This window comes from Acartia tonsa, chromosome 4 (genome assembly GCF_053477335.1).
Source record: "Acartia tonsa isolate MP-2025a chromosome 4, ASM5347733v1, whole genome shotgun sequence".
Lineage (NCBI taxonomy): Eukaryota > Metazoa > Arthropoda > Copepoda > Calanoida > Acartiidae > Acartia > Acartia tonsa.
In genome coordinates this window covers 8,490,019-8,612,488 of record NC_137263.1, presented here as the reverse complement: position 1 = coordinate 8,612,488, position 122,470 = coordinate 8,490,019, and the positions used below count along the sequence as shown (strand labels likewise).

General features: G+C 33.5%; 11 protein-coding genes and 1 non-coding gene across 33 annotated transcripts; 5 read left to right on the top strand and 7 right to left on the bottom strand.

Moving 5' to 3' along the window:
• Window positions 1-14,573: 14,573 nt before the first annotated feature.
• LOC145315935 (uncharacterized) lies at window positions 14,574-27,053 on the bottom strand. The gene is made up of 15 exons (XM_080156102.1): window positions 27,032-27,053; window positions 26,874-26,946; window positions 26,649-26,702; window positions 26,125-26,243; window positions 20,078-20,140; window positions 19,607-19,674; window positions 18,694-18,795; window positions 18,265-18,319; window positions 18,122-18,180; window positions 17,409-17,523; window positions 17,008-17,132; window positions 16,299-16,366; window positions 15,643-15,719; window positions 15,291-15,372; window positions 14,574-14,758 (listed from the first exon to the last, which is right to left on the bottom strand). Exons 4-15 carry the CDS (start codon window positions 26,143-26,145, stop codon window positions 14,619-14,621), a joined length of 975 nt encoding a protein of 324 aa, XP_080012228.1. The 5' UTR covers window positions 26,146-26,243; window positions 26,649-26,702; window positions 26,874-26,946; window positions 27,032-27,053; the 3' UTR covers window positions 14,574-14,618.
• On the top strand, window positions 21,897-21,968 carry TRNAT-UGU (transfer RNA threonine (anticodon UGU)). Its single transcript has one exon. It is a non-coding gene; the product is annotated as a tRNA-Thr (tRNA).
• A 41-nt stretch (window positions 27,054-27,094) lies between the features above and the next one.
• LOC145315934 (uncharacterized) lies at window positions 27,095-40,922 on the bottom strand. The gene is made up of 28 exons (XM_080156101.1): window positions 40,891-40,922; window positions 40,213-40,287; window positions 39,550-39,605; window positions 38,705-38,761; window positions 38,236-38,276; window positions 37,623-37,770; window positions 36,914-36,986; window positions 36,213-36,283; window positions 35,889-35,941; window positions 35,552-35,707; window positions 35,160-35,250; window positions 34,580-34,646; window positions 34,389-34,438; window positions 34,095-34,165; window positions 33,731-33,789; window positions 33,261-33,370; window positions 32,822-32,884; window positions 32,366-32,429; window positions 32,211-32,275; window positions 32,017-32,074; window positions 31,878-31,923; window positions 31,730-31,785; window positions 31,138-31,287; window positions 30,681-30,744; window positions 30,190-30,223; window positions 28,605-28,716; window positions 28,054-28,099; window positions 27,095-27,433 (listed from the first exon to the last, which is right to left on the bottom strand). The coding sequence occupies exons 2-28, from the start codon at window positions 40,270-40,272 to the stop codon at window positions 27,339-27,341; spliced, it is 2,016 nt and encodes a 671-aa protein (XP_080012227.1). The 5' UTR covers window positions 40,273-40,287; window positions 40,891-40,922; the 3' UTR covers window positions 27,095-27,338.
• Window positions 40,923-43,367: 2,445 nt separating this feature from the next.
• On the bottom strand, window positions 43,368-47,871 carry LOC145315931 (uncharacterized). The gene is made up of 4 exons (XM_080156098.1): window positions 47,450-47,871; window positions 46,477-46,764; window positions 45,850-45,983; window positions 43,368-44,844 (listed from the first exon to the last, which is right to left on the bottom strand). The coding sequence occupies exons 2-4, from the start codon at window positions 46,735-46,737 to the stop codon at window positions 44,379-44,381; spliced, it is 861 nt and encodes a 286-aa protein (XP_080012224.1). The 5' UTR covers window positions 46,738-46,764; window positions 47,450-47,871; the 3' UTR covers window positions 43,368-44,378.
• A 1,928-nt stretch (window positions 47,872-49,799) lies between these two features.
• On the top strand, window positions 49,800-56,409 carry eff (ubiquitin-conjugating enzyme E2 eff). The gene is made up of 4 exons (XM_080156100.1): window positions 49,800-49,996; window positions 50,458-50,553; window positions 51,544-51,737; window positions 55,992-56,409. The coding sequence occupies exons 1-4, from the start codon at window positions 49,895-49,897 to the stop codon at window positions 56,041-56,043; spliced, it is 444 nt and encodes a 147-aa protein (XP_080012226.1). The 5' UTR covers window positions 49,800-49,894; the 3' UTR covers window positions 56,044-56,409.
• Window positions 56,410-56,543: 134 nt separating this feature from the next.
• On the top strand, window positions 56,544-62,473 carry Ykt6 (YKT6 v-SNARE homolog). Its single transcript, XM_080156099.1, has 5 exons — window positions 56,544-56,700; window positions 56,943-57,027; window positions 57,437-57,598; window positions 58,635-58,789; window positions 61,539-62,473. The coding sequence occupies exons 1-5, from the start codon at window positions 56,641-56,643 to the stop codon at window positions 61,680-61,682; spliced, it is 606 nt and encodes a 201-aa protein (XP_080012225.1). The 5' UTR covers window positions 56,544-56,640; the 3' UTR covers window positions 61,683-62,473.
• A 3,777-nt stretch (window positions 62,474-66,250) lies between these two features.
• LOC145315930 (translocation protein SEC62-like) lies at window positions 66,251-70,466 on the top strand. The gene is made up of 4 exons (XM_080156097.1): window positions 66,251-66,696; window positions 67,954-68,245; window positions 69,635-69,813; window positions 70,221-70,466. The coding sequence occupies exons 1-4, from the start codon at window positions 66,373-66,375 to the stop codon at window positions 70,320-70,322; spliced, it is 897 nt and encodes a 298-aa protein (XP_080012223.1). The 5' UTR covers window positions 66,251-66,372; the 3' UTR covers window positions 70,323-70,466.
• An 827-nt stretch (window positions 70,467-71,293) lies between these two features.
• On the bottom strand, window positions 71,294-75,812 carry mRpL24 (mitochondrial ribosomal protein L24). Its single transcript, XM_080156095.1, has 5 exons — window positions 75,686-75,812; window positions 74,795-74,885; window positions 74,199-74,397; window positions 72,652-72,881; window positions 71,294-71,576 (listed from the first exon to the last, which is right to left on the bottom strand). Exons 1-5 carry the CDS (start codon window positions 75,753-75,755, stop codon window positions 71,363-71,365), a joined length of 804 nt encoding a protein of 267 aa, XP_080012221.1. The 5' UTR covers window positions 75,756-75,812; the 3' UTR covers window positions 71,294-71,362.
• On the bottom strand, window positions 75,755-82,541 carry LOC145315926 (uncharacterized). The gene is made up of 9 exons (XM_080156094.1): window positions 82,386-82,541; window positions 81,677-81,826; window positions 80,497-80,927; window positions 79,870-79,985; window positions 79,394-79,519; window positions 78,379-78,451; window positions 77,728-77,833; window positions 77,172-77,419; window positions 75,755-76,468 (listed from the first exon to the last, which is right to left on the bottom strand). Exons 1-9 carry the CDS (start codon window positions 82,539-82,541, stop codon window positions 76,015-76,017), a joined length of 1,860 nt encoding a protein of 619 aa, XP_080012220.1. The 3' UTR covers window positions 75,755-76,014.
• Thor (eukaryotic translation initiation factor 4E binding protein thor) lies at window positions 82,527-84,733 on the bottom strand. The gene is made up of 2 exons (XM_080156096.1): window positions 83,446-84,733; window positions 82,527-83,107 (listed from the first exon to the last, which is right to left on the bottom strand). The coding sequence occupies exons 1-2, from the start codon at window positions 83,780-83,782 to the stop codon at window positions 82,998-83,000; spliced, it is 447 nt and encodes a 148-aa protein (XP_080012222.1). The 5' UTR covers window positions 83,783-84,733; the 3' UTR covers window positions 82,527-82,997.
• Window positions 84,734-85,347: 614 nt separating this feature from the next.
• On the top strand, window positions 85,348-97,053 carry LOC145315924 (transcription initiation factor TFIID subunit 4-like). 22 transcript variants are annotated; one of them, XM_080156088.1, is made up of 16 exons: window positions 85,348-86,392; window positions 87,042-87,272; window positions 87,371-87,957; window positions 88,727-88,862; window positions 89,028-89,520; window positions 89,760-89,812; window positions 90,123-90,272; window positions 91,164-91,277; window positions 91,760-91,906; window positions 92,403-92,506; window positions 92,909-92,989; window positions 93,520-94,084; window positions 94,594-96,253; window positions 96,366-96,428; window positions 96,655-96,693; window positions 96,886-97,053. In XM_080156088.1, exons 2-12 carry the CDS (start codon window positions 87,054-87,056, stop codon window positions 93,725-93,727), a joined length of 2,292 nt encoding a protein of 763 aa, XP_080012214.1. In that variant the 5' UTR covers window positions 85,348-86,392; window positions 87,042-87,053; the 3' UTR covers window positions 93,728-94,084; window positions 94,594-96,253; window positions 96,366-96,428; window positions 96,655-96,693; window positions 96,886-97,053. The 22 variants fall into 22 exon arrangements, with proteins under 22 accessions (XP_080012214.1, XP_080012218.1, XP_080012206.1 ...); XM_080156092.1 differs by having other exon boundaries at window positions 96,060-96,253; window positions 96,655-97,053; XM_080156080.1 differs by having other exon boundaries at window positions 96,655-97,053.
• Window positions 97,054-98,590: 1,537 nt separating this feature from the next.
• On the bottom strand, window positions 98,591-120,742 carry LOC145315918 (carboxypeptidase B-like). Its single transcript, XM_080156061.1, has 15 exons — window positions 120,667-120,742; window positions 116,129-116,222; window positions 115,123-115,239; window positions 114,767-114,827; window positions 114,303-114,399; window positions 113,853-113,908; window positions 113,350-113,559; window positions 112,316-112,441; window positions 111,778-111,881; window positions 109,816-109,875; window positions 109,502-109,590; window positions 100,294-100,380; window positions 100,075-100,131; window positions 99,674-99,766; window positions 98,591-99,110 (listed from the first exon to the last, which is right to left on the bottom strand). The coding sequence occupies exons 2-15, from the start codon at window positions 116,220-116,222 to the stop codon at window positions 99,051-99,053; spliced, it is 1,311 nt and encodes a 436-aa protein (XP_080012187.1). The 5' UTR covers window positions 120,667-120,742; the 3' UTR covers window positions 98,591-99,050.
• Between the last annotated feature and the right edge of the window lie 1,728 nt (window positions 120,743-122,470).

Genomic DNA, 122,470 nt, shown 5'->3' with positions numbered 1-122,470 from the left:
ACTTCCCCTAGCCCACCCTCTATGTGAGTTGCCGCTAGTAAAATAATAAAACAAGGACCATTTGAATAAAATGCAGTAGATCATGATAAGAAATCAAAAAAAAGATATATCTCTTCAATGTGAGTATATGTGACTGTTCTAATATCTGTGACTGAACACAATAATAGTGTCTGACTGATTATGACGTAACAAAAAAAAATTAGCCAATGAGAGGCCACTATAAATTTTACCATTGGTCAATAACGGCCTCTCATTGGCTAATTTTTTTGTTACGTCATAATCAGTCAGACACTATTACTGTGTTCTCTGTGACTGTTTTGTGTAATCATCTTTATATAAAAGTAACAGAGTGTCTATGAGCCTGTCTGTCTGTGTGTATCAAAGGATCTCGCTAACCACTGGACCAATATGGTCCACTCCCTTATCTCAAGTGCACCTAGAGGCCGCTAGTTTATTAACAAAGTAAAACAATGTTATTTCAATTGTACTTTTGATTGTTCTTGTTTGGTCAATCTTACATGAATATTCTTTTGTGTTTTTTTTACAATCAAAGTTTTGATCCTTCATCATTTTTAAAAGCGAAGCTTTTCTATAATTAGGCTCGGTCCGTACGTTCGTCCGTACGTCTGAGACAGATAGCTTTTTTCGTTAATTTAGGCATGTTAGAATTGTCCTATCGATTTCAAACTTTGCATGGTGATTCCTGTAGAAGTTAGGTATGATTTAGAAAGCGTAGCAACTCTATAATCATTACCAGAATGTCCGTACGTCCATTTTAAACAAGTTGATTTTTTTACTTTTTTACCAAAATTTTTTATGTGATCTAATTATTCGAATGTTCTGATTTTAAGTATACTGATTCATGGGACAACAAAGTACAATATTATAAGCAAAGCAACTCTATAATCAAGTCCTAAAAATGTAAGTATGTCCATAAACATTATCCTGTATCAAGAAGTTTTTCAACAAATTCACTCACAATTTTGCTTTGACTCTTATTCATTTATATTCTGATTATTCAGTTCTGACACTATACAAGTGTTAATGTCCGTGTGTCCTATCGTTTCAGAGCTTCGCTTTTATGGATGTTGTCATTTTACATATCTTCTCTAAAACTGACTAGGCAGGTTAGATAGAAATGTATATTTATAAAATATATATTTGGATTTGAGAATAAAAAATATAAATACATATTTTGAGATAGATAAACCTAATAGGAGATATATAAACCTAGATATTTTAAACTTAAATCAGCAAATATTTATAGTATTTCAGTCAAAAGGTTGAAAAAAAAAGTTGACTGTTAACAGAAATGTAAAAATATTGCAGGATCGAGAAAAAAATCTTACTTATTTGACTTTACTAGACAAGGTCGCCCTCCCCCTTCCCTCCCCCCTTCTTACTCTCCTAAATTTCTCTTTCTCTTATCTATCTATTATATAAGTCTAATTATCTCAAATTTTCTTTATCATTCCCTCCATTTTTCTCTATTTTCCTAGGAAACATTTATATGTTTGTCATTTTTAAATTATCTGTATACAAGAATTAAAAGCCAAGATGCATAGGATGAATTTCAAAATTACAATTAAAGATACGTGTACATACATTATAAAAATTATAAAATATTTAATATTGGAATTTGGTAAAACAGAAAAATGATTTTTCTAATTTAAAAAAAAACACGAATATGATGCTTTTATAATTTGATATTTTTCCCTTTCCAAATTTGTTTAAGGTGTATGTAATAGAATAGAATGGAGTATGAAAAGAATTTTGAAGGCCACGGCAAGCCAACACTCACACATATCGGTGTCCGGTCAGCTTACCCCTTCCCCAGACCTTCCCCTGCTCTTTTGTATTATTATCGGGAGAAGGGTAATGAGGGGAAAGATGGGAGTATAAAAAACAGCTGATTTGAAGCTGTTTAGGTGATTATTACGACGAACACTAACTCTGATATAGAAACACTTATGGACTGTATGGATTGTTAACTCCTTCACTCAGATACTCTAGTGTGTATGGGAATAATAATATATGTTGTATATGTACAATAGATCTGTTCATTATTTACAATCTTTAGTATTTTCATAATTTGAGTATTTGGCATTCTATCATAAAATTAGCACTCTTTGCTTAATCTAGTCGTTTCGTCCTTAGCCCTCGTGGGCTTTGCACCAAAAAAGAAGGACCGGGGGGTTACGTGATTCCCCAACAGTTTATATTATGAAAATAGCTTAAACCACGGTATTACCAGTTGGGATATTTCATGAAAAGTAAAGTCTGATCAGTCCTGCGCTTACTGAGAGCTTAAGCTTCATACAGTCAAATAGAAATTATATTCTACTATGTAGTATTTATATTGTGTATTAAGATCTGATCAAATAATAATAATTGACTTTAGCAAAGTATTTGTTTTCCTTAAAAACACATCTAGTACATGATGCATGTGACTACTACGAAATAAAAGCCGTAAGGAAGTTTGTATGCTTCTATTTCAAAAAAGGCCATTAAGGCATATTTCTATTTCTATAGAATTAAAATGGAAAGATGCCTAAATGGCCTGCAAAGATACACTGCTAAAGTTTTGATTACCTTATATCTTTGCAACACAGAAAATCCTAAAAGTACCAATACTGAACAGGTCTAATGTACAATATGGATAGTATATAGTGTAAACTGTTTCAAATGCTGTCAAATCTTTAGAGTAGGCCTTAACACACAACAATACTATACTTACTGTAGAAATTCTTGTGTTTTATCATGCAGCTTATTTTCAAGGGAAAGTAGAGTACTACAAAATTTTAAATGTTCATGATTTTAACCTAAAATTTGAAAGAATCATGACTATTAAAAGTTTATTTGCAAAAGCAAAGAGTTTTTACATTTAGAGCGTATCCTTGCGGCGTGATGGAAAAGGAAATCATTTTTAAAAGCATTGCCTCTGTATAAGTACTTTTAATTGTGTAAGCATGTCCCTATTAAGCATTTTATATAGGTTTAATAGTCGATTTATGTCAAAGAATATTTGCTCCTTGGATATATTAATCTACAAAAATAGGTATATCAATAACCCAAAGAAAATTGGTTTTTAGGGGTAAATATTTAACAATCAATTATTAAATCTCAAAAGTGCCTGTCAAACATCTTAAGTCCATATAATAAGCTTCAATGAAAAGTGCAATTAAATATTGCAGGGCAAAATTGAGATATAAATTGTATATTATTTACTTCTCCATAAAAAGTGTGAGTTTGCTTTTTACTTAATGCCAACACACCTCTAAAAAGCCTAAAAACCAATATCAGGCTTTTCTGAAAATCATGAATTAATTAACTCATAATTTGACGAAATAGAAGAAGAATGAAAAAAATTAATACAAAAACAAAAATAAAACAAGGATGACATAATCAATAAGTAGCGAAGCAATTAAATGTAAAATTAAGAGGGGCAAAGCAATTGTACGTAAAAACTGTGCATAACAGTAGTTGAATATGATGAATTGTATAGTATAGATGCTTACAAATCTTCAAACAAAATTTCTTCATTCTATCTTTGAAATACATTTTTCTTTTTTAAAATAATGTATTTCAGAGTAGTACCGATAGACTTTCGGACAAAGTAATTAGAAGAATAATTGTGCATTGGTCAGAAAATAAACTTTTTTTTTAAAGAAAATACGCCTCTTAAGATAAAAAGGAGAAGAAAAAAACAAATTTCCCACATACAAGTTTTATGTGATGTTCTAAAACATTACAGACAGACTGACAGACCAAATGAGTAATAGAATAAATGTACATTAGAAAGAATTAGCCTCCTACCTGTAATAGCAACTAAGTAAATACATTTTTTAGAAATCAAACTACCGCCAAAACTATACCGACAGACTGACGGACCAAGGATATTGTATTCTTTGTGCTCATTGGTATAGGGAATCTTCACAAGACATTTCTCATAAACTTGACGGACATTTCGAATTATAGAAAAGTTTTCTGCTTTAAACATTTCAGATTTCAAAAATGAACAAAGAGGAAAAATAATCTTTCAATACATCCAACGAGTATTTTGGCGAACCATTTGGTAGAAATGTTTATTTGCAATTAATATATGAATATAACAAAACAAGGATGACAACATCCATTAAAGCGAAGCTCTGAAATGGAAGGACAAACGAACATTAACACTTGTAGATTGTCAGAACTGAATTAGCAGAATATTGATGCATCAGGTTATAGAGATGCTTCGCTTATAACATTGGACCTTGTTGTAATAGGAATCAGTTTTCAAAAAATCAGAAGAATCGGATAATTTTAACATACAAAAATGTGTTGTCAAAAAAGTTAAAAATCGACATGTTTAAAATGGACATACGGACATTCTGGTATTGATTATAGAATTGCTACGCTTTTTAAATTGTACCAAGATAATACAGGAATCATCATGCAAAGTTTGGAATCGATAGACCAATTCTAACCTGTTTAAATTAACGAAAAGAGCTAACTGTGACGTACGGACGGGCCAACCCTAATTATAGAAAAGCTTCGCTTTTAAAAACATCTATGTGCCTTATGAAGAAACTTTTTTCTGTTGTATTAGAACTCAGGTTTTAAATCAAACTTTTGTAGGCTTTGTTTTCATTTTATATTTAAATATTTGGAAAAAATAAGTTTTAATTGTTGTGTGGGTATTTTTATGAAACTAGTGGCTGCGCCCCTAACACCTATGGACTCTGTATTGGAAGAGATAGGACAGAGAAGAAATTTGTCTAGAATCAACCTAAAACTTAAATATGATAATAATAATAGCCTAAAACCATACCGAAACCAATGTGGTTCATCCCTAAAATAGAGAACTCAATATGTTCAGTTGTAGTCAAAATTTTAAGCTAGAGACAAAAAATATTTACTACGGTATTTAATATGATTAAATTAATAAAACTGGTCTATTGAATTTATAGAGCAAGTTTAGTATTGGTCCTTCCTTTACATGTTTAAGGTTTTGAAACTTGAAGATAACTTTATAAGAGACAAAAATAATGTTATTTATGGTTGTTGATAAAATTTATCTTGCAGCCCGCATTAAAGAATTCACAAAATATAAATTATTCCCTGTAAAAAAAAACTAGATTTTTTCCTGCATTCTCGCGTGCATTTTTCTTTGTTTTATGGTAGAAGTAATATTATGCCCATATTTCTAAAGTGCATTGCATTGCATTGCACTTTATGTTTATAAAGATGCACATTTTTCACATGCAATTAGAATGTACCCTATTTAACCCCACCCATACCTTTTAATGAAATAATCTGTTTATAGACTTTACCCTTACCGTAATTACCCTGTCAGTACACTCAATTTTATTCTATGGCAATTGGAATTGGTAATTAGTTTCTTCTGCTTATGAGCAAAGGCATTTCCACTATTATTACTAATTTTATCAAACTCATTTCCAGTTATTAAGTCTAGCTTGGTTGCATTTTAGCGGACACTCGAACCTATCACCTTTTTAACAACGAGCGAGGGAATACCTATAAACTTTGAATGAACTAATTTTAAACCTTTAGTCAATATAGTATTAACTTTTCTTAACTTTTTAAAAAGATTAATTTATAATACTTATTTATGTTGTAACTTGTCAGTGTATCAGTTCTGATCTAAAATACATACCATCTGGGAAGAAAATATGTTTTTCTCGCCAAAGATAGACGGCAGAAAATTTGTGTGCAAATTGACATGACCACTTAGCATCTACTCTACAACTAACTATATCTGTCTGTCTAGCTGTAATATAAACTTTTTCCTTCCATCTGCCTGGACTTAATGATGCCGTCATCCATGTTTGGATTCTACTAACTGTTCGTTTTATTAAAATGATTCAATTGAATATTTTGTATAATATTTTAATAACAAACAAATCATGGGGCATTATAAATAATACGAGATATTGCTTTTAATATACATTTATCTTGTAATTTAGTTGCATGTTATCCTAAGTATTTTCATAACAATTTATCTGCACTCTAAATTCAATAAACTGTAACTGCATGTGTTAAATAACAAGGACAATTATTTCTGTAATAGCAAAGTTAAAAAAAAGTATACAAACACCAACAATTATGAGAATAGAAGCAAATTTTATATAAGAGAGACAATGGGCAAAATCATGTTAAATTTCTGAGGCTAGCCTGGAAGTCTTATTCATATTCTTCTAAATCAATACATTTAATAACCTAACTCCAATGCTAGGCTATAGGCCTAATATATGTATTTAAAAAATTATCTTTTATTGAAGTTTAAAGTTAATATAAATGTAAGCTGTTTTATAATTTATAATCCTACATTTATAAAAGTTTCGCTCTTAAAAAGAATAAAATGTCAATTTTTATGCAATTCAATGCCAATTTTCTAATTTCCACGGCAAAAAGTTTTTAAGTTTATTCATTATCCAAAACAAATATATTGGGATTTATTTTTTCTAAATTCTCAGCAAAAATAAGATGCATTTTATTTGACAAACATTAAGCCATTACTTGTGTGGTGATGTGTAAAATAGCTGGCATTTTTTTAACGATAAATTTAAATGTTTAATCGATAATCTATTCAAATTTTTATTTTCATTTAAAAAATAGTGCAAATTCCTTATAATTCTGTTTTAATGCTTTTAACTGTTATTATATCAACATATAACAATATAAATAGGAACGTGAACTGAATCGCATGGGTTTTATTAAAGTTTTATGTTGAATGAGTATAGATGACTATAGATGTAAATATCAGGCAATTTAGCTTTGTCATAGGATCGATAATAAATCTATAAATAAAGATGCATAACCAGACAACTGCCAGGATTAACCTGTTTGGGACATTTTTCGTCTGCTAGCAAATTGCTTTCTGCTCTTTTGTAGCTACCTATCTGTATTTTTCATTCTGAGGATTTTATATGTTGGGTCCGTAACCATTCGTCCTACTTATCTGTATTAATATTCCCGACGCTATTGGTTAATTTTCAAATACCCAATATAAGTCGGCACAGGGTCCTCGGGTTGGAAACATATAGTTATTTAACCACTTCCCCCCTTTATTGTTTTACTCTATTGGTTCTATATAGATCATTTAAATTGTATAATATATTTTCTCGTATTCATTCGAATCCGGTGGATAGGAACCGGTTCTCATCCATACGAAAAAACTATGTCTAGCATCGTATTATATCCAGTTTTCTACGCATATAGAAATTAGGGTTGGGCCGGATACTTTTTTGGCCGGATACCGGATACCGGATATCCGGCTGATTTTAAATGCCGGATATCCGGTAACCGGCCGGATATCCGGCCAACGCCGGATATCCGGCAAATATCCGGTTACCCGGCCAAATTACCGGATATCCGGCCGGATAACCGGCCAAATTACCAGATATTAAAGAAGCAAAAAAAAATTTCATCAAAAATCTTATATAAATTTACATAAAGTTAAACTTGTTCAGAAAAAATGTACTTCTAGCTTCAATAATAAGAAAATTATAGCCATTTTAAATTTAAAAAGCAGAGATTTTTGGTGTAAAGTATAAAAAATTATAGAGCCGGATATCCGGCCGGATAGTTTCAATATCCGGTATCCGGCCGGACATTGAAAATGGCCGGATATCCGGCCCAACCCTAATAGAAATGTACAATGATAAGATTAAAACTAGTTTTAATCTTATAATTGTACATTCTATATCCGCGGAAAGCCATTTATAATACGATACGAGAAATAACTATTATAGGGCAACAAAGGTGATATTCTATTTTACTGATTGTCATTGGTACATTTCTTTTTGGCAGGAACTATCAGCTGATATTAAGTATCTTGTAACTTCCAATTTAGTTAATAATAGATTGATTTAAGTATTAAAATTATGGTTTTCAGGGAAAACGGGACAGAAAATATATTTCTCGTATTCATTCGAATCCGGTGGATAGGAACCGGTTCTCATCAATACGAAAAAACTATGTCTATCATCGTATTATATCCAGCTTTCTACGAATATAAAAATGTACTATCATAAGAATAAAACCAGTTTTTTTAGCCGGTGACTTCGGCACCTCGGGGCTAAAAAACCTAATCTTATAATTGTACATTCTATATCCGCGGAAAGCCGTTTATAATACGATGAAAGAAATGACTACTCTGCTTTAGAAACATAGAAGTTATCTTTTTCAACAGCTAGAGACATCACCTCTCGCGCGATATTATATTTAGCTGTTAATGTAAAAACAGAAGCAACACTAATATGAAAGTATGTAATTATGAATATACTTATGATTATTGTATCGTATATCATTTTAGTGTCTTCTTTTATATTATAAAATCTACTACTACTACTTTTTTTGCTACAGATATTAGAAATTAGTGAGTGGTTTGACGACATCCTTTTTTTCCACCAAAACAAAAAAAATATTTAGTAATGAGAAGAAAAACTGGCGCTTTCACACAAAGTCCCTTGTTGAGCACTGATAGCCACGTTACCCACCCTACCTTAACTTTAGATTAAAAGTGAGGACGCTTAGTTTTTAGTGTGTTTGTTTATTACTTTTAGTCAAATTAGGTACTAGGTAGTCCCAGAGAGTTACACCCCCACTGGGTTAGTTTCCCAGAGGTTAAGTATTGTAGAAAAATACTAAATTTCTCCCATTTATATTTCTATTCATTTCAAAAATAAGGGAGAGGATATTAATGTTCAAAAGACACTTTGCTTGAAAGTACCGAATAACTCTTTTCCTTGTTTACTTCGTTTGTGGAGATTAAAATGGACCGTCTTCAAGTAGCCTAAAACCTGACTAATACCTATGTTACCAATTATCAGCGCTATCCTCACTGACTGACTAATTCCCTCTTTCCAACAAAAATATTTCCAGGAGGGGTAGTTCAATAAAATTAAATCAGTATATATATATATATATATAACCCCTTTTTTTTGGGGGGGGGAGAGGGGGTGCATTTATTTCGAAGTGCGTTTCTCTTGGAAGGGACTTGTTAGAACACAGTAATAGTGTCTGACTGATTATGACGTAACAAAAAAATTAGCCAATGAGAGGCCACTATAAATTTTACCATTGGTCAATAACGGCCTCTCATTGGCTATTTTTTTTTGTTACGTCATAATCAGTCAGACACTATTACTGTGTTCGACTTGTTACCCTCTCCTTTGAGAAGCTATATAATTGTCAAGAAAGACCATTTCGGTTGATCGGTTAGCGAGATCCTTTGGTACAGACATCCTTTTAATTTTACATAAGGATTATGATATTCATTCTATTGTACATCTACGCATCTATGAACGTAATCTGTCCTGTTTGTAGACATTAATGGAAATATATTTTTTTATTAATAAAAAAAAAGTTTATTTTTATCTAAAAAGTATTTAAATTTTTGTTTAAATAATAGCAAATTGTTATGATAAATTAGATAATTTTATTAAATTTGTGTCTTTTTGTTTAATTACGTGTATCTCAGTATTGTAGTGTGACTACACGCATCAAGGGTTGACTGACAGTTAGTTGACAGGTCAACAGCGAGCGGACCCTTAAAAAAATTATAAAAATTTAAGAACTTTTTTATATGCATAAGCTATACCATGAAATTGCTTTTTAACAACTACTGGATTAGGGGCCTAGCTGCCTGATAAGTCTTTATTACTATGATCTTTAAAAAAAATAATATCCTTTTATAAGTGGAACAGGATTTCTATGTGTCTGCCTGTCTGTATCGAAGGAACTCGCTAACCAGAGAACCTATATGCACTGCTTTACAGTGAAGCTTCTTTTAGGTCTAGGGAAGGTATATAAGTATTTCAGGGAACTTTATAAATGTCAATGGAAGGTTTTAAGCTATTTTTTCTATATTATATGCCCTAAGAGGCTAGGGGTGAAGCAGCTTTTATTGTCTATTGTAAGGCAAACAAAAATATGAATCAAAATTTTTGAATTCATTATTGAATTGTTAATTTTGATTTTTGTTAATTAAAGTTTTTTTAAGGAAAAAGCTTAGACTTAAAATAATTGCTCTTGTACACTAGGGGTTGAAAGGACAGGAAAAGGATTATCTGTGTGAAAAAGGGGCGGGGTTACAACACGGGGAAAAAAACAATAAGAAAGTGGATAGAAGAGAAATAACTTCGGGCCTACACAGCTCAGGGTTTAGGGATGTAAAAATTTTTGACATGCAAAAATTGTCTAATATAGGCGTAAAATAACAAACCAACAGCATTTGTGATATAAAGTGGAGCAATTAAAAATTATTTCTCGGAGAGTATAGTCAAAAATTCACCAAACAAAATTAATATTGAATTTATAAAATATGTCATCTAATCAAAAAGTTACCATAAAAGCTTGGACATACGGAACATAGTTTAGAGTAGATGTAAGTCATTAAAAAAAAACAGTAACAAGCCCTTTACTCCACATGGGGAGCATAGGCCTCTGACAATTTGTCAGTGTTTCTGTAACAATGTGGCTTTTTTATGGATATGGGATAGGGTTGTCAGCCGTAAGCCCTATGATTGCGGTGTAAAGCATCCTTTTGCCCATCAGACAACCAACCCTTTGATTGAACGACCTTTGTCTGCGAAGTCCTAACTGTGCATGGTAGTGAGTTGCGCCTGTTTTGGGCCAAGGCATTCCCCCTACTCTAACTATTTATGTCGCGCACCTGACATAGCAGCAGTAGGAACCATTTTTAACGTCTTTAGTTATGACGCGGTGAAATTCGAACCTATCACCTTCCCGACGACGAGCCGATACGCTACGTGTTGAGCCACGGTCGCGGGTAGATGTACTTCATTAGTTACCATTAACTAACAGGTTTTAGAGTCCATTCTAGAAAGAATTTTTTTTATTTAATCTAAGGTATTATCAGGACATTAAATTTATTTTACTTCTCCCTCATCCCTGATAAAACTCCTCTCCTTTCTCTCCACTCCCCTAAGCAACTCCTCTCTCTTTCTTTCTTTCTTTCAATTCTTGTAACTGTTCCCGCAGGTTGCCAAGAGTAAAGATTAGGCATTCAGATAAAGTAAATAATTCTCAATTCACGGCCATTTTTTGTCCGTGTCGAACTTGAGATAGTTTCTTTGTATCAAAAGCTTTTTCTCGCATATTTTGTCATTAGCAAGGGCGTGGGAAATTATTCTGAAACAGACAAAAAAAAGACTTTTTTTCTAATCTTGTGATTTGTAAAAGGTATTTTTCATCAGTCCAGTCTGCATTTTAAGAAGAAAACCTAAACCTGGCAAACTATTTATGCAGTTATTATAAAAAATATTACCATTAATTGTATTGCGATTTTATTTGGATATTAATGGTATTGCTCATTTATGATTATGTAGGAAAACAAACTTTTAATGAAAAAGATCCAGTCACATGGTGACTTTTATGAAATGTCAAATAGTCAAATTTTAAGGTTGGCATATTGCTTCAGCGTTTAAGAGTTTAGGACACATATTCCATTATTTTTTATTTATAGGATATCCGGCCTACAAAGTTAAAAACCTCTAAAACCTCAAGTTTTTTTTTACTCGAGCTATTCTAAAACACAGGTCAATCGCTTTTCTTTATCTTGTCTCTTTTGTCTCATTTTTGTTCTTTTGATAATTATTTTCTACAATTAGTAAACTATTCTTTTACATTCGATAATGTAACTTACCAATTTAAAAATTCATTATTGTTGCTTTTCCACTATTGGCCCGTTGGGGACTGATACCCCCTACCCCCATCACCTTGTTTTGGAAATTATTCGAAAATAAAGGGGGAGGGTCGTTTTTACCTATGCCTAACCTCTATGGGTGAGCTCTAACCATGCGGGGCTTATACATAAGATGCCCTAACCCTGCGAAGCTACCTAGTACCATATAACCTAACCTAACCAGAACTGAAGTATTGAATCAATTTACAATTTATTTTCAGACAGCAGCTAATCCATAATGAGGACATGTCCGTCACATATACACAATCTTTTAATCCGTTCTATAAATAAGAAATATTCCATGTCATAATTTAATTGTTACATAATTCCCAGATAATTAAGACAAGATATTAATTACATCTAACATCTGGAAAATTACATCCAACAGTTGTGAAGCGCTGAGACAAATCTATTAAAAATATTCATCATTGGTGCGTTTTGAGTTACAATTTTCTCCATTGGGGATTAGGCAAAACGATCCTTCCACTCCTCTAGCTGTTCAGGATCCCTTAGAAATATTATAAATAAAATTTTCAAATGATTAAGTTTTTATTTAGAATTCTCCACAAAACATTTCAATATAAAATACCAAAACATTTTTTTTTACTTTTCATACAGTACATTTTATATTTACAGCCTGTATATAACCTGTTAATTAATGTTTATTTCCTACAGATGTCAAAATAAACTTTAATCTTCATTAAAGAAAACATAAATATGGGTTTACAAGGATAATACATCATTTAGGGCCATAAAAATGTCTGTAAACACCTTTGAACCCTTAAATCATCAACCTAAGATGATAAGAATGTGTATAGAATGAAAATGTTAATTTGGGCATTTATCTGTTTTTACTGCATAATAATATGTTGTGTAGTTGATGAGTGATATGAAATGATATTTGAGTGTGTGAGTGTGTGTGTCTAGATGATTGTCCGGTCAACTGCTCCTGCGCTCAGATCATGTATGCGCTCTCACTCCTTGTTATTTTTTCAGCCTCATTGGCCAACGCACACACACACACACACGCATTCACACACATACATACACTATTTATTTATGCTTGCTCACACAGACACGCACACACAATCAAGAGTGTTCTCTGAAACTAATTTTTAAGACTTTGGGGGGGTGCTTGTAAAATTTTTATTTTTTATTTTTACAATTTAAAGTTTAAAAACTGAAGCAAATATTTTATACAATGTATTTTAATGGAAGTAAAAGAAAGGGTATATTTGTAAACATTTTGAGGGCCAGACTTAGCAAAATTAAATTTGCCACAGAAGTGAAGGTGGTCTCACAAAGAAGTATTTGTATGAGAAGCATGCTGCTACACACCTGTCTTGAATTGAATCAAAACAGACCTGGATGACATTTGTTAGGATCAGCGCAAACGGCAACTAAAACCATATTCTAGCTTAAGAAGGGTGTTAAGGTTGCCAACAGTCAAAACCTACAAAAAAAAAAAAAATTTCCTCCCCTACAAATTTACGCCCCCTGGCAAAACCCTGTGCACGCCACTGGCTGTAAAGAAGTCATATATTTGCGGCCGTTTAGATACTTGTTATTAGTATCGTCTGTAGGGAGGTGTCAACACTCAACACCCCCCTGAAATCAAATTAGGGAAGGCATGCCTCTCTTTTTTTCATCCCCTATTGTTTTAAGACATTGATTGTTTTCATTTTTAAGAAGAGGAAGCTACTATATAATTTCAAATCTCTATCGTCAGAAATGTTCGGGGAGATTTCCATGATTACTCTTTAACTCACTTTAACCATTCATATGTTAGTTTTATAATTTTTGCTTTTTATGAATTTTGTCTTTCTTGTTTTGAATTATTTATAATCAGGCCTTATGTTGGATGTATGAGTTGTCTTAATTTGATTGAAGACAGACGTTTAGAATATCACGGTCAACCTGATATTTACATTTAATAATGGGATCAGCTGTTACCCAGCTCACCCTCCCGAGATCTTGCCCCTGCAAATTATTAATGTATAATAACAAGATTTCTTTATGAGTAGCGCAGCTTTTCTGTAATTTGGGAATGGATGTAGAACATACGTGGATATTATGACAGGGGGAAAATTGTCGTCAATTTAGCATCGTAACATTAATCAGTTCGTTCATCCAGTAGGAAAGTAAAGCACGTTATGATTTTCAAAAACGAGGCTTTTCTATGATTAGAATTTGTCCTTATTTATAATTTTACTAAGAAACATCATATGTGGATCTTAGAGTTTAATTTTTGTAGATATAAATTAAAATCTATTATTTAAAAAATAATTAACTCTTATTAAATTTGACGATTTGTATTCAAGTTTTGGTAGCCATTTGGACTGCATTAGCTAAACCTATTAAAGATTTCGTGATTTTTAAATGAATTATATAATTAAATAATCTATCAGGACATAGAGTGGGCCGAAGGATAACCTCATAATTATTTTTCAATAACACGAGATCTTAATTGAAATATTAGAAAAAAATCATATTTTAGCCTTAGAGTAAGCTGTTATAAGAGCCTTATACAAGTTAAGTTTATTTATAAATTTTGTAAGGTGTAAGTCTTATGAAACCCTAATTCATAGTCTAGCCCAGGAAATTTTATAGAATTTGGTTTATCCTATTATATAAAGTAGAAAGGTATTTTTTGTCGGTGGCTAAAGATCTCGATAACTACCGGACCGATTGAGTTCTCCATTTCATGAAAGCTTCTTATAGGTCCCTTGTTAGTTTTAAGCTATTTAATTCTTATATCTAAGTTTGGTTTTAGGCTATTTTACTACTTTTCATACTCCTTAGAAAGAAGAGCTCTTAGATGATAGGAGCGCAGCAGCTAGTAAATAACAAAACAAAAGTAAAAAAATGTTACTTTATTGAAATTTTACACAAGCTACATAATATTTCAATAATTGTTGCTAGCAAGCTTTTTAATCTTTTTAGATTTAATCTCCTGGCCTATATTAACATGTTCATGAGTTTCTTTCAATGTTGAATTGATATGATGGACTGTGTTCAACAGACTGCGAGAAACTCCCTCAATACCTGAAATATTGAATATCAGGGCTCGGCAGCCCCACCTCACACGTGCATATGCCTCAAATTCAAACCCACTTGTGCACCAGACAAAATTCTGTAAAGATTGATTTGTTTGTTTAGGAACAGATGTAATAATTTTTAAGTTCTAAGGCTTGCACGCGGCAGACGCACGGCTGCCGAGCACCTAATGATTGTTTAAACAAAAACTACTAATTAAAATTACTAATACAACCAAAAGTGTTCGAGGTAAAAATACTGAAATATCATTCTAACCGCTGAACCAATATTGCTTTCTTTTACAATCTGTAACAACTCAAATTTAAGATAGCCTTAAACCTTTCCTGACCTAAAGGACGTACAAGCTTTTCCGGGTGGGGGGGGGGGGGGGGGGGTCTGGACACAGACACACACACACATACATCCTACTTCTAAACAAGATAGTTTCAAAAAGAAACAAGAGATATTTAATAATTTGAGACGAACAGAGTAAGTGAAACTAAACTTGATGAAACACGCTGTACGTGCTAAAAATAAATACCTTGATGAGAAAAGAATTCTTGTGCCAACAATATAATTGTCAGAGAAATCTTTTTCTGGTGATCATTTGTATTTGTAAAACTATCAAGGAAGGATATCCATACCAAAGTTGTTTTTTCAAATCTTTTTTTTTGTCCCCATTCAATTTTGTTCTTAGAAAAAAATCCTTATTTTTACCTTAAGTGGTACGTAGGATATATTTAACTATGCGTCGCATATCACTACGGAGATTCAAAATGAGAAGAAAAATATTTTGTCAAGAAGAACTTATTTGAATATATCTTTAGGCTAAAACTCTCATTTATCACGTCATACTAAAGCTTATATATTCTTCAGGTGAGATATCCTTCCCTGGATGTAAGACTACATTCGCGGAGTCTCGCAACTTCTGCATAATCAAGGCTTGACACAAAGGTTGAGATGAAAAATACTGAAATTTAAATTGTTATTTTTAGAACACTTCTTAAGGAATTTATATCCCTTTTTTATTATTGAATAAAGTTCTGTTTGTATGTTAGAACCCTTCTTCAAACCTTGTATATGGAATTCTATAAGTTAAAGTATGATATAAAAATTATTACCAGAAATTTTAAAAAATTGCGTTAACACGAAAATAAAATTTTTCCATTTTTCCATGACAGCGCTGTAATTCTATTTTTGTAAAAGTTCGTTTGACTGACTTTCTAGTTTGTTTGATTTCTCTATAATAGATGATGTAGTTATTTTTAAATCAAAGATAATAAAGAAAACATAGGAATGCAGGCAAAAGATTTAGAATGGCTAGCCTGTATTAAATTAGTAGGAACCCTTGAAAACCCTAAAAGTAAATCCAACTGACCATGTAGGTGAGTCGGCCATATTTCTTTGCTAAGATTTTAAAGGATGGTGAAAAGATGCTTATTCCAACAAATAAAAGTTTTGGGTTCATAATAATTACAGCCTGTTCAATTCTTTTTCTCCTCTATTCTGTGTGTTCAATAGAAACAACTTGAAATAAAAGTAGATATACCTAATGCATCTATGTTGTTACTGTAAGTCTGAAGAATAGGCTGATCAGATAAAAGCACATTCACTACCCTGGAAAAATAAATTAGTTGTCTTCATGATTCATAAAATGAATAACAATTCCTAGAGGACTTTAGGTGCACTTTTGGTAAGGGGGTAAGTCGCCCCCCCCCCCCCCTACCTCATTTTCAACTTTAATTTTAAGAAGAAAAAGTAAAAAAATATTATTTAAGGAGGGACATTTCTCTAGGGGCGATTTTTCTTGGGAGGTTGGTGGTACCCTCCCCCAAAATAGTTATAAACCTTTTCAGGACCTATGAAAAGCTAGATTGAATAGGAGAACCATATCGGTCCAGAGGTTAGGGAGATCCTTCGGTACAAACAGACTCAAAGACAACTTGTTACTTTTATATAAGGATACAATAAAATTTTTCCCTTTGGGCACAAATTATTCAATAGATAATTTAGTGATGTAATATTAATAAGCAAACACGTTATTTTAGTCAAAACTACATAAAATAAAATATTGCTTATGTACTTTAGACTTAAACAAAACACTTGACAAATGTATTTAGAAAACTGTATATATTTTTTTAGAATCATAATAAACTTAGAATGCTCTGATCTAATATCTGTCTGACAGAGATATAATTTTTACTTATTTACAATATAAATTAATCTAATCAATAAATCATATTCTAAACAGATCTAACCTAGTGGATTGCAGTTCTCCCAGTATTGGAAGAAGCTTTGTGAAATTGTCTAACAAAGCCGTCCGATGCTGCTCAAAACCTGGATTTTCTTCAAACCATAACCTCAAAACAAATTCTAAGTTCACCTTAATAAAATAGGAATGTATAAACAATAAATTAATGTTATATAGTTCGAATTTAAATGAGTGTAAATGGACAGAATTGATAAAAGCATTTTTGGCATAAAATAGATGTATTTTTGACAATATTCAATGTAATTTTGCTACTGGTCATAAAATTAATGAATGCTTATTTGAACGGTAGTTTTAAATATGATTTTATTTTCAGAGGTCATAATTTTTTTTCTTCAAGTCAATATGTATTTATTCTGATTTTAAAAAAGTGAAACTTTCTTTGTATACCTGACGTATACCCAAAGAACCAGCTATGTATATAAATTCATCAGGTATTTGCATATCTCCTTGCTTGTTTTCTAATGCCAATTTCATCACATTCAAGTACCAAGGATTTCTTTCACTGAAAATTTCCAAAAAAAAACTTTAAAAAGCTGGGTTTATCTTTTGATAATCCTTATACTAAAGTAACAGGATGTTTGGCTGTGTGTCTGTCTGTACCGAAGGATCTCGCTAACCGCTGAACCGATCGGGTTCTCCTTAAAAGGGTAGCTTCTCATAAGTCCCGGGAAGGTTTATAACTATTTTCTTGGGGGGTGGGACACCCCCAACCCCCCCAAAAATGAAAAATACCCCCCCCCCCAAAAAAAAAAAAAAAAAAATTCCAACCTCTCAAAATATTTTTTAAAATTTTTCTTTTAAAATCTAAAATAAGAAATTGGGTTATCAAATTCGACTCCCCCCTCCTCAAGTGCCCCTAGAGGCCTCTAGGGGGCGTAGCCGCTAGTATAGAATATATAGAATTAAAGAAAACTATGTCTTGTAGGTGGGTAAGTTGGTTATTTTCATATGTTTTGATAAGAATTATTTCTCCGTCTGTGTGTTAAAGAGTATGAGTTCAGTTCAGTTAAACGAACAAAAATACTAAAAAACTAATTTCTTTAAACATTTACAAATACAATACAAAGTCAATATATATAGTGAGGTTTTAATTTGCCAACCTGTTGTTTGCAAAAATAAATTCTTCAATAACAGTCATTAGTTGAATGAATTTTCCAACCTATAAGTACATAGAATAAAAATATAGAGGTAAATTTTTAAAAATGATCAAAATTAAAATTTCTTTAATTTTTAATTTTCTTACCTGGATTGCAGGCTGTATGATCTCCAGATTTGCCTGGTTTGACATTGACAGTTTTCTGTAAAAACATAAACAGATTTTACCAAATTATGGCTTGATGATAAGAAGTAGAATATAATTTTTCTATTTGTACATCTTTATTTAATTTTTGTTACACGGAAAAGACCAAAATTGAAGAATATTGCGGGTTTTAGAAGCTTATTTTTAAGATTTTTTTGCAATTTGCTTTCCACCTGTAAAATTATTCGTTATATGTTATATGCAAAAAAAAATTATTATACTACAAGCTTACATACTTTGTGATTAGTTAGAGTATTTTTGGAGTAGGGGTACTTTTAAAATCCCATAATTACGTTAACTTACACATGGATTTATTTGGGGCTTATCCTGGAAAGAAATTTAATAAACCATTGAATAAAATGGCATACTTACTCAAATATATTATTAAGACCAAGTGTGATTTGTTGTTTAATGATATTTAAACCGTTAATGATTCCAGCAGGACCAATTAGTTCCAGCAGACAATTCATTTCCCTAAATAGTAAAAGTGAGAACATTGGGGAATAGTCCCTTTCGTAACATTCGTCGTATTTTTATATTGGCTTTTTATAGATTATTTTAGGTTAGGTTAGGTTATATTGGGTTAGGTGATTGCCCCACAGGGTTAGGTATTTGGCCCTGCAGGGTTAGAGCCCCCCGCAGGGGCTAGAAATAGGAGAAAAGCTACTGTGGAAAAATTCGAAGAATCGCCACATAAGGTGCGATGTTACGAAAGGGACTAGTCTCCAGTATGGCTCCGAAACCGATTAATATCCGTTGAATTAGAACCGGTTCACAACCATACTAAAAAATCATGTATAGCATCGTATTACGGATAATTTTCCACAAATATCAAAATAAAAATCATAAAATTAATACCAGTTTTGTTTGCCCAGCCCATAGGCTCCTCGGGGTTAATAAACTGGTTTTAATCTTTTAATTTTTCATTGTAATATCCGCGGTAAACTGTCTATAGTACGATGCCATAAATAAATAAAACTTGTTATTTCCAGCCACCTAATTTCATTATTTTCTAGATTTATTACACTCATAAAAAGTATACCATTCAATGGCAATTTTAATTATTTACACTTTCCTGGAGGATCTTTAGGTATAAAACAAATGGCCTAAAATTTATGGACAATCCTAATCATAGAAACATAGATTAAAATTATTGGTTAAACAGTTTGGACGCTGTTTTTTTAACCAACATAACATATTTTATAAAAGTACCCAAAGTTTTTACGGATAAAGATATTTTTGTTACCAGTATTCACAGTCCAATTTCCCCTCCCTCCCTCCTTACCTGGGATCTAAGAAAATGTCAAAATCTGATTCAATTATTTCCATTTTCTGGTTGAAAACTACAAAGCCCTGTAAAAAAACTTAACAATACAAATTTTTTTAAAGACTTTGTTTTTGGTCCATTTGAGCCAAATTATTAGATACTCATTAAATTTTAAAAACTTTTTAGATATTTTTGTTACACAATCATTTTACAATGACTTATTTTGATTGGTGCCTAATCAGTTTTATAATAGCGATTTGCAATTGAATGAATAATACAACCTTTTTACTGATTTATAAATTGGATGTTTAAATGAATGGTTTAAAGTTGAAGATAATATTTGGATACTTTTGAATTTTGATCTAATAATTATTTTAATTATCCACAAGAATATAAAAGCTAAAAAATCACATTTTTATTAAGTGACTCTCTCAAACGGTTATAGAGATGCCCCATGCAACTTTAATAGATTCTCAAAAATGTGTAAACCTGTAATGTTTCAATGAAATGGCAGCTTGGTTGAGAAATAATACTTATAATTCTCTCAAAATACTAAACATAAATTAAGTTTACATCAAAGTACCCAGAACAACTACAGTTTAAAGATAATTATTATTAAAATGTATTATAACATTTTTCTGGGAAGCAAAAAATAACTATGTCGGGTTTTAGGAGCTTTTTCAAAATGTATCCTTTTTACAAAAATAATTGCTATTACCAGACCAATAAATATAGAAAGTAAGATGAAATAATGTGGATATACATGGATACAGGGTTCGGAAGCCGCAGCCGCAGCCTCAGCCTCAGCCACCATCAGCCGCGCGGCTTACGAGAAGCCTCAAAATCAGCCGCGCGGCTTCCTCAGCCACCCAATAAGCCTCAGCCTTAGTCGCAGCCGCGCGGCTTAAAGAAAACATAAGCCACTGTAAGCCTCAGCCGCATTCAGCCACTGTAAGCCTCAGCCACTGTAAGCCTCAGCCACAAAACTCCAATTCAGCCACATTAAGCCTCAGCCGCACTAAGCCTCATTCAGCCAACGCCCCTCTAAGCCTCAGCCGCAATCAGCCGCGCGGCTTATAGTTGGGGAAGCCTCAGCCACACTCAGCCGCGCGGCTGTTAATAATTTGAAGCCGCAGCCGCACTCAGCCGCGCGGCTTCAAGAAAGCCTCAGCCGCAGCTGCAAAGTTATGATTATGCCGCAGCCGCAGCCGCGCGGCTTGATATTTGTAAGCCGCAGCCTCAGCCGCAGCTTAATTTTTTAAATTCAGCCGCAGCTTTGACACAGCCGCGCGGCTGAGATATTGTAAGCCCCAGCCGCAGCCGCAGGTGCTAAATTGGTACAAGCCTCAGCCGTCAATTCAGCCGCGGGGCTTAATTTTCATTTAATTTTGTCTGTCTGAAGCTTAAGATCTCAGCAACCACTGAACTGACAATGTTGTCCTTCTCAGGAATCCTTTTACTACAGTAACAGGATGTCTATGTGTCTGTGTATCTGTGTGTCTGTACCGAAGGATCTCTCTAACCGCTGAATCGATCGGGTTCTCCTTAACAGGGTAGCTTCTCATAGGTCCTGGGAAGGTTTATAACTATTTTTTTGGGGGTGGGACACCCCCAACCCCCCCAAAAAATTAAAAATCCCCCCCCCTCAAATAAAGAAAAAAAATTTTAAATTTTTTAAACTTAAATTAAAAATGAGGGGGGAGGCCCCCCCCCCCCCTAAAAAAAAAATTCCCCCCCCCAAAAAAAAATTTTTTGTTTACTTTTCTTTAAAAATTTAAAATAAGAAATTGGGTTATTAAATTTGACTCTCTCTCTTCCTCAAGTGCCCCCTAGAGGCCTCTAGGGGCGTAGCCGCTAGTTATATATATATTGACATTGGATGGTTTTGAGCTAATTTTGGGGTGGGGGTCAGACATTTCCATCGCCCAAAAATAATTTTTTTAAATGTTATACTTTTAAATTTTTTTATATTCTTTTATAAAAATTTTATCTTAAGTTTTTTTTAAAATTACAACATAGAAACTACCATCTCGAACAACTACAAAAAGTTTGAACCTGTAATGTAAGAGCTCCAGTAGCGCACGGTTCTTCTACACTGTTATGCCGGGGTTATAAGTTCGAATTTCACCAGGAGCAATACGTTTTTGAACGTTGATACTTATGAATATTATTGAATACTATTTATAGGGTAACTGCCCTACTGACGTTTGCCTAATTTTATTGTTTTTAAAAGATACAAATTTTTCAGAATTTACTTAATATTTACTATGAATTTGTATTATCTTAAATTTTTTTTCTTGTACAAGTGGCCTATTTAGCTCAATGGTAGAGCACTCGTCTTGTAAACTAGGGACCGTGAGTTCAAACCTCACAGGGGGCAATCAATTTTTGTGATACTCAAGTTATATAGTAGCTTCTCTATTATTTTTCCGTTTAGGTACGCAATACTTGTTATATATAATTAAGCTTCTCCTACTTAGATATTTCTTCAATTTTAAATGTATTTAATACGTTGTGGTTGATGAGAGACACTGAAAAAGTTATGCAAAAAAAAAGATTTGTATGGAGAGTTATTTTGTCTGTAGATTAAGAATTCGATAACTACTGAACTAATGAAAACTTTTTAAATTGCCTTTTCCAAGTTTTTGAATTTTTTAAAAAACTAAAATTAAAACTGGTGGGTGCTCAACCAAACTCCCCCCTATTTTCCCATAAAAAAATAATAAAAGTCACCCTTCATCCCCCCAAATTTTTTTTTCTTCTGGGATTCGAACCCGGATGATAGATGGTTCAAAGCTGTTACCGTACCAAAAAGCTATCAGAGCTCCAATATTTCAAAATGAAAATTTGTCTTATTTTTAGATCATTAAGTATTATGATGTCTGTTTGTTTGTCTGTCTTTATGTTTGTACTACAGGATCTCGCTAACTACTAAACCGATATGGTGCTCCTATTCAGGGTAGTTTCTTATAGGTACTGGGAAGGTTTACAACTATTTTGGGGGAGGGTACCATCACACTACCAGAAAAAAATTGCCTTAGAAAAAAAATTAAACATCACCCCAAAATTAAAAATGGGATTTACTCGCCCTGGCCCTCCCCACCCAATAAAAATCACCCTACCCCCCAAAAAATTATTTTAATTCAGTTCTTCTTTTTCCAGTACCTATTGTTTAGTATTTTTTGTAATAACTTCATAATTACATTGTCATTAAGATTATGTGACATAAAAAGTTAGTCATAAAAATTATACCCATGAATAATTGTAATAAAAAGCACTTTTGTAAAAAAAACATTTTTCATAAGAGGTAAGTTTTTATGACTAATACATTTATTGCAAGTGTACATATGATAAGCATTTTAAAGACGATTATTTTTAAGACAAATTTAACCTGCGTACCATGGCTCAACATGTAGCGCATCTGCTTGTCATCATGGAGGTAATAGGTTCGAATCTTGGCCAGACACTGCGTGAAAACTGAAGACGTTAAATGGTTCCTACTGCAGCTATGCCAGGTATGCAACATGTAAAGTTAGAGTATGAGGATTTCCTTGGCTCGTAAACAGGCGTAACTCATTACCATAGGACTTTCTGGCAGGTAGTTGGTTGCTGGATAGATGTCACTTAAATTGGAAAGAATTGGTTCCCCTTAATTATCCAAGGTTCAACAAGAAGCGCATCTGCTTGTCATCAGGGAGGTAATAGGTTCGAATCTCGGCCAGACACTGCGTTATAACTGAAGACATTAAATGGTTCCTACTGCTGCTATGGCAGGTGTGCAACATGTAAAGTTAGAGTAGGAGGATTTCCTTGGCTCATAAACAGGCGTAACTCATTACCATAAAACTTTCAGGCAGGTAGTTCAATAAAAAAAGTTGGTTGCTGGATAGATGTCACTTAAACTAATACAGAAAAGGAAAGAATTGGTTCCCCAAGGTTCAACAAGTAGCGCATCTGCTTGTCATCAGGGATGAAATAGGTTCGAATCTCGCGCAGACACTGCGTTATAACTGAAGACATTAAATGGTTCCTAGGTGCTTGGTGTGCAACATGAACAGGCGCAAAGGAAAGATATAATTCCCCTTAGTTATCCAGGGTTGTTGGACCTTGAGTTAATGTCATAGAAACCCTCGACCGTGGCTCAACATGTAGCGCATCGGCTCGTCGTCTGGGAGTTGATAGGCTTTGTACTGCATCATAACTAAAGATGTTGAAATAAATTCCTACTGCTAAAAAACTTGTATAAAACTTTGGGTACCAGTATAAAACTTTAGGTATCAGAATAAATTTTTGTCTATTAGTATAAAACTTTGGGTACCAGTATAAAACTTTGGGTACCAGAATAAATTTTTGGCTATTAGTATAAAATTTTGGGTACCAGTATAAAACTTTGGGTACCAGTATAAAACTTTGGGTACCAATATAAAATTTGGGTACCAGTATAAAACTTTGGGTACTCGTATAAAACTTAAGGTACCAGTATAAAACTTTGGGTACCAATATTAAAACAAAATTTTAGGTATTAGTATAAAATTTTGGGTACCAGTATAAAACTTTGGGTACCAGTATAAAACTTTGGGTACCAGTATAAAACTTTGGGTACCAGTATAAAATTTGGGTACCAGTATAAAATTTGGGTAACTGTATAAAACTTTGGGTACCAGTATAAAACTTTGGGTACCAGTATAAAATTTGGGTACCTGTATAAAACTTTGGGTACCAGTAAAAAACTTTGGGTACCAGTATAAATTTTTAGTACCAGTATAAAACTTTTGGTACCAGTATAAAACTTTGGGTACCAGTATAAAACTTTGGGTTCTAGTATAAAACTTTGGGTACCAGTAAAAAACTTTGGGTACCAGTATACATTTTTAGTACCAGTATAAAACTTTGGGTACCAGTTTAAAACTTTGGGTACCAGTATAAAACTTTGGGTACCAGTATAAAATTTGAGTACTAGTCTAAAACTTTGGGTACCTGTATAAAAACTTTGGGTACCAGTATAAAACTTTGAGTACTAGTATAAAACTTTGGGTACTAGAATAAAACTTTGGATACCAGAATAAAATTTGAGTACTAGTATATAATTTTGGGTACTAGTATAAAACTTTGGGTACCAGTATAAAACTTTGGGTACCAGTATAAAATTTTGGGTACCAGTATAAAACTTTGGGTACCAGTATAAAACTTTGGGTACCAGAATAAAACTTTGGGTACCAGTATAAAATTTTGGGTACCAGTAAAATTTGGGTACCAGTATAAAACTTTGTGTACCAGTCTAAAACTTTGGTTACCAGTAAAATTTGGGTACCAGTATAAAACTTTGGGTTCTAGTCTAAAACTTTGGGTACCATTATAAAACTTTGGGTACCAGACTAAAACTTTGGGTACCAGTATAAAACTTTGAGTACCAGTATAAAACTTTGGGTACTAGAATAAAACTTTGGGTACCAGAATAAAATTTGAGTACTAGTATATAATTTTGGGTACCAGTATAAAACTTTGGGTACTAGAATAAAACTTTGGGTACCAGAATAAACTCTGGGTACCAGTATAAAACTTTGGGTACCAGTATAAAATTTGGGTACTAATTCTGAATCAAACATTTGAAAAAATCCTGCTGTCCTCCCCCCTCTTCCCTCCACTCTTATTCTCACAACCCCTAACCACCCTCAACTCTCCAAAAAATGTCCTAGAATGCATTTAAAAAATCCAATTTAGCCGAAGCCTCAGCTGCAAAGCTTATTTTATAATCAGCCATAAGATCAGCCGCAAGGCTTAATATTGTATTCAGCCGCAGCCGCATTCAGCTGCGCGGCTGAATTTAATTCAGCCACAGCCTCAGCCGCACGGCTTTCAGTAAGCCGCAGCCTCAGAATCAGCCGCGAGGCTTAATTATGTTATCAGCCACTCTCAGCCTCAGCCTCACTCAGCCGCGCGGCTTAATTTTCCAATCAGCCACTGTAAGCCGCAGCCGCTATGAGCCGCGCGGCTTTCAGTAAGCCGCAGCCTCAGCCACAAATCCTTCAGCCACTGTAAGCCTCAGCCACCCTCAGCCACTGTAAGCCTCAGCCGCTCGAAGCCTCAGCCACAAAATTCCAATTCAGCCACTGTAAGCCTCAGCCACCCCAATTCTTATTAAGCCTCAGCCGCATTCAGCCGCAGCCACTCTCAGCCGCACTAAGCCTCAGCCACTCTCAGCCTCAGCCACTTCCATAACTTTAAGCAGCCGCAGCCGCAGCCACAGCCGCAAATTAGGATTCAGCCGCAGCCGCAGCCGCGCGGCTGATAGCGCGGCTTCCGAACCCTGCATGGATATTAGGACAGGGTAGAAATGGTCGTAAATTTAGGTTACTAACATTGACATCTCTTGTTGGTCACTTCATCTAGTAGAAGAGGAGGGGATTGTTTAAAGGGGGTGGACAGGGAAGGTCGTTTATTAAGCCTGTTACAAGTTCCACTATATTAAAGTACGTGATAATTAATAATATTTTATAGTAAGAATGAATATTAGATTTTATAATTTAAAAACTTACCATATGAATATAATGGTGCATAATAGTATCTTCTTCCTCTCTTATCCAATCAAACAGCTCGTAATATATTTCAGAAACATCGAATCCCAACAAACAATTTTGTAAAACAAGATGAACGCCTAAAGATAGTGAATATACAAGACAGTTTTCCATAAATAGTAAAATAAAATATTTTAGATTTTACCCAATTACTCATTAACAATTTTACTACCAAAATTTATAAAATATACCCCCAAGACCTCTAACCACTCCCCCCCCCCCCCCACCCCGTCATTACTTCTTCTTCTGCCCTTATCGCATCGATTTAATGTCCTCAGTTTAAAAATCAGGTGTTTTTTTACATTTTGCCCCTAAAAAAATATAAAGAATTTAGAGGGAGTAATTGCCAGTCCCCCTTTCCATTCCAGATTTTGTTGGTTTCTGGGTGCTTCGCGCGCCCTCCCCTGCCTCTTAAAAATGAATAGTTTTTCCTATCATAGAGGAAAATTTAGTATCATCATTATATTTGTTAAGAGAGTACTTACTGTTGAAATAATTCCAAATTGCTGATGGAGTTCTGGGAAATTTTATCTGAGTAGCTGAAACATTTTAGAGATATATTTTTAAAGCCACATTTAGTCGTTGCCACCTATTAGCAACACTATGTCTAAACCTTACTCAGCCACAGTAACCAATTTTTAATTCCGCTGAAACTAATTGTAAATTAAAGAAAATTATTCTTTTTTTCTAATTTACAAAAAAATAATTACCTATAAATTCTCTGAGATAAAGTTGAATTTTTTCTTGCAGGACTTCAAAGAAATTTACAAAGGTGTAGCCAACCTTAGGAAAATAAAATTTAAAGTTAAAAATAACATTATAAAGATGATCATTTGGAAAAGGACAAAACTGAATTTTATTATACAACCTGACACGATTCAAATTCATAAAATCCTGTTAAAGAAGATATGTCATGTTATATTTTTTTATTTGATCCTGATGAAATGGGCATTTCAAATAATCTGTCAATGTTTGATTACATAGCAAAACTTGAATCAACATGAATATGAAATGGACGTACGGACTTTAAGGTAGCGATTTTAGAGTTGCTATGCTTTCCTGTCTAGATTATGCCTAATTGTTTAATCAACCATTGTACCCTTCAATATTAGTCTATAATTGTTTGTATGGTATGATAATTTTTTTCGTGAGATACTAACAAATTTATGACATTTCTATCCTTCGATAATTCTGATCAAGTTATCTCTTGCTGTTTCAAATGTATATTTATCATCTTTGTCACTTTCAGGTGATTCTTTTTCATTCTTCTGTTACCATATCAATCATTGCATTATATGATACTTGCGGCTACGCCCTTAGAGGCCTCTAGGTGGACTTGAGGTTAGGGGAAGTTGATCCCCCCACCCCATTTTTCAAATATAGTTTTTTTTTAAAAGAAACAAAAAAATTTTAGCAAGATTTCCCTGTACAGACAAACAGTTTAACAACAAGGTTACATCATCCAAAAATGCAAGCTCATTAATTAACATTATGGCCGTACAAAATTCTGTTCTCAAACCATCCAATCCAATTTAACAAAAATATTTTAATTCCTAAAATATTAAAACTCTGATTATTCTGCGATTCAAAAAAGATTTGATAGTGAATTTTTTCTTTATATTTAATCTATAGATTAGCTGCGCTACTAATATCATTTTTAAAAAATCTGTTTGATGTTATTACAAAAAGAATGCATGACTTATAACAGAGGCTATTTTGTACTATTGTTGTAGACGTGAAGTGTCAAACCTGAATTTAGAAAAGCATTGCAACAATCTCCTATGTGGTGGTCTAACAAAGCTGCATTTTCCAGAGGCATGGTTAAGTGTTGTGACTTATGATCAATTCTATAATATAATCAGATTTGCAATAATTGATGAAGAATTTCCTTGTCTAAATGTTCTTCCAGTATTTCATCATCTTCATTAATTGTTTCCTATTTTTAAACAAGAAAAAATATTGTTGTAGTTGTCTTTTATGCAACTGAAATCATTGATGGAAAAGTTTGGACACTGTTTCTTTGTACACCCCAATAAGAACTATTTTTTTCGAATCAGTTAAAAAGGATAACAAAACTAGTTTATAAACTTTAGAGATATAGTATAATTTACATCTCAATGTCCCCTCCCTCCTTTGGCCTAACAAAAATAATTAATATCAATTGAACAAAATCATAACTAAGCAGTATTTAAAAGCGAAGCGTTTCTACGAAGGGTTCTAAAAAAACAAGTATCGCTAAATAGGTTATGTTTAACTAGATCACGAGATTTTATTTTGTACAAATATAAATTTGTATGAGAATTTCAAGTGGTATAAAAGGACCATTAAGTGATAAGGTAATGAGTGAAGCAATGGTCGTTTGTCCATCTGATTTTATGAGCTTTGCTTTTGTGAATGTTGACAACATTAGCGTCCGTAATAAATGGAGATTAAATATTAACCTTTATTTTTTTGTTTTTTGATTTCTTCTTCTTTTTCTTAATATTTCTTGTTGACACGAAATCTTTTGCCATCTGTTTTGGGTCTTTTGGACCTGATCTTTTTACCTCAATACTTGAAACATTGTTGTTAGTTCAATTAAATAATAACTTACGTTGACTGTAGGGGATATAATGGGTTTTGAATCAGGGAGTAAGGGAGGGGACAATGGGCAATTAATTCAATATAAGGGTTATCAAAGAAAGGGCATGAAATCCAGTTTAATCCAATAAATTTGTAGGAAATTATAAAGGGACTAGCGGCTTCGCCCCTAGCCTCTAGGGGCTTTGCCCCAAGAGATGACAACAAAAAAAATAAAAAAATAAAATAAGAAGAACTAAAGAAATTTTCTACAAAAGAAATTTTCTACAAAAGAAATCTTCTACAAAAGAATTCTTCTACAAAAGAATTCTTCTACAAAAGAATATTTCTACAAAAGAATTCTACAAAAAAAAAAAAAAAAAAAAAAAAAAAAAAAAAAAATGGGGGGGGATTTTTTTGTTTTTGGGGGGGTTGGGGGTGTCCCACCCCCCAAGAAAATAGCTTAAAACCACCACAGGACCAATAGGTATATACCCTGAAGAGTAGAATCCGATCGGTTCAGTGGTTACCGAGATCTTAAGGGACGGACGGACAGACAGACGGACAGACGGTCAGACGGACAGACGGACAGACGGACAGACGGACAGACATCGTTCTACTTTGTATTATAGATTGTTAATTGAATAATAGATTTCCATAGCGTCATGTAAGGTGAAATCACAACTTGTTTTTGATGAAATATATTGAGGTTTTTTGGTGTGATTTAATATTAAAAGATTATTGGACCCGGCCAGATGGTAGCAAGAATATGACTGCCCCTTTTTATTCTGTTTATTTCCCTTGCCCCTTACCCCCACCTCCCTTCTCCCTTCTCCCCGTCTGCTACATTCCAAACTAACACAACGAGTGTTTATTTCCCTTCCCCCCACTTCCCTTATCCCTTCTCCCCGTCTGCAATATTCAAAACATACATAACGAGTAGCGGCATTTCATGCGCAAGTCCCCAAACTCAGTCAGAAACTGCTAAATTCTTGCACATTCCCTTTAAGCCAGTCCCCAAAGTCTGAGACTCCTAAAAATTGAATATTCGATCCATTGTCCCCTCCCTTACTCCCTGGTTTTGAATCTTGGTCCAAACCACGTCATGACCAACGACACTAAAATGTATACCTAGTGCTGCTCCTAGTATAGCTGTGCGACAAAAATAGTAAGAATGTCTTGGTAACTAATAACAATGCACGGTTAGAACTTTCGAACAAATGTGATGCAATAAAACGATCGTTAGTTTGTAAAAGTTGGGCCGGATGTTGCTGCCGTGGGACCAATCATGGTCAGGCTTTTAACATCCTGAAACCGACCAGTGGACCAAAAAATCCATCCCCCTACAGACAAATTCTACTTTTGCCTTTTATTTCAAAATAATAAACCATTAAAATTACCAAGATGTTACGGACCTCCATATAAATGAAGTTATAGAGAAGCCATGGTATGAAGACAAAAACTTACAGTAAACATATCTCTAAATTTCTAATGAACACATCTAATCAATAAAAAAAAGTTTTAAATATTCTTTTTAAAGTGTCTTCATATTAACATTCTAAAAAAGATTAATGCAATTTTTTTTCATTATTTTTTGTTGAGCTCTTAAATAATATATAATTAAAGCTAATAAATACATATTACATATATTAAAGATTAAATCATGCTCGGGAAATATGACATCAATCAGGATAGATCGGCCAAGTGTAGTAAAATTTTTGGTAGACACTGAAAGCTGCTTCGTCTGGCGGTTTTTGAGATCTTTCATTTCATTAGGATAAAAATAGTCCTAATTTGTAACCATGGTTTCCGAGGGTCTAAGTGACCAATCCCAATTTTGTAAAAGCAAATGAAGATTATGCTTAAGTATGTTAGCTTCAGGTCAGGTAGTTAACGAGATCTTACTTAACACATTTTAGTTAAAAAGTTCAAATTAAATTGGTATGTGTTTATATTACCGGTGATTATTCCAAGGTATTTCTCTAGTAAATCTAAATTGTTTCCAGCATTATTTGCCATAGACTAGAAACAAAATGTTTAATTTTAGAATTAAGTATATTTTTTGCATAGAGAACTTTAAAATAAATTTAGGTTATTTATAGCCATAACTTTTCTGCTATGTCTCGTAAAAGCAGTCAAAAGTAAGTAACGTTCAGAATACTAAAATTAAATACAAATTAAACTAAATTAAATTAAACACTAGGTTTCTTTAATATCCTAATCTGAGGTTTATTATCAAGGACGGCAGACGCGCGTCAGCCGCGTGTAAGATTCAGTTATATCGTCATATAATAACTTTAACATTCAACTTGCTCCTGAACAGACAATCCATCTAGGTTTAAATTTGAGGCTTATTCGTGGCTGTGGCGTTGCTGCCGAGCAGTGATTATTATATACATAAATACTACAGCCAACCTGTTGATCTCTAAAAACATTAAACTCCTGAAGAAGAGCTGGTATGGAGATGATATGTGTAGGGTTAATGTCCAGGTGTCCAGCCGACCATCCTTCCACCAGTGTCAACAAATAATCTGTATGGTCCTCAAGGAAATTAAATTCCACTTCCTAAATCATGGACCAGTAACATCGCCTCTTGGTGTATTCCTAATACTTTAACGACAGGCAAAAATAACATTATAATAAAAATAACAAAATATAATAATTACATCATAATATTGCAGAGAAAGAGGGGACAATGGAATGTTTAGTACACTAGTCCCCAAAGTTTTATAATAACGTTTTCTTACTCATTGGCTTAACAACGTTGGGGACTTTTAATTAATTTTGATTGGTTGCTTTATAAAGTTGAGTGTCCAAACGTCTCAACAACTAATTGTAATCTACAGAATAGGTAATTTTGTGTATTATTATTGGGGATGTACATCAATTTATCGGCCCGGCAATTGTCTAATCCCTTTAAATTCCTGATAATATTGCGCACTAAAATACAGGAAAATAAAATACACAAAAATATAATCTTTGATAAGAAAATATAAGAGGAAATTACCTTAAAAAGGAATTGAAAATCACCCAAAATAATGAGGCAGTTTAAGTAGATATGTTCTAAAATAAATTTTTTGTTGCAAATTTGTGTTTCAACTGTTATTATGTACATTGTACATTGATAGATTTATATGTTAAAAATTTAATCTTACCTTTAGTTTGAAATAATTCCTTGGATTTTTTGTTTATGCTAGAGCTCTAATTTACAATTAAAAGTATTAATATTTAGTAAAGTATTCTATAGTGTTTATAACTTTATTTAACAATGTTTCATATTCTAATTTAAATAACCTGGTCGTTTTTCATGCTAAATTGAACCATTAATGACTCAATTATCTCTATATCATTCCTTAATAAAAAAAATACGATCCTTAACTTTTTTCTTCCAAAATCACACTAAGATCTTAGCATAAGTAAAAGTATCCATTTTTTTCATTTATATTCCACTTTCAGGTTAAATAAAATTGCAAAAAAAATGTTTAAACCTTTCAACAGTGTGGTCTCCAAGTTGAATACGAGAAATCATAACAAAAAGCACATCCAATTCTTTCTAAAAAATACAAGAACGATAACAATTTTATGTTATCAAAGCCCTTTAAACAATCTATAAGGAAAAAATGAGAAAAGAACATTATTAAACCTGTTGTTGGGAGTTGATATCTAAATTAGCTAACATCTCTTTTAATTTGACAACATCGAAATTTCTAAATAATTAAAGAATACTAAATCATATATTGATTAAAATAGAATGGTAATAGATATTACTATGTAACTTATTCAAAATAAAACAAGGACAATGTCATTGTCCATAAGTGATAAATAAACAAAATGATTCTGTAGTTATAAAAGATAGATCTACTGGCTTATATTATTTCATGATACAACAATTAGTTTAAGGTGAGGGGGAATACTTTTGTAAATTGATACAAGCTAAGAAAGAGTAGGTAAAAAAGCGACCAAAAACCATTTAAGAAGCGCTTTTAAGGCCAGTGTTACAACATTTCTAAACATGTTTATATTAGGGGATTTTAGAAAACAGACTTTAACTTGAATGTCTAATTGTAATGTTTTCAAACCAATAATATTTATGTTATACCTGATAATGCAAATAGAATATTCTGTGACTGCATCTAAATTATCCTGCAGAATTTTGGACAACCTAAATAATTTATCACATTTCATGAAAGAATATTTATTTCTAAATAACAAGAACAGTTTACCCAAAAGCAGTGCTGCTGTCCAAAAAGTTTAACACAGTTAATAAAATAAAGAAGCACCTTATAGTGCCTATAAAAAAATGACGTCATACGATACAAATGACCAATGATAGGCCAGTATACATTTTACGATTGGTCAATTTTTATGTATACTGGCTTATCATTGGTCATTTGTATTGTATGACGTTACTTTTTATAGGCACTATAAGCTGCTTCAAAATAATAGAAAATGAACTGTAGAAACATTCAATAAGATTTAATCATGAAAGACTGACTTAAATAAATTCATAAAGATTAATTCTGAAGAACAAATCTGACCTAAGAGTTGCATAGATTAATGACACAGTATTCTCATCCAGTGAAACCTTTTTATTTTGACTGGACAAATAGGTTAGGTGGTGCAGCCACCATTTTAGCTCACTGATTCCCTACAATTAAAAACATTTAATTGCATTGATCTCCTTATAATAAAGTAAAAGGATCTGTGTGTGTGTGTGTGTGTGTCGGCCTGTCTGTACCAAAGAATCTAGCTAATCGCTGAACAGATATGGTTCTCCTTTACAATGTAGCTTCTGGGAAGGCTTATAGCTATTTTTCACCCTTCCCAGCGCTTTTTTGGTAAACAGCCGATCTTAACAATGATTGAAAAGAACACATTTAACGTGCCCCTAGAGGCCTCTAGGGGCGTATTGTATAATACAAACTAGAACGATGTCTGTCCGTAAGAAACTGAGTTGGAGTGAAGCTTCTCGGAAACTTTGCATCATCAGAATGATTGTATTTCCAACCTGAGCAATTACAGCAAGAGCTTGGAAAAATTTCTGGCCAACAAATATTCCATTGTCCACTAAATATTAATATTTTAATGCTATTAATTCAAATTTGATATTTTCACCCTTCCACCCCCTCCCCCCCCCCCCCCCCTCCAATCCCCTTTTTGAGTTTTCCTAACCATACCAAAAATATTTTACAACATCTCGCTTCTATATGAATACATTTTATATGGCAGTCTTGTATACTTTTTTTTGTACAAATTATACTTTATACATGTTTTTTTCTGAAATAGGAACACATATGTGGATATGGGTAAACCGAAAGTTGTATGTAATTATGTAAATGTATAATATTTATAGAACAATAATATAGACTTACTAGAGAGATGGATAAAATCTGTAATTGTGAGTACAAGCTTTATTCTAGCTTTCTTGTGTTCATCTAACATTCTACATACAAAAATCTTAAATGATTATCAATTTTCATTGTACAAAAAAATTATACTCTGAATTTTACTAAAAGGATAAAAATTAAGCCACAGCTACTAAAAATTAAAATCAGCCAACAACAGCCAAAGGGTAAATCAGCCTTCCACAGGCTGAGCCTCAATCAGCCTCAGCCATCACCAGCTCACTCAAAAAACAAGGAAAAACCTTTGATAAATAATCTAACCTGACTTGAATTTCTTCCTCTATTTGTTTTATTTTATTCAATTTCTTATTCTAAAAAAATAACAATCCAAGTTTAAATAAGAGAAAAAGTTATTTCATATTTTACATGAGTAAATCGTTCTATAGATTTTAATACTTGTTGATTTGGTTGCCAAATATTTGGGTCATAGGATTTTATAAATAAAGTAATACCTTCTCTTTGTCTTGTTTTTTCTTTATTACATCAATCATTGTATTTGAAATTTTTGCAATATTTCCTCTAAAATTAAAATTTACATTTTTAAGTTTTTCGATGATTTCGGTTGGTCCGTCCGTCCGTACGTCAAATTTTGTATGTTGATTCTTGGAATAGTTAGGTACAATTTAGATAGCGTAGAAACCCTATAATTGTTACCAAATAATCCCTACTTCCAAAAACATACTGATTATTAATTTTATGACAACAATCTTTCGTATAATAAAACACTATCCTGTCCTTGATCATTTTTGCAACAAATTTTTATACAATTTTATTTATACTTATGTATATATTAATATTCTGCTTATTACGTACTCTGACACTCCTACCGTCTGAATTTAGAGCTTCGCTTTTGTGCATATTGTCATACTTGTTAAAGTATAACATTTATGGTGTTGTGTTTCACGTAAGCTTGAAACCAAAGTATGGGAAGGCCTACAATATTCTTGTTCCTTGACAGTTTATGGCTAATTTACGTGGAAAAGCCGTCACAAAAAAAACTTGAATGTATAATAGAACCTCTATGTACTATACCTGAAAAGACCGATGGCAACCCCGCTTGATAAAATGTGTTGAGCTAGTTGGTTACCCTGATCATCCGCTACGTTCACTCTCCATGGTACATCTTCATGTTATCAAAGATTTTTTTATTTGTTATGAAGTCAAAAATAATATATGTATCTTAGAACTTCAAAAGCACCTCAAACTAGATGTAAAATATATGCATGTTAAAGATTTTTCACGCCAGAACCTCTTCCGCCTGTAGTCTAACCTCTGCGGTTCCTTACCTTCGGCGCCCTAACCCTACCAGGTACCCAGTAACCAATATAACCTAAACTAACTTGACCAAACAAATGAAACAAAATCTAAACCGCGTTCCCCATTTTTTTTCAAAAATAAGGGGGACTGGGGATGTTGTCTCTGACCTGTAAGAATAAATGCTAGAAAAGCTGTATGCACCAAAGTTGTATGTGGTATAGTTTCACAGAAATTTGAAAACTCTGAAACTATAGATGGGGTATCTTCTGACATCATGGATGAATTGGGTAGCAGTGATTCTAGAAACCAGTCTGTTCGCACACCTGATCATTTAATGAAGCAGTAAGAAGCAAGTTTTAATCAGATTTTTTTTATATCTGAAGATATATTAAATCCCAATGTCTTAAAGGTTATTATTCTAGTCATATTTGTTCAATTTTACTATACATAGAAATATGTAAAAAAAATAAAGAAGAAATTTTTTAATATTGAAATATATTTAACCCGTTTTCTTGAGAAGTTTTCCAAAAGATAAAACCAGAGGCAACAATAAACTTCTGAAAATTATCAAATGATTACATATATATTTCCCTCAATTATTATGATTAATATTCCCTAGGCTTATAAAAGCTACACTGCAAAGGAGAAACGAATAGGTTCAGTGGTTCGTGACATCTTATGTGAGGACGATTGACTCGAAAGTAATCACACAAAAATAACTTTATAACACTAATCATATATCTTAGTGGAGTTGATCCTAATTCCAAAATATCTCCCTTAATGCTAGGGACACACCGTTAAAAAGATTAAAAAATAAATTGCACTTGCCTGAAATCAAAAAACTTGGCAGTCAAAGCTTTCATTGGAGATGAGTAGTCAGATAAAAAGTGTTCAACTTCCTAGAATGAAATTTTCTTAAAAAAATTTCTCGTATTTATTCGAATCCGGTGGATAGGAACCGGTTCTCATCCATACGAAAAAACTATGTCTAGCATCGTATTATATCCAGCTTTCTACGAATATAGAAATGTACAATCATAAGATTAAAACCAGTTTTTTTAGCCGGTGCCTTCGGCACCACGGGGCTAAAAAAACTAGTTTTAATCTCATATTTGTACTTTCTATATCCGCGGAAAGCCGTTTATAATACGATGCGAGAAATAACTATTCCATGTCTACATCTATAAAAGTGAAGCTCGTGGATTTAAGACTAACCATAAAGATGTTACGCTTGATACATATTAATTTCAAATTTAACACAAGTTTTTAAAACTCTGAAACTCAAGTATAATATCAGACAATTTCGAGCTTTTAATTGCTTTTCTGTCCAAAATTTTCCGAAATAGCCAAAAACTAATGATCGGTCAATAAAAAAAAATAAAATGAAACAACTATCATTATATTACCATCAAAAAGAAGTCAGTTTTACCGTTAACACAATTTATTCAATAACTGAAAACATCTCGACGGCTATAAAATTTCAGTTGCCTTTAGCAGCTAGATTGCCGCTGTCGAGCATTAGTTTTTACCTCGAGTAATTCTTTATCGGTTGAAAACACTGCCCCAAATATTTTCGGGAACAGAGACATGTTTTCTATATTCCTAAATATAAGTACCTAATAGTCAATGCATAATAGGCAAGGGTCATTTATAAAACATCTTGGATTCATCAAACTAATCAAATAGTAATTATGCCAACCCCAGTTGCATCTCTGTAAGTATCTGCTTACATCACTAACTGACTGACTGAGATATGTTGTATACCACTAGTAGAGTGCACTTAAAGTCAAAGCTAATAGAATATTATAAGTTAGATAATAACTGTTCTTATTTTGTTGTCCAACTTTTAACATATCCTTTTATGATAGTGACAGAATAAATTTTTAACCTTTAGTTTAAGAACCATTTTGTATTCTACAAATTTCCCGGGAGGGAGTCGACAAAAAAAAAGAAATTTAATATATTTTATTTATTCTATTAAATCAATCTATACATAAAATATTTATACACCTAGGCATTCATGACCGTTTTCGGTCTTGCTAAGTTAATAAACTCCTTAGAGTTTGAGCAAATAACTAAAATACATCTACTTTAACAAAGGATACAGGGATTTTACAATGGATAGTAAATTAATCTTCTTTCCAATTCTTATGCTCAAAAGACATCATTGGCAGTTGTAATATAATATGAATATAAGTGGGGGAGGGGGTGTTACCGTTGGCCCTTCCTATGCATTACCTGATTATATTAAGCAAAGAAATTAGATTTGCAATGATGGACATTGTTGAGAATGAGAGAATAGAGTTGCTGTTCATATCAAGTTCCAGTCTCATACCAGACATCAAGGAGAGCAGACCTATTCCTTCACTCACTGTGTCTTTGCATTCTGAACAAACACATTGCAGGGGTTAAAGCCGGGCTCGGCACCCAAAAAGCTCTTTAAGGATGATCCCATGTTAAAAGGGATTAGACAATGGATAATAAATTGATGAACTTCAACAATGATGATAAAAAATTATCCCTTAAGTAGATAATAATTATTTGTTGAAAGTTTTGATTCCCATTAGTTTGATACTAATCAATCAAAATGCATGTCAATTTGCGAGCAGAAACCGGGTTCAGGTGTGTATGTTTTTTTGACGGGGTGTCTAATTGCGACAAACTTTTAAAGCCTGAAGTTTTAAAAAAATACAAAAGCATGAAATAAATTTCCTATAATTATTAAAATCATTTAATTCAAAGATACATGATTTTATATACACAACAATTTTTAAGCCATCATTAACATATTTCGCTTTTAGGAATGACAAAGATTTAGATTTTTCTGCTGTTAAATAACATAAAAATTTACCTGCTAAAAGTTTTAAAGTTTCTTGTAGGCTCATCTTTAATCTAACCACCAAGAAAATATTTACTATTTGAAAAACTTTTTTTAAAATTCAATAAATGAAGTTGAATTAAAGTTCCTTTAAACTCCACAAATAATTCATCATGAGAAAAACTAGCGACTACGTCCCTAAAAATCTATAGGGTCACTACATGTGAAAGAGAAGTCAATTCGCCTCCCTATTTTCAATTTTAGTAAAGAAAAAGTAAAAAAATGGGGAGGATTAATTTTTTGGGCCATTTTTCTCTTTTAGTGCCGCTAGAGACCGCTGCTATACTTACAGGGCTTCCCTTCGAACAAGGGTACTATTTTATACAAAAAAAAATATTTTAAGTGCCACTAGAGACAGTCACTAGTACAGAAAATATTTTAAAGAGCCGCTAGAGGTCTCTAGGGGCGTATACGCTTGATTTCCATGTAGTAAATATTTTGCCTAGATTGGTCCATTAGGTTGATAATTGCTTTAATATCTCGTAATTCATGCTTACCACTTAACAAGAAAGTTAAATATAAAACAAGGAGTAAAACATCCACAAAAGCGAAGCTCTGAAATCAAACGGTAAGGCAGACGAACATAAATACTTGTAGAATGCCAAAACTACCTAGGGCATATTATTAATTTAAAAGTATAAACAAAATTGTATGTAAACTTGTTGCAAAATTACATAAGTACAGGATTCTGATTAGGACATACTTACATTTTGCTTTTATGGATGTTTTCAACCTTGTTAAGATATCTTAACACCAATATCCAACTAAACTCAAGACTGAAGAGGGTGCAATGTCCAACGAAATATATTTCAATAAATAGCTGGGAAGTATCAAAGACTTTTTCACTCAGTGAATTTACCAATTACTTCACCTTTCCCTTTATAGCAAAAATCTTTATGCCCATGTGTGTTTGTATGTTATGATTTGGAAAAGATATTTAGATCACTTTGGCGATAATATAATATGTGTATTACGCGGTTGCGGGTGATAAAGGCTAAATATAAATAGGGCTCAAATAAATTTTTATTGCAGCGGGTGAGGTTGCTTATTCTTCCTCCAAGCCGCCTGGCTTTATCGAATCAGTGCGGTTTGTTGCAGCTGATGCTTCAGCTTTGTCCAATCTGTTTAAATGAGCATTACAGCAGCTACTACTTCTAAAAACCACTTGGTGAAAAGGCTGTGACTAATAAGACAGTAGGATTTTTGTAAGCTGCGCAGACCTGGTATTGTGAATGCCTGAGTGTACTCATCTACGACCAATTGCAATTAAATTTTGTGTATATTTGCCTGATATTAGAGAAGTTCTGTTGGCTTAATATATAATCCAAATCATAGACCAGATCCTGGAAAAATAAACCTTACAATTTTGATTATTTTATGTGTCTGAAAATTTAAGAATTTTTATGATATCACCAAAGCATTTGATAAACATTTCCTTCCTTCTTTTCACAGTTAAACCTTCTTACAAAAATTATGTAAAGTGTCTATGGTTTCTATGTGCTACGGACTAGAAAGCTTTATTCGGGCCAATGATTAGCAATATAAAAGTGCCCAAGTACAAACAATGGTGTTTACAAGATATAGGCTGAATATTTGTCGGGTAGATAAGATTTTTTTGGGTCGTTTACTACCCCTCCCTCACTAGGGTTATGGTCAACCTCTTTGAAATAGGAGTGTGCTCACTGCTCAAACCACTATGGAAATATGAATGGATATATTATTACTTGGATAAAGCACAAGATTTTGAATAAAGTGAATCTCGCAGCGTGCTAAAATAACGATTCCCCCCTTAAACTCCCTTCACGTTAGGGGCTTCACCTACTGGATGAAAGAACCGACCCAGACCAATAAACGAGTTCCATGTTGGCAAGCTAAATTGACAACAATTTTTCCCCTGTCATAATCCACTTACATTCTACATGCATTGAAATATGCCATACCAAATAGTACCTGCAAATCTACCAGATGTTCATTTAGGCTAAAAATTCCTTGGAGGATTTTTTCTGTCATTTTGTAATCTTAACTGTAAACAAATTGCAATGAAAATCAAATTATTTATTACACAATAGCAAATGGACATTTTCTATATTCATTCTAATTTTAAAAAGTGTGGATATAACCGAGCCATAACTCCCAAAGCTGTTAAGTGGACTATGCAAAAACTTGAATTTAAACTTTTTTCTTTAATTTTCACTAACTAAAGGTTCCTTTTATATTAAAGAATTAACAATGTTGAATTATTGATATCAAAGTTTAGGAACTCAAAATTTGATAAGAATAATTTACTAATAAACAAGGATAACAATATCCATTGAATAGAGCCTCTGAAATAAATATGTATATTTTCCAGTATGGCTTCTGAACCGATTTATATCCGCTGAATTACAACAGGTTCTGAGCCATACTGAAAAATCATGTATTCTATCGCAGCAGACATTTTTCTACGAATAATATAAAGATAATAACAGTACCTGTTTTGAAGGCTCGAGCTATCAGCCCCCTAGAGCTAAATGAATCGTTTATTTTAAAGTTAGTATGTTTTTCAACCTATTTTTAAAAAAATTTACACTATTCTAAGACATGAAGATATATTTCGATTTTAGCAATCATTTTCAATTCATTTTGTCTCTTGTAGAAGTGAATCAAGCAATATTAGCTTGGTCGTTGGTAAATTGACGCGCGTGAATTTTCAACACCCCCTTAGGTTTTGAGGTGGGTGTGACTTTGTATACCCTGACACCCTCCTTGATAGCTATATCAGGGGGCACATACTCTTAGAAATGGTAGTACCCACAACCCCCCCTCTTAATTTTGCAGCTTATACCAATAACGAAATTAATTCGGAAGAAAATCACGAAACCTATACGTGTTTTTCAGCTGTCGTTGGGGGTCAACACATCGTAAAATTGACGACCTCTCCATTTGCCCCCAAATATTATTTTAGATTTATTTTGCTTGTTGGTTATACCTTATTCCTGTTAATTTTGCCTTAGGGGCAAGTACAACGCTCTTCTCTCATTTGTTTGCTTTGGGGTTCTTTTATTAAAACTTGATTGTTTTGTTTAACCAGCAGTGTTCAAACTTACAAACCAAGGGGGGGGGGGGGGGGGGGTTCTGACACATTTGCGTAAACCCAGGAATAAGGTATAACCAACAAGCAAAATAAATCTAAAATAAAATTTGGGGGGCAAATGGAGAGGTCGTCAATTTTACGATGTGTTGCCCCCCAACGACAGCTGAAAAACACATGTAGGTTTCGTGATTTTCTTCCGAATTAATTTCGTTATTGGTATGAGCTTGCGTAAACCTAGTGTATAGGCTTTATCTTTGGACTGAGAGGATAGGTTATTAGGGATAAAATCATTCTTATATGCTGAATTTCCTCCAGATTTAAGATTTTTTGGATAGGCCTCCAGGTTCCTGAGCTCCAGGTGGTCTCTGTACATGTAAAAATTAAAAAAAGGATTTTTTTTTGAAGAGTTAGAGGTTAACTTAAAAAATAAAATATCCATCTTTTTGATTGTTTTTCACATATTAGAAGAAAAAACATACATATTTTATCTCATAAGCTGACATCTAACTCTTAAAAATTTTTTTTTTTCATTTTTACCTGTAGAGAGACCACCTGGAGGCCTATCCAAAAAATCTTAACTGGGGGAAATTCATCATTTAAGAATGATTTTATCCCTAATAATCTATCCTCTCAGTCCAAAGATAAAGCCTATACACCAGGTTTACGCAATGTGTCAGAACTTCCCCCTCCCCCCTTATTTGGTCTTAAGAATTTTTATCGTCATTTTAGGATCTAATTATCCGATTGTTCTGATTTTTGGTATACTGATTCCTGGGACAATAAATAACAATATTATAAGCTAAGCAACTCTATAATAAAGTCCTAAACATGTAAATAAACGTTATCCTGTATCTAGCAGTTTTACAACAAAATTACTTACAATTTTACTTCGACTCTTATACATGTATATTTTGATTATTTATTTCTGACAATATACAAGTCGTGTTAATGTGGATTCAGAGCTTCGCTTTTATGGATGTTGTCATCCTTGTTTTTAAACAAGTTTTCTATCAGAGTTTGTCCTACCGTCGGCTTTTAAAGCTTCACTTTTATGGAAGTTTTCATCCTTGTTCATGTTATAATCCAGATAATACACATAAAATCCTTTTTTTTAACTTTTATTTTCAACTGTTATAATTTCAATAACAAATTTTATTTCAATTATCCTTTAGGTATTGCTAGGCACGGCTAAGATGGTAATTATAATGTAGACAGATGTTAAATAGTTCCAAACCATTAACAATTAGGATAACTAAATGTAGGTGTCGATTTTACGCATGCACAGTTATAGTAGTGACAAAATAATATCTCTACACAAGGTATAAAAATGAGTGTAAAATTTGATCAAAAACTGTTACAAATAATCAAACGTTAAACAAGTTTATGTGCACTTAGTTGAAAGTGGCATAGTGCATCATAAAAGAATCAAATGTGCACGGGTGTTGGGTGTTGAGTGGGTTGTGTACAAAAAAATTGTACACATTACTACAAATCATTTTTTTTTTATCGACAACTACATTTGAATAAAATTCTGCCCAGGAATGAACAGAACTTTTACATAAAATCTACTCGTTTGTTCCACTGTCCAACTAATATATTTTATCACCACAGTTCTACATCGGACAGTTTCATTCACATTTTATAATATTTTAAACTTTCGCTGGTTTACATGAAAGTAAAGGAACAATAAGTGTTGGTTAAAAGTGGTGATAGTTAGATGTTTTACTTTACTAGCTCAATTATTTTCTCTTGTCCGTAGGGGTTAGCAAACATTTTTATCTTGTCCAAGCAAAGCAGATTTCAGCTGCAAAATTACGGGTTTGAGATTTTCTGGGTTGTTGAGATACGAGGAAAATTGTGGAGGAATGTTTGATCCACATATAAGTTTGAAAGACCCGCGTAATTTTACAAGATTTGAAATCTACTTTTTTGGATGTTTCATATAATACATATAGTTGACTATAATAAAATTTGGTGTTAACAAATCATTAAACATAGTTTTTTTTTCACAGCAGAAATTTTCATATTTAACTTTTTATTTTTGACCCGGAGAATTTACTGCTCAACAAAAAATATCTGCTGATTATGATTAAGCTTCAAAGGCTAAGGTGGCTGCGCATATACAAAGATAGCTTTTACAAGATATATATGGTTTACATTCAATTAGATTTTATTTACATATTACAAAATGACCGGGCAATAGAGGAAAAATAGAATATTAGAAACTACTTCAGCAAGAAGCGTTGATTATAATGTTAATCCTCCAATGGCCGTCTAACCCTTGTGGAAAGCTAGCCCTCGACAACTAGTGTAGCAATATACACACTGAACAATAGGACATCAGCTTTTCAGAGGTTGGTATTCATTATGTTATACCTTCCAAAATAATGGGATGTTGCGTTTGGTTAGGAGATTTCTGGAGACAACGTGGGATTTTTATCTTTACAGGTATTTTTAGCTGATGCCATGAAAAGGTGTGCACATAAACTTTTTTCTTGGATGTTTTGGGCTATACAAAGAGAATTTAGATATTCAAATAAATGATGAAATACATTAGAGATGTTTCACATTACACACATACGTACATAGTTTAATCTTTATGCTCTTAAAATCAACTATTGCATAGCTTTATGTCAGCTAAGCTATGGGCATCAGAGGGCATTTCATAAGGTTGGTTCAAATATATCCAGAATAAGATCAAATAAAGACGAGATACATTAAAGAGTGGGAGAAGAGGTACTTTATAAAGACAAAACAATTTTCTTTTGATATGCAGAACTAAAGACGACTGATCACTGGGCGGAGGTAAAATCCCATGTCAGTCAGACAAAATAATTCAGCTCCACTTAAAATAAAAACAGTAGATAATCAGTATGAGATTAAATTTTCAACAACAAAAATAACAAATGAACATTAGAATCTCTTAGATTGATTTGAAAGAGAATTCTGAAAAAATAACTAAAATGATAAGTGGGCTGTAGTAAATTCACTGTTCTGCTATGATGCGCTTATTGATTATTTCATCATTTTATTTATTTTTGGTTTAAGCACTGCTCTCTCCGGCCTCGTCGCCCATTCCTTGACCTCCACGGCCACGACCGCGTCCACGTCCTCCGCCTCCACCCATGCCGCGGCTGCCACGGTATCCACCGCGACCTCTGAATCCACCGCCGACAGGGCCACCGCGTCCACGGCCTCTAAAACCTCCGCGTCCACGGAATCCACTGCCGCCACGACCACGGCCGCGATAACCACCGCGTCCACGTCCCCTGCCTCTACCTCCCTCATCTGATTCGTTGCCGCCCATGTCCTCGCCTGAGTCGCCCTTCTCACCCTCTTCACCGTCGCTGCGTGGCTTGCTGTTGGAATAGCGAGGTCTACGGCGGAAACCACGTCCTCCGCGGCCGCGTCCTCTACCGCGACCACCTCCTTGCTGATCGTCGTCTTTCTCACCATCGCCTTCGTGGTCAGCGTCACCGCCACCCATCTTGCCTCCACGGCCTCTTGTTCTGTAATAAAAATTGAGCTGATAAAAAGCACTCCTTACTTACTCCTGATTACCTACAAGCCAAAAATTTGTTTTGCCTAACCTAAGCAAACTTTAAAAAAAAAAACGTTAAGACCAACATGATTAAAAATAAAGATGCGTTTCAAGAACAGTAACAATTCAACCTTACCTTGAACTCAATATAAATACATTTAGGCAGGGTGCCGGAGCCGTATAATTTTGATGCGGCTCCGGCTCCGCGGAGCCGTATTTGGAAATACGGCTCCCGGCTCCGGCTCCTACCTTAAAATTAATATATAAATTTTTTTTCATTATTGAATTTGATAATATAAAATAAATAATATAAAATATTTTGCTTTTATTTGATTAAAGCTATATAAAAGTAGAAGGATGTGTGTCTATTTGTTAAGTAACAATAGTTTTTCAGTTTATTATATGGAAATAGACCGTTGCCAAATTATAATATTACTTAAAAAAATCATTTTTAGCTAGTCCGGAGCCGGAGCCGTTTTTAACGAAAAATACGGCTCCGGCTCCACCAAAAATGTTGCTGCTCCCGGCTCCCGGCTCCGGCTCCGGCTACAGAACACTGCATTTAGGTATAAAAATCAATCGCAAATACTTAAAAATCGTTTCAGTAAGAGAATATTACACACAATGACCTCTTTTTTTACCAGGGGTGTATATTCTACAGGGGAGAGAAAAAAATAAGTTGTTGGAGGGAAAAAAATGTAAAAATTAAGAAAACTGAAAACATTTTTTCTATAACCCCCCCCCCCCCCCCCCCTCCTCCTTGGTGAAAAAAACTAAAAAAAATGTGTGGTAGGAGGGATAAAATAAATAAAATATAGAGTTTTTAAAATATTTTTCCTTTTTCCCCATACTTAGTGAGAAAAAACTAGGGGGGGGGGGGGGAGGGGAATAAAAAATTTTGTAGCCGGGAAAACAAAATGAATCTTGTGCAGAATATACACCCCTGTTTTTTACTTAACGATTTAATACATACCTTCTGAATCTACCTCCTGCTCCACGGCGTCTGTCAGCAGCATAAGGTGAACCCTTTACAGGGGCACCCTCGGGACCAGATACGTTAGAAGCCTCGTTACCCTTCTCTCCGATAACTACGTCAAATTCAACAACCTAAATCAAATCAATCTTTAGGTTGTGTTAAATTATTTTTAACAGGGTGTCGGAGCCGTATAATTTTGATGCGGCTCCGGCTCCGCGTAGCCGTATTTGGAAATACGGCTCCGGCTCCTACCTTAAAATTAATATATCAATTTTTTTTCATTATTGAATTTGATAAAATAAAATAAATAATATAAAATATTTTGCTTTTATTTGATTAAAGCTATATAAAAGTAGAAGGATGTGTGTCTATTTGTTAAGTAACAATAGTTTTTCAGTTTATTATATGGAAATAGACCGTTGCCAAATTATAATTTTACTTTAAAAAATCATTTTAGCTAATCCGGAGCCGGAGCCGTTTTTAACGAAAAATACGGCTCCGGCTGCACCAATAATGTTGCTGCTCCCGGCTCCGAAACACTGATTTTGAAGATTGATAATATTGGAAATAATTTGATTAACTAAATGTTTTAAATTATTATTAATTTTGAAGTTTAAACTATACCTCGCCATCCCCAACGGATCTTACAGCCTTCTTGGGGTTGTTCTTAACAATGGCGGTCTGGTGGACGAAAACGTCCTCCTTGGTGTCGTTCCGGTTGATAAAACCATATCCGGACTTGACATTGAACCACTTAACGGTGCCGGTGACCTTGGTGGCGATGACCTCCTTTTTGACGGCGTCGTCCTTGTTGCCGTCGGCGTTGGTGTTATTGCCCCCAGCCTCCTGATGATGTGAAGCGGGCTGGGTCTCCGGGTCTGTCATGATGGTAGGATGGTCTTGATGGTGGACCTGAAATTGAATTGAAAATTAAACCCAATGTTTACAGAAATTTAAACAAAAATATGATTCCTATACTTTCGTAAAATGACAAACAATACCATTAGTACGTACATCCAAAAATTATTTTTCAATACTGTACTCACATCAAAAAAAAATATGCAACTCTGGTGATAAAAAGATAGGTACCTACACAATAATTATTAGTCATAAACATCATACATTATATTTTTATAGTCCTCTAATGAAGACAAGAATTTATTTCTAATTCTTAAAACTTCAAAGATAAAACAATCGCATCCCTAAAATAAGAATAAAAAAATTGGTTGTGTGTTAATTGGCGAGATCTTGGAAGTTGGCGGACAACCAAATAACATGCTATATATTTTATCCATCAAAGGAAACCAACATTAATTAACATAAGAAAATAGCCGAAGTAAATAAAATCCGTCCTATTGCTTATTTAAGGATAAAATATTGAAAATTTCTTTGTTTAGTTTCTAAATGTGAAAATTGAAAGGGTCAATAAACGAGCACACGTGTCCTACTTAAAAATGAATATTTAGAGCATAAAACATTTATAAATTACTATAAAATTGAAATCTAAACAAAGATCACTAGCATAACTACAAAATAATGGCGAAAATATTAAAATTTGTTATTATTTTACAATAAAAAACTTAAATTTTTAACTTACCAACTTTATCCCACGTCTGTTTGTTAAGATGGCGTTTAACCTCGTGAAATTGAGTTGAGGGAGACCAAGTCACATTTTATTTTACATCGCCATAATTTAGGGAAAGGGATGGGTACAAAGTAAAGGGAAATATTAGATATTTTTTTTAAAATAAAAATATATTTAGATAAATTGCTGTTTTATTGTTTGATTTAACACTATATATGTGTTAATGTAAATAGCTATAAATTATTATTTTAATATTGAATAAAAAATTTGTATTGGGAAGAAAATTATATCTATTTGTTTCGTGTTTAAATCTCTTATGAAAAATGTTAATTTGGGAGCCTTTTTACCTGATAAAAGTGTATTTATTGAAACTATTCCCCATGAAATTATCAGATCGTTTAGCATAAAGTAATATTTATTTGAAATTGGCGATCGCAATAAAAAAGAGCTTGGCAAACCTTTACGTTGGGATCTCCGACCAAAATTTTGTTCCGGGCCCTGGATTTAAATTTGATTATAAATAAATTATTATTATTTTAATGAATTAAAAGAAAAATTGTGAAAAAATTAATAGTTTTACTTGCCCTTAAAAAAAGTTATTTTATTATAAAATCTCGGGCCCAATGTGTACACTGCAAGAAGACCCCTTTCCATACTCCCCTATTTGAGTAGCCACGCCATATGAAGCTGGGACGGGGTAAGGGGGGAGGGGTAAAGTGGTGTATGGAAGCTGGGTAGGGGGTAAAGGGAGTGGGGTAAAGGGGTGTATCAATTTGGGAAGGGAGGGAAGAGTAAAGTGGCGTATGTGTAATTCGCTATTTCATTTTTCAAAGGAGAAGAGAGGAAAAAAAGACGAACGAATAATAAATTTGAGAGTGAAACAAAAGTTGTTATTACATTTTGTTTAAATTTCATGTTTTTGTTTGTAGATTCAACTATTTGTATTACGATAATACTAAGTTTTCAAAATTTTATTAATAGATATTGAACATGTGATGGCCGTTTTCGTAAAAAATACGTAATTATATGTCATGTGAAGTAATTATTCGATACATTTTTTGTTTTTATTTATTTATTTTATAGTTCGTATGTAATGAATTTGACATATTTATCATGTTTTTAAAGTAGTTTTGTCTAATAACATCAATTTTATTTAAACGTAGTGTTAAATTTTTTTCTAAACTTTTTTTACGATTTAGATAATGACTTTGGATAGTAAGCGTGTACGTTACTAAAGATAGGTTCAATGGATAGAAAATTAAGTAGCGTGTTTCGTCGTATTTTTACGGTAGCTTTTGATAGGTTATTTGAGGTTAGGTTAGGTAAATGTTCATGATTTTGCCCCGTTGAAATATTACCCAGTCAAACATGCGTCATCTCTCCAAAAAAATTAAATGACAATTTCAAATTCATAGAAATGATAGGAATCTTTTTTTCATTAAAAATGAAAAATAAATGACCAGCATTTTTTTTTCATTTTTGTAATTTTCCCCCAAATGCCAGAAAGATGAAAAGAATGTTTTTTTCATTGAAAATGAAAAGTGAATGACCAGCATTTATTTTTCATTTTTGTAATTTTCCGAAAAATGACCTGGCATTAAATTTTCATGTTTGACTTTTTCCAAATTATGCCAAGAATCTTCATATCATTAAGAGATGAAAAATAAATGCTGGTCATTTACTTTTCATTTTTTTCATGAAAAAAACATTCCTGTCATCTTTTTTTCATCTAAATGACTTTCATTTAATTTTCATGATATTCTTTTTTTCTATATTACATTGTTAGAAAAAATCCCGCTAGAGGTCTCAAATTTAAATTTTAAAAGTGGGAAAAGTTAAGTAAAAATAAATTTAATTAAAATTGAGTAATTATTATGTTATTAGAAAATATAAAGGAAATATTTTTTAACATGAAAGGAATTTTTAACATTCATTTAAGATAAAGAAATCTTATTTGAATTACAATTTCAATTAGTCATATAAACGACTAAATTCAGTGGCAACTACAACCAACACATTATTTATTTTAGTAATATCTCTGGCCATCATACTTAGGTACATGTGGCAAGTCCTTGGATGCTTCTTTACATTATATATTATTTCAGTTAAAAGATGACCTGGCATGTAAATTTCATTTCTCTACAAACATGACTGTCATTTAAAAGTCAGGTCTCCACAAAAATGATTGTCATTTAAAATTCATTTCTATAATCATCAAAATCGGTGCCATTTTAGAAGGGAGTTGATTCTGAAATATCCCTGATTTTCATTTTTCTGGCATGATGATTTTAAATGAATAGATGTAAGCGAAAAAGATGAAAATTAAATGAATTTTAATGAAAATGTTAGCTGGGTAGAAAAGCTTCTGTGAAAATACGACGAAATCCACTACTTCATTTTCTTTCCATCATCCAAAGATAATAAGTTAAGATTGGTTGTATTCTTATTGCAGGCAAAATGGCATTGAAACGCATTAACAAAGAACTGCAAGACTTGGGTCGTGACCCGCCTGCCCAGTGTTCAGCGGGTCCTGTTGGAGAAGATCTCTTTCACTGGCAGGTTTGTAACAGATTATTCAGAGAAGCTTCAATCAATGCAATTGTAACAATAAATCGTCATATTATTTTTATCATACTTTTACACTAGTATGTCCCAATGAGAGAGATCATAAATATTACATAATAACATATTATAAAGCAGTAATATTTGTAGACATGAGTCATCTGAAATACGTAAATTATCTCTTAATAAAGGCAAACCCCTGGGAACATATGTACTTTTGGATTAAAATGTATATATTAATATCTTAAGAATTTTCGAGTTTTTTTTTAAATGAAGTTAATATTTCATTTGAAAATTGTACAGAGGTGTATATTATCCATAATTTCCCCAATCTTCAGTGGGCCGGGTGGGGGGGGGGGGGGGTTCAAAACATTTCGCAACACTACTATGTAAAATGGTACAAAATAAAGAGGGTTAGGGGAAAATGTTAGATATTAATTAACAATTTAACTTTTCAGGCCACCATCATGGGCCCTCCTGATTCTCCATACCAAGGCGGAGTATTTTTTCTCACTATTCACTTTCCTACTGACTACCCATTCAAACCTCCAAAGGTAATTTATATGTTTATTTTAACAACATAAAGAATTTCTTACAGAACTTTTTGTAAAGAGGAATTCTGAAGCACAATGTAAATTGATATCGAAAACATCAAACTTAAGAGAGTAGATAGTCATTTATGTCCAGAAAGGGCTATGAACGAAAGAAGGTGATTTAAGCACCTCCATGTACATTTTTATTTTTAGTAAATATGATAGATTATTGTTAAACATTTAATTTAAGACCCCAAGAAATTAAGTTCTACTGCGGTTATAAAAAAAACTTGAAATGTTTAGATTTTTGTCAAAATAGCATCAAATGTTTTGTTGAGAGAAATGTGTATCGTTAATTACGTCTTAATATACTTTAAAATATAATTTTGGGGGGGTAAATAACCCCCCCCCAAAAAAAAATTAAATATCTAACAAAAAAAATTTTGCGCCCGATTTTTAATACTAAATATTTAATAAAATTTAGATTACCCCCCCCCCCCCCCCAAAAAAAAAAAATAAAAAATAAAAAATAAAAAATTTACCCCGGGGGTAAATTTTTTTTGGAGGGGTAAACAAAATTTACCCCTGCCAACAGATTTCAGGGGGGGGGGGTAATTTAATTATCCCCCCCCCCCAAAAAAAAAGCTTGGACGTCTATGAGTGCAACCCCCTATTTTTTTCAAATTCTATAAAAATCTATTATCTATATCGAAAAAATTAGCTATATATTTTCAGAATTTATGATTTAAACTCGCAATTCATTTTACATTTAAGTTTTTATCATTTAACCATGACAAAGTAATATTTTTCCTTGTCTTAACTATATTTATCAAAAACGTAGTATCTTCACAAACAATGCGTCGGCGCATTGCTGGGTGGTGCTTTTACATTTAGCTCTTGTTTTTGCAATCTACCCTTTTTTATAATTTTTACCTATTACAGTACTTGATACTGATAGAGGTATAAATCTAAAAAATATACAGTACTTTCAATAATGATAACTAATAATAGGTGTCATTCACTACTCGCATTTACCATCCAAATATCAACTCGAACGGCTCCATCTGCCTGGACATCCTAAGATCCCAATGGTCCCCAGCCCTGACCATCAGCAAAGTTCTGTTGTCTGTCTGCTCCCTCCTCTGTGATCCAAATCCCGATGATCCTCTGGTTCCTGAGATTGCCAGAATCTTCAAAACTGACAGGTATTCAGAAAATAAATAGTTTTGTTGATATTGTTCGCCAAGGTCTCGTAAACGGCAAACGGCTGTATGGATTGTGACTCCATACTGAAAAATTTAAAAATGGCCAATTGCAGGTTTTGGACTGTTTAACGGAGGGAGAAGCAAAATACTCCTCCAAAGATATTATTTTTTATAATTTTTTTAAGGCCCCTGGAGGCGTGTGCCACAGTAAAAAATGACAATAAAAATAAAAATCTAGAATTAGAAGTAATCAAGGGGGGGGGGGGAGTTCTGACACATTTGCGTAAACAGTGATTATAGGCTTTGTCTTTGGACTGAGAGGATAGGTTATTAGGGATAAAATCATTCTTATATGATGAATTTCCCCCAGATTTAAGATTTTTTGGATAGGCCTCCAGGTTCTGGAGCTCCAGGCCTCCAGGTGGTCTCTCTACAGGTAAAAATGAAATTTTTTTTTTTTTAAAGAGTTAGATGTCAGCTTATGAGACAAAATATGTATGTTTTTTCTTCAAATATGTGAATAACAATCAAAAAGAAGCATATTTTGTTTTATAAGTTAACCTCTAACTCTTCAAAAAAAAAATCTTATTTTTATTTTTTACCTGTACAGAGACCACCTGGAGGCCTGGAGCTCCGGAACCTGGAGGCCTATCCAAAAAATCTTAAATCTGGGGGAAATTCATCATATAAGAATGATTTTATCCCTAATAACCTATCCTCTCAGTCCAAAGACAAAGCCTATAATCACTGTTTACGCAAATGTGTCAGAACTTCCCCCCCCCCCCCTTATACCAACATGACATATATAGTCGCATTGTTAACTAGTTTTCATAAACATTTCTTAACCTTTTTACCATTTGAATGGAATAATCATCATCATCATCAGGCGCATCTCTCTTTTTGACTGTTGAGTCCAGAGAATACGGACACCTTGTTCCTCCATGAATTTCTTTTTTTGGCAAGTGCTTCAGCTTCTCCCCATGTTAATTCCAAATCAAAGAGGTCCTTTTCAGTGCTCCGCCTCCAGGTCATTTTTGGTTGTCCCCGTTTACGTTTACCAGTGGTGGGGTTCCATTTTAAGCACTTTTTTGGAAACTTATTTTGTTCCATTCTGAGCACATGTCCTAGCCACCTTAGTCTTTTATATTTCACTTCTGCTTCAATACTATTGCACTTCGTCTTAGCATGCAGCTCAATGTTTGATATTTTGTTTGGCCAGAATATTTTGCAAATTCTTCTTAGGCAGCTATTGTGAAATGCATTAAGTTGATTTGTTTCAGTTTTCACAGTTCTCCAGCATTCAGCTCCATAAAGAAGAACTGATTTCACATTACTGTTGTAAAGTCTGATTTTTGTTTTCAGAGCAAGTTTCTTTGAATTCCAAACGTTGTGTAGACTGTTGAAAGCAACCCTAGCCTTATCAATCCTGGTCTTAATATCAGCTTTTGAGCCATTTTCGTTGCTGATAACACTCCCCAGATAGGTGAATTTGTTGCTTTGTTTCAATTGTTCACCATTTATTGTTATATTTTGATCAGGGTTTGTAGGTATATTCATAATTTCGGTCTTCTTGACATTGACAAAGAGCCCGACTTGTCCTGCATATTTGACTAGTCTATCTGTTTTAGCTTGTAGATGTTTGATTGTTTCTGAAATCAGTGCCAGGTCATCAGCAAAGTCCAGATCCTCTAGGTGTCCTAGTATGCCCAGCTGGAGACCACGTTTTTTGTCCTCTGTGGTTTTCTTCATCACCCAGTCAATGACCAATATAAATAGAATAGGTGATAAAATGCATCCCTGTCTAACTCCAGTGCTTATTCTAAAGAAATCAGATGTCTTATTGTTTCCAACTGAAACACAGGCTTGGAAGTTGTCATAGAATTTAGTTATCATAATTATCATCTTTTCAGGTATACCATAACTTCTTAGTATTTTCCAAAGTGTTTGTCTGTGTATGGAGTCAAAGGCCTTAGAGAAATCAACAAAATTTACATGGAGTGGCTTGTTAAATTCAACACATTGTTCAATAACCGTCCTAAGGGTGAAAATTTGGTCAACACAGCCCTTTCCAGCACGGAATCCAGCTTGTTCTTCTCTTAGTTTATTGTCAATTTTCTCATCAATTCTGTTTAAAATAACTTTACATAGGACCTTGCTTGGGATAGAAAGCAGCATAATTCCTCTCCAATTATCACAATTGTTCAAATCTCCCTTCTTAGGTAGTTTTATGATTATACCTTTAGACCAGTCCGTTGGTATCTTTTCTTGCCTCCAAATTTTACCAAAGAGATCAGTTAGAGTCCTAGCAGAAAGATCTATGTCTGCCTTAAGCATTTCGGCAGTTATCAAGTCAGGTCCTGGTGCTTTGTCATTCTTTAGACTATGTATAGCAGCTTTAACTTCTTGAATAGTTGGTGGTCGTGTGTCTATGTCTATTTCATGTCCTGGTTCTGGTTCAGCAGTAATTTCTGGTTCAGGTCTGTTCAACACTTCTTCAAAATGTGATTTCCACCTTTCAGCAACTTCTTTTTCTGTAGTGAGTAATTTACCATCTTTAGCCCTGATAGTTTCACCACTCTTTTTGCTATATTTGCCACTTAATTGCTTGGTTATGTTGTATACTGTTTTCATGTTACCAAAGTCAGCTGCTCTTTGGGCCTTTTCAGCCAGATTGTCAATGTAATCTCTCTTGTCTTTCCTTGTGCACTTTTTGACTTCTTTGTCTTTAGCAGTATATTCAGCTTTTAAATTTCTCATGTCAGCCAAATGTTGAGCATTATGGATTTTGTTTTTGAGCTTCTTTCTCTCTTCTATTTTGATCCATGTTTCTTCAGAGATCCAGTCCTTTTTCTCTGGTTTCTTGTGTCCTAGGATTTCCTTAGCAGTAGATTGAAAGTTTTCTTTAATTGAAGTCCATGTGATCTCAGTCTCGTCATTTAGGTCCTCTAAGACTTGAAATCTATTTCTGAGTTTTAAGACAAATTCATTCTTTATCACAGGGTCCTTTAATCTTGAAGAATCATATTGTCTACCAATCTCACTCTTTTTATCATGGCCAGTACGCTTCAGCTTTAATTTAATCTTACTGACAACTAGTTCATGGTCACTAAATATGTCGGCTCCTCTGTAACTCCTACAGTCTTGCATTGACTTGACCCATTTTCTATTGATCATAATGTGGTCAATCATGTTTCTTGTTTGTCCATCAGGCGTTGTCCAGGTATATTTGTGAATGTTTTTGTGTTGGAATAGTGTACCTCCTACAACCATATCATTATTTAAACAGAATTCAATTAAAAGTTCTCCATTTTCATTTCTTTTACCTATACCAAAGTGTCCCATTGCGTTCTCCACTCCAGTCCTGTCAGTTCCTACTTTAGCATTCATATCTCCAAGAACTAGGCACATGTCATGTTTGGGTACTGAGTTTCTGATTGATTGCAGTTGATCATAAAACTCTTGTTTTACTTCTCCATCTTTGTCATTTGTTGGGGCGTAGCATTGGATAATAGTCAACTTGCAATGCCTTGATTGGAATCTAGCCTTAATTATTCTGTCTGATATAGGTTTCCAGTCTATTAGTGAATTGACATGTCGTTTTTGAATAATTATAGCAACACCATACATATGTTGGCTTTCATGACCAGAATAAAGTATTAGGTGTCCATCTTTGGTTGTAGTTTGTCCTTGTCCTGTCCATCTACATTCCGCAATTCCAAGTATTCCAATATTGTAACTTGTCATTTCTTTAACTACTTGGGCTGTTTTAGTTGACTCATACATTGTTCTAACATTCCAGGTTCCTATCTTACAGCTTTGCTTAGAACTTATTGGTCCTGTCATCAAGTTGATAGCTTCCTTTCGGATTTGACCATCATCTTTCATATTCTCAGTAAACTGAGCATCAGTTCCAACAGTTCTTGTTTCATGTACACCTCTGGCTGTGTGAAAGCCATAAGTGTTTGAGGTTCTGTGGGTGTTTTCGCTAACTGTTGGGATTTTTACAGGTAGGATAGTTAGTCCTACGCAAACCTTCCATATCCCTGGAAGGAAGGGTGACTGGTAAGGGGAGGGACGTCAATATCCCCCAGTACTTCAAGAAGTACCTCCTGCTCCTTGAATGGAATAAACAGTTTGTTTAACTTTATGCTCATTTGTTATATTTACGGATTTGGATTTTGAGTTTTGGTGGATCATTTTGAAATGATTCGGATTGCCAAGGCATCTTGTGTTAATTTTCTTGATTTTATTTAGAGATAAGTACAACCAGCTAGCTAAGGAGTGGACCAAGAAATATGCTATGTAATCCTACTTCATCAACTTCATGGTGACCTGTGGCTTAGCCTCATACTCACAGAATCTGTCCTACAATGCCTTCTCTGTAGAAAGTGAACCAATCCTTAGCTCTCCTCTCATTTTACTAAGTTCTGTGGAGTAGCTTTGCCACATCCATACCAAATTATCTATCTGTTGTAAATTCCTCGTCTTACTATGTTGGCGTAACAGAATATGAATACAATTTTTAGTTCTATAAAGAAATGTGATGTAAGAATAACTGTTTCTGCAACATTTTTAAAGATACCATTTGCTTTCTACCCACGACAGTGATTTATTAAAGTTCTGCTGGTCTCCTGACATATTTTTAAACAAAAATTATTCAAATTTTATAAAAGATATAATATATAGAAAGTATTAAGAAATCCAGTGCATTTTTCCATATTCTCTGATATAAACTAAAGTAAATTACTATGTAATTCTCAATTTATTTTTTTTATTGCTATTGATGTTTTTACGATTATTTACCAGGCATACAAACACACGCTAACCTTAGTTGTTATAAAAACTGGTTTGTTTCAGAATACAAAGAGAAATAATAAAATAGGTTTGACAAGAACTCCACAAAATGAGATTATTTTCCTTGGTAGTGCTCTATAAAGGAGAATCTTCGGCAAACATCTTAAAGGTGATTTTTTTTTGTTAAACATATTTATGTTTTATTAGAATTAAAACAATAGTTGCTACATTATATAAGGTATGGTACTTTGTGGGAAATCGCACGCTTTCTTTATAAGTGGAAAGCGGTCGGTTAAGGAGATCTAAAAGGACAGATAAGGCTTATCCCCTCTTCATATATTATATATTTAGGAGAATATATGGTGAAACTATTTTGGTTCATTTCAATTTTGATGTATTTATTTTATTTAGGCTGGATATGATTTATCTCCAATCAGTTTTTTCCAAAGAGGAACTGCCCAGGAATTCATCACATTTACCGCGAAGATACTTACAGGAAAGAAACGTATTTGTTTTTTTTTTAATGATATACTTAAACTCGTCGTAAAGTTTTAATTAGTGAATTTATTACTTATTTTAATCAGAAAAGAGTTAGGATCATGGAAAGAAAACAAAGAAGCGGGTTTCGTGTTATTTTCACAGTAACCTGTTTTTATTTCTAGCCCCTGCGGTAGGTTCTAAACCTGCGGGGTAATCATTAACATTTTTTACCCAACCTAATAAAAATACTATGAAAATACGATTAAGCCCGCTACTTTGTTTTCTTTCCATGATTCAAAGTTTACATGACTTAGGAAACCGTTAGCTTTTAAATAAACACACTAAAACGATTATGTGTAACCATAACCTATAAACCACCTAAACAAGATAAATAAATATTTTTTCAATACGTTTTCTTCCAACAGAACGAACATCTATTGGTGCTCGCCAATCTGTGAAAGAGGCGGAGTATTATTGTCATGTGTTCGTGCGTGGAGATAGTTTGACCGGAGTATGCTTTTCTGATCATGAATACCCACCCAGGGTGGCGCACACACTTCTTGCCAGAGTTTTAGAAGATTTTGCAGGTACAAAATACTGAAATACATATAAGTGAAAGTTGAGAACTTATATAGATACATAGTATACTCTTGCATCAGCCAATAGAAAAACAGTGCCTAGTATTATTTTCTAACTTATTTTAGACAAGGTATTACAGCTACCTTTACAATTACTAGTTACTATGACTCATTTGTGCCGAAATTAGAATCTTCGGACAATACGCAGATATATACATTTAAGATTCAACCTAGAGCCAATCAGGTATTTATAGTACATTCTAAATGGTTGCAGAAATAAAATAAAAACAAGGATAACATCCATAAGTAGCGACGAACAAAATTTTTATATCATTAACTTAAAAAATTTGGACAAATCTGACCTTATACACCAGAGATATGGAAAAATACGTGAAAAATTTAAAAATAGCCCAAAACCTGCAAAAAGGCAGTCTGACCGTCATGGTTGTTTTCTTTAAACGACGGGTAATTTAATTTTGATATCTATAACTGAAAAAAATTTGAAAATCGGACAATAAACACCAAAGATATGGATAGCCTAAAACTGCATGCTAAAAAGCGGTCCGACCGAAATTGATGTTTAATAGCTAATTGTGCTTCTTAATGATGGGAATGTTGTCAAAAAGTTTCAGCATTCTATCTTTTAAAGGAGCTTAGTAAATCCTATTTCCCCCACAGCGTTACGGACGGAAGGACAAAACTGAATTATAGAGTAGCTTTGCTACTAAAATAGTAGTAATAAATGAAGTGAATAGGACATTGAACTTATTCTGGTATCCAAAGTTTATAAAGTGTTTCAGAATGTGTGTTCATTAAACACACTGGGTTACTTCAGTCAAAATCTTGATAAGTTGGTCCAAACTAGTAGTGTTCAAAGTTTTCAATAGTGTCTTATTTCTTGTATTCCTCTTTGTATTTTTAAGTAGGCTTTTTGATTTTGTTTTGACAAGTATTGAGATGTTTCGTCATTTGCAACACGGGACGTATCTTTTTATATTTATTGTGTATAGTCCTAATCAGAATTTGATTTCATGTTTAATTCTAGGCCAAGTTACACAGCAGGAATGGACAGCTGGTAATGAAGTTACTGCCAAGTTTAACGGCCAATTAGAACCATACCTGGCAAAATTCCAGGATCCAGCTAAATCTGATGCTACGTCAAGACTACAATCTGATTTAGATGAAACTAAAATTATATTGGTAAGATATTTTATTCGCGCAAGTATTTCAACATTTAGAATTTATCGATTAAACTTTTTAAAAATGCCAAAATTACAAAATTGTCGAACAGATCGAGTCATTATTGTTACTAAATAAATGCCTAGGGTAAGGGGGGGGGGGAATTTCGGTTTTTTTCGGGGTTTTTTGAAAAAAAATGGGGTAAATATTAATATTTTCAAATGAAACCAAAACCGGTAGAAAGCTTATGGAAAGGACTATCAGGTCCTAAAAGGACGTTATCCTAGGACTTTTAGAAGTTTGCCGAAATTGACCACAAAAAAGTTACCGAAAATTCCCCACCAGCGGGTGAATTTTCGGTAATTTTTTTCAACCTAAAAAAAATCGATGAAAAACGGCCAAACGGCCAGTCGAACATAAATAATCATAATTAGTATAGGTTATAGGGATTATCCACAAAAAATTTCATAATGATCGGACTATTCCTTCTATGTTTTTTTTGAAAGACGCGAATTTTCGACTTTTTTTTCGAAAATTTTTTTTTTTAAACTTAAAATTAATATAAGAAAAAAACGTATTTTATTACTTTTTAGGCCTGATCCTAAAAAAGCTCACATTGAACTATACAGGGTGCGCCACATAAATCCGGACTTTTTTTAAACGGCCATAGCGCCAAAACTACTTGACCAATCAGGACGTTTAACCCCACTATAAAAACCTTAGGTAATGACCTTTTTGCTCATGAAAATCTTTGGACGATGGAGGACGTGTACGCCGAGCTGGCCGCGCATATGTTCAACAAGGCAGATTCGAATCGCGCAGATAAATTACCGTGGATTTATGACTTGGGCTTCTAAATTTGACCTCAGCCCATCTGTAGATGAGATGGACTAATGAAACTTGCTGGAGATACTATCAGATACCTAGTGAAAACACTAGAAAAGACTAGAGCTCTCTATCCCAGCTGACTTGGCTGTAGTACTCCGACAAAGTGGATCGTGGTAGATTTTAAGATGTCAAAAACGTCAAAAATCTTTAAAATTTCTCGGTTCTTGACTTCAGGGGCTCATATGGAACCTTGAAACTCGTTTTAGACTATGTATTGCGCTGATAACCCTATCTTAATCTTCGTGCCATTTTTAAAAAGGTATAAAACGTTGTTCTAGCTTAACTGAGGCCCAATTGAGAGCCGCCGTGTCAAAGGGTAGCTTTAAAGATGGGTTAATTTGGATCCTGCTGTTACTCACTCCTTAAGGAGATGTGGCTTCCCAGCAGCCCCAATCTTAATTCAATGGACTTTTAGGCCTGGAGCGCAGTTAAAGCTTGAACCAATAGACGCGCCCATATAAAAAAGACCTCTCTCATTGCTCCTATCATGGAGAACTTCGCCTGCTTGGACAGGGACATGGTGACCAGGGTCGGCGGGCGGTTCAGGGGGCGGGTAGAGGCGGTGATTGAGGCTGGTGGCGATTTTATTAAATAATCTAATAGACATATACCTAGGTTCCTTCCCAGTTTTTAAAATTCAATAAAATCTTTAAAATTGACGATTTTATGTTTATTTGTTTAAAAACAAGAAAAAGTCCGGATTTATGTGGTGCACCCTGTAGATTTAGACCAAAAAACAAGAAAATTGATTAAAAATTGACCTCAATAATCGAATTTGAAGCAAAAGTGTCATCTTTGCAAAAAATCTTGACTACATTTTAACCTTAAAAAAATCGATGAAAAAAGGCCAAACGACCAAACAAGCGTAATAAATCATAATTAGTATAGGTTATTGGGATTAACCACAAAAAAAATTCACCAAGATCGGACTATTCCTCCTATGTCAAAAAGATTTTTTTTTTCAAAGGACCAGAAATTTTGATTTTTTCCTCGCAAAAATTTGCTTCAAAAAATAAAATTGATTTTTTTTTTGTTTTTTGTCTGTTCTATTCATTTTTAGGCCTAATTCTTAAAAAGTCCATATGGAATAATAGATTTGACAAAAGAAAACATGAAAACATGACCTTAAAAGTTGAATTTTAATTTCTTTTGAAATTACCGAAATTTCCCCCGGCGCCAACTTTGGTCATTTTTGAAAGAAATATTACCCCGATTTTAAAGCTCTCAACAGATTTGGAAAGAGCGGGCAATTCTTAGTTCAAAAGGTTTTTACGGATCAGCTCTAGGTCTTACCAATTTTTGTGTACGTCGATCTTTACACACCTACTAAAAAATTTTTGAAAATTTTTTTTTTTCGTCCGACTTTTAGGCCCAATAAGTACACTTAATATTCATCTCACAAAAAATTCATTTTATACTTTTTTGTAGGCAATTTAATAAGGAACAAATTTGCTTTTATGTTTTTTTTCTGTCATTTGAAAGGAACATGGAGAAAAAGGTCATTTAATGAAGGTAGGTCGAAATTACCGGAAATAGCCCCTTACCGAAACTTCCCCCGCCTTACTAGTTACTTCGAAATTCAGGCACTGTCTACTTCTAGGTAAGAAAGGCTCTAAAATATTAGGTATTTGTTTTCTTTGGGCATTTTTTTTTAATTTAAGCATTGTATTTTTATGGTTTGGTCAATATTTTTATGTTATCACAAATAGTGATGGTAAACCGAGGCACTTTCTCAAGAGAGGGTTATGCATGAAAAAGAGCAAATGATTTTTAACACCTTCCTTTAGTTAACCTAAACATTTTTTAATCAATGGACATTTTATAACAATAAAATCCAGAAAACAAAATAAATTCATACCTAACTCCACTTATACAATTTCAGCACAATACAATAGAAGCTGTGCTACAGCGAGGAGAGAAACTTGATGACCTGGTGGATAAAAGCGAGGCCTTGTCTCTACAGTCTAAAGCCTTTTATAAAACAGCCAAGAAAACCAACTCTTGTTGTGGAACAAGCTGGGGCTAAACGTGTTGTCCTAGAAATGGATCCAATTTATATCTAATAATTGTAGGGTTTCATTTCTGATATTTTTAATAGGTTTAGCATTTTTGACCTGGAGATTTTAACCATTTAAATTTAAAAATAGGAATAAAAAAAATTATTTGTAACATATATTATAATAACGATGAAGGAAAGGATTTTTATTTCTTTTAGCATATTTAGAATATATATTAGATTAGGCAACCAAATTTTGCTTTTATGCCATTTTTGAGACTAAGTATTTAGTACACACTTCTAAATTACAAAATTCAATTTAAACTCACGGCCAGTCTTATAAAACTGTGTTGATATATATTTAGTAAATAAACATGTTTTTGTTGTGAGAATTATAAGTTGCCAAACATTTTTTTTATAGAATTTCTCTACACTTATTCAATATTCATATTGATATTATTATAGGTCTTAATTATTTCAGCTATAATTGCAATAAACCAATCTTCGAAATGTGTTTTGTACTAAATCTGGTGATTTCGTAAAATTGTTATTTTTCTAGATGTTAAATTTTATTTTATTAAATAGTAATAACTTTATACAGAATATAATATAACTGTAGGTTATTGATACAAATAAAACCTAGTCAAACAAAGTTTTATTTATGTAACAGAAAATCATCGTATTTATCTATATAATCTGTATTTAAAATATAAATCTTACCTATTTATAAATGTACCAAATGTTTGTTGGCTTTTAAGAAATTGATTTATTTCAATATTTTGTATTTTACTACTTTCACAAAAAACGACATATTTGTCCTAGCAATAGATTTTTGTCAATTGAATATTTAATTCTTATATATGTAATGCTGTTTTATGTTTTTTTAAATTCTCAGTTTGGTTTGTGGACTGTTTTTTGTTGAGTATTTATTTGGTGTATTTGCTAAGGGGAATGATTGTTTAAGAGGTGGAGTAGTAAAAGCTTGCAGTTTTGGGCAATGAATATAAACTAGTTATTATAAGAAATTTCAATTCAATGCACCTAAATTAATAAGAAACAAAATCTACCTCCCCCTTATTTTGAATTTATTTTAAAAAAAATAGGGGGAGGGGCTCTGTGCTCTACTTGCACAGTAAAAAATGGTTAGCTTTGTTAATTCCTTCTTAAACAGTCTCCTTTAGTCAAACTTGAAATGTGCCTCGTACTATGAACGTTTTATTAGAAAATGCTTTCTGTATTAAACGTTATATTATTACCAGGGTTTCGGATCCGGATCCGCAAGGATCCGCATATTTTTGAGTCCAAGGATCCGGATCCTTGGACTCAAAAAAATGCGGAAAAAATGGAAAAATCTACCTAAATTTATATAAAATCTTAGACATTCTCTTGATGAGAGCCAATCTTTAAGGTTTAGGTTCAGACTTGAAAATTAAAAGTATTTTTGACTTCGAATTAAAGAATAAAATTTTTTTGAAAAATTTGGTGATTTTATTTTTATTGTCAAGGATCCGGATCCCTAATTTTTACGTAGATTGGTTTACGAAATCCAGTTAGCATTTAATATCTAGGTAAACTGTATTAGTTTCGGTTGCCTTAGCTGGGTAAACTCTTGAAACAAATAATAAGAATTAGTTTCTACCCTGTTTTACTAAGGGAGGGGGCGGAAGTGACACTTTTTGAAACCAAAACTAAAAGTCAAAGGAACTCAACTAAAAAAAGAATTACAGCTCTGAGATTTGAAATGGCATTTGCTTTATTGAGGTATAATATGAAACTGTAAAGAAACTGCGTTGGAACCGCCGCTACCGCCGAAAACCTCCTTTTCCCGCCGAAATTTATTTTTGCTTTTTCTCGTCAAATTAGACAATTTAAATCATCTGAGATAAACTTTTTTTTCATAAAAATTTCCCTTATATTTTCACTTGACACTTTAATATATTTCAAACATGTCTATATTAAAATTGTCAAGTGCAAATATATTGATCGGCATCATACTTCTTGTAAAACTACACTTTTCTTCTACTGCATTAGCAGCCTTCCACTTTCCTGTCGTTCCTTATATTTGCACTAGATTTAGCGAGAAAAGGCAAAAAAAATTGGCGGGAAAACCACTGTTTTCGGCGGGAGCGGCAGTTCCTCTTCTCAGTTCCATATTATACATCTTTAAAGCAACTGCCATGTCAAATCTCAGAGCTGTAACTCTTTATTTAGTTGAGTTCCTTTGACTTCTAGTCATGGTTTTAAAAAGTGTCGCTTCCACCCACCCCTTTCTAAAGTTTTCAACATTCTGCACACTTCAATGCATTTTAAAATTAAGTTTCTACATCAATTAAACAAATCTAAATATTTTTATACTCAGTTATAAGAAACCAGTTCAGTTCAGTAAACCGTAATATGCATAGATACATAGAAAATAAATAAAAAAATTTGAATGCTTTCAGTGTAGTGTCTATATGAAATGTAAGCGGTAGTTTTAGAGTCGCTCCGTCACAATTTGATTTCCATAAAGGTTAGCTTGGGAGGCAAATAAAAAACGGCATCAAATTGTAACGAAGCAAGTCTAGAACCAACCTCAAATGTAATAATGATGTATTGTAACCATGTTATTTGTACTGCTGTTGAAAGATTTAAAGATATATTTGTGTACATGTTTTTACGTTGTCATTGTGACTTCTGAAAGAAAACAATATAAGCTTTTAGTAAACTGTGATTTTTTACTTTAGAATAGTTATTTGGACAGGCTGAAGTTTCATTATTAATTTCAGACCAGCGGCGCTAGCAAACAGTTTAGTCTTTTCCTAAGACAATAGTATCTAAAGTTAGTCTAGTAGCTTACCTTTGTTGGGACAAAAATGTTTTTACCTACTAAAAATTTGAAATTATTTGTGAAACCGGTGGTGCGTTGTTGCATGATGAAAATTTTCGTGTTTTTCATACGGTAAACCCTTCAAACCGTTTGGTTATTCGCAGACCAATTTATTTGTCGTCATTTTAGTTTAGATTGGTGTAACATTTGAAAACTAACCGTAAAATGTCTCTTATCAGGAATAAGGTATAGCCAACAAGCAAAATGAATCTAAAATAATATTTGGGGGACAAATGGAGAGGTCGTCAATTTTACGATGTGATGCCCCCGAACGACAGCTGAAAAACACGTATAGGTTTCGTGATTTTTTCCGAATTAATTTCGTTATTGGTATAAGCTGGTCTCCTATAAAAGTTCTAAAGGCAATAATAAATTTTATATGCCGTGACAACCAACTCTTAGATTTAATGACTGCCCCAATTTTGTTGAGCCAAGCCATTACCCCTTTGACCCGCGATTGTGGCTCAACAATTAGAGTAAAACACTAGAGGGAGAAAGGGTTAGATAATTGTATCTCCCCATCGCAACCACCTTGTGCAACCCTATACTATAGATCCGTTGCTTAACAATAACATGTAGTGCATCTGCTCGTCGACGGGGAGGTGATAGGTTAGAATCTCACCCCGACACTTCGTCATAACTAAAGACGTTAAAAATGGTTCCTACTTCTGCTATGTCCGGTGCGCGACATAAATAATAAGAGTGGGGGAAATGGCTTTGTCCAAAACAGGCGCAACTCATTAACACGCACAGTTAGGACTTCTCAGACAAAGGTCGTGCAATTAAAGAGTTGGTTGTCTGATAGGTGTTACTTAACCTAATACCCTGGGAAATATTTGGCTCCCCTTCGTTAGCCTGAGTTGTTGGACCTGACGTTTAAGTGTCATAGACTGCAGCCTCGCCCTAGTAAGGTATCCATTAATGGCACACCTCTGAAATGCACCTTTAGTCTACCGGAGACATGCTTCTGATTTCTTACGGTAGGATACTTTCAATTTATGTGCAATTTTATTTGGACTAAAGGCGAGCAGAAGGTGAGTGTATAAAGCGCCCTAAGGTTCTACCCCCTTTGACAGTAGTATACACCCTCACCAGCCAAGATGGATGTCGAGGAAAAAGTCACACCACCCTTGAAATTAGGAGGGGTGTATTTACGCGCCGCCAATTGACTAACAATACATTTGAGAAAGTTTTGACATTTATCAAGTTTTTCCCCCAACACCTTGGGAAAATCCTCTGCACGACATTCATTTGTATTTTATCTTATGAATGTTCATGTCAATATGTTATATATTTGTAAACAAAAGGGTTGGACAGAGATTCTCATCACAGAGTAGCTACGCTACGTAACTCGTTTATTTGCAAATATCAGATGTTCATATTTTTCAAGGTTTTCTCATTTAAATATCCTTTAACTTGCGTCAGAATAATTTAGATCAAGCAAATATGCAATGGTGGTTTTTTCAGTTGTTTAACCCAAATCAATCACAGTAGAATGTCTGTCTGGCGTATGTATTGTATTGTAAATTTGCACATTTAGAAACCAATTTGGAGAAATTACGCCATCTACCTGCACGCAAGCACAGATACTTATTTTTAGTATTTTAAGGATAATAAGAGAAATTTGAAGGGGGGGAGGACTATGAAATGGTATGACTAAAGAAGGGGGAATATTTGATGTACCGTAAAGAGTAGTCGCGCGCAAACACACATACACAACTACCTGTCCTAATTAAACGTCAGTTGGTTTTGTACGTGCTCTGACGTGCGTTTTTATATACAATATTTTAAAATAGTTTAAAATAATAATTATTACCCTTTAATAGTTATATTTAAATATAAAAAGTAAAAAAAATGGAACGGCGAAAACCGTCGAATTCTAAACCTGAAAAAGTGAACATGAATCCGAAGGAGCCCATGACAAAACTACAGAAGCAAGTAACAGCATGGATGAAGCAACACGTACCCACAAAACGAACAAAGTTTCTGTACAGCCATGTTGTGGATTATTTCAGCGGGAAAAAGGCAATTGACATGCTGATGGAAGAAAGTCCCTGGGCCGAGGACAACAATAAAGCACAGAAACAGGATTTTGTTTTTGAATCTCGTGAACAGTGTGTCGAGTTTCTAGACCTGCTGTTACGGTACAAGATGTTCCATCGTGCCAGGAAGGTTCCTGTGACGGAGGAGAGTGGCAGGAAAGGGAAAAAGAAGGATAAAAGCGACTCAGAGGATAACGGAGCTGCCAATCAGGAACAGGTAATAATCAATCTTGCTTTCCTTAATATAAATCAGTTATACATAAAGGAATATTTTCTGAATTATGGACGACAGTGTCTTCTATACATCTTAGTCAATACTTTATATGTAACTTACTAATAATTTTAAGGTTCCATCTGTTGCTTCTAAGACATTATGAGTAGCTTCTATGTTACTTTTTTATTCTTGATAAGTAATTCTTTATTTGTGTCTTCACTAAATAATTGTTAATGGTCGTTTATCCAATAAACTGATTTTTTATATTTCCATCCTTTTTTTCAAATTTAACCCTAAATTAGATGTGCCATAGACACACAAAAAATGTGAAGAGGCCTTCTCCCCCAATCTCCTACTCTCTAAAACTCTTACATGTTTACATGTTTACATTTATTAGATTTTAAAGATATTTTGATCCCCCCTCCCCCTCAAAATCTGGGGACGGATTTATTTACCTTTAATATGTAAATAGTACATCCAGAGATAAAATATAAACCCAGAATCCTTGCAAAAAATGAGTATAAAATTTTTGGCTGGCTTAATAAATGTTCAGGTTGATGATGCTGCGGCAAATGATGAAAACAAACAAAATACAAACGAGCTTGAATCAGGAACGATTTGTTGTTTATTTTACGAGCATTCCTAGCACACAACCTACATAATATACTAATAATAAAGCTACTACAAATCTAACAGTTATTTAAAATCAGACAATAAAAGTTAATTAACTTAATCCATGGCTTTATCAAAAATAGGGAAGGAAATTATATTATAAGATTATTAGGGCACTCGCTTTTACGTATACTTGTATAGAATTCATTAAACATTTTACATATTTTGACATAGTTTTCTAAAACATAGGTAATACGGTTTCTTACTGTAGCTTAAGATATTGATAACTTCAATTGAGCTTCATTTTAGGAAAGCTTCACTAAGGCTCTTGGATAATTTTAGGCTTTTCATTTTATATTTTAGCTATGGGATGATTTTAGGCAATTTTTATGCCCTCGTATACAAAGCCCCTAGATGCTAATATCTCTTAAGTATCGTTATTTGAATAAATAAATCTACGCTTATTTTCCATTTTTGCTAATGGCAGTAATTTTTATCATGTTCCCTAACCTGATTTAGTAGCATATGTACGTTTGCTGAGGTAAAAACAACAAAATGTATTTAGAGGAGAAAAAACAGAAAAAGCGAAAAATACGCCTTGACATGCACTTAGATCAAGTATTTGTAGACAGCACAGATGCCTTTGTATGGCTGTATGACCCTATCCCGTGGTACTACTGGATTGCCGGCGGCCTCATTGTTATAGCTGTCATCATCTTGTGCCTGTTTCCGCTGTGGCCGCGTAAAATTCGCCGCGGTGCCCACTGGATGATGTGGTTGGCGGCCTGCTTCATGGTTGGTGTCTTGTGTCTGGCCTTAATAAAATATATTCTATATTGGACCCTTTATCTTCTTTCAGGTACAGTTTTTTTTGTAGCCCTGCATTAGGGTGGGTTCATATCGGAATTAGACAAAGCTATGCAACAGATAAAATTAACCTTAAAAACATTTCTGACCGAAAAAGAATTTTAAAAAATTGAGTTTTAGAACACGACCACATATAAATATAATTCATTACTTATTAGTATGCAAAGACGACATTCAAAAAAATTTTTTGCATCAGAACTATGGCTTCATGGTGCTCCCTGGAAAGGCCTTGAGGAGCTGAATCAGGAACTTTTGTCCGTTTCAAAATATCTCGTTCCTAGCCTTAGAAATCACTAAAAAAACAAAAAAATTTAAGGTTTATTGAGAATTGTCCAATTTGTAGAGGTTTTTTAGATTTTCTCAGGCTAGGAACGAGATTTTTTTAAACGGACAAAAGTTCCTGACTCAGCTCCTCAAGGCATTTCCAGGGAGCACCATGAAGCCATAGTTCTGATTCAATAAATTTTTGACTCTCATTTACAAATAGCTATACAATTGAATGTCTGGTCGTCAGCGGTTTTAAGACTTAAGATAAATTTTAAATCATCCAGATGTGTATTATATCTATATTATATAAATTGAGTGCAGATCCCCGCTTTGGCCTCAGAAAAAAAATGTCCAAAATCGACCCACCCTACCCTGCATCCTTCTTATTAAATTCATGTATCTCGTCACTGCCACATACAATGCAATCCACTACACACGAACCTGATTCTAAATTAACGATATGAATAAGTTTTTAAGTAAGTCAAATGTCTCCCTTTCTGTCCAAATGCCCAACAGAAACAAACTCTTTGATTGCAAGACCGTTGTCTAAAAGTCCTAGTTGTGTATGGTTATGATTTACGCCTGTTGTGAACCAATGTATTCCCTCTACTATTAATGTCGCTCACCTGACAGAGTAGCAGTATGCACCATTTTAACGGAATTTAAGACGTATTATTGTGTCTCATTTACAGTATAATTATACTAGCGGCTACGCCCACTAGAAGCCTCTAGGGGCACTGGTAGGAGGGGGAATGTCGACCTCCTCCCATTTTAAATTCGAGTTTCAAGAGTTAAAAAATATTTTTAGGGGGGAGGGGGGTGAAGACGCCCTCTCCAAAAATAGTTTAAAACCTTCCCAGGACCTATAAGAAGCTCCACTGTAAAAGATAACTATATCGGTTCAACGGTTAGCGAGATCCTTTGGGACCGACAAAAAAACGCTTACTACTTTATACAATGAATTAATCATTAATCACATGTGACAATAAATCTCAATCTGGTTGAAATTCATAAAAAGTTCGACGGGTTGTTGCGTCTAGGGTAAATTTCTATTTCCAATTTCTTTAAATATACCTAGTCGTTTAAAATAATCAGAATATTATTTGTTGTTCAGGATTCAAGCTGAAATTCTACATGCTCCCTAACCTGACAGAAGACACTACCTTCCTGCAATCATTCTGGCCCCTGTACAAGTACAAGTACACCGGGGAGGTGAGGAAGGATGATGATGATATGGGCTCTCACAACAACACAGTGTCGCCATCTGAAGAACAAGAGGTTGCTCTTAATCAGGCATGAAGATCATTTTGTATTATTCTAATGCTATTCGCTGCACCCCTAGAGGCCTTGAGGTTGGGAGAGGGAAGAGGGGTAGTCGATCCACGCACTTTAATTGTAATTTTAAAAAGGAAAGTTCTGACACCCTTGTACGAAGTTAAGTCAAATAGTGTTTTTTTCTTTTCTAGAGGCAATTCATTTTGGCACCCTCCCCAAAAAAAGTTATAAACCTTTCCAGAACCTATAAGACACTACGTTGTTAAGGAGAACAATATCGGTTCAATGACTAGGATCCTTCGGTACAGACAGACTCAAAAATCCTGTAACTTTTGTATAAGGATAAGTGTATTTACTCAATGTTAGTATTAAGATAAACTTAAACTTAACCATTTTTTAAAATCTATAAATGATCTTATTAAAAGGAGGAGGATGCTAAGAAGGCCCCTGAAGAGAAGCATAGTGACAGTGACAGCAACGAGAGTGCCAAATCATTTGAATTTGTTGAAAAGTGCAAAAATATCTAAATATCCTCACAAAAATGTTGTTTATTTAAATTTAAACTCTTCTTTAGGAATATTTAATTTTTTTTTAATGCATCAAAGATTACCCTTCTATTTATTATGTAGGTGAAAAGTATTGAAACAAAGAAATAAATATTTGAATAATTATATGTTACCTACCGAATCTCTTATTTGAATCTCTGACTTATCTTTCCACGCCTATCCAGAAATGGATTAAGACAAAGTTGATAGTATCCAACGCACCATTTTCTTTCAATTATTAAAATTTTATTAATTTTTAATCTAGAATATTTTGCTTAATGAGAAACTTGGATCATTTTTCAACAAAAACAGCAACTATAATGGCTGCTAGTGACCAAACAGCTGAAACTATATTATATTATTTCAGTACAAAATTTTAACAAATATAAGAATGCATACAAAAAATAAATTTTTAAAATAAGCATTTTATTTGTAAGAAACTACATCCTTTTTTATTACTACGATGGTGTAGGTTGATTTCAATCAATTTTACCTTTATCCACTTCGAGGCACCAATTGTCAAATTTTTTATTGCTTGTCAGGATTATGAAATATTATTATGAAGTTTAAAAACAATTTATACCTACCCAAAATTTTGTAAACAGATTATATACCTAGTTTTTATTTTGTTTATTTAAGAATAAATTTGTTACCTATTTCATAAGAATTATTTTACTTTTAACGAGAGCAAGGCTATTCTATAAATAATAAAATTAAGATTGATTTTAGGTACTAGTAACTAGGAAGGTGGTGTTATCCTCCCACAATTGGATATAAACTTCCCTAGGACTACCCTGTAAAGGAGAACTAGATCGGTTACCATAATCCTTTGGTACACAGACACACATAAATACTGTAACATTATTTTAAGAACATACCTTAAAAAATGTAGATTACAATTTGCAAGTTGATTTAGTATTTGAAATGCTATATTAAAACAACGTGAATATGAATAAAATTTTCTATATTTATTTTCTCTTAATAACAAACAAGTAATATGTAAATAAATAAATATTGTGTCTTTAATACCACCAAGTTTTCTTGGGAACCCTGGTCTCCTCAATTCCCATCTGCCTCATGATATCCATCTCGAAAGTAGCCAGGGATGGTTCATATGTCACCTCTTCAACCACATTTGGTCGGGTGTCCTTTAACTTGTTGAGTTGGTAACCTGATTTACTCTTGTAGTCCAGTGTTTCTTCGGATTTTGTTGGAATTGGGATTTCTGTTCCAGTCCTAAAACACAAATAATCTGTTAAAAATCAAACTATCTAGGCTTTTATAATAAAAAATGTTACCTTATATTTCTTTTTTTTTTGGGGGGGGGGGGTGTCCCACACCCAAAGAAAATAGTTATAAACCTTCCCGGGACCTATGAGAAACTACCCTGTAAAGGAGAACCCGATCGGTTCAGCGGTTAGCGAGATCCTTCGCTACAAACAAACAGACAGACATCGTTCTACTTTGTATTATAGATGTTTTAGATCAAAAGCCTAAGAAAAAGAGATACTAACATGCTAAATAAGGGGGGGGGGGGGTTTTAATGCAACCATCTCGTAATCAGTGAGCAAATGGCACTTAGAATTCGAATTTCCATCTGAAATTTTGCATGAGTAATCCTTGGTAGGTCTATTTTCCCTAAATCGAACAAAAAGTTGGAAAAGTAGCGGCTAACGGGTGGCGGCTCAGTCATTTTTTTGATATCTATATTGCAAATTAGTCACGAAACCTCTCTAAACATAATACTCTTTTCTACTCCAAAACGCTATAAAACGGTTCTACACGGTAGCTGTTGGTGCTAGAAGTTTTAAAAATGGTTATTGCTATCATTTAACATGAATTAAACCAAAAATATGTTTTAAAAAGTTGATTCCTACGTAATTGATGATGGATTTACCCTGAAAATAGGCTAAAAACGGCTTAACGGCTGAGCCGCTAGCCGTTACTTTTCCAACTTTTTGTTCGATTTAGGGAAAATAGACCTACCCAGGATTACTCATGCAAAAGTTCAGATCGAAATTCGAATTCTAAGTGTCATTTGCTCACTGATTACGAGATGGTTGCATTAAAAACCCCCCCCTTATATTTATAATTTCAAGGTTCAGAACCAGTTAGATAGTTTCCACAAAAAAAAAAACATTTCAGTTCAGAAAAGAAAATAATTGCAAAAATTGAATAAAGAATGTAACGCTGTAAAAAAAAGAACGATCAAAATGACCAGCAGATAAGCTTCACCAATAATAAGTTTTTCAACTCCTCCCTCTATTCCCCCAGCCACTTTCCAATTGTGAATAAAAACTTAAATATTTACCTCATAGAAACTCTAACTCTTTCTCCCGACTCTGTAATTCTCCATTGGACCTCAGAAGGTTTCTCGTCGGATGGATCGACCAGCTTAATGTCACGTGTCACCAGCAAAGGTTTCTCTTCCATCATAATAATACCCGGAAAGTCCTCGTTACCACCAACAGACTCGAACTTGCAGTTCATAGCCTCCACTGTCACCCAGTTACGCTCTTGAACTATCATGTTTATGTAACCCTAGAATTAATAAAGTATATTTATAAATAGAAAGGGAGGAGTAGGTTGTGCTAAAATTCCGTAAAGGTGTGAGTTTCAGGCCTAAAAACAGGATTAGAACGATAATATTCACTAAATATGTGTATTTCTTATTGAAAAGAACTATAGACAAAAAAAAACATTTTTTTAATTTAAAAAAAATTGTTAAAAAACCCGGAAAATTCATCGAATGCTTCGCTCATGTCTAACTGACAATAATAACAAAATTGACAATTATAAAAAAAAATTATTGGAAAGAGTTTAAAAAATTACAAATAATGCCAATTATTTCAAAGATACCTACTGATTTTTAAAACATTATTTTATTGTCCATGGTAATTCTATGTATTATGTTAATAATTAATTTTTGTCAGCTTGACATTAACAAAGCTTTGGGTGAAATTTTCATGCTTTTTTTTAACAATTTTCAGATAACGTTAACTTAAAAAAAATCATGTCTGTAGTTTTTTTCAATAAGCAATATACATATTTAGTTAATATTATCGTTATACTACTGTTTTTAAGCCTTAAAACTCACACCTTCACGGAATTTTAGCACAACCTACTCCTCCCTTTATTAATTTGAAAAAAATAATCACGACAAACTAGAGAGGGAAGGGGGATACCGTTTCTTAAAACTACAAAAATTATAAAATGTTCTATTTTGTAAGTCCCGAAAAATGCCCAGTAAGCTTAAACTGGGAAACCTCCAACTCCACAGTCTACTCCTGCCCAAAATGCTTGCTATAAATCAAACCAATCAACTGAAACACAAACACCAAACAAATTTAAACATTATCATTTTAATTGTGTAGTTAGTCATAAATATTTTACATGTATAACTGCTAACCCTTAACTTACTAACACGTTTCTAATTTATCATTTTTTTTCGTATTTTACTTATTATATGATGTATGATTATTTCTGTAAACTGAATAAATCATTTCAACACACACCATTCATTGGCTCTAAACGTTAGAAATATTTATTAACATATACGGACTATATTAAATTCATGCCAACAAACCCAACCTTATGTTAATCTTTAAGATAAACGTTAATTTTAGTTATGTTCCACCTCTTTATTATCCTTGAACTCTGTATTGTTTGCATAGTTGTTAATATCATGCTATTGTTATTTCAGTATGGCTTTGCAAGCGATTGATATCCGCTGGATTAGAATCGGTTCTAAGTCATACTTTAATTGATCTTTCATAACCTTTCATGTTAAGCTGTCTATAATACGATACGAACTAATTTCATATAATATTAATCCATTGTGCTTCAACATTATAATACCTGTTTTCCCTTATCTGTCCCAGTTAAAATTTCCACCCTGTCCCCTCGGAACCACATCCAATTCTCAGCTTTTATTGGTTCAACAATAGGTAATTCTCCACTGGTTTTGAAAGCAGGATTCCTCATCCAAAATTGAGAGGTCCAAGGCCGGTCCATTGTGTGTCTTTTAATTTCGTTGTTGATAAACATAGGCTTATACCTAGACAAGAAGAGTAATGTTTATAAGTAGCGCAGCATTAAAACAATACATCATACACAACTTAGTATCAGTGAGAATAATTGATAGAAAAGAAATCGAGAAAATATTCTTATAAAATGGCAAATTACATGTAAACCGTACTAAATCATATGGAGAAAAACAAGGAGTGGGGAATGCATTGACAGTAACAAGGTCGAGGAACAACTAATAAAATTGATTGGTTTGTACATGTTTCATTGAGGCTCATTCTAAATAGTGCTGTACTCATTTCAAGCGTGCATTCTATAAAGATAAGATTGTGCGGCTTATTATTAACTATGATTAGATTGCGAGATCTGACATATCGCCCCCTTTCCCCTCAATATGATAATCTATTTAAGATATATTTAAAACTTACTCTACGCCAAAAGGAGATTTATATTTCAATTTTGATGATTTTCTTTTTATATATCTCTGGGGTAGGTTACTGAAATCGGTTGTATACTCGCCTGGTAAATTTATATTAATTTAGAATTTTAATACATCGACCTTAAGGATGGGGGGTCGGGAGAGATATTTTTCAACATGTCTCTCAATTTTCAAATTGTGAATATATTTACTAGGAATTGATAGAATTTAATTTTGTTTGCCCGCAACCCCCTTCTTTGGGTAGTTTTTTTTCGAAAATAAAAAAGGGTTGCACCGTGTGGACTATTCTTTAATGGGGAGCTTTTAAATTGTCTTTCCAATTTTCATCTCCATTTTATGTAGAAAAATAATAAAAATACAAATTATTTTAATGCCAAAATCTAAAATAGATACCTATTGAAAGAATTTCAACAAAACAATTCAACCAGTCTAATTCGGCGAAAAATTTGGATAACATTTATACAAGGCTGTTTATAAGAAACTATATTTTAATTTCTCGTATTCATTCGAATCCGGTGGATAGGAACCGGTTCTCATCCATACGAAAAAACTATGTCTAGCATCGTATTATATCCAGCTTTCTACGAATATAGAAATGTACAATCATAAGATTAAAACCAGTTTTTTTAGCCGGCGCCTTCGGCACCTCGGGGCTAAAAAAAACTAGTTTTAATCTCATAATTGTACTTTCTATAACCGCGGAAAGCCGTTTATAATACAATGCGAGAAATAACTATTCTAGCATTCCATTTGTACAAAAACTTAGTTTTACAGCTTGCTAGCACATAGAGATTACAACCACCCCACCTCCCTCCGATTTTATATATAGGTACTTTTTCGGTAATTAAAAAAATGTTCTCGTAATTGACTAAAAGCTGACCTAATCCAGAATGTAATGGATCATTAACTCCAGGTATTCGTCTGGCAAAACTGCACAATGTTAGTCTCATTTTCTCTGAAAAAAAAAAAAATTATCACAATGTATAAAATAAAATGGTAGAACAATAATTTAGCATTTATTAAATAGTTACGAGCAATTTCACCAATAAATAATGTATAGGTATCACATTTAGGCACTAGTTGAAAAGGATATATTTTAGGAAGACAACTTTCTTCCAAATAATCTCAATATAAACACATGCTAATATTTCTTTCAAGGCTTTTTACAATTCAAATATTACGGAAATTTCGCCAATTTTGGAATAAAATTCAGAATCTCCAGTGTTTATTTTGGAAATAAACTACAGAATCTCTAGCGCAGTGTTTATTCTTTTTTGGTTTCAGTTTACCATATTTGGTATATCTCAATTTTGAATGTGATTTATTGCCCTTTGTGTTTTGGTCTTTGGGTACTTTGTACCTTGAGCTTCTTACAGTTTCTTTAAAGTAATTTCTCTTTCTTTCTTTTTTATTTGACGAGTTACCTTTTCTTACAGGATATCTTTCATGTGTATTATGTAGAAATTCAAAGTGTGATACTGTACCGTCCATTTTTGGCATATTTTTTCGCCGTTTCTTATTTGGTGGAGTAGAAAAATCTCGTGTAAATGAGGATTGAAATTCTGATTTTCTCTTCTTTTTGATCTTAGGGGTATCATTTCTATTTGATTTTCTATCTTCATTTTGCTCTTGACTTAATTCAGTTGTGTTAACGGCATCATAACTAAACACATAACTTATTATTCACTCATTTAATAAATCTTTTTCAAGTTTCAATTGAACTATTGAGCAACCGATATGCTCAATAACACAAAAATGTTTTAAAAGTAACTAACAAGATTATTTGAAAATTAACACAAAACAAAGAAGACAAAGTATAGAATTGAAAGCCTCAAATATTTATTGGAAAACAGAAGACTTTTCTGCGCAATAAAAAAAATTACAACCAACTTATATTGTACGATTGTCCAGTTTGGACAAAACTTAAATAATACTTTTTAAAAAAGAAAATATTATTATTTTTGTCCAAATATTTGTTAGTTATTTTTAATAAATTCACGTTTATATTCAATTTTGTACATGGTTTTGCACATTATATAAAGTTTCAATCAAATGTGAATGGGTAAATGCCAGTCAGTATGGCTTTCAGTAAATTATTAAAAAAGGCATTGATTTTAATATCTGGATAATTTCTAAAATCATGCGATTTTACTAAAAGCCATACCTACTGACTTTTTGGACTTTCATAAGTTACAATTTTATTTCAGGCTAGCCAGGCAGATTTGTCTATCTGGATTCTATTCTATACTTTATCTTCTTTGGAAATAAACACATGACTTAAATTTTGTTTTTTGTTAAATTTTTAATTATTGCAAAGTCAATGATAGTAGACTATATGAAAAAAACAGGAAAAAAATCTAAATTACCTTTGTACAGAGACTGGTCTAGCCGGGTGTTTAGAATATTGTCTGTGTCTACATATCTCCACCAGGTGACCACGGCGGCCACAATTACAACACCACTGCTCTTTTGGTCGCTTGTGGCTGGCGGTGTCACGTGGAATTGCCACAGGTGAACTGTCTTCAATGAAATCAGCTGTTTCTGTAGTTGTGTTGTGATACCGTCTCCACAGGTCAGGACAATAGCTCTTTTTATGTCCGGAAAATCCACATTCCTAAATTTTTATTCTTAAATCATTTATCAGTGTCTGTAATTTATGTACTTAATACCTTTTAAAGCATTCAATGAAATGCATTTTGACACATTGAACACAACCAGACATTTGATGCCATTAAAAACCCTAAACACTTTAAAATCGTGGTCGCACAATTTTTGTTTGTTTAATTAACAATATCTAACAGTAACCAAACATATTCACCCGAAAAATGCTTGACATTGCTGCCGGAAGTTGCTGAACATGCTTAATCACCTTTTAAAAAATTAGTAAACTAATAGGTATTCTTTAAATATTATAGACAATACCTTGCAAGTAATACTATCTAAGTATTTACAATTATGGCAAATATCTCGAAACATATGATCAGAATTTCCACAACCAAGACAACGAGAGTTAGGACATCGTTGATCCCTAAATAAGACAAGTTAAATAATTTTAATCACTAAATTGGGGCGGCGGAGGCGGGTATCCAAATTTTAAAAACTGAACCAAAACAAGAGCTACAGCACTGAGATTAGTTAAAGCAGTTCCTTTAATAAAGTAGTTTAAAATTGTGAAAGTGAATTGAGGTGCTCTTCCTTAGTTAAGAGATAATGGACTCAAACCTTTTTTTTGATGAATCTGTTATTTCTACAGCTACCTAAATGTTCTTTTTTAAGGGAAAATTTTTTTTGGAAAAAATAACGTGGACTCTTATGATTCCAAACCGTCTAATTCAGCGCTTTTAAGGAAATAATCGTTAAAAAAAATTAGGCTTGATTATCTCTAAAAACCAAGAGTAAAGCACCTAAAATAAAATTACTGGCTCTTCATGTGAAAAATGTCTATAATTCGCCCTCTACCCCTCTTTTACGTGCTACATTACAACGTATTACTATTTATTAGACATTTATAGAATAAAAATGTTAAGAAAATAAAGCCTTTTTGATTTTTGCTTCACTTAGTTTATAACATACCTATGACCAGTTCCTCCACACATTGAACATCTAATCTTCTTCCTCGGCTCTGGACAATTTCGAACATAGTGATCTACAAAAATATCTTAATTATAAAACATGATACCTATGTGACATTGTCACCTTCAGTGAGCAGGTTTTTAATTTATTGGGGGTAGACTATGCAATGTGGCAGTTAATTAGAACTTTGCTCAAATATCGGGGAATTAAGTAGGTATTTAGTGACATGTCATTGATTGATTATATTGATCTAGTGCAGTTCTGGTAAAATATTCCTAGAAACTTTCACAAAATCTATGATATTTAAAAGCTGCTAGTTGCTAAACGGCTGAACGTACATGTTATACCCGCACCGCACATCGCAATATGCACGAGAAGCCCTTGATAAGATAATATGGAATAGCCTAGATCCAATGATAAATAGGGTAGGCTTGACTGAAGAAAACATACACAACATATGTAATTTTGCGCATTTATGTGCGCTACAGGATACCTGTGAGTGTGCATTTTTAAGTAATGGCTATTCCCGATTAATTGTAGACCTTCTTTTACTGGTTGAAATATTGTACAAAAATAACATATACGTTGAGCTGTTTGGCCCCTTGTAGACTTTAAAGTTCATAGATTATTGGAGGAAATCAAAACCAGAAAATTTTAATTATAGATCCGATTATACATATTATGCATTATCTTGATTTAGAAAATTTAGATCTGGTGAAAACTTCGTTCGCACTGGTTATTTTCAATTATAACTTGAATTACCTATGCTGTAGACATTTTAAATTAACCTCCTTATTAATAAATATTAAGTTGTAAAATTATTGTCCAAAAACAAGCACATCAAATAAAAATGTACATTAAGGATCGCTAAAATAGTTTAGATTATGCGATAAGAAGGTTGTTTGTCTGATATATGTCTAAGATTATACAAGGGCATACTTTTTAACAAACTAGGTAATTTTTAAGACCTATAAGTTTATCCAACCCATCCCCGTAGTTATTAAGTTTAACATACCAAATTGGTTACAGTTGCTACATCTATTTCTGCTAAAGTATCTGTTATTCCTTTTTGTTTTGTATATATCTGACATGTCAAGATTCCAAGCTTCATCACAATTCCGTGTTTCTTTAAAAATATCATCTAAAAACAAAATATTTATAAAAACATTTACCACAAATGCATTTTAACATGTCGAAAATTGAACATTATTGTACTTCATCAAAAGCAATATTATTAAATATAAATCTTTGCATCACAAGGTTAGGAAATAGGCCCCGCAGGGTTACAGCCTCCTAGAAATAGGAGAAAAGCTACTGTGAAAATATGACGCAACCAGTTACTTCGTTTTCTTTCCATGTTCCAAATTTTTTAGTGTTGGCCAAACCACGCTACAATATAAAACGTGTCTACTTCTACTATACCAGGCATTATTATATATCATTAAGTTAGTTGTTCTAGACCATTCGAGCTTTAAAAAAGGATTAACATACCTACAGTAATAGTCAGGTTTTTGGCGTTGATTTGACAGTAGAACTGATTCATTTCAGAATTCCATTTCTCTGGAACTATTGATGATTTCCTGTTTAAGTCACGTAAATCATCTTTCCTAAAAAAATACCTATTGATATCTTATTATATAAAGTAATAAGGTTTCTTTTTGTCTGATATATTAACTACTGAACTAATTGAAATCTCCTTTGTAGGGAAATTTTGAGGCTGTTTTATTGATAGATTTAAACCTAAGGTTGGTTTTGTGCTATTTTACTGCCCCAATATCCCTTTGAATACAGAGCCCCTAGATGCAAGGTGCGCAGATATAGAGCTAGTTTCATAGAAATAGGAATCACCAAGTCTTATTACCTATAGATTAATTGTAAGAAAAAAACAGGTTCAATTTTTTTAGCGTCAAAAATTGACGCTTACGGGTGGTAGTTTCAAGTTTAAAAAAAAAGTTTCACTGATTATTGAATTTTACTAGATATCTAGATTAATTTTGAAATGTTTTCATGAGTTTTATAGTCCATGAGAAGCCAGTACAAGGTTTTAAATGATTATATAATATTTAACATTTAGGACAGATCCACGGAAATAATGCGGATTTTTTTTTTAGTAAATACCTGATAGAAAGGACTTTATCATTGTTATGAATATTATAGTTTAATCCATCACTTTCAATTTCTTCCTCATCCGACAAGAGCTCACAATCAGAATCAAAATTTTCACTAAAGTCCGACCCGTATTCTGCTACGTAAAAATCTCTTTTACTTCGGTTTCTATCTTTGTTCAATGTTAATGGAGGTTTAGAAATTTTGTTTGATTCACTTCTACTACGGTCTAATGGTACTTTGGGGGGTTTGGCTTTTGCCAGGGAAGATTTTTTATCACAGAAAGATTTAACTGATTCAACCTCACTATCGCTGTCAACAGCAATAATACCCTCATCTATTGAACTATCACTGTCCGAGCCACTCGAGTTAGAATTGTAAAATGGGTTTTGCGTCAACTTTCTTTTCTGCAACGTTTTCGGTTTTACAACTCCGATGGTACTCTAAAAAAGAAAATAATAGGTATAAATAGTTTAAAGGGAAAGGTGACAATACTCTCTTGGACGCTCATGAATGACAAATAAGTAAAAGAAAAATAAAACCAGTTTGATATATTCTCTATAATATCACCCCATCGCGACAAAAACCTAAAATAAGGAAATTAAACATAAATTGAGGAAAGAAGAAGAGAAGGGTGGGGGGGGGGGGGGGGGAGACATTCAATTTGGTTGGAAATTATACCACCTTAAATAAATCTTAATAAAACAATACTGGATCATGGAAAGAAAACTAAGTAGTCGATTTCTTCTTATTTTAACAGTAGCTTTTGATTATTATTTTAGGTCAGATTAGTTAAATGATAATGATTATGAAGGGTTAGGGCCCACCACAGTGGCTATAAATGGGAGAAAAGTTCATGTGAAAATACGATGAAACCCGCTACTTCGTTTTCTTTCCATGATCTACAATACTAATATACTAGCGTCTGCGCCCCTAGCATCTAGAGGCTCTATATTCGATGAGATATGGAAGGGCAGAAAAATAGCATAAAACCATACTCAGGCTTATTTATAAAAATAAAATAGACTAAAACTATCTCAAGGCCTATAAGAAGCTTCCCTCTAAAAAAAAGAACCATATCGGTTCAGTGGTGAGCGAAATCCTTCGCTACAAACAATAAAAGCTTAGTACTTTATATTATAGGATAGAATGCAAACGAAGAATAAAGACTCAAAAGAAAAACGAAAACTACCTTTTTAGGTTTTGTTAAATCTGATAAATTTCCAGTCCCAGATTTTTGCAAATTGTTTTCAATTTCATTTTTATTAAAGTTGCTTGTTTCCAGGTTACTTAGATGTTGTTCTTCCTTATTCGTCGCAGAATTTTCTCCAAGAAAATCTTCCTATAATGAATGATATATATTAATAAATTACTGATCCTCAGTATGTTGTTCTTGAATATGACAAATATAGCTTAGTTATCAAGAATATCAAAAGAAAACAATAAACGTTTACCACACCGTTCATAAGGACACAAATATAAAAGTTTGTGATAAAAAAGTTTGCGTTTCATTATTAGGATTGTTAGCATAAATTACAAGAAAACCTTTCAACAATAATATTATATACAGCAATAAAAAGTAATCTATGATGATTAAGCGATGATTAGGTGACTAATTTAACAATGAAATGAGTAATGACTGGTTTTAAAGTCTTTGAAAGGAGCTTTTTAATCATATGGCAAAATATTAAAAGTATTCCAATTATAAGGTGTAAAATGCAAATAGTTTTCAGAGAAAAGATGGGATCATTTCTTTACGTTCAAATGCCATTTCGTAGTACTTCCAATTAAGAGCATATTTTAATTAATTTTGTTCATTATGCTAAAAATTTTTTTTATCAATATCGCAAAGCTTTACTTTTGAATTTCTCTTGGTGAGACTTTGCAGAATTTGAATTTACCTCATAATGATATTGACTGTACAATCTGGCCTCAAGCTCAGCCAAATCTTCCATATCTGAATCTTCCCCCTGTGACCAACTAGAAGCTTCATCATGGTGGTCACCAAAACACCAATCTTCCTCTTCGTCCAACATCTTCCCTTCTGAAACCTTCATAAAATCAACAATAGTTTAATTATGGCACTTTGGAAATGGATGAAACTTTGTGTATAAGAATATATGAATGCCCATACAATAAAAAACAAAACCAATACAATATAAAATTACCAAATAAAGCATTTTGTTAAAAAAATTATGCTTTGCCCATATATTACATATTATATATTGTACAAAAAATAGAAGTATGTACATTGTACATCGATGTACTAATTTCACAATTACATTTTAACATTATCATCACAAGTTATAAAAAGATTATGTATTTTACTACGGAAGAAAACTTTAATAAAGTCTGCAACTGTTGTAGGTTGAAATTTAACAAAATTTATTATTAATCACTAACAAATATTTAGTGTCGGCACTGGCAGCTCTGGTTGAAATTCTGAGCATCAGAACTCGACAAAGCAGTATCGTCAAAGAGGCAACATGTACATTTGCATTGTATTGCACAGCTTAGATATCCATAGAAAATTGATCGTCATCCTCGTTCTTGTGGTTGCTATCACCCTTGTTGTTCTCGGACACTTTTTTGCCCTCGTTGCCACCGCGACCCATAGTTACTCCTAAACAAAATAATGTTATTTTTTTTCTAGAAAATATCCCAAAAATATGTAATGTAATTCATAATATTTATATTGAAGTTATTAAACCTTTATACTTTATTATTTTGATTTTTTATTATAAAAATCTGGCATAATAAGGGAGTAATATTAAATCAAAGATTTCTAGTAATTTAAAAAACATGTATTTGCATTTTTTTTCAGGCTCTGGAAATAACACTATTTTTATTCATAGACGAAATAGCTAATTTTAGAGTGATAAAATTTACGATCAACAATAAGGCCTGCACGCTAATAAGGTTCTCTTCTGTGTTCTATTGAATACTATTGCTAGTTTTTACCTGGAATATCAGGAAGATTTTTAGGAGGAGTCTTGGCCAATGGAGAATTCCTCATGTTCATGAGAAATGCTCTCTCGTACACAATCCTGGTGCCGCCTGGGGTGGTTCCAAACATTGTTCCTCCAGGTGTTGTGCTGTAATCTGCGGGCATATCCTCCTCGCTGGTGATGACAACCCTCCTAGGAATATCCTGAGCTGCTGCAGCACGTGCCATGGGGGACGCAGACATTATGATTCTGAAAAAAAAATAATTTAATGGGATATACCAACATTTCTTTCTTTTTTTCTTTATTATTACTAACCTAATAACTTTGTGTCCTATATCTAAAATAGTCATGCTGAACCAAAAATACAGATGTCACTCGTATTTTGAGGAAGGAGGAGAGTTACTCTTGTAATGTAGTAGCTGCACTACTATATAACATACATAAAATGATGATGTTTTCACATAGGTAATATATTAGGGTGCCTACAATTTCTAAGAATAGGAAACTATAGTTCATGAAGTAAAATTGAACAATTATGATTTAAAACGGCTAAACAAACACTGGATAATGATATAGGAACCGGCTTGGATTTCCAACATAGTCCTAAATATTTACGTCTGTATTTAATTCTTTACCCATCCACTTTACCGATATGGTTCTCCTTTGCAGTGAAGCTTTGAATAGGTCCAAGGAGTGTTTATTATTATATGGGGGGTACGTGTGTATCCACAGGGGATTGTACCTAGAAAACTATCCCCACATAGAAAAAAGCTACATTAATGCTTTTGCTACAAATTTTGTAAATATCATTTTTTTAATTTTTCCTTTTGCCATGTTACTCAAGCAAAACCAGATTATTATAGCCTATGTAATTGTATATACATATATGTTTTACTTGTAGTACTACATTATTGCACAATATTACTACATCATCCCTATAAATATGGTTTTAAAATGTTGTTTCAAAGCACAAGAGCAAGAAAACAAGAAAAATTCAATTAGAATTGTTTGACCACTTAGTTAATGTACTATTTACTATTGACTTCATATCTAAAATTAAATGGTGGACAAAAATAAAATTAATTTGACATAAACAAAACCTGGCTAGCTAAAGTCAGTAGTTTATTTTTGTTAAATTTTCTGAACATAAACGCTATTATTATACAACAAAAAAGAGGAAAGATTTACAATATTAAGATTTTACATTTTACACGAATAAAATTGCGTTTTTGACAAACAAAATTAGCACGTGCGGCTTTGTGACTTGAATTTGAACTGCGCAATACTTTATTTACCTTTTTTTCCGTCTGCCAATTGAATTTGTACTTCTTGAAAACTGGTTTTCGCGCAATTTGGGAATAAGATCTACAGACATTTTAGGATAAAAGCGGGATTTTCTCATTTTAAGATTTTTAAAGAAAATCTTTGTTTCCATAAAAAAGGGGCATAAAAAAATTAGAAATGCTGTATACGAAATTTGTAATAACATACTATTTTTTATGAATATTTATAACCCAAAAAACGAAATGTCTGCTTTAAATGTCTTGAGTACGAATAGAGTCGCCATCTTTTAAAATATTTAACAATAAATTCTAAAACTATCATAAAAAATTTCGTAAGCTCCTTGCATTTCATATTTGGGAAGTTTACAAATTTTATTGGCATACGAAAAAAAATTATTATTATTTTTATATCTGGCAACCCCAAATACCCCTCAACTAGTAGATTTTAAAGGTTGTCAACTTTTTATTTTAATTTTAAAAAGAATAAATCTTAATTATCTTTGTAATTATAATGATCTATTCGTTTACTTTTGAAAATAATAAATAAAAAGAATCATAAAACAGTACGAAGTTTTAATAATGATTATAAATAATTTTAAAATAAAGTATTTGTGTTCCCTGTTTAGGCAGTTTATATCTGTGCTCGGCACCGAGTGCCAGCCGTAGCATTTTCCAAGATGGCGACTACTCCATTACACTCTCACATTCACTAGAAAACAATAAGTTAAATAAATAATGCTTACTTGTTTAAGCTTTGAATATTTCTAACAGTTAAAAGTTAGTATTGTATAATTTTTAGTGATTTATTATAATATGTGTGAAAATGACCTGAGGCGCCGGTTATATTTATATTTTGAAGTTGTTATTTATATTATAAAATTTAGTAAAAATGGTTTTGACAGTTATTCTTTGGCCTAAATGATCAAAATATTGCTTACATTCATCATAGAAGGCGTTCTATTAATTGTTATTCTATATTTGACTATATAGGTTTGATTTTTAACTAGGTATGAAATATTTACACCAAGTGCATGTAAAGAGTTTAAATACTAGAGAGTTGTGATACTTTATATGTTTTTGTTGCAATTGTCAAGTTTTAAAGTTTGGTTAAAGCATAATATTCCTTTTCAAGTTTTTTGCTATGATTGTAATTTGTGGCCTTGCTGAATTGGTAAAGCAAGATATTTGTACATAGAACTAATATCTAAAAATCCCATAAGTTCATGATTTCCAAATATTGGTATATGTTGTGAAAAACTACTTGATGAAATGATATTCTTATCAATTATATGCTGTATAAATAAATGATGGACGTAACATTCTACAGACAACCAACCATTTGATTGTACGATCTTTTCTGGAGTTGTACCTGTTTTCAAGCAAGAAAATATCCCCCTATTCTTACTTTTTTGTGTTATTGGCTTGAGAATTTATTGTTTATCCTTATAATTAACCAGTCTTTGAGAATAGTATTCTTTTTTTTCAGAATAAAGTGTAAACGCAGCCATAACATAAAAAGTGATGTTCTCTTAGTGAAAAAAAGATGATTTGGAACTGCATGTCAAAATTATATTTATTGTTCTGGAGAACGCCAGCAGCCTGGAATCAGGCGTGCTAAAGTTGTAGCACGCCCCCATAGTTTTTCTTCAATTTTATTCATTACTACAATCATAACAGGTTTGTTTACATAAATTACTATTCATTAAAATATTTTTCTATTATGTTGTCAGTATATAATCACACAACCGTCCCTGAGATACCCTAAGGTTGTAAGGAGGGAGATTTGTAGGAAGTTAACCTTTTAGGATTTTACCCAGCAATAAACTTTTAATTTTTCCTCGTCCATGCGTTTGAAAGAACATATTGAGACATACATTTATAACTTATTACAATATAAAGTATGAATATCGTTTTTCATGTAAAGTTCCCAAGCTAAATATTATATTTTAGCAAAATCCCCATAAGGCAGGGGTGTATATTCTGCACAAGATTATTTTTTTTTCCCTGCTGCAATTTTTTTATATTTTTTCCCCTCTAGTTTTTTCCAGCAAGGAGAGGATGAAATGCAAAAATATTTCCAAAACTCTTTATTTTATTCATATTATCCTCCTTCCCACATATTCTTTTAATTTTTTTCGCCAAAGAGGGGAAAAAATGCTTGCAGATCTCTTAATTTTTACATTTTTCCCCCAACCACATATTTTTTATTTTATTTTTTACCCCTCTCAGCAGGGTCAAATTTGCAGAATATACACCTCTGTAAGGTTAAAAAAAATTAGCTATCAATACTGCATCTTTTTAATACCGCCCCCTTTATTTTTTTCAGGACGCCGTGGTTATGTCATCAGGTCCGGGGGGGCAGAGGATAGTTCCTACCCCACCCAACGGATCCGTGATGGTGGCGAGGCCGCAACAGATTCAGCCTCCGCAAATGCTGGCTAATGGTCAGATAGTTCGTACATCAGCTGGTGGCATGATAATGGGCGGTCATCGGGGCGGGCCTATGCCTACACAAGGAAATATACCGCAACCCATCATACGTCCCGGAATGTCAATGGTAAGTTTTGTAATTAAGTCCTGAAAATTTCTTAAATCATTATTAGTCTTATGAATATTCATTGTAAAATATTATGATTTCATTTAAAAATGATTCAGGTGCCTAGCTCCGGTGGTGTTGCTGGTCAAAATGTTGTCATACGTCAAAATGGATTACGGCCTGGTCAGCCAGGAACCTCTATCACTGTGCCTTTAGCCACTCTTCAGTCATTACAGGCTGGTCAGGGCATTCCTACCGGCCAACCAGGCCACCTGCTCGTCAGAACAGAAACAGGACAGTATCAAATATTGCGAGTTGGACCCCAGCCTTCCAGTACACCTCAACAACAGCCAGGTGGCCCGACCGTGGTCACATCTAGTTTTGCCCTTCATTCACAACCTCAACCACAGCAGCCAACTGTTGTGCGAACTGTAACTAGTACAATAGGTCCTCCCGGGCCCGGTTCTGTGATAAGCTCTAACATGATGGTCAGACAGAACGGACCTATAAACCCAGGCCCTGGGCCAGGACCACAAATAGTGAGACCAATGACTTCTAGTTATCCTATAGGTGGAGCTGGTATCAACAACAGTAGTGCACCCGGTGTAGTTGCTAACAATGCAATTGTTAGAAATACCCTAACCAGTGTTCCATCTTCCACACCTCCTCTTTCTCAAGCACCTGTTATGGGCCCAGCCTCGGCAAGGTAAACTAATTTTTTTTTATCACACTGATCTAGTTGAAAAGGGAAAATTGTAAGTATCAGTAATTTAAGTTCAAATGTAATTTGTACCCCTGTATGCACAAGAATCATTATCTCCAGTAAGGAAGGGGAAAAATGTAAAATACTTTGAGAACTATTTTATTCATATTATCCCCCCTTTTACACATTTTTTTAGTTTTTTTCACTAAGGAGAGGGGAAAATGCAAGAAAATGTTTTCTATTCTCTTAATTTTTACATTTATTTCCCCCACTTATTTTTTATCCCCCCCCCCCCCATAACAGGGTCAACCATACAGAACAGAATATGTTATCTATAATACAAAGTAGAACGATGTTTGTTTGTCTGTCTATCTGTCTGTTTGTTTGTAAAGAAGGATCTCGCTAACCGCTGAACCGATCGGGTTCTCCTTTACAGGGTAGCTTCTCATAGGTCCCGGGAAGGTTTATAACTATTTTCTTGGGGGGTGGGACACCCCTAACCCCCCCTAAAAATGAAAAATACCCCCCCACACAAAAAAAATTATTTGTTTTAAATCTAAAACACAAAAAAAAGTTTGATAAAACCTCTTGGGCCAAAGCCGCTAGTATATTATATATAATATACCCCTGTAAAGGGAAATAATAAAATAAAACGAATTAATACTTTTCCCGTTTTATCTATATTTTTTATTCCTATATTGTAGATATTTTAATCTTCCCAACATTTATGAGTTATAATAGAAAAATATTGATATATAAGTTATTTTTCTAGTGCTAACAACAGCATGGGCCAGCAAATGACTCCTGATACTGCCAAAATCAAATGTAAAAACTTCCTGGCAACCTTGTTGAGACTGGCCAGTGATCAGCCAGAAAGTGTCGCCAAGAATGTTAGAGCTTTGATTCAGGTATCATGCATTATTCATTTACTAAAAAAAACAAATAATGAATTGGAATTGGAAAATAGACTGTACATTCATTGTCCTTTCCATCTTTGTATTTTTGTCACGACCCATCAAATATCATGAAAATTGCTCCAGCTTGAATACCATAAATAAGTTTGAATATTTTAGGGTCTAATAGATGGGCGAGTGGAACCTGAAGATTTTACAACAAGACTGCAAAAAGAACTTAACTCTTCTCCCCAACCCTGCCTTGTTCCTTTTCTCAAGAGAAGTCTCCCTTATCTTCAGCAGTCTCTTGCCTCTCAGGAGCTTACAATTGAGGGTGTGCGACCTCCGGCCATGTCACAGGCAGGTAAGTTGCCGCCTGCTGTTTCAACTGCTATACATCAGCAAACACAGCAGCAACCAATTTTACAGCCGCCACCAATAACCTCTGCACCTGCGCCACCGCCTGTCCGGATGCTGCAAACTGTTAAACCTCAGGTTCAACAGCCGCCGCCGGTATCGATGGGGCGGCCTAGGATTGTACCAACTGTTGTTTCTACGGCGGCGCCGACACTGACGTTACCGAAGGTGCCGATTACAACTTCTTCTGTTCCTGTGATGCCCGCCGTGACAGTATCGTCAATCCAACCGCCAACATCAACAATAAACCGTCCAGGTATAATACTTTTATAACTCATATCACAAAAGCAGGATTTCAAGCACAGGACGTAGATGTAGATAAAGTAGTAGCCGGCCCGGTATGAAGCACATGTTTAAAATAAGATTATGAATGGTACTATTAATGAAATTTGGAATTATAAAAAAAAGATATCGTATTTACGTATTTTGTCACACTAGCTTGTAGCTATGCTAAATTATTTAAGACTATTTTACTAATATACATATATATTTTAGTGAGTTTTAGTAGCTTGACTCGTCCAGACTTCAGCATGCCTACTCTACCACCGGTAATTCATTTTCATAATAAAGAAGTTATTTACCTTATCGAAGAGAAAAGTATTCTCTATTTTTTTTATTGATTTTTAGGGTGACTTCATTGGGACACCTGCCATACTCGGCGAGGTTTGGGTAAAAATAACGGGCTCTTAAGATGTAATGATTCAAGTCATAATGTTCTTGAACGTGGAGCAGCCCTTTAAGTGGCCCTTGTGGCTATTCAGAAGTGTCTCAGCCTTCTCTTGACGACTTAGGTCCAAACACTAAGAATTTATGGCTAATCAATCAATGAATTATTTTGACAACGGTCTTTATTTTTAGAACTTAAATATAAAGCATCCTGTGCCGCCTTTACCTGGTGTAGTAGCTATGAGAGAGAAGAAATCTAACAACAGTTACTCTGCTGCTGGGGACGATGATATTAACGATGTAGCCGCCATGGGTGGTGTTAACCTTCAGGAGGAAGCTAATGTAAGTTTGTTTGTTTGTGTAGTTTAGAACATGTATAGTTTTGTCGACCGTAAAAAAATATATGTTGAACAAGGATTACCTTCAACATTCAGAAAAGCGAAACTCCACAAATGAAAAGTCTTGTAAACGAACATCGGCTAATTGTTTGTGAAATCATCATGCAAAGTAAAGTATAATATCATTTAATGATTCTTAGGGGGGAGGCGGATGTGCCACTTTTTTTAAACCAAAAGTAAAAAGTGCTTGATCTTAGCCCATAAAAGAGTTAAAACTCTAAAATTCGGCACAGCAGTTGCTTTTGTGGAGAACGATATGGAACTGTGAAGAAACTGCGGCAGAACCGCCGCTCCCGCCGAATTTTTTTTTTTGCCTTTTTTTCGCCAAATTAGACAGTTCTCAATCATCTGAAATAAACTTTTTTTCTTATAAAAATTTCCGTTATATTTTCACGTGACACTTGTAATATTTCAATCATGTCAATATTAACAAAAAGTTGCAAGTGTAAAATCTTAAAGTGTCAAGTGAAAATATAACTAAGCGAAATTTTTATGAAAAATAAGTTTATCTCAGATGATTGAAAATTGTTCCGCCACCGTTTCTTCACAGTTCCATATTATTCATCACAAAAGCAACTCCTGTGCAGAATTTTATAGCTGTAACTCTTTTATGGGCTGAGATCATGCACGTTTTACTTTTGGTTTCAAAAAGTGGCACTTCCGCCTCCCCCCTTTCTATAAAATCTAAATTAAGAGCTAGAAAACAAAATCCCTAATAAAATCGATTAAGAAAACAGTAAAGCCCAGTTATTATCTATTACCAAGAGGCTAAAGACTTTGTTGCAATCAATAAGTTTATTTTGATATTTTTGATACCAAATATTGTATGTTTTAGTCCATCCTGGGAACAAGTGACAATGTCGGAACTGTGATACGGTCCTGTAAGGACGAAACCTTTCTACAAACTGGCCTTCTTCATCAGAAAATATCAAGAATCTGCAAAGAAAAGGTTTACATTGAATCATATGATATGTTTAATGTTGCTGACTTATCATGTATGTATTGTATAGGGATGTGATACAGCCCACGAACGAAAAATTAATGTTTTTTTTTTGTAAAACGTGAAGCTCAACTAAAAAATACACTACATTGACACAAGTACCTTTGGGGCGTTTTCCCTCAATGTTCCCTTTGAACAAAAGTAATTTTCCCCCTCCTTTATTTTTTAAAAAATTGAAAATAAGGTCGATGTGGTTAGTTTTTCATTTGATTCTTTTACGTTATGTTGGTTTATATTAGGCAATTGGTAGCCCCACGGGGTGACGACACCGCAGGTTTAGGCCCAACTGGGGTCAGACAAATGGAAAAAGCTGACACCGCTTATTTGGAACTCAATTAAGGATGGGTGGTTTCAATGCTCTACAGGAGTTTTGATGGAAATCACCACCTTCTAAGAGCACAATATTAAATAATGCTTTTTATATCAATTAGGGTTTGGATGCTCCACCTGTTGACGTGATAACACTGGTGTCCCACGCCACGCAGGACAGACTCAAGACCCTGGTATCCAAGCTTTCTGTCATTGCGGAGCACAGACTAGATATTATTAAAGCCGAGGGACCTTATGAAGTCACTAGTGTAAGTATCTTTCAATTCTAGGGGGGTTTAATAAAGTGGGGAGGGGGGGGGGCACTTTTTATAACCAAACCTATAAGTCCAAATAACTCTACCAAACAAAGAGTTACTGCACTGAAATTTTGCATGACATTCGCATTAATGGCATACAATGTGGAACTGTGACGTAAACTATGGCTTAATTTTTAATCAAACATAGATAATTGGGACACTCACCTTTGCTGTAAAACAGATTTGATCACTCTGGAGCAATCGTCTAATTAGATTAAGTTGTGTACTATCATTAATCATTTATCATAGTAACGATATATTAATCGTGTCAGTATTTGATTCTCTACAAATATACATTGGCAACTGGCTCTATTATTCTTAAATCGAAGCCCTTGCAGCTTATTGCCTTCAACCTTTTTAGTCTCAACAAATAATCTATTAAGATCTACTTCTTAGTCAAGAGTAGTAAGAAAATCTGCGAAATATACTAACTAATCTTTTTTTACAGGATGTTAAAGGTCAGATCAGATTTCTTGAGGATCTGGACAAAATGGAGAAAAAGAGACAGGAAGACATGGAAAGAGAAGCTTTGCTCCGAGCTGCTAAGTCCAGGTATGGATTACAACAAGAATCTTTATGTCCATTAGCAGCAAACTTGGAAAGAAGAATTTGAACAGAGATATATGGGACAATGGGCTGTTTATTACACTAGTCCCTTAAATTTTCAAATAATTTTTTAATATTCGTTGGCTTAACAACTTTTATAACTTAAGTGAATTTTGATTGGTTGATTCATTAAGTTGAGTGTTCAAACGATTCAACCAATTATTTCAATTTACATAGGGGGTAATTTTGTGTATCCTCATTTGGGATGTACATTAATTTACGGCCATTGTCTTATCCCTTTAGATCCCTGGAATTTAAAAGTAACAGACAATAAAAGAGAAGATTGTGACGAATATGAGAATTTATAGAGATCGGAGAAAATTAGAAGACTTATGTATTTTCTTTTAGAACGAAAACAGACGATCCAGAAAAGGAGAAAATGAAAGCCAAGGCGAAAGAATTACAAAAAATGGAGCAAGAACAACAAAGGTAACACATATTATATGTTGATATGTCCTTTTAAGATCTGAAAAACAGACCTTTACACATTAAGTAGCCAAGGTTTGTGTAAGATGCAATCTAATCCAACTTCTTACCACAGGAGGAAATTGCTGGGAAACCCTCTTGCACGTTTTTTATCCTATATTTTTTCTTGTACACATACAATATATATTATCCTTAAGTTGTTAAATTATAAAATTACTAGTGTAAGCTCTTCTAGCATCTAGTGGCAAAAATTAAATAGCCCAAGACCATCCAGGAAAAGAAGCTTCCATAAAATGCCAAATGGATAACTCAATTGGTTCAGTAGTAATCGAAATCTTAAGCTACATATATACTACTTTTATGTAATAGCAAAATACGGTCTACTAATCCTTGAAAGTAATCCTAATACCTTGCAATAGTGATGTCAAGTTTATATCAACATATGCCCAAAACCTTATCGCTTGCTCTCGTTCGTGCATAGTCCACTTTGATTCGGCATAAAAAATATGTGTATTTATTATTTAATGTTTTAGGCATTCTGAGGCGAACGCAACTGCTTTGGCTGCCATTGGCGGAAGCAAAGCCAAAAAATTCAAGTTTGACGAGCCCAGCAAACCAGGGAGCACGGTTCCCATGAGACCAAGAATAAAGCGGGTCCATCTTAGGGACGTTATATTCTTGATGGAACAAGAGAAAGAGTTACGAAACAGTCAGTTATTGTACAGATCGTACTGTAGTTAAAAGTTCCTCAATACTAATTTTATTTTTTACTAAATCCTAATATCAGAATCATTTGAACCCCAACCTTCCATATTTGTCCAATCATCCATCGTTTCTGGAATGTGAGAAAAATTCAAAAAGTGAAAAAATATATTCTCTGTTAAATTGTTAGTCGAATACCTACCTACCACCACACCAACAAGAAAAGAAATAATATAATAGCATTAATTATTATTTATTATATATTAAACCGTGATCCAATTTTGAATCTAAACAAATGATTTGTAAAAATTCTTAATGATTTTAAATTTGTTTATTATAAATTAATCTTTTAGGGGCGTAGGGTTTTAATCAAAAAACTTACATATAAAATTCAAGGTAAGAAAAATGTCCATGCGTAATTATACATGAAATTAAATATGAAACTATTATATCAAATATTGACACCTATTTACTTTACAGAATCAAAGATATTTTAGATTTTTTTCCAATATTACCAGGAGTGATATTTTTCTAAAGAAAAAATGTTATGCTTCCATTTTTTTTGTTCTCAACTAAAGTTATCATAATTGTGACTTGCAAACGTTGGAGGCAAATATTTTTTTTCTGCAGATAAATTAACTTTCCTCCCTGCGTAACGAAATGTTAATTTTCAGTGGCGTAGCTACTTTTTAATTAGTAAATGTCCGTCCGTATGACACGCAATCATAGAACTTAATATTTCCATTTCTTCGCAGCACCATTTTAACGCAAATAAAAATAAATAAATCAGAAAATCTTTGATAATCTAATTATGGTGCTATGCTTTGATTAACTCATTACAAACGAATGTTTTTATTCCACAAGATTTTCTCTTCACTGTTTTACAGCTTATTGTTCTTTTACAGAATTCAAATGCTGCGCAACTCTTGGACAAAACCGACCTTGTTTTTATCAAGTTTAATATTATGTATATAGGGGAGACAAGTTAAGTGTAGAGATCACGATATTATAATACCTTTTACATTAAATAATCACGATAAAAAGCTTTTTAAAATCATATACGGCTTACTATACCTTAAAAAGGAATCTATATTCTATGCAATAGCCTAAAATTCACTGAAAATAAAGGGATCTGCACATTGATCCTGTCCCCCTTTTTACATGATTTTAAATTCTGTAAGTATCCTTTTGATTAAACCCAAGCCTGGTAAACAATGTATAACATCTTCAAGTGTCCTTAGTCAGCAGTGCAATTACAACATTTTTTTCGTCTATTCTATTGTTATTTATAAGGAAGCAAGTATTTTTTTTTTATTGTTTTATTTCAATTTTATAGTAATAGTACCTACCTAAAAATAGAAGGGTAATTTTTTTTTGAGGATAAAGGCTTTAAGAGTACATAGAAACACTTCAGAAAGCTTATCCTTACTAAAGAACTTCTTACTAGACCCAACTGAAAAATTGCTACAAAAAATTTATAGGATTTGTATTTTAAAAGTAATTTGTAAGCTTTAATTGTAAGACTACTCTAGTACTCATAAATAGCGTGGTTTTGACGTTTAAGAATTATTGAGGTTCTTGTTTAAAGATGCTCGAAAATTCCTTTTTCTAGGAAGCTTTTATTAAGTTTTCAGCTTTCTTGGATGTTTCTAAGATGTCTCTCTTATACCTTTGTTTTTAGATCTATAAATATTTGAAATTTAAGTGGACAACAAAAGTCATATTAAATACTAGGATATGCACATGAAAGGTGGATCTTTAGATTTGAAACTACCTTTATATCTTTACCGTCTCGGTCTTTTTAATAACTTGGTTAATATATTCATATGACGATCTTAAAGACTTAACCACCGAAAATTGAAGCTTACAAGCTTCGCTTGATTAGGAACCTTTTTTCTAATAAATTTTAATACCCCCACACCATTTTATTGAAAAAAAAATACCTAAATTTTTATCTTTTAATTAGAAATACCTGCCAGATTTAAAAATTAAAAATTGAGCCAGTCATCATGCATTTTATACAATATACATACATCAATTGGACATTCAATTTTAAAAATTGTAAAATTAAAATACTTTGATTAATTGTTATTTTAAGTCTTATTTTAAATTAATATTATTTTACTTGGATCATTAGGGTTAGTTTAGTTATTTGTTAAGGGCGTTAGGCAGATTGTAATTTAATTATCACCAATAATTTACGTATTAGATCCTTGTTACATAATCACTACACACACATACTAACACCATGCACTGTTATGAATCTGTTTTCTTTACTTAAAAGATATTTACACCTCTCAAGAGCTTTTATTATTTTATTTACTACACAACTGCGGTTTCAAGAGAGAGATGTATTATCTTTTGAATAAAGGTTTGATGTTTGTGTGTTTGTAAAGAACTATTATAATTATTATTATAAGATAAACCAATGTACCTGAATTAGTGAACTAAACTATTACTATTAATTTGTGTGTGTGTGTGTGTTTACTGCACAATTTCTGTATGTGAGTGCATGTGTGTGTCCTAGGAACGTGTGAAAACAAACACCCATCAGCCGGATATTATGTACATTAGTCCTTACTGAATTCACTTTAGTAGAATAATTTTGAATAAATCCTATTAAATTCTTAATTTTTCCTGTATTTCTCCATGATTTGTTACTGGACTAATGGTTTAGTATTGGCTTGCTGTGTTATGTTCCACTTCCAAACAGTGTACTTAATAAGATGTCCCATATAATGTGAATGCCTCAAATTTATCTTGAAATTAATTGAAATTTATTTTCAAATAAAGCTTACTTTAAAAAATATTTTAAAACCTATATGTCGAACTACTCTAGCAATATTTTCTTTAATATTAAAACATGAAGAGACTTTGATGAATGGGTCAATTTGTAGCAAAATTTGATTAGGGGATTTTATAGCCTCGTTGGTCAAAAATGTATTAATTTGGTGCATTCACATGAGTGGGTATTCGTCGACTTCTCTTGGCGTGATCAGTCACAAGTAATCCTTTTATTTATTCTTCAATTTAAATGTTTCAATTTTTTTCAAAATAATAGATAAACTTCAACTCAATCGAAACTAAACAAAATATTGTTCACAGCCAATATCTAAAATAGTTTGCTTAAAAATTTAAATATTTTTATGAGAGTTAAAGGTGAAAAGGATTACTACAATAATTTTTATTTATACAAGGCCTTTTTTTGCAAACTTGGTTTAAGTTTTATATATTGTTGATTATTGCCCGGGCTCTTAATTCTATTAAATAGGAACTACTGTAACCACTGTGTAGTTTCTACGCCACGTTTCTTCCTTGTATTTTTTTGCATTGCTAAAGAAAAGTCAAATAAATTCTTAACTATGTATTCTGATTGTTTTTGTTTTAATTTTATACATAATTGTAGTAGCTACTACCATAATAGGTTCTTAAAGTAAAAGATTGAACAAGGATGACAATAAATCCAATTGTAGCAAAGCTTTTAATTCTAAAAGTACGGAGAACAGTTAAGCAGGTGTTACTGAAATTTGAGCATAACAAACATAACATAGTGAGATCGATAAATTTTTTCAGAAAATATGAAGATATTATAACAAGGGAAAAAGTATAAAATTGTTGATAATAGCTAAAAATAATTTTTGGTAATTATTATAGAATTGCTACGTTTTCGAAAACGGACCTTAACTAGTATATACAGGAATCAGAATGTAAAGTCAAAAATCAAATACATGTCTAAATTATCGACAAGGCATACAGACCGAAATGATAGAAGAGCCTCGCTTTTAAAATCGCTGATGTAAAAGATTTTTACACTTTATTCAAATATTATTACAGAAAAAAAGAATATAAAAGAGGACTATCAAGTGATTCTTAGCATCTTCCAGCATTGACCCATAGTATTTTTTAGTAAATATACTAGGTTTATGTTTTATTTTTGCTTTATCGACTAAAAAGTTAGGTTTCACCTTGGTTTTATAAAAAACAAGGATGACAACATCCATAAAAGCGAAGCACTGAAGCGGTAGGACAAACGGACATTAACACTTGTATAGTATCTGAACTGAATAATCAGAATTTAAAAGTATAAGAGTCGAAGCAAAATTGTAAATAAATTTGTTGAAAAACTGCTTGAAGCAGGATAATGTTTATGGACATACTTACATTTTTGGACTTGATTATAGAGTTGCTTCGCTTATAATATTGTTCTTTGTTGTCCTAGGAATCAATATACCAAAAATCAGATCAAACGGATAATAAGAACACTTGAAAATTTGTTGTTAAAAAAGTAGAAAAATCAACATGTTTAAAATGGACGTACGGACATTCTGGTAATGATTATAGAGTTGCTACGCTTTCTAAACCGTACCCAACTACTACAGGAATCATCATGCAAAGTTTGAAATCGATAGGACAATTCTAACATGCCTAAATTAACGAATAAAAGCTATCTATCTCGGACGGACGGACGTACGGACGGACCGACCCTAATTATAGAAAAGCTTCGCTTTTAAAAACTCTGAAATGTTAAGCATTGTTTGGTGCAATATCATCGAATGTTTTGATGAGTTCAAACTGTTGTTTAAAAGCTTTGGCACAAAATAAATTATTGTGATTAAAAATGTATATTTAGAAAAAGGGTTAATAACTTGTAAACAGTTTAATTAATGTACTTTTGCAATTTACAGCATTTGATGATATTGCTTTACATTTCAAAGTTTTTTTCATATAAAACTATGGCGAAACCTAACTTTTTAGTCAATAAAGCAAATATTAAACATAAATCTAGTATATTCACTAAAAAATACTATGGGTCAATGCTGGAAGATGCTTAGAATCACTTGCTCTTGTTCGTGGATAGTCCCCTTTCACTAGATATAAATATAAAAAAAAGATTTATTCACATGAGTGAAATAATTAATTTATTTACATATAGGTATGTACATTAATTTAAAATATTGAATAATATAAAAGGAACTTAGCATTTTTAAAACAAATTTAAGTTAAAAATTTATACTTTTGGATTTAACAGAAAATTTTGTTCGGAAAAAATAACAATAAAATAAAATATGTACAAAAATTGATCTAAATAATGCCCAGTTTAATCACAGAAGTTTTTCTACATATTTACAGGGAAGCCTTGTAAAGCCATTTTCGCGTATTCAAAGAAAATTTAATTTTTTAAGAATAAGATTTTACGAAAGAATTAAGTCAAAATCATTTTTATACAAAAAAATATATCATTACTAATTAATTTGTCTTTAAACACTATCCTTTTTAACTAAATAATTAAAGTGACTTAATGTATAAAGAAAAATATGCGAAATACGCCATTACGCCCGTTTAGTTGGTTAAATTTGATGATTTAATTATTATTTGCCATGATTGCTAATGTTGTGAGGGCCGCGCTCAAATGTCTACCAACCTAAAAAATAATATCATTCATAAACAGAACAAAGTATGGAATGGACAGAAGTCTTGACTGAAAAAAGTGAATTCTGGACTAGACAGAGTGAAACCTGGATTGGGAGAGCAAGTCAGGTCATGACTAGATCTAGTCAAAGTCTCGACTGGGCAGAGTAAAGTCTGGTCTGGAATAAGCACATTAGTATGGACTAAACAGATATCAAATTCTGGACTGGACCGTTAGTAAAGTCAGTCTGGATTATAGGCTTAGAAATATATGTAGACAAAGAAGTCTGGACTGGAAAGAGCAAGTCAGGTCTTGACTAAACACAGCAAAGTCTAGACTGAACAGATAACAAAGTCTGGACTGGACAGTTAGTAAAGTCTGGACTGGATGTAGTAAATTCTGGACTGGACAGTTAGTAAAGTCTGTACTAGACAGAGCAAAGTCTGGACTGAACAATTAGCAAAATCTGGACTGGATATATCAAATTCTTTACTGGACAGGTAGTAAAGTCTGGACTGGATTTAGTCAATTCTGGCTTGGACAAAGTCTGGACTACACATAGCAAATATTATTACCCTTTTGATATTAGAAGGAGGCAGAAGGAAGCCATGTTCAGTTCCATCTGCTCCCTGCTCTGGAAGCTCCATTGTAAAGCTGTATAAGATTCCCTAAAAAGTATAATTTGAAATATGTTTTGTTGCTAGCTCGAGCAATATGTAATAACAACGGCCAAATATAGTAACTGCAGCTACCTTTAATTGTTTATGGCAACATTCGCTCTTCATTTGACATTATACATATATTTTGGATCATAAATTGCCTTCCTAGGGTATAGGAAAGCTATTTCCTTTCCTTTTTCTTAGAAACTTGTACTTAAGGAAGGTTACTTCTGTCCACCACCTCACTAATTCTTCCTAGTTCTTGCAAATTCTTCCTTTTGCACATAATTTTACCATTTTCTAATAAATTTTATTACCTTTGTAATATAATAATCATCTGTAGCACCTCCAGCTATTCCCCAGTTTCCAAATACCTTAATTTTTAAATATATCATAATTTGTAGCACCATCATAAGCATATTATCCCCCAGATATTAATTTTCTGCATGTTAAAAATGCACAGTAGGGTTTTATTGTCTGAAGCTTAAGATTTCAATAGTTACTGAAAAACAAGCCTTCATCTGTACGCTATTTACCTGTTTGGCTGTTCCTGGCTGATATACTTCTCCAGTGATATTTCTGATAGCATTTGCCACGGAGCTCGCGATACGATGAAGTTCCCTCTGAAAAGGAAAATTTATTTTATAAGTGCAGGCTATAAATAGCTAACCTATCTTTAGGGTTGGGCCGGATACTTTTTTGGCCGGATATCGGATACCGGATATCCGGTTGATTTCAAATGCCGGATATCCGGTAACCGGCCGGATATCCGACCAACGCCGGATATCCGGTTATCCGGCCAAATTACCGGATAACCGGCCAAATTACCAGATATTAAAGTAGTAAACAAAAATTTCTTCAGAAATCTTAAATAAATTTACATAAAGTTAAACTTATTCAGAAAAAATGTTCTTCTAGCTTCAATAATAAGAAAATTATAGCCATTTAAGATTTTTAAAAGCAGAGATTTTTGGTGTAAAGTATAAAAAATTATAGAGCCGGATATCCGGCCGGATAGTTTCAATATCCGGTATCCGGCCGGATATTGAAAATGGCCGGATATCCGGCCACACCGGATATCCGGCCCAACCCTACTATCTATAGGGATATAAATTTAACAGTTTTTTTTAACAAAGTACTACATTGGTATATTTAGCCTTAACCCCCCCTCCATTATTTTGAGATAAATTGAACAAATTTGATTGTGGGGGGGGGGTGAGTTTTTTTATTACTTATGTTAGGTTCTATTGGGTTAACCATAGGAAAAAAACTAACCACCGCTCCCCACTTGTTTTCAATTTATTTAAAGGAGGATGGGTGTTATGACTACTTTAAGGTGTATCTCGACCTCTGTAGGTGTCTTAACCTCTTTTCGAGGAAGCTTTGTGTTTATCAAGTTCGAAATTAAATTCCTTATCATTAAACCAAAAACAAAGCGCAAATGTCGTCTTTTAGGGCTTTCCTTTCATAATGTGGCGCGGCATAGAGTGTTTGTTTATTTTGAAGCGCACGTTCTTACTTTTGAATGAGATATGAGAGTGTGAAGATTGCGGAGAACAAAATTGGGCCTATCATTGGTCTCATTGAGTGTGAACTACCCTAGTATATCAGGGATTTGAAACCATAAGAGCTTCAGGTAGAATTTGTTAATTTGATTAAGAAGTATGGTGTGTAGGACGATTATATGTAGTTTTAAAAAAGGCTTTAGCCAGCTAAGCATGAAACTTAATTATGATTAATATATGTTTTAGTAATTTTTATGTGCCTTATTGTTGCATTTAACAATGATTTATTAAACCAAATAATTTGCCTTTAAAGCCAAAGTTTCCAAAGATTCTTTAACCATAAGAAAAGAAAAAGATTTTTTTTAGTGCTCAAAGTTTTAAGATAACGAATAATATTTTATTCTGTTTATTAATTGATCTTGTAATTTCAGGTCTTTTGAAATAATTTCATCAATAAATCTATATTCAAACCTGCTGTTGAATCTTGATGGTTCCTGGTATTGGGGGTTTTGTCTGATCACCAACTGATCTCGTGAACTTCCCGCTAATTCGGAAGTCCAAGCTCAACCAAAGTGTCATGGTTGAGACAATTTCAAAATATCTGATGAATAGGCGTTAGCATTCATCAAGAGATCAATAGCATCTAGTGAATTATTGATGCAATAAACTGTGACAATTTTTCTGTGAAATAAGTACCTAGTGAATCAATATGCCACTAACCAAAAAGCAGAAAATTGAGCGAGCAATCGCTATTGGCAGTGAAAGGCTAGAAGTTTTTGATGAACAGTTAAAATTGTTTTATGACAATCTAAAAGCCTGCCAAAGTTTTAGTTCATGTGAAAATGTGAATGTAAAATCAATTCGTGACATTTTTAGTGAGGTCAAGGACCAATCTGACCTAATAAAAAGTCTAAAACCTGCCGTGGAGACTAGTGAGCTGCGCGAGTTTAAGCGTGATTTGGATGAAGCTAGTGAGCAGAAAACTGTTGCAGATAAAGTTTATGCGTCGTTGGAGCAGTGTACAAAAATTCTGTACTGGCTTGACAATGATTCAGATGACGCGAGGTCAAGCACTGTCGCCAGGAACCTTGACGTCATTGAGAAGGTGAAGATGGACATGGGAGTGCTTAAAATTTCCGTGGAGTTGCGCCAAGAAGTACGTGATATGTACCGAAGGCTTAGAGAGATGGAACGTCGTTCATCTAATCTGGATGAGAGTGGGACACCTGCCATGCTCTCCAGAAGTATGTCTGCTGTGGATATTCGGAGTTCCAACCCGCAGTATGGGCGCTGGGACAACAGTTTGTTGCCGTCGTTCGACGGTACTGACACGGATTACCCAAACTTTAAACAGGTCTTTAAGGATCTTTGCTCTGGTTATGGATTTGCTGACCAGAGATTAAGTCTGATGTTGTGTATGGAGAAGGTGATAACCAACCCGGAACTACGCAAGCAAGTGTCAGCGATTAGAGATCACAATGAACAATGGGCGTTTCTTGACCAGATGTTTTTATCAAATACTCGCCGGTTCATGAGGATTTTAACTAAGTTGAACAAGATGAAACCTGTGGATAAACCTGTGGACGTGGTTAGCGCAATTGCTACCTTCAAGAGCATGATGCAGGAGGTAGAAGCCATCGTTGGTTCTGCAGCTAAGGATTACAACCACCTAACTCTCATTCATATTTTTAAAGACAAGTGCCCTGAAAATTTGAGAGACAAAATTATGATGGAGCTAGGTAGCATGAACCAACCCAACATCCCGAAGATTGTTGAACTGCTGGAGAGGACCAGGGGTGCCATGTTGGCCGGTGATATGTCTTATGATAATGGCGCCGGCAAGAGAAATCGTGATAGAGCTGCCGCCGCGCAAGTATCTGGCCGCAGCGACGATAAGAATGGAAAGGCTGGAAAGGGCAAGGCTTCCAAGTGGAACAGTGCATGTCCTGTGGAGAGCTGCAAGGAGAAGCACCCGATTTTCCGTTGCCTCACGTTTAAGAAGATGGATGTGGTTGACCGTAAGAAAATTGTCCAGCAGAAGAAGTTATGTGAACTCTGCTTGTGCGACGGCCATACTGCTGACAAGTGTAATAAATCTGAGAAGCTTGGTGTTTGTGGTACTAATAATTGCGACAGATACCATTCCAGGTTACTCCATGAGGCTAGTGCTGGTGTGAATACAGTCTACAAGTCAAGTTCTGCACCCAGCCCCTGTACCTTCTTACTTCAGTTAGTTCCTGTTGTAGCACCTGGCGGCGGCACCTGCCACGCCACGGTAATGTTTGACTCCGGGGCAAATTTGCCACTTGTATCTGAGAAGTTATCCAACAAGTTGAAGCTGAAATCTACTGGCAGATATACAACGATTTCTGTAGCTGATGGCAGTGAGTCTTCCTGCCGCAATGTTGTGTTTTATTTGAAGGATAGGGACGGCAATCTGAGGGAGTTTGAGGCAGCTGTCATGCCTACCCTCGGCGGGGCCAACGAGATGCGCTCGGTCCACCCCGAAACTGCCGCCGAGATATTTAAAATGCCGCCAGAAAGGTTTACATATATTAGTGGAAGCTTAGATATCATCATTGGAAATACACATCCTGACGTGTTTCCTTCAACCTACCAGAAAGTGGGCCAGTCTATGTTGTGGCGAACCATTTTTGGTAGTGGTTTTATCTGTACGAGTGCTGATGGTGGAGCTGGAGATCAAAAGTCGGCTTATAAGGCTGTCAGTGTCAGTGGAGGCACTTTGCCAGACTTTCTGACGTCTGAATCGTTTGGCATACAGCCGCAGGCACTTTGTCCAGGATGTACTGCTTGTCAAGAGTGTAAGGCTATGGCCGACGGCACTACCTGGGACCAGCGTGAGAGGCAGAGGATAATTGAGGCAGGTTTAACACTAGACTTGCAGTCCAACAAGTGGACAGGTCAATATGCTTATATTGAAGATCCTCACACTTTACCCTACAATGAGAGTTTAGCCCGCAAAATTGCTGAAAAGGATCGTGCCAGGATGGTCAAGGAAGGTACCTATGGAATGTATGTGGAGGTATTCAACGACGCCATAAGAAGAGGCGTTTTCCAAAAAGCCACGCCTGAAGAGTTGCAGTATGAAGGACCTAAGTCTTGTTCATCAATAGTGGTTGCCTTCAAGGAGGATTCAAGTTCCACACCCATGCGATTGTGTGCAAATAGTTCTCTGACGTTCAAGGGTACCAGTTTTAATAACATAATGCTGGGAGGCCCGCCGCCAATGCAGAAGATATTTTATCATTTGATGCTTTTCCGCGGTTACAAGGTTGGTATAACCGCGGATATCTCCAAGTTTTATAACTCCATCCTGGCCACAGAGTTCGACAGCCAGATGAAGAGAGTTTTATTTTCCCCGACGCCAGATGGTCCACTTGAAATTTACCTGACCAAAGTTGTAAATTTCGGCGAGTTAGCTGCGGGAAATTTGGCAGTTACAGCCCTGAAGTTGACGTCCCGCCTGTTCGGCGGAAAGAGTGAAGCAGAGGTCAAGGAGATGTATGGAGAGGGAAAAATAAATGGTAGTGAAATTGTTGCCAAACCTGAATTATGGAAGGAGCCACAAATACCTACCTACCCTGATGAGGAATTCAAGTTACCTCAGATTCCAGTTGCAGTCAAGCTTGAGAAGCACAGCTTCATAGATGACGTTATTTCGGGAGCAGGATCGAAGCCAGAAGCCAAGGAGATGATGAAAGAGGCCGACAGGATTATCGGTAAGGGTAGTTTTTCCTTCAAACAAGTCATTTATTCTGGAGATGATTGCCAGCATACCAAGGTTCTCGGGCTGATATGGAAGCCAGCCACCGATGTGTTGTCCATCGCCACAAGAGTCAATCAAGATGGTAAAGTCAAGGGAAGGAAGGTGAAAGAGGATGCTGATTTGTACAACCTCCAGGACGCCTTGGACGAGAATCTGACAAAGAAGATGGTCCATAGGTTCGCCGCCCAAACCTTCGACCCGATCGGGCTTTGCAGCCCTATTCTGTTGAGAATTAAACTTGTCCTGCGGAAAACCTGTTTGCTGAATTTGGGCTGGCAAGATTTCATTCCAAAAAGTCTACGGGATGAACTTGTTCAGTCGCTGGAGGACAGAGCTGAGGTCGCTAAATTGGAGTTTGACCGTTGTGTGGTCCCGGATGAACCAACTGGCCTTCCATCCTTGATGATGTTTTCGGATGGGTCATCAGAGGCTTATGCATCTAATGCATATTTGAGGTGGCCAACTAGACAAGGTTTTGAAACGTTTCTGCTAGCCACCAAGTCAAGAGTTGCGCCGGTCAAGTGTGAGTCAATTCCACGCCTTGAGTTGATGGGGTGCCAGATGTCCACAAGGTTGGCAAAGTCCGTCAGAGATGCCCTGCCTTTTGATGTTATCAGAGTGATGTATTTTACTGATTCATCGTGTGTTTTATCACAAATAGTTTCCAACAGTGCTATGTTGAACACATTTAATTCTCATCGTATTGGAGAAATTCAATCTGCGACCAACAAGGATGACTGGAGGTGGGTCCCGGGGACGCAAAACGTTGCAGATTTGGGCACCAGAAGCACCTGCAAAGTATCAGATTTGGGACCAGGTTCCAGGTACAGATTGGGCCCAGAATGGTTGCGCCATGATGAAAGTGCGTGGCCGGTGAAAACTGCCGAAGAAGTCAAGCAGGTTTTACCCCCTGAGGAGTTGAATACCAAAATGGTTAAGTTATGTTCAATGAAAGTTGCCGGAGAAGCCGCTGAAGATGTCTTTAGGTTTAAGCACAGGAGGTCATTTGGACAGGCCAAACGTATTATGGCAGCTGTCCTGCAAGTTGCGAACACCTGGTTGAAGAAGCTAAAGAGCAGACAAGAAGGTAAGGCTACAGCCGCTGGTAGTCATGTAGCAGCCGCAGATGCTGTGTACAAGCCGTCTTTGTACAATTTTATGGCGGCGGCGGAACTTTTCATTGTGTCACGAAGCCAAGAGGATGAGTGGATAAATGATGCTAAAGGCAATTATGCGTCATTAAATCCATTAGTGCATGAAGTATCATTGACCTGGCCTGTCGTTGGTCCCGGTGGAAATTATGTGACCAGGGAGATGAGGATTCTTAAAATGGTTGGTCGAGGACAGCCAGTCATTGACGCCATTACTGGCGGCCGTAAAATGATATTTGAAGACATGCCAGGTTTAATAATTTTGGAGCCTGGTAATTGGTTAGCTGCTGTTTTTATGAGAGAAGCGCATGTTGAGCTTCACTCTGGTGTCCGTGGAACTTTAGCTGAGAGCCGCCGTTGGTGCTGGATTGTGAAGGCAAGGAGGTTGGCCATCATGGAAGTGAAGAAATGTTGGCCCTGCAGTGTTGAGAGGGCTAAGGAATGTCGTGCTACCATGAAGGAGGTGTTACCTGACAAGTTGGTCCCGAGCAGGCCTTTTGAAGCTGTGCAAGTCGACCTGATGGGTCCGCTGGTTACGAGGAGAGCTGCCGCCAAAACGAGGAGTCAGACAGCAACGAAGAAGGTGTGGGTGTTCGTGGTGGTCTGCAGATTCTCAGGGGCGTTGTGGTTAGATGCCTTGGAAAAGTATGATACCAGCAGTATCCTGTTGTCCCTGCGCAAGTTGGAAGCTGTTCATTGTCTGCCGAAGATCATAGTAAGCGACATGGGCACACAATTATCCGGTGCTCGCAAGGTTTTAGAGCAGAAGTTGGGCAGCCAGGTAGAGTTTTCTTGGTCTCAGATCCCGGCCCGAGCCCACCATTATATTGGGCAGGCTGAGAAAATGGTGGGATTAACCAAGAGATTGCTGTCCAAGAAGTTGGTGAATAGTTCTGTTAATTTCAACGAGCTCCTGGTGCTGTTGGCGGAGGTCAGTAAAATTATGAATAGCAGACCACTGACGATTGAAGCTGCGAACGACGTGGAGAATTGGCGGCTAATTACCCCTGGCCAGCTGCTGGGAAATGTTGACCGCCAGCCGTTGTGCAATGTGGCGATGAAACCGGAGGACCAAATTTCCTCCAGGTTGAAGTTGTTGGAAGATTTATCTGCCCAGTTTTGGACTGCCTACCGCCAGGAGATCCTACCGAAGATATTACGGATGTCCAAGTGGAAGGATGAGATGGCAGAGCCACTAGCTGATGGAGATGTAGTTCTGGTTACGAGTACCAATCCGCTGATGAGATGTTTGAGGATGGGCCGAGTGACGAGAATTGAGGATGGAAGAAAGACGGCAAGAGTCTTGTTCAGACTGACGGATAAATCTCCCCTAGAAGAACATGCTGTATCAGTCAGGCAGTTGTTAAAAATTATGATTAATAATTGATTCTTATTTTATGGAAATTGAGATTTTTTTTAGTAAAAAGCCACATTTTTCATATGCCTATTTTTATGCCTAAAATAAGAATCAAATGAAATGCGATTAAATATTCTTCTATTTCATATGCTCAAATTTAATTTTATTGAGTTTAATTTCTTTTCAAAAGTACAATTCATTTTAAAACTTACCTGAAAAGTTTAACAAAAAGGAATAAATGTGTCGAGGTTGCGTGATTCGATATTTATTCTATGAAAAAAAATCAAGTATTTTTAGCAGATTTTTTTTAAAATTATATATGAATTTCAATCAAGTAAAACATTTTTATTCAGATCAAGGAATGATTGAAAATTCATATTTAAAGTTTTTTTTTACAAAGAAAAATTGGTATTTTTTTCATAATTTCAATGAAAATTCTAACGAAGATATTAATATTTGCTATTCTTTAAGTATTAAAAAGTTTTATTTGTTGATTAAGATATTACAGTTCTTATTCATTAGGTTTGAAAAACTTTCTGCCCAAGGATTTTGAAAAATTTTTTCTTACTACTCTTTTTGATGCTTAACAAATTTAGTTTTAAGTACCTATAAATCTTAATTTTCTTGTCTAAGATTTATTTCGTTTTATTTTTACCATTATTGTTTACATTTACATTTCAACCTGATTTCGTAGGTACTTATTGATTTATTAATAATGATTTATTACCTATTGATTATGAAATGATTATTATTAGTGTAGTTGTTATATTTACAACATCATGATTAATAGGATTATCTATTTTAGGATTGTGTATGTGATCTTGTGATTGTCATGTGCATGGAATGTTGTATGGTACAAACCAATCCCCATCCTTCTATCCTAAAATGTGAGGTATTATGAGTCCTAGTGAGGAGTATAATATTGTGTATGCATTTCACGGGGTTTCATTTAGTTAGGAGCAAAATTGTCACGTTTTCGGGATGTGGCCATTCTCATGTGATTATGGTGAGTTGAGTTTAGTGAGAAATGTTGCTAGTGCTCAGCGCGAAAAAAACCTTGAATCTCGTTAAGGAAGTTAATTTGACTTTCAAACGGGGGGTGTGTCTTAACCTCTTTTCGAGGAAGCTTTGTGTTTATCAAGTTCGAAATTAAATTCCTTATCATTAAACCAAAAACAAAGCGCAAATGTCGTCTTTTAGGGCTTTCCTTTCATAATGTGGCGCGGCATAGAGTGTTTGTTTATTTTGAAGCGCACGTTCTTACTTTTGAATGAGATATGAGAGTGTGAAGATTGCGGAGAACAAAATTGGGCCTATCATTGGTCTCATTGAGTGTGAACTACCCTAGTATATCAGGGATTTGAAACCATAAGAGCTTCAGGTAGAATTTGTTAATTTGATTAAGAAGTATGGTGTGTAGGACGATTATATGTAGTTTTAAAAAAGGCTTTAGCCAGCTAAGCATGAAACTTAATTATGATTAATATATGTTTTAGTAATTTTTATGTGCCTTATTGTTGCATTTAACAATGATTTATTAAACCAAATAATTTGCCTTTAAAGCCAAAGTTTCCAAAGATTCTTTAACCATAAGAAAAGAAAAAGATTTTTTTTAGTGCTCAAAGTTTTAAGATAACGAATAATATTTTATTCTGTTTATTAATTGATCTTGTAATTTCAGGTCTTTTGAAATAATTTCATCAATAAATCTATATTCAAACCTGCTGTTGAATCTTGATGGTTCCTGGTATTGGGGGTTTTGTCTGATCACCAACTGATCTCGTGAACTTCCCGCTAATTCGGAAGTCCAAGCTCAACCAAAGTGTCATGGTTGAGACAGTAGGCTATCCACGGTTAGTCTTTTTTTTCTGGAAAGGCTTCATCAATAATACACGCACAGTTTCTGGCAAAAAAAAACTATTTCCTGGTATCACTTGGGTTTACCTGATTAGGATGAGGTTTATTAGTGTATCCCCACGGATATATCAACACATTGCCAAATGAATGAACAGACACAGCCACTCGAATATTCTACAGTTTCAAGATTTTGTTTTTTTTTGTGTGTGCTATCACTTTCTCAAAATATTTCAAATCAGACTAAAAATTAATACAACATCAAAACTGGATATTCCCCTTAGCTGTCTGCTCACCCCTTATGTTACAAAAAATGGATTGAAAATAATGGAAGGCAGTTTCCTATGCTTAACCCATGCGGGGGGCCCTAACCCAAACTATTGATAAAACAGTAAATCTTTCCTGAAGTTGTTCAACGTAATTTTTAATAGCTCTACTCTCTGCTTCACTAAAGGGACTTGGTCCTATGAATAATATAATATTAATAGCTCTACTCTCTGCCTCATTAAGGGTACTTGGTCCTACAAATAATATAATATTCATAGCTCTACTCCCTGCCTCACTAAGGGGACTTGGTCCTATAAATAACATAATATTAATAGCTCTACTCTCTGCTTCACTAAAGGGACTTGGTCCTATAAATAATATAATATTAATAGCTCTACTCTCTGGCTCACTAAGGGGACTTGATCCTATAAATAATATAATATTAATAGCTCTACTCCCTGTCTCACTAAAGGGACTTGGTCCTATAAATAATATAATATTAATAGCTTCACTCTCTCTCACTAAAGGTACTTGATCCTATAAATAATATAATATTAATAGCTTTACTACCTGCCTCACTAAGGGGACTTGGTCCTATAAATAATATAATAATAATTGCTCTACTCTTTGCCTCACTAGGGGGACTTGGTCCTATAAATAATATAATATTAATAGCTCTACTCTCTGGCTCACTAAGGGGACTTGATCCTATAAATAATATAATATTAATAGCTCTACTCCCTGTCTCACTAAAGGGACTTGGTCCTATAAATAATATAATATTAATAGCTTCACTCTCTCTCACTAAAGGGACTTGGTCCTATAAATAGTATAATATTGATAGCTCTACTCTCTGCCTCACTAAAGGGACTTGGTCCTATAAATAATATAATAATAATAGCTCTACTCTCTGGCTCACTAAAGGTACTTGATCCTATAAATAATATAATATTAATAGCTCTACTCCCTGTCTCACTAAAGGGACTTGGTCCTATAAATGATATAATATTAATAGCTCTACTCCCTGCCTCACTAAGGGGACTTGGTCTTATAAATAATATAATATTAATAGCTCTACTCTTTGCTTCACTAAAGGGACTTGGTCCTATAAATAATATAATATTCATAGCTCTACTCTCTGCCTCACTAAAGGTACTTGGTCCTATAAATAATATAATATTAATAGTTTTAGTCTCTGCCTCACTAAAGGGACTTGGTCCTATAAATAATATAATATTAATAGCTCTACTCTCTGCTTCACTAAAGGGACTTGGTCCAATAAATAATATGATATTAATAGCTCCACTCTCTGTCTTACTAAAGGGATTTTGTCCTATAAATAGTATAATATTAATAGCTCTACTTTCTGTCTCACTAAAGGTACTTGGTCCTATAAATAATATAATATTAATAGTTCTACTCTCTGCCTCACTAAGGGGACATGGTCCTATAAATAATATAATATTAATAGTTCTACTCTCTGCCTCACTAAAGGGACTTGGTCCTATAAATAATATAATATTAATAGCTCTACTCTCTGCTTCACTTAAGGGACTTGGTCCTATGAATAATATAATATTAATAGCTCTACTCTCTGCCTCACTAAAGGGACTTGGTCCTATAAATAATATAATATTAATAGTTCTACTCTCTGCCTCACTAACGGTACTTGGTCTTATAAATAATATAATATTAAAAGCCCTAGTCTCAGTCTCACTAAAGGGACTTGGTCCTATAAATAGTATAATATTAAAAGCTCTACTCTTTGGCTCACTAAAGGGACTTGGTCCTATAAAAAGTATGATATTAATAGCTCCACTCTCTGCCTCACTAAAGGGATTTTGTCCTATAAATATTATAATATTAACAGCTCTACTATCTGCCTCACTAAAGAGACTTTGTCTTATAAATAATATAATATTAAAAGCTCTAGCCTCAGTCTCACTAAAGGGATTTGGTTCTGTAAAAAGGATGATTTTAGTAGCTCTACTGTGTGTTTCAATAAAGGTAAATTTTTGGCACAGAAATAATTTGATATATTTAGCAGTTAAAAATTATTAGTCTACTACTCTCATATGAAATATCACTTCATTGTTTACCTTGATAAACTTCACTGCAATGATTTTTGGATGCCCCCACTCCATATCCTTGGGGGAAATTTCTATTCAAATCAACTCCAACACATTTGGAATCAGAAAATCGCCTAAAATGAACAGAGAAAATCATGTTGATTGTTTTCAATTAAAAAGAAAATATTTCTTTAATGCATAGGTATAAGCTTTTAAGTAAACAAATTAATAAATAAGTCATTCAATAAAAAATTAAGACTAGTTGGAAACAGTGCAATGATACTTAAAATATAGATGCAATATTTTAAATATCAAAAAATAATAAAAATAAAATTACTTGGATGTTGCAACTTGCAGCGCGCTAAAACAACAATTTCCCCCTTCCACCCATCCCCTTTTCTCCTACTGGATGAGCGAACTGACCAATAAACGAGTTCCATGTTAGCAAGCTAATTTGACGATAATTTTTCCCTTATCATGATACCGACGAATAGTCTTCATCCAGTGAAAAAATATATTACTTTTAAGAACTAATTCAAACTGTTGGAAAGTTATTAACCGACAATACCTGCGATTTTTCCGCCACATTCTGTCAGACGTCCTTGAGAACTCATACCCATCAGGATTGGCCAGGGGAACAATGTGCCACTCATACTTCTCTCCGATAGTTGGTGGGGTTGACTTAGATTTTCGCCTAAATTAAATTCAATCTTTAAATGTTATCAAAAGCGAAGCTTTTCTATAATTAGGGTCGGTCCGTCCGTACGTCTGGAACGGATAGCTTTTTACGTAAATTTAGGCATGTTAGAATTATCCTATCGATTTCAAACTTTGCATGGTGATTCCTGTAGTAGTTAAGTTCGATTTAGAAAGCATATAAGCAACTCTATAATCGTTACCAGAATGTCCGTACGTCCATTTTAAACATGTTGATTTTTTACTTTTTTAACAACTTTTTATGTGATAAAATAATCCGATTGATCTGATTATTTAAATACCGAGTCCTAGGACATCAAAATACTATTATATGCGAAGCATCTATATAATCAAATACTAAACATGTAAGTATGTCCTTAAACAATATCCTGTATTTAAGCAGTTTTCAACAAATTTACTTATAATTTTGCCTCGACTGTTAAACATTTATATTCTGATTATTCAGTTATGACACTCTACAAGTGTTTATGTTCGTTTGTCCTACCGTTTAAGAGCTTCAATTTTATGGATGTTGTCATCTTTGTTTTTGAATAAAGATTGTGTTTTAGTATTATGGAACAAGCTCATATATATTTTCACAATGTTCTCACTCACTCTGTCTGTTTGTCTGAAATGGTGGTAACATTCAATCAAAATTTCATTATTATCAGGAAGGAAGGGCCACTGGGCTGTTTATCACACTAGTTCTCAAAGTCTTATAATAATGTTTTCTTATTAGTTGGATAAACACCCTTGGGGACTTTTTTTAGAATTTTAATTGGTTGGTTTATTTGGTTGAGCGTCAAAGCGTTTCAACCACTAATTGTAAGAAGGAGTAATTATGAGTATCATCATTGGGAATGTACATCAATTTACCGGCCACTAGACCCCTTATTATTTCATTACCTGGATAAGACCTTAGTGAGCCTGTCCAGAAAGAACAGAGTGGCGGCTGGAGAAATCCATTCTCTGGCGTGGATGCCCGCATCTATGAACAGCTTGGGAAGGCCTCTGCCCTCGTTCACGACCACAACCTTTATGTCCCGTCCCTCGAAGGTTTTGCCGATGGACTTGACGTTGACGTTGGGATAACTGTCCTGCAGTGCATCGAGAAACCTGTTGAGATTTTCCCGAAGGAAATATAGCTTAATGTGTGTTAGGTTTTGGAAAAATTTATCGCTTAAGAGTCAATTTATACTTTTACAAACAATTACAAAATAGAATTTGATTGCAGCCGAAGGGTTAAAAAAGGGATATAACAATTTTATGTCAGTTTTTTTCTTTTAGGGATTAATATTATATTATCAAACTAAAATTAAATGGACGACCTCAACGAATCTACCACACCCTTTTAAATCGATGCTCCTAGAGGCTAAAACAAAGCAAAGCAAAGATTAATATAATAGAACCTGTAAATTCCATCGACACCAACATATGCATTGTGAGATAACATATCGCTTCGACCCTAAAACAAAACAAAAAAATAATTAAAATTTAAATTTCATGAAGATTTAAAGCGCCAAAAAATATCTGAAGACAAAGTTTTGTCACAGCCAGCAGCCTGAGAGACAATTTAAAAAAGAATTGCCTATTTATAAACTTTTGTTGGGCAAAGGGATGATCAAAACAGAAACGGTTATATATCCAATAATTTCGAAGATTTATAAAAACAATAACATACGGTAAAAAAGAAATAAAAAAAGTGAAAGAGTAATGATAGATCAAGACAGAGAGAAAGAGAAAAATAGACACACAGTGAAAAATAATGTTGCGTTACATAAGGCAAAAGAAATGATTTCACATACTTATAGAGATGCCTCGCTACTAAAATATTTTTAAAAAACAATATAATAACTTACTCTATTCTTATTTCTTGCATTGAGACGTCTGTTATTATTTTGAGGGTCAGCTGATCTGGGACTCCTTTGCTCCTCACGGATCAGGCGGTCTAGGTGCCTTAAATATTATTTTTTTACCAAGGATAATTTTTCTTTGGGACAATAGATGTATTATTACTTGGATATTGCACCAGATATCCACTTGAATCGGAGCTGGCTAAAATAATGATACCCCATCTCCTCCCCTCCTACTGTATAAACGATGCGACCAATTTATGAGGTTCATGTCCATTTTTGGGACAGGTATTTCACATAAAAAAAAAACAATATTTCCTTCAGCTTTACATTTAATCAAAATGTAAAAGGGCGTTTTTTTCTTATTTTTACATCAATGGTGTAATTATTATCAAAAAGTAAATATTTAAATACCAGAGATTAACTGTAACTTTTGATTGGTGGAAAAGATAGACACAAAAAGTATTTACCTAGTAGAAACTCTCGTAGATATATGCTTGGACTTGGCAGCTCGTCGTAATCTTGGAGACTAATATTTCATTAGTTCATTTTTACAAAAATTTTCCTTAAGTATGTGAACTATATCTATATTTAAAGTGGAAGGGAGGGACAATAAATAGCCCAAAACCCTGCTGTTACAAACAACAACTGAAATAATTCGAGAAAAAATTTGTTTATGTTTCGTAATTTTTGGCTTTATAGTAATAACGTCCATAATCTACATTCAAAATGTTGTTTTAGATGTATTTTGTTTGTTTGCTAAAACCACCCTAGAGGCCGCTAAGGGCGTATCCGCTAATCCAAAACAATGTAAATGAACTCTCCTGAAATCTATCACACAGAAACCCGACACCATGTTTTGACCACTCATGGAGGGTGACGCAACCACTCTCAGCCTCCAGCCCAACCATCTCGTCGGTTGAATTTACTCCAACTTGAACAACTAGAAAAAGATCGCATAAACAAGATATGTATACTTAAGATATATTCATGAGCGTGCAGAAAGGGGATGTAGGGGGATTTCAACGTCAACTTTTTTTAAGTGCAAAGACGTATAATGATAAATTTCCAGTTCAAAGGAAATTTTGTTTAGTCAAGGAAGCCAAGATTTGCAAAAGTGAGTTGGAAAAATGAGTATAATATCAAGCGTAGGATGTTAATTTTTTTGTGAGAGTTATGAAACAAATTAGCTAAAGTTAGATTTTTTTAATAGTACATGATTTTTTATTTTTAGGGAAATGAAAAATTTGTGCAGTTGAAAAAATTCATATGATGCATTTATGCAACTTTTTTATGCACTGGAAACTAGGGAAATTTTTTTACGCGTAGCAACTCTTTAAGGTTTTCGGTTCCCTTAATTCCATTCTTGTAATTTCATACAAATCTTTATATTGGATCTTATGAAGTTTTGGTTAAAGGTTTGAAACCTAATAAAAAAATTTTAATTTTTTATCTGTACATAATATTTTATGATGTAATATTTTCTTTTTCTGCATATTTCAATCTACGCAGCCTTGTTGATCAATAATCATATTTGGATTTTCATTCATGATTTGAAATTTTGTAGAAATTGTACAATCCCACGTACTAATCTACTTAATTGTTTATCTGTGTATCTGTTTGTCTTTTTATGTGTGTGTTACTTAAAATATCTTAAACTGCTATACTAGACTATCAATTCTGTTTTTGTTTTAAACATTTTTGTGGTGGGTAAATAAAAGTGAACATACTATATACTAAAGCTAACCATATCACCCCCCCCCCAAACCCCCAATAATTATTTTCCCTTAAATAAATATATAAAAAACTAATAACAAGAACAACCATTATACCTGAATATCCAGCATATGAAACTTTGTCCTCTGCTCTGTTTGGAGTTGAGGAAACTAGGGTCAAAACGACCAGAATTGCTGACGTCCACTTCATCTAAAATTTGAAAATTATTTTAACTAACATAATTAATAACAAGGATGACAATATCCATAAAACATTAACGAACCTCAACAAATTAGACAATAAAACATCCCAACACTAACAAATAAGGAGTACCTACGCTTTAAAAACTAAAAAAAAGGAGGTCTGAACAAAAATAGACGTAAATCTGAAGTATATGGTTAAAAAACGGGAAGCTTGATGGAAAATAATAATCAACTTTTAGGGTGGGGACTGAAAAAGTTCTCATGTAAGTACAGGCCCATGAACTTTTTTTTGGTTCGAGGGGGGGGGGGTATTTAGCTACGTACGAAGTAAAGCATATGTTACTTTCATGTAATGAATATAAGAATATACCGCTTTTAAAATAATTATCTTTATTATTAATTAAATCGTCATGCAAAGTTTGAAAGCGATAGGGTGGTTTTAACATGGCTTGATTTGCTATAAGAATGGCGTTAATTGACACACCATAAATGTAGAATAGATTAGCTATAACAAATATTACTAATCATCTTAATTAATAAAAGCTTTACCCAACAGTCTGGCACTAATGTAATTTAATGGCTAAGAATGGAGGAAAACTAGGGGAAATTTAGAAGGGGTTTTTGCATTTTACTTTCAAATGTTGCGTGATTTTAAGAAAAAAACACACACAAGGCAGTTGGATAATTAAAATTTGGAATGTCACGAGTAAAAAAATGTACATATGTATTAATATCAAGACGTCTCTTTGAGTTTATATTTCATAAAGTCATCTCTGTCAAACTTTTTTTTATTCCTAGCAACAGTCTTACTGTACAACTATACAAAGAGTACATTTTTCTTTATGCAATAGTATCCTTATATCCACTTGTATATCTTGAAAATTTTAAAATAGATTATTATAGCTTCGAAACCCATTAATATCCGCTTGATTAGAACCGGTTCTCAGCTATACTAAAAAATCATGTATATCATCATATTACAGACAATTTTCCATGAGTTTTAAAATAAAAATCATAAAAGTAATACAAGTTTTGTTACCCTGGGCCTTCGGCTCCTTGAGGATAACAAAACCATTTTTATCTTATAAATTTTTATTTTAATTTTCGTGGAAAGCTGTCTGTAATACGATGCGATAGATAACTTTTCATTATCTTAAAGATTTTAAATTGCATTTTTTTTATTCTTGCAAATTTCACACAACAAACTATAAATTATATGAAGCTCTACATTTTAAAGTACATTGAACTGCTTGTCAAGCCTTTTAGATTTAAATAATTAATGTCGCATCTGATATAATTAAGGAGCTCTAAAACTCATGCATGCTAACTGCTAAGGTTTGATAGTTAACTAAACAAATAAGACTAATACAATTATTTTTAATTAAAAATTGGGTTAGAAGAAACCCATAAAACATAGATACTAATATTTTAATTTTTAATATATTTTTGTAATGTTTTCAAAGCTTAAGTTTAACATCTAATTAAGATAATAAGGAAATCGAAAAGTTGTCAAATCATAACCTCCAAAAAAATTAAAATATCACTGTTGAAAAAATATCACCATATTTTTATCATGATAAAATGAATATTATAAAAATACTTAAAAAATAAATTTTATGTCTTTTTTTGACAATTTACATCACACATATGATATAAATTGACAATTTTCAAAAAGAAGCGCAGATATTCAAAAACTAGGGTATGCCCGACTAAAAAAATTGCTCATCTAGATTATCTTTAAAAGTATCTTAAAGTCCCCAAAATAAAAGGTATTTACTCTCTTTATCAACGACAAGAAGTCGTTTTTTAGATCCAAATCGCCGCGCTGTTTTATATTAAGTTTCAAATTTTTACAAATTTTTAAATACGTCCTTGTTAAAATTTAAGTTAGTAGTTCAATTGAAATGTCAACCTGCTATTCAAAATTCCTAATTGTCTTAAGTATTAAATAAACAATGATGACAACATCCATAAGAGCGAAGCTCTGAAATAGTAGGACAAACGAAGAGTGTCAGATCTGAATATGCAGAATATAAATTATATGTATAAACGCATTCTAAATCGAACCTAACTACTACAGAAATCACCATGCCAAGTTTGAAATCAATAGGTCAACTCTAACATGCCTAAATTAACGAAAAGAGCAATCCCTTACGGACGGACCGACCCTTGTTATAGAAAAGCTTTGCTTTTAAAAAGTAAATTCTGTCTCTGAAAGAAAACCAATTTAAAATCCGCCTTTCATTTAAAAGCTTTAGATACAATAAGAATTTATTTGAATTAAATGCAGAAACTATTTTTGTTAAAGAAGCTACTCTACAAGACGCCCCTGACTGTCGGTCTGCAATTCTGTCTATTTATATATTTACCCTCCTTATCGTATTTCCCATAATGTTTTTTCTTCAGAACCGACTACAAAAAAATATTTGTTATATTCATGCCTGACAAAGCCAGGCAGACTAAAACACACACATTTAACAATAAACAGCCCTTTTACTTTACATATTACTAAGTTCAATTACTTATAATATTGTGCTAACTATATTGAAATAAAATATCTTTTTTTTTATAAAGAATTGAAATAAATTAATTAAAAGTCCAAAATGTTATTCACATTACATTCATTTTTTACTCCAGTCTTTTTTATGCAAAAAATAAGATATTGAAAGCAAAGCTTTTCTGTAAATAGGGTCTGAACTTCCATCCGTACGTAACTAAGGAATTTCTAACTTTGCATGGTGATTGCTTGGAGACAATTTAGAAAGCGTAGCACTTTTATAATCGTTATTAGAAAGTCAAAACATCCATTTAAATTTAATTAAAACTTTTTGACAACAATTAATTATGATAATATTATCTTATTTGTCTGATTTTTGAACATTGATTTCTAGGACAACAAGGTATAATATTTAAGGCGAAGCATCTTTTTGAACAAGTCCTAAAATGTAAGTCCAAAAACAAAACAAGAATCCCCCCCATCTTTTTTATTTTTTTTGCTGAAGATTTCCTTGGTATTTTTACGAATTTCGCCAAAAAAAAATTTTTATCACCTCTTGGGGCAAAGTCGCTAGTAGACTTAAAAAGCATCCTATATTTAAGCATCTTTACAACAAATTTGTTTAGACTTATAAATTTGCTGCTTATCAAGTTCGGATTCCCTACATGTGTTAATATTAGTTTGTCTACCGGCTGGTTTTAGAATTTCGCTTTTAAAGATGTTGTCATTCTTATACTTTCAAACTTATGTTCAAAAATTTAAATTCAAAATAATCCTTTGACGTGAATCACTCCAAGAGGCCACAATGACATGTTTTTCTTCTTTATACAACTGCACCTTAAAAAGGTGGTGCTACTTTTCTTCCATATCATTTAATTAAGTTCAATTTATTTAACATTAAAACATACAGGGATGACAACTTCCAAAAGTTGCGGAGCACAGATACATAAATTCATTTTACAAAATATCAAGAAAAGAATAATGAACGGCCAGACAAAGTATGTTAGTTATAAGTTTTTCCCCATATATTTAAGAATAAAATTTAATTTAAAAGTTGAGAATTATTGACATACAAATGGAAATCAATCATTTATGAAAATTCAAAAAGTTAAAACCATCTTCACATTTTTATTGTTTGGAATCAAAAATGATTCTCCATTTAAATTCTCTCTGACTTGCCTTTATAATCTTAAATTTATTCAAAGTTTAACTTTAGGGTTTTAATTCAAGATAGCTTTTAAATTCAATAGATGTTTTTTTTTAAATTACCAAGGAAGGATTTTGTGAATGCAATTTGAATATATTTTAAGATTCATCAGGGTTTGGTAGGTGCTAATTTTGGAAAGGCATAAAGATCAAAGAAAAGCCAATTTTCTATTTTAACTTTAAAAGAGGATGGGTTGGCCCTTTAAAGGGGTGATTAATACACAATCTGGAGTTTGGTATACATAAGGGGACTTAAAATCAAGAAAGATCCATAAAATCAGTGTCTTGTAACAAACATGTTTTTTTTTTGCAGTTAGGTCGTGACTGTCTTCATGAAATACAGAAACTTTAGAGTTCTCCTATTCAAAAAAATAACTTTGAAAAGAGATTCATATAATATGCTGTAATCTAGAAATATCAAGTGGTTTTTCAACACAAAGTAAATAAAATAATAGAATCGTCCTGTTGATTTTAAACAATGATTGCCCTGATAACAAAAAGACACGACAATGGTAGCATCTCCAGCAATACTCAAATACATTAATTAACATAAGTCGTTTAAATCAATTTTTTTTTTGCAATTTTGCAACAAAAGATTTTTGTTAAGTTTCCAAAGAAAATTGACTTTGGTTTTTAGGATTTTATGTTATGAACATTTAGAGTAATAAACTGGTTGTTAGAGGATGGTTTAGAATCTTACAAAAATTTAGGATACATAATACACTTTCAAATCATTTTTATAAATTACCTTAAAATTCTAAATTTATTCTATTTACAAATTGGAATCAAGTAACAATCATTTTTAAGGTCTGAAAAAATTTAATTATAACATATGATTTAACCAAAATAATTTTCAAAAAATCTTCCAAGTGATTAATTTGAAGTACCGTTGTCCGTTATATTGGTCTACATATTTGCATCTACAAAATAAAGGAAAATCAGCCAACTAAAGTTACGTTTATTCTTTGTAAAAATTTATTTGATTTTAATTTGTAAATACTTAATAATTGGCTAAAATAAGGCAAATAATGTAAAAAATATTTTGGAAAAAGTATAAAATTTCGTGTAAAAGTCTTAAATAAATTAAAGATGTAAAACCAAAGAAAGAGAAGAGTATAAAGAAATTAACTACTGTTACAGTACATATATATACGTCCAAAAAAGGTTGTGTTGGTTAAATTAGAAATAACGGGAAAATTAAATAATACATATATGGGAAAAAATGTTGCTAAGGCCCATTTTTAAATATTTTTTTTCAATTCATCACTTTACATTCTAAATAATAAATTTTCCCAAAAACTGTTAACTATAGCCAAAAAATCACTATTTAACTTTATGTTTAATATCTACTAATTTTCACAAATTAACATGCACTGAGTATTAGAGACACATATCAACGTACAACTGAATACAAGTTCTGTTGTATAGAGACCTGTCTTGCATTACACAATGTATATGTAGCACTAATCCTACATAATCAAACACTGGAGCAAATGAAAACAAAATGCTATAGAAAATGAAATCACTGAGTATAAAGTAAACAATAGTATGTGTTCACTGGCTGTCTTTCTCTAAACTCGCTACTCACCAGGGATCTCACATGAAATTTTTTTTTTACACGACTTTTTTTTTAAAAAGGGAAGGGGGGGGAGAAAAAGGGGGGAAAGGGGAATTAAAAAGGGACGGGGGTAAGGCAAGAAAATTTTAAAAATACACGACTTTTTGGCAAAAGTCGTGTAAAAAACACGACCTTGTGATCACTGCTACTCACTCACTAGGACTAGTAGGTTCAAGTAAATAAGAAGGAGACTTTTAAATTTGCGCCTTTCTGTGTCCCCACGCCCACGCCCTGCTCTCCAACCACATACCCACCCATCCACCCCCTACCCTCCCTCTTGCCTGTATATGTTTTTATGTTAATTCAATGCCCCATATCAAATATCTCCCTCTTATTTAGTTTGCACACGGAAGAATTGGTGTTCTTAACAGGGATTTAGGGGATGATATTTTAACCCCCTCCCCCCCCTGTAGTCAACAGTATGAGATTTTGCCTTTGGTAGCTAGTAAATTTTGAAAGTTCTTGAAGTATTATTCATTTAGTTACGATTGTCCTTTTCCCCTGTCTTACAAAGCAATTATAAACATCTCTAAATTACAAAAACGCAAATTTTTCTTTTTGATTCTGCTACTTTTATACAAAATTGCCAAAGCTTTAAAACAAGAAAAAGAACATATTTGATTTTTAATGTTTTTTTTCTTCAAAAATTAGGTGAATTTTTTGTTATTCTGTGGAATAATTACACATTATCATGATGAAAAATGATATTGTTTACATTTTTCAAATCACTTTGTAGGTAATTGTGCTTATTGAGAGGATTGTAATCCAGGGAGTAAGGGAGGGGACAATGGATCGAATATTCAATTTTTAGGAGTCTCAGACTTTGGGTACTGGCATAATGGAATGTGCAAGAATTTAGCAGTTTCTGACTGACTTTGGGTACCAGCGCACAGAATGCCGCTAACTCGTTTGTTAATTTTGAATATTGCAGACA

Bases quoted from the DNA above. Each gene is read 5' to 3' on its own strand.
- Thor (XM_080156096.1), bottom strand. From the start codon at position 83,782: ATGACTATTTTAGATATAGGACACAAAGTTATTAGGTTAGTAATAATA. The intron at 83,108-83,445 runs GTAAAAACTAGC...TATTTTGTTTAG, and splicing joins AAATCTTCCTGATATTCCAG to GAGTAACTATGGGTCGCGGT.
- LOC145315930 (XM_080156097.1), top strand. From the start codon at position 66,373: ATGGAACGGCGAAAACCGTCGAATTCTAAACCTGAAAAAGTGAACATG. The intron at 66,697-67,953 runs GTGACGGAGGAG...ATGTATTTAGAG, and splicing joins ATCGTGCCAGGAAGGTTCCT to GAGAAAAAACAGAAAAAGCG. The intron at 68,246-69,634 runs GTACAGTTTTTT...TTTGTTGTTCAG, and splicing joins GACCCTTTATCTTCTTTCAG to GATTCAAGCTGAAATTCTAC.
- Ykt6 (XM_080156099.1), top strand. From the start codon at position 56,641: ATGAGATTATTTTCCTTGGTAGTGCTCTATAAAGGAGAATCTTCGGCA. The intron at 57,028-57,436 runs GAAAGAAACGTA...TTCTTCCAACAG, and splicing joins TACCGCGAAGATACTTACAG to AACGAACATCTATTGGTGCT. The intron at 58,790-61,538 runs GTAAGATATTTT...ATACAATTTCAG, and splicing joins ATGAAACTAAAATTATATTG to CACAATACAATAGAAGCTGT.
- LOC145315931 (XM_080156098.1), bottom strand. From the start codon at position 46,737: ATGACAGACCCGGAGACCCAGCCCGCTTCACATCATCAGGAGGCTGGG. The intron at 45,984-46,476 runs GTATAGTTTAAA...GATTTGATTTAG, and splicing joins GATCCGTTGGGGATGGCGAG to GTTGTTGAATTTGACGTAGT. The intron at 44,845-45,849 runs GTATGTATTAAA...TTTTTATTACAG, and splicing joins GCAGGAGGTAGATTCAGAAG to AACAAGAGGCCGTGGAGGCA.
- LOC145315935 (XM_080156102.1), bottom strand. From the start codon at position 26,145: ATGCACCATTATATTCATATG. The intron at 20,141-26,124 runs GTAAGTTTTTAA...ATTTATGTTTAG, and splicing joins TGCACCATTATATTCATATG to TATTTTGAGAGAATTATAAG. The intron at 15,720-16,298 runs GTATATCTACTT...TTTAAATTTCAG, and splicing joins TAACAACATAGATGCATTAG to TATTTTTCATCTCAACCTTT.
- LOC145315926 (XM_080156094.1), bottom strand. From the start codon at position 82,541: ATGAAGGTTTCAGAAGGGAAGATGTTGGACGAAGAGGAAGATTGGTGT. The intron at 81,827-82,385 runs GTAAATTCAAAT...CATTCATTATAG, and splicing joins ACAGTCAATATCATTATGAG to GAAGATTTTCTTGGAGAAAA. The intron at 79,520-79,869 runs GTATGTTAATCC...TTTTGTTTTTAG, and splicing joins AAACCTGACTATTACTGTAG to ATGATATTTTTAAAGAAACA.
- LOC145315934 (XM_080156101.1), bottom strand. From the start codon at position 40,272: ATGACAGAAAAAATCCTCCAAGGAATTTTTAGCCTAAATGAACATCTG. The intron at 36,284-36,913 runs GTAAAAACTAAT...ATTTCATTCTAG, and splicing joins CCGATAAAGAATTACTCGAG to GAAGTTGAACACTTTTTATC. The intron at 30,745-31,137 runs GTTGGCTGTAGT...TTTTGTTTCTAG, and splicing joins ATGTTTTTAGAGATCAACAG to TCTATGGCAAATAATGCTGG.
- mRpL24 (XM_080156095.1), bottom strand. From the start codon at position 75,755: ATGAGACTAACATTGTGCAGTTTTGCCAGACGAATACCTGGAGTTAAT. The intron at 74,398-74,794 runs GTAAGTTTTAAA...CTTCTTGTCTAG, and splicing joins AAATCTCCTTTTGGCGTAGA to GTATAAGCCTATGTTTATCA. The intron at 72,882-74,198 runs GTATTATAATGT...TATTAATTCTAG, and splicing joins GGACAGATAAGGGAAAACAG to GGTTACATAAACATGATAGT.
- eff (XM_080156100.1), top strand. From the start codon at position 49,895: ATGGCATTGAAACGCATTAACAAAGAACTGCAAGACTTGGGTCGTGAC. The intron at 50,554-51,543 runs GTAATTTATATG...AACTAATAATAG, and splicing joins ACCCATTCAAACCTCCAAAG to GTGTCATTCACTACTCGCAT. The intron at 51,738-55,991 runs GTATTCAGAAAA...GATTTTATTTAG, and splicing joins AGAATCTTCAAAACTGACAG to AGATAAGTACAACCAGCTAG.
- LOC145315924 (XM_080156093.1), top strand. From the start codon at position 87,054: ATGTCATCAGGTCCGGGGGGGCAGAGGATAGTTCCTACCCCACCCAAC. The intron at 87,958-88,726 runs GTAAACTAATTT...TTATTTTTCTAG, and splicing joins ATGGGCCCAGCCTCGGCAAG to TGCTAACAACAGCATGGGCC. The intron at 91,278-91,759 runs GTTTACATTGAA...TATATCAATTAG, and splicing joins CAAGAATCTGCAAAGAAAAG to GGTTTGGATGCTCCACCTGT.
- LOC145315918 (XM_080156061.1), bottom strand. From the start codon at position 116,222: ATGAAGTGGACGTCAGCAATTCTGGTCGTTTTGACCCTAGTTTCCTCA. The intron at 100,381-109,501 runs GTAAACCCAAGT...TTTCCTTTTCAG, and splicing joins ATAAACCTCATCCTAATCAG to AGGGAACTTCATCGTATCGC. The intron at 100,132-100,293 runs GTAAATAGCGTA...TTAAAAATTAAG, and splicing joins AGCCAGGAACAGCCAAACAG to GTATTTGGAAACTGGGGAAT.